The sequence below is a fragment of the Erpetoichthys calabaricus genome, chromosome 7 (assembly GCF_900747795.2).
Source record: "Erpetoichthys calabaricus chromosome 7, fErpCal1.3, whole genome shotgun sequence".
Classification (NCBI taxonomy): domain Eukaryota; kingdom Metazoa; phylum Chordata; class Cladistia; order Polypteriformes; family Polypteridae; genus Erpetoichthys; species Erpetoichthys calabaricus.
In genome coordinates this window covers 29,372,239-29,516,417 of record NC_041400.2, presented here as the reverse complement: position 1 = coordinate 29,516,417, position 144,179 = coordinate 29,372,239, and the positions used below count along the sequence as shown (strand labels likewise).

General features: G+C 40.3%; 1 protein-coding gene across 2 annotated transcripts; it reads right to left on the bottom strand.

The window, feature by feature from the left end:
* Nucleotides 1–27,352: 27,352 nt before the first annotated feature.
* On the bottom strand, nt 27,353–128,826 carry cdc42se2 (CDC42 small effector 2). 2 transcript variants are annotated; one of them, XM_028804878.2, is made up of 5 exons: nt 128,421–128,826; nt 73,626–73,821; nt 50,249–50,350; nt 36,710–36,835; nt 27,353–28,792 (listed from the first exon to the last, which is right to left on the bottom strand). In XM_028804878.2, the coding sequence occupies exons 2-4, from the start codon at nt 73,677–73,679 to the stop codon at nt 36,731–36,733; spliced, it is 261 nt and encodes an 86-aa protein (XP_028660711.1). In that variant the 5' UTR covers nt 73,680–73,821; nt 128,421–128,826; the 3' UTR covers nt 27,353–28,792; nt 36,710–36,730. The 2 variants fall into 2 exon arrangements, with proteins under 2 accessions (XP_028660711.1, XP_051786039.1); XM_051930079.1 differs by lacking the exon at nt 128,421–128,826 and adding an exon at nt 85,478–85,613.
* Nucleotides 128,827–144,179: the final 15,353 nt, after the last annotated feature.

Below are 144,179 nucleotides of genomic sequence, written 5' to 3'. Positions count from 1 at the left end.
AGAATGAGCACAGCAACGCTGCACACACAGTATCTTCGTTTTGTACTCAGAATCTAATTTTTTTTTTACTCACTACAAAGAGCTTGTAGCCATAGTTGAGAATGGACATGCATATTGATTGATACATTGAAAGTTTTAATTAAGAACTTGGCTCCTGCTTCGCCAAAACTGTCATCTACAAATCTGCTGCCATAGCACCAATTGGCTGATCAACCTCTCATGCTTACCTGTAGCTCACTAATGAATAAGACTCAAGGTACCTGAGCTCCTGTACTTGGGGCAGCTGCTCATCGTTTACCTGTAGGAGGGTGACCTGCAACCCCGAGTCAATACTTTTCAACTCTACTGTATCTTGCTTAACTGTGAACTGTTACACTGAAGATAACAGTCATGTGACGACATCATCTGCAAAGAACAAAGATGAAACCCTTAGATCCCTAAACTGGATACTTTCAAATCACACCTGGATATCTGATCCCTGAAAGGAACAGGAGAGAAAACAAAATCAACACTTCTCAGAGCCCTGATTAAATGGAGCCCACCACATGTTGTAGACCCTCTATGAATACAAAACCAAATGTCAAGCAGCTGGAGACCCAGAGCCCCTTGTTCTTGTAACACATTTCCCATGACACCACACACTAGCCAACAGATAAAGGCATCAGCCAAATAGATAATAATAATATACTGTGTGTCCAGAGCCATGTTTCAGAAGGTTTATTAACTTGTTTGTCTTATATTTTACCTGGAAGAAATTCAACACTGTCTTCCCAATGAACTCCCAGTAACTCATTAAAGTAGTTCAAGCAGGTAGCTACGTCAATCTGTACATACATTAGGCTGCAGTTTATTCCATGTTGAAACAATTGTGTGTGCTATCTTCAATCTTCAGGAAATACTCCACGTGTTTCTCCCTGTAAATACTCAAATTAGACACTGTAAAGGGACACAGGGAGGGCTTCAATGGATTCTACTAAATCCCCTACAGGATAAACACATTTGTATAGTAGTTATTGGCAGAAAATTTGTCAAATGTATATACAGTATCTTCTATATTACTTTCTGGAGATGAATAAATCTACTAACAGGCTAACAATTTAAATAAAAACAGGTCTGGAAAATTAGAGCATTGGTTCTTAAGTAAAAGTTAAACATGCCCATGTAGCATATTAAAATAGAAAACAATGTTTCAAGTTCTAGTAGCTTTTTATTGTCATTTCAACCATATACAGTTAGCACAGTACATATTGAAACTAAACAACGCTCCTCCAGGACAAGTGTGCTACATAGAACACAGGACTACAGAAAAGGCTACACATTACAACGTAAAGTGCACGTGTGCATCCATGTGCAGACATTGTAGGACAGTGCCAAGGCGGACAGTGATACAAACGAGAACAGTGCAGCCCTGACCAATACACAAATACAACATCTAAAGGTACTAAAAAAGTAGAGGGTTGTGCCAAAATGTGACAGTATCTTAATAGAAGGAACAGATATAAGCATGACACTGGAAGTAGGAAGAAGGTAACAGTATAATATTAAATATAAAGACATGATCTAGTTGAGTAGGAAGGTGTGTGTGCTATCAGTCTAGTCCCTGTGTGTTTAGGAGCCTTATTGCTTGAAGAAAGAAACTTTTACACATTCTGGTAGTGAAGGCTCAAATGCTTTGGTACCTTTTTCCAGAGGGCAGCAAGGTGAATAGTTTATGTGAGGGGTGTGTCAGGTCCTCCACAATGCTAGTGGCTTTGTGGATGCAGTGTGTTGTGCAGATGTCCATGACAGAGGGAAGAGGGATTCTGATGATCTTCTCAGCTCTCCTCACTATTCACTGCAGGGTCTTGTTGGCCCCAATCTGCCACCCTCAGACTTTCACTTGTTAGGTCAGATGAAGGAAAACCATCAAGGATGGCGCTTTGATGATGCAGGTGAAGCAGAAGAAGCTATCAGACGCAGGACCAGGGAGTGACCAAAAGAGTTTTCTAAAAGTAGGTTTAAAGGTGGTGCAAATGTTCTGCAGAGTTACTCAGCACATGTATGTAGGTGTTGTTAATAAAAGCGTTGTGACCTCACAGGCATTACTTTCGGCACAACCCTCATATTTTACAATATATTGTAATGTATATAATAACCCAGCCACAGGGGATACACAAACCAGTGTGTTTCTTCGTACCGTTCCCAAGCCTGGATAAATGGGGAGGGTTACATCAGGAAGAGCACCCGGTGTAAAATTTTGCCAGATCAATATGCATGACAACAATGCAGATTTCCATACCGGATTGGTGGAGACTCGGGTTAACAGGATGGTAGTGAGACCAGTTATGTTATATTGCTTGGAGACGGTGGCACTGACCAAAAAACAGGAGGTGGCAGAGTTAAAGATATTAGATTTGCAGTGGGTATGATGAGGATGAAAAGGATTAGAAATGAGGACATTAGAGGGTTAGCTCAGGTTGAACGGTTTGGAGACAAAGTCAGAGAGGCGAGATTGCGTTGGTTTAGACATGTGCAGAGGAGAGATGCTGGGTATATTGGGAAAAGGATGGTAAAGATAGAGCTGCCCAGTAAGAGGAAAAGAGGAAGGCCTAAGAGAAGGTTTATGGATGTAGTGAGTGAGGACAGGCAGGTGGTGGATGTAACAGAACAAGATGCAGAGGACAGAAAGATAAGGAAGAAGATGATCCGCAGTGGTGACCCCTAACAGGAGAACATGAAAGAAGAAGAAGATTGTGATGAATATAATATATTAATATAGGTTGTAATATATTCCACGTGTTTTATTTTTGTAAGGGGCTGTGGTACAATGCACTTTAGATTATACTTATTATTATCCCTGGTGTTCCCCAGGGGTCAGTTCTTACCCCCTTACTGCTTTAAATATATTTACTCCCTTTAGGTGGTATTTTTAAGAAATTCAGCTCTATATGTCTACAAAGCACAAGTCCTCCTTCCTGCCTCAATGATTATCTGCTTGAAATAAAATCTTGATTTTCTTGCAATTTCCTCCAACTCGATAGCCATAAGACAGAGGTTCTCCTCATTGGATTCATGTTTACTTTATTAAAATACAGTAGTTTTTTCACTTAACATTGATGGTACTTCAGTCTATACAGTCTACAGTTTCCCTCAGGTTAAAAGTTTTGGGGTTATTTTTGATAGTACTCTGTCTTTTGAATCCCATGTCAATAATGTTATATGGTCATATTTTTTCATCTCCATAGCATTTAGTGACCCTCCCTCACACTAAATGGCACAGCTATCCTTACTCATGCATTGGTCAGTTCACACATTGATTATTGTAATTCTCTTCTCTTTGGTCTCCCACATAATATTCTCCATAAATTACAGCTTGTTCAGACGTCAGCTGCCCATATTATAAACTCAGACCTCTTCCACACAACACATTACTCCTGCTCTTAACAAGTTTCATAGGCTTCCCATAAAATTTCACATTGATTTTAAAATTGTTTTACTTACCTTCAAAGCACACCATAATCATTATACTTCTCTGACCTCATACATGTCAATATCCTTAACTGCACTCTTAGGTCCTCGACATCTGGTCTTCTCATTACCCCCCTGCACGCCTCATCGCCATGGATTCCAGTGCATTTAGTCGTACTGCTCCTCGTCTCTGGAACTCTCTACCACAAAACATTCAGACATAGATTCCCTACCAATTTTCAATTCCTGTCTTAAGATTCACCGATTTAGATCAGCTTATACACTACATGACCTCAGGCTGTATTCTTATTTGCTTTGTTTATTTTCAGTTCCGTAGATATATGTATGTGTTTACATGCATGTTTACTTATTGTTGATTTTATGATTTTAATGTTTGTACTGTATCCTTGGGTGTTTAGAAAGGCACCTTGAAATAAGAGGTATTATTATTATTATTAACAGCCCAGTGTTCTATACAATGATTAGATTATAAGTATAGTATGAGATGAAGAAACACAACATAGTGTTAAACAGAGAAATATAATTTACTCTACAAAGAATTAAATGTGCATTATGTACAGTGTAATGAGTGATATTTTAGAGCCACAGCCAATAGAGAGATGCTGGTTTAAAAACCTCAAACCTTCATCTGTTATGAACTTGAGAGATCCAAAACACAATAAGTCCCAAAATAGCTCAAAATACCCACTAGAGGGGGAAACCATCAGCCTCGACAAGTCACCAAAAAGGGCAACAAAGAATTCTTATTAATAAAAAGGTTTATTTTTACAAAAATCCTCTGATGCACAAAATAGGCACCAAAAAGCACAAGAGGCCAAAGGAGTTGCCTGAAACAACAAAGGCAAGTTTAGGCAAACAATATACCAAAACACAAAATCAAATAATGGTCAAAAAACAAAACAAAGCATGGCTTCAGCAGTAAATCACCATGACACAATAGCAATGACCACTAGAAGAACTCACCACCACCACGAGCACATTCAGAATGAACCGCTCAAATCGCGATGTATAAAACCTAGCCTTGGCATAAAGCCACACACATTTTCATGGTAGCTCCAACCCTGGCGTACGCAAGTTCCCCACTCAGTTTTGCAAACTGGCGGCACCCAGCGTCAAAGCAGTGCTACTGTTCCTGCATGGTTACCCTTTCTTTTTTAGATCCACATCCCTGACGCGGTTTTATCATATACACTGAAATTAACTGCATATTGTTTATTAGTTTAATCTGATTGTAATTAACCTGTAACAATATAATAGTCCGGGGAATAGCCAAAGTATTCCAAATATAATAGCTGCTTTATCGTTATTACTCTCACTGCACCTTCTTTTTCTTCTTTCAGCTGCTCCCATTAGGGGTTGCCACAGCGGATCATCTTTTTCCATATTACTCTCACTGCACCACTCTTGAGTATTTATATCACTGTATCTGAGTGGGGAATCACAGATCTACAGCAGCTGATCAGAAAGAAAATTATCGGTATACAGCATCAAGCACACGCTGCCTCAGCCATGCTGTCTATTTTAACTGCTCTCACTCAGCAAACGCTTCAAAGCCTTTCCTGTACGGATGTCTCGGTTCAGAAACAGTTTCATCCCGAAAATTATAAATGCACTCAATCAGTCCATCAAGTGCTCCTTGTAGAACTGTTTGTACTTATAAGTACAATCACCTCACTGTAAACTTGCACTACAGTTATAATATTGCACATCCTGAGCCACCATATAAAGCGTGTATTTATATATGATGACGATATCATTTTCAAGATGAAATGCAGCAAAATGTGTTTATTATATTATACAGATAAAACTTTAACTTCATTTAAATAATCTATATTGTTAATAATTAAACATATGAGGACACAGTGGCGCAGCGCTAGCTAGTTCACGGATTGTTCTTGCCTCGTGCTGTATTCTTCTTGGGGCTGATGCGACACTGGATGGATAGGAGGACAGAATAATTAAACATTTACTACAAAGATATTTCAATGTTCCTTAAAAGTTTTGAAGAATCTGTGTTCTAAGCTTACAGATGGCTTAACGTCTATTACAGAGCTGATTGTGTGGCGATTGGGTATTTGGAGAAAGAAAAGGAAGGACAGGAATTGGGGGTACATTTGAAAGAGACAGTACTGCTACAATAAAGTATTTCATCGAAGGTCACGCATGGTGCAGCAAGCATCTTGCGTGAGACATGAACAATCACTGTGCCACCGTGTTCCCATGTTTAATAACATGCTTTAACTCCTATCATCATGAAAATGATATCATGTATACATCTCAGTATTTTAATTATTCAGAGTGCTGTAATATTATGAATGTAATGGATTCTGTGTCCTGTCGGAGGAAGAGAAAGCCCGGAAGCACGTAGTGATTCACACACATAGAGCACATAGAAGATCAAATACAAAACAAAGCATTTAACGTGCTACTTTAGTTACAATGGGATTTGAGAAACTAGTAAATTAAACGATGTTAAGATGAAGTTATGATGTTCTACTTTAATGACAAAATAAACTATGTGTTTAAAGTGGAAATTTCAAGATTAAAGTTGACATTTCGTGCTTTTTTCCCCACTGTGTGCCTTTTTTTTTCTCTGTACCCTAATAAGCTTTCATATGATACTCAGACGGTGGGCTACGACTCGCCTTTTCACGGCGACTTTGATATGTGACAACTTCTTTTTTATTTCAGGCACTTTGAGACTTTGTGAACTTGAGCTTTCGAGTTTCTCCGATACGCTATGTCACTCGATCAACTTCCTTTTGTTGTTTATACCACTGTTTAAACCAAGAAATAGTACGTTTTTCCTTGCCTCCACTATGTATTCGCTGAAATTCTTCTATTTCCCCCCATGCTTTTGCCGTTGTCTTTCACAGAAGGCTGAGCTTAAGGGCTATTTATATTGATTTGCATATACAAAGAGGCGTAATTCTGGGAGGAGTTGGGGCGGGACAGCAGGCGCAGGCACATGCGTTACTTATCACGCTGACCGGTATTTATGTATCGGAAGAACGTGGAAGTTGCCGTTCGCACAGATTTATGCATCTGAATTTTTTTGTGCATACAAACATTTCTGCTTTTGTGCTTACACAATGTTATAGTGTGAGTTCTACGCACAGCGTTATACATGAGGCCCCAGGTGTGCACCAAATGCTGGACCAGACACCAGTCCCTCGGAGGGTCTGCTAACACATCTATAGACAGGGGGGTGGTTTGGAGTCCCCAGTTAACCTAACACATAATATTTTTGGCGTGTGAGAGAACTTGGAGAAAAACACATACAAAGACACAGAGAACATGCCAAGTCAGTCTGACTCTGGAGCTCTGTAACTGCCAATGTGCCATTCTCATTTGGCCACCAGTATGTACAAAAATCCCATAAACAATAGTTAAAAGGTAATAAAATAGATTACATATTCAAAATGTGGAAAAAAACTCATGTCTAGACATTGAAAAGCACAAAATGGAAAACTGTACTTTAGCAAATGTTCCTGTTATTAAATAAAAAGAAAATATAAAAGAAACTAACATGAGAACAAGTGACTGTTTTCATCTGCTCACTAAATGCCTCCAGAATTCCTAATATGAACTTTCATGTTGTTACAGCTTGGCTCAAGCCGAAGTGGCATTGGGCAGAGACTTGATGGGATGCAGGAGTTCACACTAATCACTGAAGAGTCCCGTCAAGTGCCAGTGTAAGTATGTAAGTAAAATGGCCACCAGGGGGCAACAGGCTACTTACGCTCACAAGGTGTCCCACATGTGATTAGCTTCTGGACCCAAAGTAAAGGAGAGGTCATAAGCAATGAGAAGAAGGCCATGATGATATGAGGTGGCAGCAAAGTGTTACCAATGTGGAAAAGGTGAAGCCCTGCTGCATATTACATTGGCCAGGCAAGGTCACAGTCACCAAGCGTGCTGGCCCTTTAATGGCAAACTGGGGCTCTGAGGTGCAGGGTTATCTGGAGCTCCTAGTGGGAGTTTAGTAAGAAAGCATTTTCATTAGTCATTCTTGATACCAGAACTGACCTGGAGGAGTTTAATTGCTGCTCTGTGCATGTTGGCTATTCATCTCGCAGTCAGGAAGTAAGCTGGGCGAAAGGTCAATTGGCGGATATGTAAGAGAGAGAGTGGGGGAGACGATACTTCAGGTCAAGCCACCCCAGGAAGACAGAGGCTTAAACTCGTGTAGTGAGACCCAGTGGGGCAGTGAGGAGTTTGTTTGGTCATTTTAACATTTGATGTCCTTATGTTCCTCCTGTAATCATCTCTTGCCGGTGTAGTTTGTATAGCAAATGAATTCTTTTTGATAAATATTTGGGTTTCTTTTTCCAGTATTTGGTGAGACATAGAATCTTCCCATCACAATAGGTACAAAGAATCCAGCAATAATATTAAAAACCTTGTGTCACACTGGATGTCATTGTCAGGTATGTTCCTTATACAATTGTTATTTATTTCTACAGTACAGATGCCGTCTTCTTATGTCCTCAGACTTGTTGGTACCTCATCAGATTTGCTTACACCTTTAAATTAAACACTTTACATGTAGTGAATTTTGTGATTTCTTTTTTAAAAAGACGTCTAGTCTCCAGTAGTGGAAGGTATTATTTAAAGTGAAGAAGACTAACAGGTGCAAAGAATTTTGAAATAACAAAGCCATTAAATATCCTTGCACATAAGCCTGCCTGAAAATCAGCTGCTAGCCATTTGTAAAGTTAGGCATTGTATTTGGTTGCCTTGTGAAGTCTCGCTTTCTGACAGTAATTGCACATAATGAATCAGACAATTAAGCAATGCAACTGCAAGAAGTGATAGCATTGAAAAACTGAGGTGTCTCTTATTTGCAAATCTCTCAAAATACAAATCAGAGAAACGGCTTTCTGCTCCCTGAACTGTCAGTGAAAACCATCCGTGCTTTAAATGGCCTTCTAATCCACACAATGTGACTTCAATTTCCTGCATCTGCTTCTCCCATTCATTCAGATCAAGCTGGCCCTGGAGACCACATGTGAGTTGACACGTTAGCAGTTTTAAACATTGAAATTTATGGTGAAGAATGATATGCTGATATGAATATAGAGAAGTGAAGCAGAATTGTTGTGTCTGGAGAGAGAGACATTGGTAACCTTTGATGTTTTCTCTATTGTAGATGGGTGGAAGGACACAAGTGGACTTGAAGGAAGTGATGGGGTGCCACCCAGATCACTCCATTTAACCATAACTTTAATATTTTTAAAGAAAACAGGCACACAATGGCGCAAAAGGTAACAGACAGTCCCCGCGACTCTCATAAACTAACAGCTCTTTTCTGGAGCTCCATTCTAGTTGTAGTTCAGGCCCAGACTGAGATGACCCTCACTGGGGGATCTGGTCTTTTATAGTCATGTAATCGAAAGGGGCGGAGTCAGTTGCCCCCTCTGAATGTCTTCTTGCCGCTGCAGGTAAAAGAAGGGATGATACTGTTAGTGACAGCGCCACCCTCTCGCCACAGGGTGGTATCACTTACCGCAGATAAGCTCATAAGGTGACCCTCTGACATGCATGCATGACACTATCCGTTATCTGAAGCCAGGTTTTCTATTACAGGATTGTGGGAGCACAATGCAGAAATCAACTCCGGGCTGAGTGTATATTCATTACACTCTCACACATCCCCATACTCAGCCAGGCTGAGCCAATTTAGAGTCTCCAGATAAATGTGCTCCTTTTTGGAATATGGCAGAAAATGAGTAAATTCCAATAAACATACAGAGACTGAGCTACAAATAAAAGTAAGGTCCCTGAAACAGTGAGGCAACAGCACTAACCACTGAGCCACATGCTGCTCATTACTTACATCCATAGTCATACCATAGCTAGACAGACACAGTGCCTATGAAAGTATTCACCACTGGGAAATTTTCACATTTTATTTTTATACAGCATTGACCACAAGATCCTGAACTATCTCAAAGGGAAGATCTATAAAGTGGCTGTCCGCCCAGTGGCCATGTATGGGGCTGAATGCTGGCCAGCCTCAACCAAGCACAAGCAAGTGCTGCATGTCATGGAGATGTAAAAAATAGTGATGGGTACTTGGCCTCAACAGATTCAATCATGTTATGAACGGAGACTTCCAGAACCTCATGTATGTGGCACCGATTGATGAGAAGCTGCACAGTGTATGGCCACGTCATCCAAAGTGATGACAGCTCAGTGGCCAAGAGAGCTCTATGCCTGAGCCCATGAGGAAGACCAAAAAAACCCTGGCTTGATCAAACCAAACCTCCCACTGCACGCCCTGCCTACCTGGAAAGGGATCTTTCTTTGAACTGCCTTTCCCAAGGTTTCTTCCATTTTTTCCCAATAAGGGTTTTTTTGGGAGTTTTTCCTTGTCTTCTTAGAGAGTCAAGGCTTGGGGGCTGTCAAAAGGCAGGGCCTGTTAAAGCCCATTGTGACACTTCTGGTGTGATTTTGGGCTATACAAAAATAAATTGTAGTGTATTGTATTGTATATACGGCAAGTCAACGTCGCTTCCGGGGACTGCCTTGACCAAAATAAGTGGCGATTGGTGTGTTTAACAGCTGACCCTACACGAAAGCAGGAAAACAGCTAGGAAAAAGAAGAAGAAAGATTTTTATACAACATTTAATCCCAGTAGATTTAAGTTGGCTTCATTGATATTCATCAACAGAAAAGACTCTTTAATGTCAAAGTGAAAATTGATCTATGGTATATGGCCAAAATTAATTACAAATATAAAACACAAAATAAATGAAGTAAATGGAGGTTGTTCAACCCAATGCAGGGACTACAATTCCCACCAGGCAGCAGGACAGCACTGGGGCTGATGGGAGGACTCTGTTATCAGCACACACAAAGTTTTGTAGGATCTCATCCAAGGGTTCCAACTACAGAGGGATCACACTCCTCAGCCTCCTTGGAAAAGTCTATTCAGGGGTCCTGGAGAGGAGTGTCCGTCAGATAGTCAAAACTCGGATTCAGGAGGAACAGTGTGGTTTTCATCCTAGCTGCGGAACGGTAGACCAGCTCTACACCCTTGGCAGGGTCCTGGAGGATGCATGGGAGTTTGCTCAATCAGTCCACATGTGTTTTGTGGACTTGGAAAAGGCGTTCGGCCATGTCCCTCGGGGAATCCTGTGGGTGGTGCTCCAGGAGTATGGGGTACCAGACTTCCTGATAAGGGCTGTTCGGTTCCAGTACAACCGGTGTCAGAGCTTGTTCTGCATTGTCGGCAGTAAGTCAAACCCGTTTCTGGTGAGAGTTGGACTCCACCAGGGCTGCCCTTTGTCTCCGATTCTGTTCATAATTCTAGACTCAGCCAGGGCATTGAGGGGGTCCGGTTTGGTAGGCTTAGGATTGGGTCACTGCTTTTTGCAGATGATGTTATCCTGTTTGCTTCATCAGGCTGTGATCTTCAGCTCTCATTGAATCGGTTCGCAGCTGAGTGTGAAGCGGCTGGGATGGGAATCAGCACCTCCAAATCCGAGACCATGGTCCTCAGCCGGAAAAGGGTGGATTGCCCTCTCAGGGTTGGGAGCGAGATCCTGCCCCAAGTGGAGGAGTTCAAGTATCTCGGGGTCTTGTTCACGAGTGAGAGAAGAATGGAGCGTGAGATCATGGTCGTGGTGAAAAAGGAGCTGAGCCGAAAGGCAAAGCTGTCAATTTACCAGTCGATCAATGTTCCTACCATCACCTATGGTCATGAGCTGTGGGTAGTGACCAAAAGAATGAGATTGTGAATACAAGCGGCCGAAATGAGTTTCCTCCGCAGGGTGTCTGGGCTTTCCCTTAAAGATAGGGTGAGAAGCTCAGTCATCCGGGAGGGGCTCAGAGTAGAGCCGCTGCTCCTCCACATCAAGAGCAGTCAGATGTGGTGGCTCGGGCATCTGATCAGGATGCCTCCTAGACGCCTCCCTGGTGAGGTGTTCCGGGCACGTCCAACTGGGAGGAGGCCCCGGGGAAGACCCAGGACACGCTGGAGGGACTATGTCTCCCGGCTGGCCTGGGAACGCCTCGGGATTCTCTCGGAAGAGCTAGAAGAAGTGGCTGGGGAGAGGGAAGTCTGGGCATCTCTGCTCAAGCTGCTGCGCCCACGACTGAATCTCAGATAAGCAGAAGAGAATGGATGGATGGATGGATGTATGGATGAAGGTCTAAAAGCACATTGTGGTTTGTGTTTAGCCATTTTGAAATTCCAAAAGATATTTTTTTCCTTTTTATTTTCATGTGGACTCTTTTCTGAGAAATATACAGGTCCAAAAGATTTTACAGTGTTGCCAAAACCTTAAAGATCAACATTCCTTTCTTTCATCCCCTTTCATGCATTTTCAGTGAGTTGCACAGTTGTGAAAGATTAACATGACTTTTGCGACACTGTGTGTGAAAGGTAACTTGGCTGTTTTGCTCACCACTGCCTATTTGAGATGTTATTTTATACGTAACTAACGGAGCGAGATTCAGCCTTCCCAACGTGACAGTGGCGGCCTGCTCCATCTTCTTCAGGTAGGAATTTCATTGTGTACACATGACAATAACTCTGAAATTAACCGATGACATGACAGGATTTAGCAAAACAAAACCTCATATTTTTTAAAAACATAAATGCTATTGTACACCTAAATACTGTATCTTTACTAAATGTGTTAGTGATAAGCCATGATGAATCAGAATGAAACGCAATGTTTGCACATATCAAGTCACTATTTAGTATAGGATAAAAAGTGAAATTTTGAGGACGCCATTAGTAACTTTTACTGTTTCCTGATGGTAGACATTTATTCAAGTAAATTTTATGATGAGGCACCTATAATTTTAGGCTTTAATGCCAATATAAGACCGTGATTTCTAGTAAGTATAAATGAACGTTGAATGAATTAACTTTGAATCATCTTAATAACATCATCAAATACGGCTACTGGTGCTGTCCCCTTAATAATATGGAGACCTGCAGTGACATCTGCGAACTCCAGCCCCCCGAGCCCCCTACTATAGATGCTATCCATGTTCCATGGATTCAGATGTTCAACAAGCAATCTAGTTTATTAATGTGGGATTAAAAATCTATTCTTGAAACCACACTAAACTGCAAAATACAAAGAATTTGTGGTGCCAACCCAGCAAGGAATTACAGCAATTATGGAATCCAATCATAAACAGAACGAACAAACTTGACTTCTGAGAGCAGTGAAATTGGCAGAGAGGTAATGTAGATGACGGACGGAATGCTTGTGTTTCCATCAATGACAACAGCATGGACATTTAGAAAACACAAAAATATTTGCCTTCTTACTTTAACCCATGTCACACATGTGCGTTTAGGAGGCAGTCAAAAAGCCTAAAGGTGAGTGAAACATCGCGAGACAAAGGGTGGTCACGTGGTACTTACCTGAATCTCTTAATCTCCCAACAGGAAAACTGATGAAAAATAACACCTTCCATTTCCGGGTCCCAAAATGGCCGCCAAAACGTCACTTCTGGCCACTATGGATGACACCACTTCCCGTTCCGTTAAAAATGACATCGCTTCTGACTCCTGAATTCAACATCATTTCCTGCCAACCACTTCCTGTTTTCATTTCAATACTGTATATAAACGCCATTTTGTTTCATGTATTTTGTCAACTGCTACCATTACAAGTACTTTTGATCACTACATTGTCTTGCTTTATTTTTGTCCGTTGGACAATATACGGGGATGGTCTCCAAAACTTCTTTTTGTGGATCTTCTTTTTTATTTCATCTTCGAAGTATTTCCACACCCATTATATAAACATACCAGGACAGCACTGCGTACTTCACCTAGTTGCATAAACAGTTGAAAGTGTTTCTGTTCAGCTGGTTAAATCTACAACAAATTAATTCACTTGCATTCCACATCTGGGAAACAACTCAAACATACAAAAAATACACACAATCAAAATGTAAAAACAAGTGAGGGCCATCATAGAGTGGCTACCTCTGAGTTCTGCAGATCACAGTACGTCTACACCTGGGATTTGCTTGTTGACCCTTTGGAGACTCAACTGGCCACCTGTCGGTTTCCCATGCAATGCCTTGGCTCATAGGCCACACTGCCACCATCTCTTAATGATCACCACAGTTCACTTGGTGCATCTCCTCCTGCATGCTTTGCTTAACTCACCCTGCCATCTGTGTACATATCTGACAAGGGGCTAAAGTGTCATATTAATGGGCAACAAGGTCCAAGCCAATTCGATGGATGATGACAGCTACGTTTACAAGTGACTTCACGCCACACCAATCTGATGCATGTTTTTTCAGGCAGGAGGGCTTGATTAATCCTTCATTTTCTGAACGTGTCTCAAGCAGATGGACCCAACCCTGCCAACACTGCCCAGAAGGCATTCATTAAACTTAGACAGGGCCCCAGCACAGAGAAGGACACACTCCCATCCATTCATTCCTTATCCAACACTCTTAATCCAGTTCAACAGCACTGGGGCCAAATGATGTCCCAGTAGTCTCAAACACAAACTTCAGGGCACTTTCATTTGCTACTTTCATTTCTATAATAACTATGGTTATGTAATTAAAAAGGATGGAATTGTTAGCATTGGTGCCTCACTGGTCCAGAGTTGTGGGTTCAAATCCCTGAATGGGCACTGCCCATGTTGGATTTACACTTTCTCTCCATGTATGTGTGGGCATCCTGAAGACATGCATGATAAATGACTTGGCAGCTCTGAATTGGCCCCCCACTTGAAAGTGTCCTGCAATGGATTGAAGAACCAGGGCCATGTGCCTGAGGCTTCTAGGACAAGAATTAGTTCCCTGCAAACCTTAGCTGGATGTGGACAGAAGATGGATTGATGCATGAATGCATTTGAAAAAGAGAAAGGAACCTGTTATTTTTAAAATGTAAAAGGTAAGTCTAAATCCATCAGTGACAGGGGACCAGATATGAGCACATACTGCCCTGCTGCAGAAATTCTCAAGTTCCATCCTGGACACCACTGTGGCTTCAGGTTTTCATCTCAACCAGCTTCCCGCTTCTACCTTAAATAACAAAGCTGTCATTTCTCAGTTTCTCTGTTTTGGTGTCAATGCAGATATTATAAAACTGAGTTTGATAAATTTCTGTTAGAATATTGCAAACATATATGTGCTGTATGTTATGTGTGAATAATCTAGCGTTGTTTTTCTTGGTTCTTCAATTTTCATCCTCAGGACTGTCGTTCTACTTTCCAGGCCAGGGGTCCTCAGCTCTGGTTTTGGAGGTCTGCAGTGGCTATAGGTTTTCATTCCACCTAGTTTTATAATTCGAAGCCAGGCATAACAGATAACAAAACTTGGTATTTAATGGTATGGTTTGTTAGTTATTTCATTCTTCCAGATCAAAATTTTGATTTTTTTGTTTTCTGAGAACATTTGTCTCAAGCAGATTTATACATCTTGGTCGTACCATTCTGTCTCATGTATTTCAAAACATTTTATTAACACAAACATTTCATGATGCATGTACTCAGGTTTAAATGGTTAGCTGGAGAGCTGGTGGCTCCTTTGTCATTTGTACCTCATTATTAACTGATGGCCGGTTAATAAAACTGACAACAATTAAAACCTAAATGCAATAGTTTAAAACTAAAATTGGGAATCAAATGTTCGGAATCATAACAAATGAGTTAACTAAAAGTAAGTTTAAAAAACATACAGCTTTAACAGTAAATAAATGGGTTAAAGCAAAATCCTGCAGCCACTGCAGCCCTGCATGACCTGAGTTGAGTATCCCTGTTCTGGCATTCTGCGTATTCAAGCTGGTAGCCCACGTAAAGTCAGGTATTGTGGAGGCACCCACTAATTCCACAGAATTACCCAGGGCAGGGCAGGTGGGCCCAAAGTAGTGGAGGTGTGATTCTGTCCTTCCAGAATGTGTTTACTGACTACTGACTGACTGTTGTGCTTATTTCCGACAGCAGCAACAATAAAAATGATTTTTTTCGCACTGATATTCACTTTATTGCATGCACGCTTATAATACATTTATCTGTACTGATCTTGCTCTACATGAATACGTAAGTTGATTTAAAATGCAAGAATCAATGTGAATATTGCACACTAAGCAACAGTAAGTTAATATGAAGAGCGTATGTAGCATCAGATTAAGATGACGATACTGAACAGAGTCATGCATGTGCATCAGGGGATGTCCTTACAGACTCTGTCGGGGTATGTAATAACACTCTGGGATGAGAGGGGGCGCTGTCATCTCCATCTCTCTCCACAGTGCCAAAAAACTGCCCAGTGAGTGCAATGGACTCCACCCCTTCTGGTTCACTCTCCATAAGAGCTCGGGGTTCTCAGAAGGAAGCATCATTTTTGGCAAGAGCTACCCACTGGATGGAGCTCCTGTGAAACTGACCCAATACCTGCGGCTATCCAGTCAGTTTATTAAGTTTATTTCTGCCCAAGTAATTGGAAGGCAAGTGAGCCTAAAGCAATTTATTTTTGTTGGACTTACAAGCATTAAATGGGATGACCAAATTGGCACCCCAAGTTTTCATTTTGTGGAGCTGTCATTACTGCACCCTACCACAACATAAATCCTTACTGACCCAGTAAAACTCTCAAATTAAGGAACAGAATGTTCTTTTCACTTGACAACACTTGAGTTTGGCTCAATAGCACCCTCTAGAGGCCACAGCTGATATATGTGATGCTGTACTTACCTGCCCAGTAAAAGTGTCACGTATAGGAGGAGTACAGGACCACCCCAGCAGGTCTGCAGCCTTTCAGCACTCGGTGTTGCTTGCCCTCGTTTTTTCTTCTCTCACCATTAACAATACTGGAAGGCAATTAGGAGAGCAAATCCCTCAGAAAAAATGAGGAATTAACAGGAAAATGTCAAAAGATAGTTTAGTATAGCAAAAATACTAAAAACATTACTAAATTTGCAAATTTAAAATTCATATTATTTTACTCATGTGAATGCAGAATAAAACGACCAACTAATTATACATTGAGATTAACCAGTGGTTAAATGATTCACTTATTATGAAAGTATTTGAAACAAAAACCCGCAGTAGTGATGGATGCCAGGGGCCGAATATTCAAAGTAACCTGCAGCAGCCCAGGAAGGCCCCCCATTACTGCAGTCTTCATCCAAAATAGTTTTTTTTTAATTGGATTCCTACACAGTGGTGTCATTTGGGTTGGTGTCACCTAGTGCAGTAATCAGATCTGGATTAAGACCTCCACAGGCCCCTGGGTAACCTGATGAACTTAACAGAGAGTTAATCGTACTTTAACCAATGCAGTGCATGGACACTCACCTGTTAATGCAGGGGTCCTCAAACGCAGTCCTGGAGGGCCGCAGTGACTGTAGGTTTTTCTGCTCACCTGGTTGCTTAAATAGAAAGCAATTCTTGCCAGTAATTTAATTTCATGGCTTGTTAGTGCTTTAACTCTGCTATGTCAGGTCATTCTCGTATCCTAGATGTTCTTCCCCTCTCTAAGGATATCATCCAAATGATATGAAGGCTAAAATGGAGGAGTAATTCTCAGTCCTTCACTTTTTTCTCTTCACTTTCCTTCCAACTATTTAATTAAACCCAATAGTGCATGATAAATACACACAGGTGTAAATGGTAACAAGCTAAATGGAGAAATGCTGGTCTCTTTTGTCATTTGCATGGTATTGCTAATAAGGAGCAATTCAAAACCAAGAATACAGCTGTTTAAGACAAAAATAAGCAATAAGGGTTCAAAATCGTAACAAGCGAGACCACTAAAGTGAAGCAGAAGTGTCACTTGAGCAGTAAGTGCTTCTTATTAAGCAACTGGGTTGGAACAAAAACCTGCAGCCACTGTGGCCCTCCAGGACCGTAATTGAGGACCCCTGCTTTAATGCAATCATTTTAAATTTTAATGTTGTGCAGACCCTTCACTGTTTCATTGAGCAGTTGTCCCCCTTTTGTGATGTCAGCCTGAAACACTGTACAAAAAATGTATGGACAGTCATTTGGGTGTCACACCCTCTGATGGTGTAGTCCTGAACAGGGTCATGGGGGTCTGCTGGAGCCTATCCCAGTTAGCATAAGGTGCAAAGCAGAACAAACCCTGAACAGGATGCCAGTCCATTGCCGGATGAACACACGCACACACACACACCAGGGCCAATTTAGTGCTGCCAGATCACCTAACCAGCATGTCTTTGGAGTGTGGAAGGAAATTGCAGCAGCTGGAGGTAACCCACACAGATATGGGGAGAACGTGCAAACTCCATGCCGGAAGGACACATCCTCCTTACTGTGACGCATCAGCAGCACTGTGTCGCCCCTTGAGAAAGTCTCCATTAGTATTTATGCTCTATTAGAGTGACCTGAGACAGAGCAGTGACCACCATTCAGTATTTAAGTTTGACACTATTGTGATAGGATAGGTTTCACAGGAGGACGAAAGCCATTACTTCATCCAGGTGGACTGTTTAGTAAATTGGTGCAATGAGAATGACTGAATGTCTAAATCTGAATGTCAAAAAGACAAAAGGATTGAACATTGACTTTAAGAGCCACCAGTCATTTTTCTGGAGGAGGAGGTGGCCATACTGAGGAGACTGAATATAAATATTTAGGAACCCATCCAGATAATAATCTAAATTGGAATATTAACACAAAAAGCATCTATCCTAATTGTATTCAGCACTTATTTCAAGATGGGTCTAACTGCAGGCTCCAATATGTATGATGTGGGTCATGTAATGCCCATAATATCTCAGAAAGCCCACAATGTCAGTCATGAAATGCCTCCTGAGGCAGACAACTCTCCCATAACCCTAACTTTTTACCATAGTGTCACCGGGTATTTGGTGGGGGTTTCATGACTGATGTTGTGGACGTTACGTGATGTTTGAATGTTACGTGAATGATGTTGTAAGCATAACTTGATGTTTGGGAGTTTTATGACTGACATCGTGGGCATTAAATGATGTTTGGGGATTATGTGACTGACCTCATAGGCACTGCGGCCTGCAATTACACTCTGGAGCTGGAAGCTGGAGTTCACCCATCAGTAACAGGTGGAAGACTACAGCCAGCTCCAGGTGGCATGCCAGTTTAGTGGAGGGAACACTCATGTGCACAAACAGCATTCACTTTGCCTCAAAACATTTTAAAGACATGTAAACGCAAACTACTTAAAGTGGAGAAGGACCTTATGTCGTCCTTTTTTATGTCGTAATTCCCCTTGGGATTAATAAAGTATCTATCTATCTATCTATCTTTTGTCTCTGTGTGATCTGGTCTGTCGACACTTTTAGCTTCTTTCCCGGGTTTAGTGATCTGATAACCCAAAACTTCAAAAAGCTCCAGCAGGTTACCACACATGCAGCCACAATGACTGTATCTAATGTGGACAATTTGGTAAGTGTGTTAGAAAACTAGAAAGTCAGAATTTCACTTAAGGAGATTATGGAGGAGAGTCACTTTAAAGGCCCACACAATCCACTCCAGAAATTCATGTCCTCCTAGTGCCATACAGCGTTTTAAATAAGGAATATTAAAGATAATAAAAATTAGAGGAGTGTGCAGTGTATGTGTTGTGTAACTGTTTTAGGTAAAAACTTACTGCCAAATTGTTAGAAAGTAGATTTTGAATTCATTTGTCACACATACAGGGGTATACACTGAAATACAGCTCAGTGAGCAGCCTGTACACTGCAATAAAATGAAAAAGTATAAAAAAAATATTGAAAAGTGCAGATTAAAACTAGCAAGTAACTGTGTCACACAAATACACATTAGAGGTATAATAATCTTATATATAAACTGCTATGCGTGGAAGTGTGTGTGTCTGTCTGTCTGTCCGGCCTAGAAGTGAGAGGTGGAGTTGGGGTAAGGCCTCCACCTCCGAGGAAATAGAAAACTCGCTTAGCCGCTAATAACACAAGCGAGGCCAGCATACCAGCAAAACAAAACCGCAGAAGAGTCACTTGCTTAGCCGCTAATGCACAAGCAACGTGAGCACATCTGCAAAACAAAACCTCCTAGGAGAGAGGTGCCCAGAGAAGTTCCTTTCAAGTACCTGACATCCCTACATTTCAAATTTTTTTCTGATGATTTCAATAGTTTCTAGGACCCCAGGCTTTTTACAGCACAGACTTACACAGCTAGTTGCTATATAATTATTAAATAATAAAAAGAGTTAAATATAAATAATGAATTGATTATTTTTACAGGGTTGAGGAATGCCTGACAAGATGACCGTTTTTGTTATCTGAAGCTCTTTCTCCATCTTTCTGTTCTTGATTTGATTAGCTGTAGAAAAGGCGAGGGGAGTCCTTCATGATCCTGGCTACCTTGGTAATGCAATTTTTTTTTTTTTAATGATGTAAATGTTTCACAACTTTTGCCCAACATTTAATGTGTTTGTGTTTTAATTTTTTTCTATTACTGGATACAGATGAGAAAGCAAATGTAATGTTTTCTTGTGTAATCATGATGAAATAAAAAACCTTGACCCACTACTCTGCACAGAAAGAAGTAAGTGCTCAAGCCAACAAGAAGTTGAGCGTTTGTGCCACAAGGGGGCGACATGTACTGTCAAATGAGAGCGTGGGGCGTCAGCTGGGCACACAATTCACATGGCAGCGTGCAATTCCTTCACCAAGGCCCCGAATTAATGACAGCACTTAGTCCTTGTCTGTCGACTGCCTTAGAGCACAGAAAAAGCTCAAGTGGCAGGAAAACATGTCATCAGAAATGTAGCTTTTATGCGAAGGACAATGATAACCTCAACCTGTTTAGAAAAGTCACTATAAAAACCACCAAGGTCATCTCTCATCAGACCTTTCATTGTAAATTGAAGAGTGAGTAGGAGCTCGCGTTCAGCCCTGGAGCAGTCATCCATTCATACCTCGAGGACACAGATGGCACAGTGCAGATTTGAAATCCACAGGCAGCTACTGTGACAAAGCAGATGAGCTGACGGGGACAGAAGACCTAAGAACGCAGCCTGAACTTTGATCAGTTAAAAGAAAAACAGGCCTGACAGGTTAACAGGAAAAGAGAACATTTTTTTTTTGTAATGTGGAACTCTTCAGAGTAATGCCTGCTTTAGGATGCGACTCTTCAATTCCACCCACAGGGTAAACGTTAACATTATTCAAAGTTATTGTCTGTTTTTACCTGCATTTTTATTACTCTTTAATTTAATATTGTTTTATTAATAAAATATTTATCTATCTAAACATATTCTTGTTATTTTTACATATTTACCAATTAAATTATTATGCACTTACAGCAAAAAAACTGCATATTAAATTGATTCATAGCAGATCAATCCCCCACCATCAATTTTCTGAATTCAAGTGCTGGAGCCCACCCATCAGTATCAGGTGGGATGCCAGTTTACTGGGGGGCCCACTCGTGTGCACAAACAGCATTCACTTTGCCTCAAAACTGCACTAGTCTTCAAATTGACTCATCAAAAATGTGAGGTGCTCTTTGTATTTGAGGGTGCTGGATCCAAATCCGCCAACAGAATTGCTATATCACATTCAGTTTTTGGGAGATGCAGATTTAAAATTAATAAAAAATGCACTGTTTTAGATAAAATAAATCATTTAAATTAATTATTTAGACTAAAATAACGAATTACACTAAACTAAAGCATCATGGGAAAGACTTTTTGGATTGAAGACACACCTCTACCCCTCACTGGTCAGGAGTCCAGTCTTTACTTCGACAAGTCAATTCTGTGAGGCTTTAGTTTCCTGTTTATGATTTGCGCCAGAGGTCCTCAGTCACGGTCCTCGAGGGGCAGCAGCGGCTGTAGGTTTGTCATTCCTGCCAGTTTCCTAATTAGAACTCAGTCCTTGCTGCTAATGAAACTCGGTATTTAACTCTATGCCTTGTTAGCTCTTTCATTTATCAGAGACAAATTTTAGTGACATTGTAGATCAGATGTCCTTAATTACGTCCTGAAGGTCCACAGTGGCTGTAGGTTTTCACTTCATCCAATTTCATAATTAGAACCCATTTATTTTCTACTAAAGCAATAGATTTTTGCATTTAATTTTAGTTATCTTACCTGTTACAATTCAGATCCCTTAATTGCCTGTTTTTTTGTTTTTAGCAGCTGCATTTAAGTTCTAATTGTTGTCTTTGTTCTTAACCAGACATTAGTTAATTATGAAATGCAGGTAACAGATAAAGCAGCAGCTCCCCAGCTAACATGCTAAACCTGTGCATCTGCACCATGAGGTATCTGTGATAAAAATGTTTAGAAAAAAATGAGAGGAGGAATTGGAAGGACCGTTATGTTGAAATCTGTTCTGGTCCACAAAACACACGGATAACGTTCTCAGAAAAAGAAACTCAACAGTGCAATTCACATTTCTCTTGGATGAATGAAAGCACTAACAAGCCAAATAGCTCAACACATTATCAGCAAGGACTGGTCAGCCACAGTATGAAGTTATGGGAGAGAGTAGTGGAAGCTCGGTTAAGAAAGGAGGTGATGATTAGTGAGCAGCAGTATGGTTTCATGCCAGGAAAGAGCACCACAGATGCGATGTTTACTCTTAAGGTTTTGATGGAGAAGTATAGAGAAGGCCAGAAGGAGTTCCATTGCGTCTTTGTGGACCTGGAGAAAGCATATGACAGGGTGCCTCGAGAGGACTTGTGGTATTGTATGAGGAAGTCGGGAGTGGCAGACAAGTATGTAAGAGTTGTACAGGATATGTATGAGGGAAGTGTGACCATGGTTAGGTCTACAGTAGGAGTGACAGATGCATTCAAGGTGGAGGTGGGATTACATCAGGGATTTGCTCTGAGCCCTTTCTTATTTGCAATGGTGATGGACAGGTTGACAGACGAGATTAGACAGGAGTCCCCGTGGACTATGACGTTGGCTGACGACGTTGTGATCTGTAGTGATAGTAGGGAGCAGGTTGAGGAGACCCTGGAGAGGTGGAGATATGCTCTAGAAAGGAGTGGAATGAAGGTCAGTAGGAACAAAACAGAATACATGTGTGTGAATGAGAGGGAGGTCAGTGGAATGGTGAGGATGCAGGGAATAGAGTTGGTGAAAGTGGATGAGTTTAAATACCTGGGATCAACAGTACAGAGTAAAGGGGATTGTGAAAGAGAGGTGAAAAAGAGAGTGCAGACAGGGTGGAGTGGGTGGAGAAGAGTGTCAGGAGTGATTTGTGAGAGACGGGTATCAGCAAGAATGAAAGGAAAGGTCTACAGGACAGTAGTGAGACCAGCTATGTTATATGGGTTGGAGACGGTGGCACTGACCAGAAAGCAGGAGACAGAGCTGGAGGTGGCAGAGTTAAAGATGCTGAGATTTGCATTGGGTGTGACGAGGATGGATAGGATTAGAAATGAGGACATTAGAGGGTCAGCTCAGGTTGCAAGGTTGGGAGACAAAGTCAGAGAGGGGAGATTGCATTGGTTTGGACATGTGCAGAGGAGCGATGCTGGGTATATTGGGAGAAGGATGCTAAGGATAGAGCTGCCAGGGAAAAGGAAAAGAGGAAGGCCTAAGAGAAGGTTTATGGATGTGGTGAGAGAGGACATGCAGGTGATGGGTGTAAAACAGCAAGAACGACAGGAAGATATGGAAAGAGATGATCCACTGTGGCAACTCCTAACGGGAGCAGCTGAAAGAAAAAGAAGATCATCAGCAAGGACTGTCTTCTAATTAGGAAACTACACCATCCTGGAGAGCTGCAGTGGCTACAGGTTTTCCTTCCAACTAGGTATCTATCTATCTATCTATCTATCTATCTATCTATCTATCTATCTAGTTGGAAGGAAAACCTGTAGCCACTGCAGCTCTCCAGGTTGGTGATTAAGGACCCTGATTTATGCTATGACTATTGAACAATATTTTAGAAAAAAACATGCATTTTGCACATTTTGAGCATACATATAGATTAATAAAATATGTAAAAATCAAGCATTTTCACATTGTTTGACATTATACAGCATTGTAGTCGATTATAAATTAAAGATTTCTGTTTTGTCTACATTTTAGGAACCTTTTCAAAGCTCAAGGGACCAACTTCATAGGCAAAGAAATCTTCCTATTGTAGAATGAAACGGTTCTTTATGAAGCAAGGGTTCTACAAGGAATCACATGACCCGGGTAAGTGCCAAAAAGAAACTGTTATTTTTAAGATTGTATATTTACAACTCTGAGCTCTCTGCATGCAACATTTAATAGAAATTGGGAAATGACGACACCCTCGATCAAGTTGGGGGAAATACAGCCAAATGACAACTCATGTGTTTAATAATTCCCATCACCGAGGAATTATTTTAATGTGCGTTCATGTGACAAACATCCATCCATCCATCCATTTTCCAACCCGCTGAATCCAAACACAGGGTCACGGGGGTCTGCTGGAGCCGATCCCAGCCAACACAGGGCACAAGACAGGAAACAATCCTGGGCAGGGTGCCAACCCACCGCAGTGTGACAAACATATTAAACTCAAATATGATGAATACACTTTGTTTTAGTTCCCTTTTTAGCAGTCCAATGCTATGTACTTGCACGGAAGCACTTTTTGGGATTTTCATCATCAGCTATTTGTTGTTCTCTCTGAAATGGTCGACAGGTGAGGAATATCACAGCCAAGCTTCACCCTGTCATGCCAGCCGTGCTGGAAGTCATTAACTGACCGGCAAGTCACTACATACAGTTTTCATATGTTGTGGGTGCACATGCATAAAACATAACAGGTTTTTGATAACATGCAGCAGTGTCCAGTATTCCTTACAAAACAGGAGCAGTTTACTGCGCTCAGATTACAATAAGGGCACCTAGCGAGTATGAAGCTGTTTTTGTTTCCTGTAAGCAGTTTCATTCCATTAATGCACAAGTCACTTGTGATGCTAACATGAAACTGACAAATGTGTGGCTCGGTGGCCTGGGGCCAGCTGTGATTCATTGGTTATTTACAAAATAGCTTTGGCAGACATGACGGTTTCACGTGGCCTTTCCTATTCATTTAAATAGCAATCACGTCATTACCTATGCCAGGTGATAGAGGGTACATGCTGAGACGCTGGCATGCTACACCTTTCCTGGACCCCCAGAATGCAGAGGAGGCGTTATAATGTCATGCATGATGTTCCACCCTTAGCTGCGGAGCACAGCAAGATACTCTCGAATGCAGGTGTTGGGGTCTTTATGCATCAGTGGGGAGACCACTCTACCCGCCAATAAACATATGTGGCATTGTGACTGCATATATGAGGTTGGTTAGCTTCAAGGCACATTCACTAATGCAGTTTTAGAAGATGATTGTGATTTATAAAGCTGTACTGACTAGATTTTATAAAACTTACTTTTTTATTAAGAGTGTGCATTTTCACAATTGGATCCATACAAAGTTTTATAAATAAGGCCCCTGGTATTGTGAGGCAGTAGTGTGAATCATTTAGCTACCATATCTTCCAGCAATAATACATCATCTTTGAAAATCCAAAAAATGATCCATTCTTACTTCACTACAGTGCCTAGAAAGTCTTTACCCCTTAAAAGTGTTCACATTTTATTGTTATACAACAAGGATCTTCACTTAGGGTGTCCTGAAGGGTGGCAGTGACTGCAGGTTTTCACGTCAAACAATTTAATTAGAGCCCATGTATTTGCTGCTACAGCAATGTGTTTATGGGACTTAATTTTAGTTAGCTTACTTTTTACCATTCACTACCCTTAATTGCCAATTTTAGGTTTTAATTGTTGCTCATTTCTTAACAATAGCAACCATCAGTTAACATTCAAACAGCAAAGAGACTGCCAACTCTCCAGATAACTTGGTTCCATTTGCAATGGTGAATGGCATTATGACATATCTGTGTTAAAAAATTGCTTATAAATAAATGAGAGAGAAAAGAGGAGGAACGTGAAATGCAAATCTTTTCCGGTTCATATGGATAAAGTGCTCTGAAAAGGAAACTCCACAATGTGATAACTATCAAGTTTCATTATCAGTAAGGGCCATCTTCTAATTATGAAACAAAAACCAGCAGCTACTGCGGCCTCCAGGACTGTGAGTGAAGATCCCCGTTATACAACACTGAGTCACAGTGGATTTTTAATTTTACACCTTTGGTTGATATTTGAGTTGTAATTGGTTACATTTATTTTGTTTTTTCCAATTGGGGCACATGCAGGTGAAGTGTCTTGTTCATGGTCACAGTATCAGCAGTGGGATTTGAACCCACAACCTCAATTAATTTTGGCTTTTTTAACACTGCTCAACCGAATAAGACTTAATGTCAAAGTGAGAACAGACTTCTGCAAAGTGATCTAAAATAATTAAAAATATAATACACCAAATAATTGATTCTCCCCATTGGTGTTGCCAATTGGTTTTTTGAAGTCATGGAATTAGTTCAATGGAGATTGTGGGAAGTCAGTATGGTGGCCTAACCTACACAATGAAGACAAAAGAACAGTGCAAGCAACTCCATGACACAAGTCAGGGGACCTCATAGTACAGTCGCTGCTCATCCAAATCGATATAAAAGCAGTCGAGGTGGTTTGGGCATGTCGTAAGGATACCTCCCAGGTGGCTGCACCCAGAGCTGCTCTGCGCATGTCCAACTGGACGGAGACCCTGCAGCAGACCCAGGACGCACTGGAGGGATCAACTGGATCGAGAGCTGCAGGACAGGGGAGTCATGGGCTGATCTGCTGTCACCACGACCCTCACCAGTGTGAGATGAGAAATCAGGGATGGAGACAAGAAAACATCCAAATCACTGAACAACCCTTGGAATCCAGTTAGATCAGTCTTTGTTAACACAGCTGTGAATCTGCTAGAGAAGACCTTTTACAAAAAATGTGTGATGTGTGCAAGACGACGACCAGTGAGACGGGCCACTAACAGACCTCCGAGAGCTCTGAAGGAATAGCAAGCTACCGTGGGTGAGTTTGGAGAGACTGTGTAGACCACAACTGTTGCCCAGTCACATCTTTTTGGGTGAGGGGCAAAAGCAAAGTCAGTGTTAAAAGAAAAATAAAAAAAAATTGGGAGTTTTCCAGAAGGTACTTGGGAGACTCCCTGAAGTTATCAGACTAAATGCCATATTTGAACAATGCACGTTATCAAAAACACCGTCCCCATTGTAAAGCATGGTAGTGGCAGTGTCAGATGCTTCTCTGCAGCAGAACCTGGAAGGGTTGTGATGGTAAAATATAGGCAACAAAATACAGGAAAAGCCCTTGAGATCGGTAAGAAACCTCCACCTTGAGATACGATTAGTTTTTAAGCAAGGCAACAACCCCAAACATAAAGCCAGTTACAGTAAGAAATGCCTTAAAAACGTTAACTTCCTGGAATGGCCGAGTCAGAGTCTAAATTTCAATCCAACTGAGAATTTGTGGCTGGACTTGACAAAGGCTATTCACTCATGATCTCCATGACGCCTGACAGGGCTGGAGAAGTTTGTCAGAGAAGACTGGAGAGAAATGGCAGTGTGCAGATGTGCCAAGCTGATAGAGACCTGAGCATCCAGACTCAAGGCTGTCATGGCTGACAAAGGTGCGTCTACTAAATACGGACTTGAAGGGGGAAGAAGACTTGTGAGATCAATTCTTTTGTGTTATAAATTTGTAATTCATTTAGACTGCTGCACAGAGATCTCTTTTTACTTTCACATTATAGTGTCTTTTTCCTGTATGTCAATGCCAATAAAGGCAAATTAAATCCACAGTGATCCAATGTTGTATAAAAATACAAAATGTGATAACTTCCTGAGCGGCGAATACTGCAGTTCTGAAGTCTTCACTGTTATTTGTATCAAACTTTTGACTACTAGTGTCTATTTAAAAAGACAGATAAAAGCCAAAAGTGAATGATGGTCCCGTTACTCAATAATGTAAGAAGTCAGAAAATGACATGAAAACATTTCTTTATTTCAGTTAAGGACAACGTGAACAGTACAAGCCAACAACAAATCAGTGTAATTTGAGGAAGTGTGCAAAACGATGAGTGATGGATGACGGCAAGGTGTTGCTCTTTTGCATTGTTGTTGAGTTGAGCAGCTAAACTTTCAGGGCCGGCAGTTCCAGCTGAAGATTTCCCATCGTCTGGTCAGTGGCTGGCCAACTGTGCAGGAGCCAAATCAGCTAATCTGCACAATGTTTTTACTGGGACATGGTGTAAATCTTCTAACCAGACTTGTTTTTGGCATCTCAGGGATTATTCTGGGTTAACTGATATTGCAAACAGGACTGTTAATGACAGAATCCAGAACCAAGATCCTATGGTAAGTTTCCTTGGTCTCACTTTGTGAGCATTAGGGTTTGAACCCTAAATCCAGCAAAACCCCAACAGAAAAAAAAATTACAGCTGGCACAGGAACACAGAGAACACACAACCTGACTGCACAAAACAAGGTAAATCTTAAAGCCTTATGGCATGCTGAGGTCACACTAAAAAGGCAGAGGGGCTGCTATGAGGGGCCACAAAAGGAGCATCCCATCAAATCTGCACCAGAGATGCTTGCCTGTTCATTCAGATTGGGCGTCTTGTTTTCGCAGGCAGTGACCACAGCACCTCTCACCTCTTGGTCTGCACAAAATGTAACTGATTGCCAGGACACCTTTAGAAACCGCTCGGCTCTCAGTGCCGCTAGCTCTTCACAGAGATAAGCAGAGAGCGAATTTCCAAGGTGCCTGTGCTGGCGTATGTTTACTGTCTTGTATACAAAGGCAAGCATTTACTAGGAAATAGCGATCTTTGAAAAAGCTGATGAAGCAGGTAGCAAAAGGAGTCCCGGTGTGCAGTTGGTGTTACCTTTTACTGCAAGAGTGGGAAGTGAAAGCCCCGCTTCCTATGTGTCAGCACCATGTGCACTAGCTTTCCCTCAGCAGCACAGAAAGCTACTTCAGTACTCCGGGAGCATGAAAAATAAGAGAGTCAAACAGGTGCCAGACCTTTGGAAAGAATTTTACAAATAAATCTTTGAAATAAAAAAAAATACTGAACCACCAACAGTAAACAACAAGAAAGGAGCACATTAAGACCTGCACTAAAGTCATGCTCAACATCCAACTGAGCTATGAGCCAGGAACAAGCCAACAGAATTAAAACCCAATGTCCGCTGCCTTCTGCTGTGGCTTGCAGCTCATGCTGAAGGGCAAGGTGCACCTTGGCACATCCAAGATGGCGTCTCCAGGGCACAAACGCATGTCTCTGAAGCCGCTATCAGTGCCAAACAGTCATTCAGGATGAACGAGGAGCACATTTTTCATCCCATGAAGAATGCAGAAAGCAGGTCACCCAAGGCAAAAAGGAAAACAAGGAGGAAGGAACAGCAAGACAAATGGAACCTGCAGAGCAAAAAAACAACAGGCGTTACTTTAAAGGCAAGGGGTTCGGAGAGCTAGGCCTGCTGCCACATTCACTTTCATATTCGGTCACAGGTGACATAAATCTAAAGGAATACTTTTGGAAATGGAAATGTCATACTGTAAAAATAGCATACATGTATGAAAGTGCCAGTTATTAACACAATGTAATTCGCTCTTAGTTACTTATTTCCCATGATACCTTGAGGTACTGATAATACTTTATTCTGGACCTTCCATGGCCATTCCCCTCTTTCTGGCTTCATCTCTGATGTTTTCTTCCCATACCCTTCCAGGTCTTTTTCCTCCACATTTCATTTCAAGCACTTTTTTGGGACGCCTTGCTTCATTCATCATTAGTATATGTATGTCCATACCACTGTAGCTGTTTTATTTTTATGATTTCCATGTGTAGTTGTGTTTTCAGTTCTTCACAGATTCTTTTCTTATCCTCTAACTTTATTTTAACTACCACTCCTTTGATACCTTTGTTTTAACTGCTGTTAATTCCTATCTATGTTCATCCAATATTTCCCAAGATTCCACAGCATAAAACGTTGTAGGTACAAATATGGATGTACTGTATATAGGCTTCTCTGTTATACGTAATTCTTGCATCCCTATTAGGCTGCTGTTAATTTGATAGTATACTTTATGTGCCTTGTTTGTTCTCTTTCTAATTTCATCTATCTTTCCATCTTCAATATTACTACTCCCAGGAACTGCTACACTGACATGTTTTGTACTTGTTTTCCATCTTTCTGTATCCACATTTGCAGTTTCTCTTCTTGTTCTTCCCTTGTTATTTTCATTACTACACACTTCTATTTTTATAGCCCCTTTATAACTGTTGCTCACTTATCTACCTAAATAAAAGGACAAGTGTCTGTGCATCTCTGTATCCATCTGGTTGTTCTTTCTCTGTCATTCCAACAGATGGCCCATCACAAAAATTCACACTGCTTTTACAAATCACATACCATCCATCCATCCATCCATTTTCCAACCCGCTGAATCCGAACACAGGGTCACGGGGGTCTGCTGGAGCCAATCCCAGCCAACACAGGGCACAAGGCAGGGAACCAATCCCGGGCAGGGTGCCAACCCACCGCAGCAAATCACATACCAAATAGCTTAACAGACATATGCACTACATCTGTCATTCCAACAGAGGGTGCATCACAAACGTTTGATTTAATGCATTTAATTACTATAAATGTTTGTGATGCACCTTCTGTTGGAATGACAAAGGCAATGCATTTTATTACTACACTGGTTGTGTAGATAATAAGATGGCTTGAAATCCAAGTACTTAATAAAAACCTCAGTGTTAATGTTTGCAAAGCACCATGTAATGCAATGTCCCTATTATATGCCATTTGGTCTGGGCAGTGTTAATGTCTGTGATGCGCCATGTGTTGGAATGACAAAGACATAGCAACACACAGACAGACACTTGTTTTATTAAATTGGATGTATTACAAAATAAATTTCAATAGATGGTGCACTGCACTGAGGTCTACGTTGATTACTTAGATTTCAACCTGACTTAGATGAGTAGCACAGCTACTTGCAATTAATGTCATGTCATCCACATATATCAGATCTTGGGTCAACACTGCTTTTAATTTAAAATATCTAAATATTCTTCAACACAATTATTCTAATTTGGAGGAGTTGTGGGGGGCCATAGCCTATCCCAGCAGCACTATGCACATGAAATGTCCTGGGTTGGGGTGCCAGTTCATTTCTGGGTCTACACTTACAAATACACACAATCCCACTCACACAGGAGAGTCATAAATATATAGTACCTAACGCACATCTTTGGAGAAGTGGGAGAAAAACTCAATTATTATCTTGCAATTGTTTGTGAAGAAAATTTGTATTTTGTATACTGTAAGCAGAAGAAAATGAACATAAGCATTTTTAAAATTCACATATTGCAAAGGACACACTCTGAAACCCACGGAGATCGTAGCAAAGGAAAGAGTTAAAACAAAACTGAGTGCCATTATGATCAATGCTGCTCATCCTCTCTCTGACACACCAACACTGAGGACTTTCAGCCAACAAATTATTCAGCAGAAGTGTGTCAAGAAACACTAAGGGGGCTCCTTTATGGCAACAGCAATACGCCTGCATATTGCCTCACTGGGACTGGGACTGCCAGGTAACAAGTTTTCTTTCTTTTTAATTTTTGTCTTTGTTCAAACCAAAGTGTGTGTGTATATTTATTTACTTACTTACTTATCTATGTATTTATTTATTTAAAATAGCTTCTGTAAAAATCCAAAATTCCCTCTGGGGACAAATAAGTCCATTGCAAACAATAGTTTTTACATGAAATCACAGTGAGCTGAAAAATCTTTAAGGAGAAGAAAAGTGACAACAGACACCTACTGTCAAAAGGCAGGTGTTCCCTGTTTAAAAATCCTCTTAATTTCTTTTCTTTTTTTCTTATTTTGTTTTTTTTTAAACACATTATATTAAACAAAATTGCATTCGCTACCTGTAGAAAGCGACAGCAAAACCCAGCAGATTCTGACTAAGTCTGTCCTCTTAGCTGAATGGCAAATAGAAGAAGCCCACACTGCATAATAATAGTTTAATGCCCTCTTAAAGATGTGGCCTACAGAACTGTAATTGGCTTTCCTGTAATGCAAATGTTAGCAGCCTCTAGTTTTCCTGAAGACACCACCACCTGAAAGTGTGCCTCTCTTGGACAAAGAAAAATGCCTTTTATAGCAATATTACCATTTTGACACTTGACTTGTGAATACATTTTCCTACATTGGTGAAGTCTAATACATTTAGAGAATGTTGTTTTGCCATTATATGTACTGCATGAAATTTCAGCTGGTGATTCGGGTTGGTTTGTGTGACTAACTCAAATTTTCAACTATTCACTTCAGGACAGTGGAGGAGGACGGTGGGGATGTGAGCGGAATACATTAATGGTTTGTCAGGATCTCTCATATTCATTTGTCGGCTGATAGAAGTTGTCATTCTTTGACAAACTGCTCAAGGCTCCCACACACAGGGAGGTCTAGATGGTGATTGGTGGGTCCTGCAGGAGTAACTGTGTGTTGGGCCACAGAAGAATTTAAGACTTAATTGCATTTAACAGAAACACTCTGGCATTCTATGCCTTATTGTATAATGTGTTCCTCATCTCCTGCTAATCGTCCGAGAAACCAAGTCAAGGAGGGTCAGCCCAAAAAGTGAAAAAAGAAACGCAAGCTAAGTATTTAAACATTGAAAATACAGTATAATTTAGGTAAAACCTTTCTTAAGTGATGTCATAAAATCCAGTTATGAAGAAGCCAGGAAGCTACTGCTCTGGACCAAAACAGATAAGGTAGAAGTCTGTGGAATGGTTCATAGAAGGGAGTAGAGAAGTAGAAACAGAGGGGAACATGTGTCCTGGCTCAAATTAACAACCAAGGGTCATCCACACTTGTCAAAAACACAAATTGTGACAGAGTATGTGAATCCAGGTTATAAGGGTGCATCTTTTTGGAACAACAAACAGACAATCTCCTTCTTTGGGAGGCAACTATTCTTGACAATGAGGGATTGCCAATAATAATAATAAAGTGACTAATTTTATGATAAAAATGTGAGCCATGTGGGTGTAAATATTTGCAACTTCTGGAAGTATATCTGTGACTGATGATAGAAAGAAAGCAGCTTACTAACTTTAATGGCAGGCACATTGGTCACGGTTTATTGAAATTTCTAAGTATACTGTCTGGCGGTTCTAAGATACAATTCATTGTCTCATTCTTTATTAGCTCTAAAGCCTGCTCTTATATGCTTTCCCCACAATGTAAACTTGTTGAGTAAATTATTGGAACACCTACTTAGCCATGTAATTATCTAAGCAGCCTTAAATGTGCCAGAAACACTGTGCATAAAATCATGCAGATTCAGGTAAGGAGCTTCAGCTAACGTTCACATCAAACAACCGGATAGGGAAAAATGTGATCTCAACTGTGGCATGAGTATTGGTGCCAGACAAGCAAGTCTGAAGATTTCAGCATTTGTTGAATCTCTCCTGAGATTTTCACACACAACAGTCTCAAGGGTTTACCCAGAATGGTGAGAAAAACAAAAAACATTTAGTGATATACGGACAGAATGGCATTTTGATAAGAGATGTCAGAGGAGAATGGCCAGACCAATTCGATCTGACAAAAAGGCTACACTAAGTCAGATAACCAGTCTGATCAACAGTGGTGAGCAGAAAAACATCTCAAAATGCACAACATGTCAAACCTTGAGGCAGATGGACTTCAGCAGCAAAAGACCACATCGGGTCTCACTCCTGTCAGTCTAGCACAGAAAGCTGAGGCTGCAGTGGGCACAGGCTCCCTAAAACTGGACAGTTGAAGACTAAAAAAATGTAACATGGTTTAATAAATTTCGATCTCAGCTAAGACGTACAGAAGGTAGAGACAGAATTTGGCACCAACAGCATTAATCCATGCATCCAACCTGCCTTGTGTAGACAGTCCATGCTGGTAGTGGTGGAGGTGTAATGGTGTGAGGACTTTTATGCTGGCACACTTTCAGCCCGTTAACAACAATCAACATTCGCCTGAATGCCATGGCCTATTTGAGTATTGCTGCTGATCATGTGCATCCCTTCATGGCCACAATTTACCCATCTTCTAATGACTACTTTCAGGATGATGATGCACCATGTCACAAAGCAAAATTTGTCTCAAACTCACTTCATGAACATGACAGTCTCTTCAGTATTCTTCAGTAGCCTTCTCAGTCACCAGAATGGAAAACATTCTAACAGGAGATGCAAAAAATGAACGGTCAACATGGACCAGAATCTCAAAGGAATGTTTCCAACATCTTGTGGAATTCATGCAATGAGGGAACCGAGGCTGACGTGACAGCAAAAAGTGGCCTTACCCGGTATTAGTATAAGGTTCCCAATAACTTGTTCAGTGAGCAGATCTCAATGCTCCTTCACTATACTACAGAATGTCTAAGTGATCCGGAGACCTGCCCTAACATGTGAGCACACCCCTAACATATTACAGTCTGCTGCATTGCATTGTAATTTCCTTCCAGCTTTGATGAAATGATGAAACAAGATGATGAAAACAAAGTAATGCTAAAGAAGTCAAACCTGATGGTTAAAGCACTGGGCTCTAAATCTCAAGATGATTGCTTTTATCCTTAACCTCAAATTCACTACCTGACCCTGTGTAAGCTACTTTCCCTGCTTGTGCTTTGTGGTACAAATGTAAAAAAAAAAGTATGATATAATTATTTGTAGTGCCACAATATATTAAGAAATGGTGGCTGTTTACACTGCTAACATCTTGTAAAAAGGAAGAAAGCAACCAGGGGCTCTCGCTTACAAAAAAGTCATGCGGACAAGTGGGCTACTGGAGTCTGCTCTTAAGCCTCGCTGTCAATAGCAGGTAATCCAGTATTGTTATGTAACAGGACATTTTACAAAACACTGGGTTAATGCAGCTTACTGTTTGATTAAAAGCCAGATATCGTGGTGTTTACTGAGCTCTGTTTATTGAAGTTTTTCCACTTTTTTTGGCTGCCAGCTGTACTTCAAAGGCAACATTTGATGGCTACATCTGAGTTTGCAATTGCACTTTTTTAAATTAAGAAATGCTCTGTAATGTTGCCATAGTGCTCAGTTTGTGCAGGACACTGAATCAGAAATATTCTAGAGGTGGCGCAGTGGTAGTGCTGCTGCTTTGCAGTAAGGAGACTGTGGAAGATTGTGGGTTCGCTTCCCGGTTCCTCCCTGTGTGGATAGCACTTTGAGTACTGAGAAAAGCGCTATATAAATGTAATGAATTATTATTATTATTATTATTATTATTATTATTATTATGTCAGTTTAAGAAAGTAACACTTTTTTTTCCTGGTTGACTTGTTTTAAAATTCTTGACAAAAGTAGATGGGTTGTATCAAACAAGTATGGACTGGTTAGATTCAATGTTCATAATAATCTTTATAAAGTTACATATTCGAGTGTGACCAAACATGGAGAAGGAAGAAAGCATGGCTGCTGTTTGCTGCTGTGAGGAGGTTAGCAGCTACAGTATCTAGTCATACTACTGTTATTATTACTATTAACAGACACCTTTATTCCAGCGACTTGCAAAAGCAAACACATGTAAGACACGGAGTCTTTGCTTGTACTTGCTCCTGTACATTCACAATAATGAGTTAACTAATAGGAGATTTCTGTATTACACTTACTTTAAAATATGCACATTTTACAAGCGTGTTCATGATTTTTGGTTACAATACTGGCCCAGAAAATTCAAGGTTATGTTTTCAAGTCTGACTCGTGTGAAGGTGCAATATGCCAATCAGAATGAGCAGTTTGATATAAAGTGCACTGTGAGAGCAAACACAGCAAAGTCAAAATTTTTGTATCGATCCAACACTTCTCTCACGGACAGTAAAAGTCAATCAGAATTGTTTTGTGTCGTCACTCACCGATCTCCTGACTATTAAGAATTCACCTTCTCTAGACAGAATTCGAAAACTAACAATAACAACTAAAAATACAATTCATATAAAAGATTGTCTTTAGAAAGCTGTTCAGGTAAACAGTAGAGGATTATTAATTATTAGTAAACAAAGAGGGTTGGGGGTTTGGCTTTGTTCTTTTTAAAAGGTTTCTTATTATTCAGTACTCTCCTTCATTGGCGTTTTGTTTATAAAGAAGTGAACTCAAAAATCATTAAACACATATTGATATCATTGGCAGGTAAACATATACATTTATGCTTTATGTGTAAGCCTAATGTTTAAGTCTCGTTTTCAAGATAATAACATTGATTACTATGTGTGTGACTTAGCTTATTAACAAAAAAGATCAAGAGCCACTGCTCTGGGGTGGGGGGGCACTAACAAAGCCTTGTTTGAGGATTTCTCTGTAATGCATTTGGCACCACAGCCATTATAAAAGCAGCATACTTAAGGGGTTGGTCATATTTAATGAAAGTAAATGTCAGCTTAATGGGGGGTATGGGGGTACCCCCCATTAAAGAAAAGCAGCAGTCAGGCTAGCCTCACGAATATACACTGTGCAGATGGCTAGGAAACTTGGGGAACACCACGACTGCAGTACAACTTCCTGAAAAACTTTGGTTAGGCAACAGACACTCTCTAGAAACCAATGAGCAGCTGTTTAACAAACTCCTACCTGAAGTGTGTCAATGCCCTTTTAAATTATTCAAATAGTGTTCTCAAAACATGCAATCTAATCAGATGACTCACATCTGCTTATGCAAGTGTTATGGTAGACTTAAAAACGGTCAGTCATATGGATGCCAAGTTAAAAGCAGCTCAATGACACTCTGATCCTCCACATGCCACTAAACGCGTGATCTGTACTCTAAACTGTCTGTCTGGCTCCTGGCCAGCACTTTCATTTTCCAGAGAAACGGCGTGCGGTTTTGTCCAGGATGGTGATACGAATAATAACCGGGCCTTGGATGGAATACTGTGAGACATGCACACCAAACGTCTACACTATGTCATTCCTACCAAGCCTGGATCTCGTTAACATTTCTAATTATTACATTTTTTTTTCTATGCTGCAAATGCTGTCAATTGCTAGACACGGGGCACAGGGTACTCAGAGGGCAACAACATTTGGCTTCAGGGGCTGAAATGGCATAACTCAGTGATGAACTCTTTAATATAATGCTTTGTCAGGTTTAGGTTAAAAACATAGCAGCTGCTTTAACTTCATATTCTTTTATTGCTGTTTGTTAGCAACAAGGACCCCTAATGTAAAAGCTTTTTATACTGCAGATAATGTGGGGTTATAAAGATTTGTTAAATTTAATCCTCATGCTGACATTGCTCCTCTTAAAACCCTTAACTTACCAAACAACTTCATTCTCTCTGTTATCCTGCTTTCGTGTCTACAAGCTGCATCTGAACTGCATTTACTGGGATAGCACCACCTCCATAGCCACCTTTGGACTGCATTTGGTTCTGAATAGAGTTCACCTAAAAAAAGAAGTAAAGGAGAGTGATGGTCAGATACAAAGAGCAGCTTGAGGGGCCATAAACCCAGAAGATTCACAGCACAAAAGACAAGGCCTCTGCTTGTAAATGCCACCTCTTTTGTTCATTGTATTGATGTAGTCTTCAGGCCTTTTATTCTGAGTGCCTTTAAGAAAGGGCTTGAGAACATATCTGAAGGAAGTGTACAAAGAAAGGCCATGTTTACATTTAAGGAAAAGTCACAGCCATGACTATTATCTCAAATGATTCCCAAATCAGTTCATTCATTCATTGATACATTTTCTGTAATTATTTACCTGTTGGAGGTCACAGGGTCCTCTCAATTAGTAACAGATTTAGTAACATATTCTCCTGGAAAAAACTAATCCAAAGATACTCTTCTTCCATGGCTTCATGCTTTGTACAGCTCCTGCAGAACTTCCCATATACACACACACACACTTATACTTGATTACACAGTACAACACAAATCACTTCATTTTTCAATCTCAACTGGAGATATTATAAAACCAGGCAGGAAAGCACTTCTGGATGTGGTCTTCGTTCTCCAATGTCATTTGCTGAGATATGCCTTCTTAGAGGGTGGCACGGTGGCACAGTGGTAACACTGCTGCCCTGCACTAAGGAAACCAGGGTTCACATTCTGAGTTCTCCATACATAGAGTTTGCTTGTTCTCCCCATGTCTGTATCAGTTTCCTCCTGGTGCTCTGCTTTCTTCCCACAATCCAAAGAAATGCAGGTTAGGTGAACTGGCAATCCTAAATTGCCCCTAGTGTGTGGTTGGGATATGCGTGTTCACCCTGCATTGAAATGGCACCCTGTCCAGGGTTTGTTCCTGCCTTGCACTCTAGCATTGTTGGGATAGGCTCCACCAGAGCCCCGTGACCCTGTTCAGGACTAAGTGGGTTAGACAATGACTGACTGACTGACATTGTCATGCCAGAAAAACCACACAGCTGGTTATAAACCAGGAAGCAGGGGGCAGGCCATCCTCCAATCTACATCCAAAGGGTGCTGCAGAGAAGGTCAGCAGGTTTAAATCTCATGTTGGCATCATTAGTAATGATCCAACTCATCTCAGCTACCATCAAGAAGGCTCACAAACCCCTTTTCTTCATCAGATATCTAGGAAAAGCCTGGATGTGTCCACCTATGCTCACTACAAGTGATGAGTGAAATAGGCAAGTTTTAATTAGCATTCTTTTTTTGGCGAAACAAACACAAAAATTTGAAAGTGATTTTGCAGGTGTAAGACACAAAAACTTCTAAACAAATTTTGGGGAGTTTTGCATGTATATGGATGAAGAACAAGGAATACTGCACTCTAAAGCTTTGCTCACACTTCTGTGTTTTCAGGTATTCTTTTCTGCAGCTGTATAATGCATGTAATTGGTGGCACACCCATCAAATCAATTCATTTTGTGTCCCTTGCTCACATCACCATTCCCACCTGGGATAATAAAATGGAATAGAATTGAGCGGAGTGCATTTTTTAGAAGTGTGAAATGTTACATATTTTCCACATGAGAATACATCACAATACACAAAACGCACAATACTGTGTTTTCTCCACAGAAACTCTCACTACACAGGAAGCCATTTAATCTACCCCACTGTTACCTAGCAACCACCCTTTGCTTGTTTCTTGATTTCTTCAGAAGAGGTTGAGGATATGCACACTCCATGGGTCTTCGAGTTTCTTTGATATCTCTGATGCATCTTTAGATGTCCATCATAATTGGCAAAGTGGGGATCGTACTACCAGAAGACGTCTGGTGGATCAAAAGAATACCTACACATGGCAGGAAATGAGCCATGGGACTCAGGTCATTTTTATTAACAATAGATTTTCTCTCTATTATAATAAAAAAATCTTGGGAAGAGAGACAAGACGTGACTTTCTCAGAGAGACACTTTCACTTCCCACGAGACGAGACATTGTGCCACAGGATTTAACCACGCCTGGGACTGGAAATAAAAGATAAAGAGTAGATGACAAAGTAGAACGTCGTGAAGAATTCAAAAACATCAGCGTGATACACATGCAGAGCAGGTTAGAGATAATGTAAGTATGAAAATTCGAAAGTCTCAAAAAAAATGATAGTAAAAATTGCATTAGTGCAAACAACAACAGAAACTATTACCGTGAAATAACGGAACAGCGAAGAGAGATTGAATATATTGTTCGGATTTATATTTTAAGTCGGAGACTTGTAGATCATTTCATTTGTGTTGCTATCAAGGAAAAGTAGTGTTTCTTCCCAATGAAGAAGCATATCTGCGAGAATTAAAAGATTTGTTGTTTGGTGAAAGTGAAATCCCGCGAGAGAAAATTTCAAGCTCAGCGAGACAAGATTTTATGCAAAGAGATTTGGAAAAGTCCTGACCACATCTAAGACATTTACAACCACGCACACGGTTCAATCATTTCTCTTTTGTGTGAATGCTACTGTCATACACGGTTCGTGTAGAGAGAAAGAAACGATATTCACTCGCGAGCAGTTATATGTTGCGTCGTCACAATGAAATTCCAAACACGGAATCACAATTCAATGCGATATTGACGAAAAGGTAAAAGCGAAAACAGATGAAATATATGGACATAGGCGATATGACAGAACTATGTAGATATTGTTTGGCGTTAAACTTTAAGTCGGAGACTTGTAGATCGTCTAATTTGTGTTGCCATCAGGGAAAAGTAGTGTTTCTTCCCAATGAAGAGGTCTATCCGCAAGAATTAAAAGTTTTGTTGTTTGGTGAAAGTGAAATCCACATATGCGAGCAGCAGAGACATGAAGTTGCTGGCACGTAGCGCAGGCAGGGGGTTGGCGAGAGAAGTGAGCAGGGGGCAAAGCCCCCCAATTATTTAAATATTAAATGACCAGCAGATGCATGCAGAATCAAGGCATGTAAATGTTTAATGTCAAGAACTAAGCGCCTTTACTGTATCAAAGGCACACATTTGGCTGAAAGTGAAATACACTTCGTGTCACTTGTGTCAAGTTTTGCTGTAAATTCAATTTTGCACGCATCCCGTCACTCATCACTGCTACGCCATCTTCTTCAGCTTCAGAACTGAGTCTGCCTGCACTACATCACCTGCTGAAGCTCAGGACTGCAAAGCACTACAGAGGGTGGTGAAGTTGGCCGAGAATGTTGCTGGCACATGCCTCACTCTTGTTCACAACATGTGCTGCCTTGAAGGGCTAAGAGTATCAGTAAAGACCTCAACTATCCCATTTTTAACTTTCTTCCATTTTCAGACAAGGTACAGGAGCACTGGCACTTGTATCACTAAATTCAGGCTCAGCATTCATCCTTGGATTATAAGGCTACTTGACAGAATCTAACAGATCTTCTCATATCTACTATCTGATGATATATTTAATGCACGACTCTGTATTTTTCATCTGTTTGCATTATGCAAGTAAGAATCTCACCATACAATGAGTACAAATGAAAGTAAATTTGAACCTGTTATGCCAATATTTCTATTTTTGTCATTGAAACCTTAGCAAGAAAGATCAGAGAGGAGTGTAGGAACAATCATTCACTAGCATTCTTCAAGCTTCATTGAATGTTCTGCTTTTATAATTCAAGAAGAGTTACCACCAAACAAGAAAGAGTGCCAGCAGGCTAGAAATAGGAAGAATCTAGGAAGTTGTACAAAAACCGCTGATATTCATGTGAGGAACAAACAAGCAGGGTAATCTTTTAGACACATAAAACAAGAAGAAATATCATTAGCTTTAAGGAAGTCTTTTGTACCTGTCTGTCAATCAGGGCAAAGCTCCAAGTGACCTTAAAGTTTGCCACATGGCGTGGAGATTCAAGGGCAAACTTGTGGAATTTTTATTTAATCGAGGTATTAAAATTGATTGTGCTTTAAATAAAAGGGCACAGTTACCAGGGACGCACGAGTGAGACACAAGGAGGTTATCATCCAAACTGAGATGCAATGGTAAAAAGCCACAAAACATCCCAAAGGGAAGATGAAGCCCCATGTGAATAAAAGCTAATAAAGCAAAAAAAGGACGACATATATGCATGGACACATTTTTAAAATTCAATTATGGTTTCAGTCAAGTTCCTTTAAGCTTGTGGTTTTAGGGCTGAATTAAAGAAGTTGTAAAGTGCCTGTGCAACACACCTCCATAACCTGTGCTGCAATCTCCACTGTTCATTCAATGACAAAACAAAAAACAAAGTTTAAAGAGTCACTTCAATGAACTGGTGACTACGCAACTAACATCCATCACTAATTATGGCCGATTAAAAAAAAAGAAACTAGAGACCTGGGGCCTCATGTATAAACGGTGCGTACGCACAGAAATGTTGCGTACGAACCTTTCCACGCTCAAATCGCGATGTATAAAACCTAAACTTGGCGTAAAGCCACGCACATTTCCACGGTAACTCATTCCTTTGCGTACGCAATTTATCCGCCCGGTTTTGCAGACTGTCGGCACCCAGCGTCAAAGCAGTGCTACTGTTCCTGTGTGATCACCCTTTCTTTCTTAGACCCACATTCCTGGCGCGGCTTTATAAATACACTGAAATTAACTGCATATTGTTTATTAGTGTAATGCATCTGATTGTAATTAACCTGTAGCAATATAATGGTCCAGGGAATAGCCATAGTATTCCAAATACCATAACTGCTTTAGCGTTGTAACTCTCACTGCATCTTCTTTCAGCCGCTCCCGTTAAGGGTTGCCACAGCAGATCATCTTTTTCCACATTATTCTCACTGCACCACTCGGAGTATTTATATCACTGTATCTGAGTGGGAAATCACAGCAGCAGCTGATTGGAAAGAGAATTATCGGTACACAGCATGAAGCAGATGCTGCCTGAGCCACAGCAAACGCTTTAGTCCCTGTACGGACTTCGCGGTTTAGAAACAGTTTAATCCCAAGAACTCTAAACGCACTAAATCAGTCCATCAAGTGGTCCCTGTAGAAATGTTTGGACTTATAAGTACAATTACCCCACTGTAAACTTGCACTACAGTTATAATATTGCACAACCTGCGCCACTTTATAAAGCGCGTATTTACATGTGATGACGGTATTCATTTCTAAAACGAAATGCAGCAAAACATGTTGATTATATTATACAGATAAAACTTTAACTTCATTTAAATAATCTGTATTGTTAATAATTAAACATGTGAGGACACGGTGCCGCAGTGCTAGCTAGTTCAGTAATTGTTCCTGCCTTGCGCTGTATTCTTGCTGGTGCTGACGCGACACTGGAAAGATAGACGGATAGAATAATTGAACACGTACTACTAAGATATTTCAATGTTCCTTAAAAGTTTTGAAGAATCGAAGTTCTAAGCTTACAGATGGCTTCACGTCTATTACATAGCTTATTGTGTGGCGATTGAGTTTTTGGAGAAAGAAAAGTAAGGACAGGAATTGGAGGTTAGTACGTTTGAAAGAGATAGTACTGCTGTGATAAATTATTTCATCGAAGGTTGCGCATGGCGCAGCAAGCCTCTTGCGTGAGACATGAACAAGCACTGCGCCACCGTGTTCCCATGTTTAATAACATGCTTTCATTCCTATCATCATGAAAAAGATATCACGTATACATCTCAGTATTTTAATTATTCAGAGAGATGTAATATCACGAATGTAATGGATTATGTGTCCTGTCGGAGAAAGAGAAAGCCCGTTTAAAAAGCAGGTAGTGATTCATACACATAGAGCACATAGAAGATCAAATACAGAACAAAGCATTTAACATGCCACTTTAGTTACAATGGGATTTGAGAAACTAGTAAATTAAACGATTTTAAGATGAAGTTCATGATGTTCTACTTTAATGGTAAAATAAACTACGTGATTAAAGTGGAAATTTCGAGATTAAAGTTGACATTTCGTGCTTTTTTCCCCACTGTGTGCCTTTTTTTTGTCTGTACCCTAATAAGCTTTCATATGACACTCAGACGGTGGGCTACGACTCGCTTTTTCACGGCGACTTTGATATGTGATTTCTTTTTTATTTCAGGCACTGTGCGACTTTGTGAAGTTGAGCCTTCGAGTTTCTCCGACACTCTGTCACTCGATCAGCTTCCTTTTGTTGATTATACCACTGTTTAAACCAACAAATAGTACGTTTTTCCTTTGCCTCCACTTGGTATTCGCTGAAATTCTTATATTTTCCCCTGTGCTTTTCCCATTGTCTTTTCACAGAAGGCTATTTATATTGATTTGCATATTCAAAGAGGCGTAATTCTGGGAGGAGTTGGGGCGGGACCTTAAGGCGCGTGCACGTGCGTTACTTTTCACGCAAATCGGGATTTATGTAGTAGAAGAACGTGAAAGTATGCGTGCGCACAGATTCCTGCATCTGGATTTTTCTGTGCGTACGCACAATCCCGCTTTTGTGCTTACGCCATGTTATAGTGTGAGTTCTACGCACGGCGTTATACATGAGGCCCCTGGTGATTTAATTCTAGACGAGAAGAAAGCGTATGATTTCCAGAAAACGTCACACACAGCAAATAGCTACAAGGAAGATGCAGTATATGATTCACAAACATTCCCAGCAGCTGATCCATTTATTTATTTATGTACTGTACATGACATAATGCCAAGAATAACAGAAATTAGGGACAGTCTCTGCATAAAGTGGCCATTTACTACTTTGGCAAAATGCTAAGCCAGGAGCAAGTCATCTTATTTAACAGTAGAAAACCAAATGGAAAAAAAAATTCTCAATTCCAAAAGCCAAGTCATTCTTTGGCACTTTGTAGAAGAAACCTCAAAAGACATTGTGAAACATAAGACAAGTGACCTAGCTGGGCACAAAGACCAAGGAAGATAGCCATGTTACCTCAAGACAAGAGAAACTGCACACAAACGCCTGCCATACAGGATTTGCACAAGTTGTCTGTTTGATTACGCTCTTGACTTTGCTTAAGTATAATATCTTTGTATTCAGGAAAGACAAGAAGCAATACTTACCTGCTACAAACATTTTAAGGCCACAGGAAGACACATTTATGGCTTTATATTATCATGGCAATTTACCTGTACTTTAATATACAGTAGATGCTTTATAGTGCCCCATGTGGACAACTGTTTCAAGCGCAGAGACCAGCTCAGCATAAGCTGACCAAACACTTGTCTTCACACCTGAGCTACACCTGTGCCAATAACACAATGCAGATGGCAGCTCATTGTTCTTCTTCTTTTTGAAAATAGCTTTTTTCAGCCAGTAACCCTGTGAGAATGTGGCAATCACTCACACCAGATGTTTTTAATGCTAGTTTGTCCATTGTATTAATCCCAGAGGGCAAATTGTCTTTTCACATGACCTTTTGGGGGTCAGACCGCAGGGTCAGCCATTATATAGCGCTCCTGAAGCAACTTTCAGGTTAAGGCCCTTGCTCAATGGCTCAACACAGTAGGATCCCTTCTGGCAGTGACAGCATTCGGACCGACAATCTTCCAGATACCAGCAGAGATCCATAGCCTCAGAGCCACCACTCTGCCTAGTGTTTTGTCATGGAAGTTCCTTTCTTTGTTATTTTGGTTCACCTGTGCTATAATTACTGTGAATTATGTTATCTGTATGAATTTTAGGTACCGTATATACTCATGGATAAGTTCTCCTGCGGACAAGTCGGGACTTGATTTTACAGTATAATTTCTGGTATTTTACAATGTCAGTCGTATAAGTTGAATGCGGGAAACACACGCTATTGGTTTTCTACGTGGGTACAGCAATGCGCTGTATCAGTGTGTGCTCCAAACTTCTCTCTCTGTTGTGCCAATGTGACCACACGGTAATACCCAAACTATTCTGAAGCAACATTTGCACTAATTTGTGTTTTTTGTATTTCACACCCTCATACACCTTTATCGTAAGAGCATCCCTTATCTACAATGGAGCGTTCAATCAGAAAAAAATTTGAAGCTGGTTTTAAATTAAACGTCGTTGAAGTAACAAAATAAATTTGTAACTGCACTGCTGCAACAAAATTTGATGCGTCTGAGTAACTGATGCAAGATTGGAGGAGGTAAGAAGATGTAAAAAAAATAAATAAATAAATAAAAATAAGTGTCTCATTTTTGAACGGGTGTATAAGTCGGGGTCTGATTTTATGATCGATTTTTTGGGTTTCAAGACCTGACTTATATGTGAGCATATACGGTATATCTACTTTATACTGCCCCATGTAGGCTTTAATCATGTACAAACTGAAACCTAACTTATCAAGTTATCCATTTATAATGCATGCAGAAGACTTTCCATGGCAAGGTTAAATGCAATTCAACCTATAAAATACAATGAAACAGATTGCATATTAACGTTGTACATTTAATTTTGCCACAATTTAGTCTCAAAGATATCAGTTATATGATAGACTTCTTTTCAATATGGCATTCGATGAAGTGCACTGCCATTCTTTCCACAATCGCTCCTTTCCTTAGTTGTGCCAAAACTAAATCAAATGAAGTGACAAATCAGTGTCAAGAGCTGGGGCAAGGGGTGTCAACAGTAGGGGGTAAAAGACATTCCCGTGAGAGATGTGTGCTCTAAATCAGCATAATGAGATACTGTACATGATATAAATAAGTAAAAATTATAACCAGTATCAAAACGAGAGACGCAAAGAAAGCCATCACTTAGGATGGGCAGTCTGAGCCCTTAGACAAACAGCCTGATTTATTACTTTACTCAAAACAAGGAATCTACTTTCATCTTCCCCTTCCCCTTCATACAGACTCCTCTTCTTGACTGCTGTTGCTTGAAAAGTTAGGGCACCCAGCCTTTGGGCAGTGCTCACTTGAAAGCTGTGGAAGATGAGGGATGTTGCAGTTAATAAGGTAGCTGGTTCAGCTACTTTTATCTATTAGCTTGTACTTCATTATTTGCAAACAGACAGGTTATTGATGAGGTGGAGCTATTGACTCCATTAGGAGATAGGCCAGTGGTGGAACTACTGCTAATTTAATTTGCTCCTGGATTGCTTTCTTTACCCCACTGCTGCTCCAGACCATCTACAACTTACCTAAATAATTCAACAACATCAGTCATGGCCATTTTATTCTTCAAACATCAACATCTGTCAAATATTTGTCAAGTTACGGGAGGAAAAAAAAATGACAACTATAATTTATAGCTACCTCACATTAATGCTGGCAAATATTTGTCTGTATTCAGTATTAAAATCAGTAGCAGCAGACTACTTAACATAAGAGTAAATGTCTTCAACAAGACCAGAATTACATCCGTCTTACGCTGTTTCGTAAATCACAGCATCTGCAGAAGAACATGTCTGTAGCGGTGACTGCGCCAGAACATAGTTGTGATTGGAGTGGCTTCCTGCCCCTACAACTGACGCCCCTTTCTAACTACCTCTTGATGCTGATTGGTCATAAGGTTTAGTTTAGCTTTGGCATAATTAACACGTGTTTAAAGAAAGAAACGCAATGCAATCTATGAAACCTTTCATCTATTGTGAAAGGTAATGAGTTGGTTTACTTTTAGTTAAGGCAAGTTCAGTGCATGATAGAATGAATTTGAGTTAAAATATAATACGCCTTTATAATATATTTAAAATCTGCACAAATATAGCATGTTGCATTGAAAAGCAAGTAATCATTTGAATGCCTTCTTTATAATAAAGACATGAAATACTCATACCAAATGGATTCCATACGCTGGATCATATTTAACATCATCACAGATTATCTTCCATAGCAGAAAGTGTCTCTCATCCATATTACTAAACGAGAATGGTAAACCGGATATGGACGCAGGGACCTGCCCATGGACGCAAAAGACATAGTGCGCAAGTGCCACACAAAGCCCCCCCCCCCCAGAGTGAAACGGGTGAGACTACGCACGTGCGCAGGCGCCACACAAAGCCCCCCCACCCCACCAGAGCAAAACGGGAGAGACTACGAACCGTCAGAGTAGGAAACAAAGTAAAATGCAGGTTACAGAACAAAGCACCCCTGCCCAGAGTAAAACGAGAAAGACTACGAACCGTCTGACACACCGCAAGCAGGATAAAGCGAGGTCAGAAATAAAACACAGAGTAGGAAACAAAGTAAAACTTTATAAGGGGATTAAAGAACGGGGACAAACACATTGAGAGCGGGTTACAGATGATGAAAACTGGAATGCAACAGCTTCAAAAAAACCTAGGCACGAAACACATGCACACCGAGATACAGAATATAAAGACAGAAACAACGACAGTTAAACGTCCACACCACACAGCGGAGGTACACAGCATGGTAAAAACCGACATAATACGGAAAGCGTAGGCGTCGCCGCCATATTGTGAGTGGCACTAATGCGTGGTGAAAGGGCAGGAGGAGACATAGTAAAACAAGAGGAGTCAACGCCCCCTACGGAGTCCACAAAGGTTCATGCATCAAACCCGAGATGGTACGGACACGCGTCTGAAACCGTGGAAGCAAAACTGTCTCGGCTCCAAAACCAAACAGCTCAACAAGTAACACAGCTTCGACACCGAGCCCGCGTGGACAGATCTAATCAACGTGGACGCCTACAACGCGCGTCTCAAACTGCGTAGGCAAAGCAGCAACGGATTCAACATGACACAGCTCCAGTGACCGAGATACAAACACGCGCCTGCCTGGATATAATTAATGAACGCAGGCGCCTACAATGTGCCTCTGAAATGCCGCAGACCAGGCAGGCACTGCTCCAAAAACAAACAGCTCGACTAAACGAGATACGAAGTGAAACGGGAAACACTACAGAGTCCGCAATGCTCCACAATGCACCGCATAATAGTTCGGAAAGAGCTTCGTAGTAACAGTGGGGAGACCCAGAGTGACACGGGCGAACGCTACGTATTAAACATACGTCATCCTCACACATCTAACCTATACAGCATAGGTGAATCACATTACAGTGATGTATTATTAACAGTACGATAAACATCACAGTATCGCAAACAAATGAAAATTATTACTCGAAAAAGGAAAATTATATTCACCATGGACCAGGTGTCATTGAAACAAAAGCAGAATAAAGCGAGATCAGAAATGAAAGACAGAGTAGAAAGCAAAGTAAGACGTCATAAACAGGTTAAACGAGGGGGCCAAACACATGGACAGCAGGTTACTGATAATGAAGACTGGAATTCAAAAGCTTCAAAAACCAAAGCTCGACTGACCGAGATACAAACTGAAACGGGAAACACTACGGGTCCGCAGTAGTCCACAATGCACCGCATAATAGTACGGACGGAGCTCCGTATTAACAGTGGGGGGCCCCAGACTGACACGGGCGAACGTGCGTCATCCTCACACGTGGCTGCCCAGCGGGCACGGGTTCAAAACGCCGGGGGTAGGCGAGCAAAGCGAGCAGGGGGCGGAGCCCCCTTGTTTCTTCTAAGTACATTTAAAAAACTTCATATAAATTTCAGAATTCCTTATTTTCTTGGGGTAGCATGCAGTGATTAACACTTCTGTTTTACAGAGCCAAACTCCATGGCTCAAATGACTTGTTTGTGTAGTCTGCATATTCCCCAAGGGTTTTTCTATGTTTCTTCTTCAAGCATTTTGGTCTCCAACCACATCCCAAAAGGTTCTTGTGAAGTTAACTGGAGATGTTCTATTGACCTTGAGTGAGTTAGTGTGTGTTTGAGTAGTCCTGTGAGGGTCTCACACTCCCAGGCAGAATGGGTTATAGACTCTGCCCTCTGTGACCCTGCATTGGATCGCACAGTTTGAAAATGTTAATCTTATCTCTTGCTAAACCATGAGAAATGCCTTGGGCGAGTATTAACTACATTTTTCAGTTCAATTCAAATTGTTTAGGCAAATGCATGCAAAGCCACTGTAAAAAGATGCCAAATAATCTTCACGGATCAACTTCAATGCAAAGTAGTTCTGCAAAGTAAACCCATGCAGCACTGTGTATGTTACTGACTATAATGCAAATGGCACCATTTGTGTTAACCTGATCTATTCTTTTAAAAAGGGAACTTAAATTTTCAGTTTTAAGCTGAACACAAGACCCTGTGATGATACGGATATTACCTTATGAAAAGTCACATGATCACAGTAGGTGCATTTCTGACATAGCCACTCTGAGCTAGCATAGCAGTGAAGAACTTTTGAGGCTATAATTTGCTGCTCTATGAAACCACCTGCCATGTCTTTATTCTAAATCAGATGATGATAGAAGAGTGTGCAAGAAGAAGTAGCTCTGTCTCCTGCTTTCTGGTCAGTGCCATCGTCTCCAACCCATACAACATAGCTGGTCTCACTACATATCACAATGTCATCAGCAAACATCATAGTCCATGGGGACTCCTGTCTAATCTCGTCTGTCAACCCGTCCATCACCATTGCAAATAAGAAAGGGCTCAGAGTTGATCCCTGATGTAATCCCACCTCCAACTTAAATTCATCCGTCACTCCTACAGCAGACCTCACCACAGTCACACTTCCCTCGTACATATCCTGTACAACTCTTACATACTTCTCTGCCACTCCAGACTTCCTCATACAATACCACAACTCCTCTGGAGGCACCCAGTCATATGCTTTCTCCAGGTCCACAGAGACGCAATGCAACTCCTTCTGGTCTTCTCCATACTTCTCCATCAACACCTTCAGAGTAAACATCACATCTGTGGTGCTCTTTCTTGGCATGAAACCATACTGCTGCTCACTAATCATCACCTCCCTTTTTAACCTAGCTTCCACTACTCTTTCGCATAACTTCATGCTGTGGCTCATCAATTTTATCCCCCTGTAGTTATTACAGCTCTGCGCATCCCCCTTATTCTTAAAAATCGGTACCAGTACACTTCTTCTACATTCCTCAGGCATCCTCTCACTTTCCATTAAACAATCTGGTTAAAAACTGCACTGCCATCTCTCCTTAACACCTCCATGCTTCCATAGGTATGTCATCTGGACCAACGGCCTTTACATTCTTCATCTTCTTCATGGCTGTCCTTACTTCCTCCTTGATACTCCTGATTCACAATTGCCACATCATCCAACCTTCTCTCTCTCTCATTCTCTTCATTCATCTGCTCAATGCTTCTAAAGAGAAGAAACTTTTAAAATAACAGCTGGATTTAAAAATTACTTTTGCTCTTCAACTTATAAATTCTATTAAGTCTCCTAATAGTTAGTTTGCTTAAAAACTGGCAGCATCACACTCAGTGCAAATTACTATACAAGACTGACAAGCCAACTCCACTCCTTCCAAAAGGTTGGGACATGACACCACAAAATCTATATAGAGGAATCACAGATATCTGGTTGTGTCTGCCTGATAAATCTGATCCTGTACGACTGGAACGTTACTCCTCTTTCAGACCAAATGTAAAATAACTTATTAAACAAACAGTGTTATAAAAGAGGCACACTTACTGAATTCATTCCACTGAATAAGTCTCCTGATCCTACGTGGGCTGTGTGGACAAAGTTTGTTGGTTCGCCAATCATGCTGCGGTCAATTCGTCTTCGCCGCTTCTAGAAATCAAAGAAACAAGAAGAGGTTAAAAAAAAAAAAAAAGTAGTATCTGCTTTGGTGTCTCTGGTGACAAATAAGCCAATGTTTTGCTATTTGTGACAGAAAAATTAACTGCTTGCAAGCTACTTAGGGTTAATAGCTGACAAAGCTGTCATAAGACGGTGCAGTAAGCTAACCCAGGAAAATTTCCAGTTTCTTTAGGAACGCGTCTGTTTGACACAGGAATGATGACCTTTCCTTCTTTAGGGTCTATCTGACAAGTGAGAAAAATAAGAACAGATGGCCCATTAGCGTAATAAAATAAAATGCTTAAGTAAATGATATTATGCTTTTTGATTAAGTAAGGGGAAGGGGGAGGAAGAAGAAATTATAAAAAGCCAATCAAAAAATTTAACTTTGCTCTTCTGCCTTGCAACGTAGAATCCAGGTACTCATCTGTGACTGAATAAAAATCTAATTGATTGAACTATTCCTGTCTTTCTCAGGATTTTCTTCCACACTATAAATAACCAGCAAATACAGAAATCACGCTTCCTTGTAAAAGGAAGTATACGCAATCAATTGAACAAAACCTCGACTTTTCAGTAATGGTTTCAATTTCTCTTAAGATGGTGACACCATATTTTCTAAAGAAGTGCTATGCTCTCATCATACTGACAAAGAAAGCTGCTTATTTTCTAATCAGGCCAATCAGCATGATTCAGCACTGTTGAAAACTGCAGAGTCAACAAGAGTGGCCCAGAAGAACAAAGGTGCCAGTTCAAATCCAGAACTGGCTTTCTTTTACCTGGGCAAAACATCTAGTCTACTATTGCATTTTCTGGACACCGATTCTCCAACAAACAATGCTTGTTTAGCGTTTTGTTCTGGCGCACGTGGTGCCATTTCAGCAGTCCGTGTCAAAGCAGAACAAAATAAGGAAGCAGATTCTTCCTACACACGAGGCTCAACCATTTCCTCAGCATTTGCCTTTCATTGGGTTCCTCAATTGCTTCTGCTTTCACTTTGTTCCTTAACGAAAGAGGACAAACAGCTAGAATAAACTCATAAAATGCAACAGGGCTGTAAATGCAAAGATACGCACTCTTAGAAATGAGAACATCACTTCTTAAATATTCACCAACCGGTCGTGCTCATGAGAAGCCAGCAAATCCCCACACTCACTGCCTGTAATGCTCTGCAGGACTTACATTTTTCTTTCAATATGATCTGCTTAGAAGATGTGGGGGACCCACCAAGTACATGTCGTTTTCCTGTAGCCTCATTATGTTCAGTGAATAAAATCACTGGGTACAGAGAAAACATTTACATGGTTTAATTATTGATGGCATTTTTAACGAGCCATCCAAATACCAGCATGGTAAGCAATACAGATATCAGCTATAAAGAGAAGTGATCAGGCTGGCATTCAGAGTCTGTACTGATGAACTGTGAGTGAGCGGCACTGACCACTGTGCTACCTTCTGGCTGGTTACAATGAAGAGGAATTCTATGTAAGAAAAAATAATTCAATGTGCAAAATAAAAGTCAGGAAAAAAAGCTTTTTCTATTTCTAGAGGCATGAATTAAATTTAGAAAGACACTGAAAACATTTGAGCAACTCCATCATATACTGAACACAAAACCTCAATGAAACTCAGCAAGCAGTAGTGTCTGCCACAGACATTTTCACCCAGTTCCATGTGTCCTGGGAAATTTAAGAGATCTGCTTCTTTCGATTTCACTCCACATCTCAAGGACAAACCTGCTGCTTTTAGTGACCGGCCTTCATCTCTATGTCTTTTGTTCAGACAGGAGCAACAGACAAATCCATCCTGAACAGAGATCCAGTCCACCTGTTTAGGTAAATTGGGGCTTCTAAATTTACACAGTACAAATGACTGGGGTGTGAGAAAGTGTGTAGTTGTGCCCTAACATTACATCTTGTATTGATCAGTGAAATCCAGCAACAAACTTGGTGGGTTTGCCAGGGAACTGGTTTGTTGATTCTTTTTCCCTGTAAATCTTCCCTGTGGCTGCCATCCTGATTAGACTAACTGTCTATTCCCAGTGTCCTATTTTGCTTTTTAAAGCCAGCATGACATCATAGAGTGGGAGAAGCCATGTTGGATGGGGATGTCATATCACTATCCAATCTCCATCACGCATGCTTTCTATAAGCGTACTCTCCACTCCACACTTTATGGCGCTGCCCCATATGCTTTGCACATACAGTTCTGTGCAAAAGTTTTAGGCAGGTGTGAAAAAATGCTGTAAACAAAGAATGCTTTCAAAAATGGAAGTGTTAATCAACAAAATGCAGTGAATGAACAAAAGAGAAATCTAAATCAAATCAATATTTGGTGTGACCACCCTTTGCCTTCAAAACAGCATTAATTCTTCTAGGTACACTTGCACACAGTTTTTGAAGGAACTCAGCTGGTAGGTTGTTCCAAACATCTTGGAGAACTAACCACAGATCTTCTGTGGATGTAGGCTTCCTCACATCCTTCTGTCTCTTCAAGTAATCCCAGACACACTCAATGATGTTGAGATCAGTGTTCTGTGGGGGCCATACCATCACTTCCAGGACTTCTTGTTCTACTTTACGCTGAAGATAGTTCTTAATGACTTTGGCTGTATGTTTGGGGTCGTTGTCTTGTTGCAGAATAAATTTGGGGCCAATCATATGCCTCCGTGATGGTAGTGCATGATGGATAAGTATCTGCCTGTATTTCTCAGCACTGAGAACACCATTAATCATGACCAAATCTCCAACTCCATCTGCAGAAATGCAGCCCCAAACGTTCATTGAACCTCCACCATGCTTTACTGTTGCCTGCAGACACTCATTATTGTACCGCTCTCCAGCCCTTCGACGAACAAACTGCCTTCTGCTACAGCCAAATATTTCAAATTTTGACTCATCAGTCCAGAGCACCTGCTGCCATTTTTCTGCAGCCCAGTTCCTATGTTTTCGTACATATTTGAGTCGCTTGGCCTTGTTTCCACGTCGGAGGTATGGCTTTTTGGCTGCAACTCTTCCATGAAGACCACTTCTGGCCACACTTCTCCGGACAGTAGATGGGTGTACGTGGGTCCCACTGGTTTCTGCCAGTTCTGAGCTGATGACTCTGCTGGACATCTTCCGATTTCGAAGGGTAATAAGCTTGATGTGTCTTTCATCTGCTGCACTAAGTTTCCTTGGCCGACCACTGCATCAACGATCCTCAATGTTGCCTGTTTCTTTGTGCTTCTTCAAAAGAGCTTGAACAGCACATCTTGAAACCCCAGTCTGCTTTGAAATCTTTGTCTGGGAGAGACCTTGCTGATGCAGTAGAACTACCTTGTGTCTTGTTGCTGTGCTCAATCTTGCCATGACATCAAACTGTCTTCCACAACCTCACCTTGGTGGCAGAGTCTGGCTGTTCCTCACCCAGTTTTAAGCCTCCTACACAGCTGTTTCTGTTTCAGTTAATGACTGTGTTTCAACCTACGTGTGACATTGATGATCATTAGCACCCTTTTGGTATAATTGGTTGATCAAACACCTGACTAGAATCCTACAAAATCCCTGACTTTGTGCAAGTGGACCTATAAGAATTGATGCTGGTTTGAAGGCAAAAGGTAGTAACACCAAATATTGATTTGATTTAGATTTTTCTTTTGCTCGCTCACTTTGCATTTTGTAAATTGATAACAATAAACAATCATTATTTATATTTCTGAAAGCATTCTTTGTTTACAGCATTTTTTCACACCTGCCTAAAACTTTTGCACAGTACTGTATGAATAATTTATGGCGAATTTCTGGCATGTCAGTACCCAATTGGTACTCCAGCCAGATTTACACCCTGTATGCATAAAAAAAACCTACTTGTCAATATTTTCATTTGAGGGGTACATTAGCTAACCATAATGAGAATATTCCAAAAATACTTTGTTGTTCTGCATAGTGTCACACATGGGCACCTGAGGATCACCTTCCAGGCTCAAACGAGGTATGCAATAACCCCTGGGACAGGAGAGGGTGCCAAAGCTAACTGCATCTTCTTTTTTCTCTTCCCTAGCCCAGAGAAACCACCCATAAGGTTGGGATGGTATAAGGCTGACAGCTCGTGGAGGATGGTGTCTCAGTCGATGGAACTTCGTCTCAAATACGCCAGCTTCCTGATGCCGACCCCTTCGAGAGAGCTATTTAGGCAAGCCATTGAAGCTAAAGTGGCATTTTCAGTTGCACCACCATGCGCTTATTTCTGTTCTGTTTTTTTTTTCCCAGACAATTGCACTTAACAGGGTGGACTGGTTGATACTGCAAATATTCTTGGTTCTCTGGGGTTTTTCTTAGCCCCTCCACAACAGATTCATGGTACCTTGTGTCTTCACAAACAATGTGTTGACAGGGACAGCCCACAGAGTACATAAAGCTGATCCTTTGCATCGCAGGCTCTGTAAGCGTTAGTTAATCCTTGTGATAGGAGCTCGGTTGATGCAGGGAGAGATAAAGGACACAGTATAACTTTATCTTAGGGAGGTGCTGTGGCACAGTGGTAAGCACTGCTGCCTCACAATTTACATCTTATATTTGGCCATAATAGGTCTACCATAGTTGGCAGACACTTCTCCATCCCACAGGGACACTTAAAATGCCACTGCACCATTATAATCCACACCAAACTAGTTCAGTTCGTCCTTTTCAGTTTCACCAAGTTTGTCATAATACCTGAAGATTTCCGTTTCTACGATGAACTCGAGGCAAAGTCAATTCATTAGGGTGGGCTATTGATAAAACTTTGAAAGCCAGAACTGCCAGGACAGGCTCAAATCTCAGAAATGTGTAATGGAGGATTGAAGAGTACAAGTCGGGTTTACTCAGTGGACTATCTTGTGTTGTCACGTTTTATTACATTCTTTTACAATAAAATGTCATTTTAACTCTTTCAGGGCTGATGTCGACTTTTGTCAAAAGGAGGAGTTGTCGATGGTAATCGACTGTAAACTGTGACAAAACCAACCATTATATTTTAGTTGGACTCTTGTTGCTAGAAGGAAAGTTAGATTCATTGGTTTGGCCGAGATTTCCTGTGCTTGCGTGAGTAGCAAGGCACAAACAACGGCAAAAATGACACTGACATTTGGCGAAAGATCAAAGCGAATGCATAAAGCAAAATACTCTGTGGACGACGTTTTGCCTATTATCTCTGAACTGGACTATGACTTGTCGGACTCAGATTTTGATACAAGAGATTGAAAACGAGTGTGTGGTTCTAGCTTCAGCTGATTGGTCCTCAGCTAGTCGTTGTACTGACAATGTTCGCCAGGGAGGACTGCCAGTTAACAATGATAAGAGGTAGAAACCAGATTGCAATGCACCGCAACTTTGTCCCAGGCACACAAAGACAGCCTGGCAGCAAGCCTGCCGCACATTCTTGGCAAGATGGCAGCCACAGCATGCAGCAACAGATGTTTTATGTTGATTTCTGTGTGAACCAATTGCTTTTCAGAAACTATGTTTTTTGAAATAAATATTCAGCCCTCAAAGAGTTAAAAGATGAGCAAATAACAACAAGCCTGGGGAGAGGGCTAACACCAGTCTGTGTAGCCTGAGACAAAATTTCTACACTAGCCATTCAATGTGAGAAAGCATCAGAACAATAAGAGATTTAAATTCACATAAAACAGCAACATCAAAATTCTCTCAACATGTATAAATCTAGCAGCTACTCCATCTGATTAGAGATTCAGAGTGAGTGCAGGGATTCTCGGATCTTGCCTGAAGCTGTAAGTCCTCCACACTGCATTCTAAAGCGGACGTTTGTTATGCGAGTGCACTCGATTTTCTTCTGCCATCTTTCATAGACCTGAATTTCAATCTTGCTGACCTGTCGGCTGAATCAGCTGTTACTGTCTGTACATCACATACACTCTTACACTTACAGGTGCTTACTAAATAAGGCAACAACTCTCATCTTCCCTATGAAGAATTCTTCTTGGAGATTTGTAAGAAATTGTTTTATTTATTAAGAGAGGTACGAATACGGCCAAGAATGAAGGCAGTTATTTTAAAAATAAGAACTTTAAATGGCGGTGTAATGGTGTGGGGAACACTTTGGGCCTGTTAATAACAATACTGAATCACTGCTTGAATGCCAGAGCCTATTTGAGTATTGTTGCTGACCATGTGTGCCCCTTCATGGCCACAATTTACTCATCTTCTAATGGCTGCTTCCAGCATGCACATAATGCACCACATCACAAAGCAAAAGTCTTAAACCGGCGCCATGAACAGGACAATAATTTCAGTGTTCTTCAGTGGCCTTCCCTTGACACCGGATCTGAATTCATTAGAACACCTTTGGGAGGTGGGGGAACAGGAGATTCGAGTAAGGCAATCGTGTCAACATGGATCAAAATCTCAAAGAGATCTTATTGAATCCAAACCACGAAGAATTAAAGCTGCTTTGAGAGTAAAAGGAGGCCCTACCCAGTATTAGTATAGTGGCCCTTACAATGTGCTCAGTGAGTGTATTTAAAGCTGACTGAGCGTTTGTCCAGTATGCAGATCTACACCATCTCCCCCACATTTTGCACCAAGTGTTTCATTCTGAAATTCAGTTGATGCCCCCATCCTGGGCAGCACTGGGTAACCCCTGCTAGTAAGTAAATAAACAAACAAATAAAAACTACAACAGCATATTCAACCAAAGATTTTTCTTTTTTCAAACTTGCCTTTGGGTCTGTCAGTGCCACCTTAGTTTTATACAATTTAACATTGTGTCACCCAGAGTTTGAAACACCAAAACAGCAGGATGACTGAAATGCTGTTGAGTAGTTACAGGTCAACTATTAAGGGAAGCACAATGATGCAGGATAACAATTTTCTGAACAACCTTCTTGTTTAAAAAAAGCAAATATAGTTTGTTTTTTATTTACTAGTTATTACTAGCACCATGTAAACTATGTATGTTTTGTTCTTTATAGAATAATAAAACTAAAGGTCTGCAATGACAGTAAAAAAAAACGCACATCCCCGGCATCCCTGGTGTGGGTTTCCCAAAACATGTGCAAAATGGCTACAAGTGACAGAAACTGCTTACTCCGTGTTTACTTTTAAGGCTTTGACAGCAGCTAAAATAACAGCAGTATGTCAAGAGAGAAATGGAAGAAAAATACACCCTGCCTGATGTGGCTCTTCAGTTTGGAAAGACACTAAAGAAGCTGATGAGTGAAAACAGAAAAAAAAGCGGCAGGAGATAATAAAAGTGCTAAACATTCTTGTACTGTAGCTGCATTCCTAACACCGCATGTAGCAATACAAAAAAATCCAGGTCATTCAAGAATGAATACAAGAAGGGCTCTAGAAAGGTGACAAAAGATGTTAAGAGCTTTGGGTTTGATAAAACTCCAAGGAAAAAAAGAGAGCTTGGAGAAATGACTTATCTCGCTGCTTTTAGTTTTACAGATTGTTTTTCTGAATTGACAATACTTATCTATGAAGTGAGCCTTAAAAGTAAAAATCTACTCATCTATCCATCCACTTTCAATCCCACTTATTCTGGGCAAGGTTATGGGGAAGCTGATGCCTATCCCAGCAAGCGCTGGGCACAAGGCAGGAGTAATCCCCAGACAGGACGCCAATCACACTCACACACAAACACTCATTACAGCCAATTTAGCAATGCCTGTTTACATAACTGGAGCACCCGGGGGAAGCCCACACACAGACATGGAGAGAACGTGCAAACAACACAGTGAGCTCCTGGAACTTGAACCTCAGTTTACTTCTTTTGAGGCAGCAGCGCTATCAATACTTCAAACATACCACCCTAAAAATCTGTTCTATTTCTAATATGCATTTACAGAAAATTGAACCATTACACTAATGGCAGGAACTGATTTTAGATGGGACACTAGTCTATCACAAAGAACGCTCATATGGTGCCAAGTTAGGGTTGCCATTTATAAATAAATGTCTTAGGGACGTGATAAGGAAACCAGGGAGAAAAACTTGCACAAACACAAACTCGATAAAATATTGGGCCGGTGAGTCTAACTCCCTACACTTTCATTTTTATTTATAAATGCATGAAAACAACACAAATAACAGGACAAAAGTGAGACAATCTTTGGCCTGCAAGAACTGACTGAAACTGGTTTTGTGGGAGGTGGCATAGTGGTCAGTGCTTCAGGTAATATTCAAGGCCTAGTCATCATCTATGTGCTTTCAGTATGTCAATTCTGTGTCTGAACAGTTAATGTCCAGTATTATGGTTTTCTCTTACATTATATCCCTGTGCTGCTCCATGTTGCCTGCAGCCTGCGGGAACATCAATAGTCATGACCGCGATAGACTAATGCCACAAAAAACGTACAAGATTTATGCATTAAAATGTATAGTGAAATTTCATTTCAAATCAAACATGAGTCAAACCATGATCAATAAACAAACAATTTATTTTAAAAAAATAATCCATAAAAACAAGTGCCAGGTTAAAATGATTAACAAACAGGTTCCATGAATGAATTAAAATCCAAGTATAAATGTTAGCCAAAATTTGGCTCCCCTTTCATTCTTTCTCTCCATCTTCCCCTGTTCACACTTTGGGTCTTCTTAGCAAGGCTGGGACCCTGGCAAATTCAATCACCTGCCTGATTCTTGTCCCAGCCACCTCAGTCGGTCACCGCTGGGACGCTCAGAGCCAGTCTCCATCGTCCTGCCACCTGCCTTCAGTCCTACAGGACCCCCGGAGCACTTAGATGGTCCTGCTCTCCTGAATTGCTCACTGTGAACATTGTTCCTCTTGTTCTCTTGCAGCGCCACTGACTGGCCTACCTCCTTTCCACCATGCTGGCTCTAACTCCCAATTCTTAACATTCTTTAGATTTTTTCCTTTCCTTTCCTTTTCTTTTCTCTCTCTCTATGTCCTGCTCAGACTCCTTTATACCGCTGTGGATGCAGAGCTTTGCTTAACAACCTGCAGAGTGTCAATAAGAAACAGCTGAGCTAAACGCACAAGCAATGAGAACAAGCAATGAATGAGCTTCCCTACTGAGCAACAGTGGAGGGCACCCACATTCACACCCACAAGCCTGAGCTGCACTGTTTATCTTAAAAATCCCTGCACCTGCCACAGACCCCTAAAGCACAGCACCACAACCCCAATGACATGTTTAAGTTTACTGGTGACTCTAAACTGAGTCATTATGGGGGAGTGCAACTTAGTGGACACCCACCCATTGTTATTAGGCTCTGATCCTCCCTGTAATCCTGTACTAGAAAAAAAAAACAAGATTCCAGTCATTGTCACTGTGTAGTTTTCTGTATAGTTTTTTCCTTCCACTGCCGTTTCTAAATTTGAGCAGTACATGTTCCATGCAAAAACAGAATCCTGCCTTATACCCAAAATTGCTGGATGCAACTCTGTCATAGAAAAGTACATTCAGAAAATGGATGGATGAATTTGTGATCTGCAGTAGATACTTGGATAGACTCCTCATAAGAAATGCCCACCAACCAGGATTAACATCTGCTTTCACAACAGGCCCCTACTGCTGTATAGAAGTGCTGTACAGAGTCACGTGAAGAAGATCCAACACTGTAGTTCTCCACCACAGGTGAATATGTATTGAGAAGGCAGGCAGAACACTGCAGTCTTGTGTGGGCCTGGCTACTCATGCTTTTTTGTCTTATTTTAATTTCTTACTTTGTCTTTTATTTTTCTTTTCTTCATTATGTAAAGCACTTTGAGCTACTTTTTGTATGAAAATGTGCTATATAAATAAATGTTGTTGTTGTTTTCAGTTTTAATTACAAGCGTCTGAGGTGTGTGCCACAGCTAGAATTAGTAAATGGACTTCCTTCTGCACACCACCCAACTTAAAAACAGCATAGTCACACTATCCCCCACTCCGGCTTACACAGATTATTCAGATTAATATTCATTTCTCTTTAAAACTGTGCCACTGACAAGCTAGTAAGCCAGAAGAGAGAGAGAATTTCCCAAGAGAATCGTCACGTGACCTCAAACATACACTAACGACAGTCTAAGCACATTAATAACAGAATCTGCAGTTCCATTTCTTACTACACTGTATGTCATTACTTCCCTCCTCCAGTGATTTTCCGTTCATCCAGTTTCACTACAGGAGGACAAGAAAAGAGTTAATAATAAAAAAAAAAAAATCCATGTATTGTATGTTGCTATTTTTGTGGTGTGAGTCAATTCAATCCAGGTCATCACTCTTATATTTTATTGCTGAGAGAAAATGCTGCACATTGTGTGACAGCCCACTTAAGAGCTCCATAGTACCAGAAAAAAAACAGCATGAGTTAAATGCAATACAGACGTGCGGTGCAGAGTCTTTGATAGTAAAGTCGAAAAACAAATGACATGAAATGAATAGTGCTCTATAGTGAGCTCAAGCGCTAAATGCAGACAAATGGTCAGCAGGCTGCACAGTTTTATTGACCGATCCTGGGGTGACTAGCACACTTCTGTGTCGTGCAAGCTACAATCAAATATGCCGACCATTCATCTGTGTTGTACTCTGAACTCCAACCTTTGGATCTCCAGTGCTGAGATTTTTGTCATGGTCACTTGTTCCTAGGTAGCACTGCTCCCTCAAAGTAAGGAGACCAGGGTTCACCTCTTAGGTCGTTCCTGCGTAGAGGTTGCATGTTCTTCCCATGTCTAAGTGAGTTTCTCCAGGTGCTCCGGTTTGCTCCTACAGACATGCAGGTTAGGTGAATTGACAATGAAATGCTAAATTGGCCCTAGTGTGTGTTTGTTGTATGTGTTTCCCCTGTGATGGGCTGGCTGTCCAGGGTTTGTTCCTGCCTTGTACCCTTATGCTGGCTGTGATAGGCTCCAGCCTCACAACCACTTCTCAGTAACCCTGATCTGGATTAAGCAGGTCAGTAAATGACCTAACATGACTTGTCCTTGGTTACCACCCACTCCACAACATTGCTTATTCATACTGACTACAGCACTTATTTCACCGCAAGACAGCCATGGGTATTTAAGATGCACAGTGTCATTTGGTTGGGATGTTTGTGTGCAAATGACTTAACAGCACGTGACTACTGTAAGAAGCAAATAGGGTGTCAATATGTGCAAACTACTAAGTGCCGAGAACAGCAAACAAAAGTGTGAGGCTGACGCATGCAAACAATGAGAGACACGAGTCTGTTAACTTTAACACAGCAATTCTCTCAGGCAGTCTGGATATAATAGCATTGAAAATAAAATAGGGGAAACCTACAATACAAGAGTAAAGAAAGTAAATTAAAAACAACATTATTGCCAATAAGACTAGAAGACAAGACTTTGGCCACTTGGAAAGAAACTGATTGTACTGTTGGGGATCTTATGTTCAAGTTGGTGATGTTTCAAGATTAACTGTGGTGTAGTGGACTTCAGACCCTGAGGTTGTGGGTTCAAATCCCGCTACTGACACTATGTGACCATGAGCAAGTCGCTTCACCTGACAATTCCTCCAAAAACAAAAGAAAGGGAACTGATTGTACCTCAAATGAAATGTAGTAATTTGCCTTGAATGAAGGAGTCAACCAAATAAGTAAATGTAATGTAATGCATGTAAGATGGGGTGTGGATAAGAAGATCCCACAAAGTACCTCATACCCGCAAGGGCATCTTTAGACAAAAGCACATAATCCCTAAATTGGGATGCCTATTCATTAATGTAAAACGTAACATTAGGCTGACTGCAAACTTCAGTCTATGGTGTGAGCACTCCCATTTCCTTGAGGATACTATATTTGGGCTGCAGTGTACACACATCTTATCACACTTGGTAATGCAGGCTTGTGAAGAAAATTAATCACAGAAACCAGGAAATGGGCCACTGAGCAGGGAGGAAACATGAAAGGGTCAGGTGATTCATATTTCACCATGTTCTCCATAATCATATGTGTGGGGCGCATTAAAAGGCCCAAAGGTTTGGCTACAACAGAGAAAGGCACTGCTAACTGTCCAACAACTTGGGTGCATCTTCGTGGCATGTTTTACAGACATGCTTTCAGAAATTAAATGAACACTAATTTTCTGAGTGATCTTCCTCCTCCCATGTTGCAGTATTTGTTTCAGGCACACTTCCAGCAGTTTAATTAGTATAACAATGAAGTCATCTTTTGTACAATGGTCTTCTAAGTTACTTGAATATAATCCAGCTAACCACTTTTGGGAGATCCTGGTACAATGTGTTAGGGAGTGATTTTAACATAAATCAAACATGTTGTTTCATAAACATCTTTCTTTTCTCAATTATTCCTAATGACAGGCATGGCACATGTAAGTAAGTAATGGCGCAATTATGGGACTCTGTGGTGGTGTGTATGCTTTTTTTGGTCATTACCTTTAGCAGCAAAATTAAAAGTGCTGTCAGAATTTACAGAATTTCTTAAAAAGGTGATATCACTACAGCTCAGAAAAAAATGTTCATGCTTTATTAACTTTTACTTTCTCCAACTAAAGTTTTATTAACATATAGCATACTTATTTTGATTCAGACTACCTGCTGTCCTTAATAAAATCATCATTTTGGAACTGCAGGCTCTGAATTTTTAAAAGCAAGTTGCAATCTGTCTCAGTTACAACTTTTTTTGTTCAGACACCCAGTAATGACCTGTAAATGCTTTCCCTGAGACTGACTTACTGTTGCATGTTACCTAAATCTTCCTTCATACCTTCTTTTAGTTTTATCCAAGAGCATAAGCTGGGTTTAAAATGACCAAAATACTTACAACCTAACAAAAAAGACAACTGGAAACAGCAAGGAACTCCACAGATAAAATACCCAGCATCAATCTTTTTAAGGCCATGTCACATTAGACGACTTTTCCAGAAATTTTCAATTGCAGTAGCACAATCCTGTGAAGGCAAGTCTGACATACCGAGCAACTCAATCCAGACTATTCTTTGACTCGCATGACAAATGAAACAGATTTGATTTTGTCTTTAATTGTAGATGTGGGATCTGTGTGAATTAGAGTTGACAACCAATAAATACACATTCAGAAGTATAATGCGTAGAATGCAGCAACAAGGAAAAAGGAACATGGGTGTTTTGAACCTCAGAAAAAGAAAAGAGACTCCTCTGATGTTTTGCATTTTACATACAATGACAGCATGGAGAAAATAAATAGGTTGCAGCTGTCATACCTGTTAACCCTTCGTACAGTGCCAGCTACATCAGACTGTCAGAATAGGGGGTGACCACGACTGTGCTGGATATTCGGATACAAGTCGAATACTTTGATATACTCAGTGAGTTTCAGTTGTGTAACCTCATTTGAATACTTTGATATACTCAGTGAGTTTCAGTTGTGTAACCTCATATGGTTCAGCAATGAGATCATAAAATGCAGATGGCAAGTCTGACATATATCACAACTTAAAAAGTCATATAATGTGACATGGGCTTTAGACAGAGCTATCCATCACCAGAATAACTGGCCGAACATCTGTGTGTAACATAGGGTTGCATGATATACCGGTACTGAAAAAATTCAGAGAAACCCAATTTTTAAAACAGGATAGTATTAGCATTTCTTTCATTTCTGTGCCAGAATAAAATGGTAGAATTCAAGCAATAGCAGCCAGATGTTTATTAGCACAATTGGAACTCCATGGATGGGGACCCCCACCCCCTGCTCACGACTGAATTGTTAAAATGAATATACTTATTACATCGAGGTTGAATCACCTAGGGGTATCCAACCCCCAAATCTTTTCTCATTTTTATATAAATGTGCCAGAAACTGCCAGGAGCGACCCTCTCCACGTCTGCACAACTGTTAATCGTTTATGGAATGCAGCATAGTAGGGAAGCAAGTGTGCCTGTGACATGGGGGATGGGGTTATCCGTTATTTGCTTCTGAACCATTTTGGTAGCGGTACTGAGATCCGAAAGTTGATCTTGACACCAAAGTTAAAATTTTAGCACTAATCTAACACTAACGTAACATCACAAGGTCCAGAACCCTATGTTGAAGATGCCATCCACATGTCAGCCCTGCCACCTGGGACAACACCCTCTTTTGAAACTGATGTCTTTCTTGCTGCTTTCATCATCATTTTTATTTGGAAGTATCTATTCAGATTTTACTATCCATTACATATTTTCTTTTTTTTTTATAATTTTATTGATTTTATTGCAATCATTCTATACAAATATAGACAGATCGATTTTTACAAAAATTTGGATTGAAAACAAATCAACCCACACCCCTGAGAAAGGCAGCATGGCCAACGGAGTGAAAATTAAAGCTAGTAAAAATAAGTAAATTGATGAGTTTAATAAGTGGATAAAGCTAAATGGAGAAGAAAAAGAAATGGGGACAGAATCTGCTTCCTCAGTGCTTTAAGAGCTTATTCTAAAATATTATTGATTAGATCCTGACAGGTTTTGAAAAATATCTGCACAGATCCTCTAAGTGAGAATTAGATTTTTTCCAATTTCAAATAATATAAAACATCAGTTACCCACTGACTTAAAAGAGGAGACTTGGGATTCTTCCATTATATATTTTCTGTTATATATTCTTCTTCTGTTATTATTCTTAATAAATACTACTTTGCTGTACTACTTCTTTCATATCTTGAGTAATTTAAGTATTAAAGTAAATACAGTGATCCCTCGCTATATCGCGCTTCGTCTTTCGCGGCTTCACTCCATTGCGGATTTTAAATGTAAGCATATGTGAATATATATCGCGGATTTTTCACTGGTTCGCGGATGTCTGCGGTCTACAGTACGTGTGCTTCCTCAGTTGATTTGCCCATTTGAATTCAAACAAGGGACGCATTTGAATTCAAACAAGGGACGCTATTGGCGGATGGCTGAGAAGCTACCCAATCAGAGCATGCGGTTAAGTTCCTGTGTGCTGCTGATTTGCTCAGCGACGGAGTGCTGCATTAACCAGGAAGTCTAATCTCACTCAATGAGTGCCCCTGCTACTGCTTCAGGAGCCATGTCCAAGCGCCAACAGAAGATGCAAATGATTGCAGAAAAGGTAAAAGTTTTGGATATGTTGAAGGAAGGAAACAGCTACACCGCTGCAGGACACCATTACAGCATCAATGAGTCCACGATTCTTTTTATTTAAAAAGGAGGAAAAGCATATAAGATCTACGGCCGCAGTGTCCTTTAACGAGGGCGCAGAACGAGTTGCAAGTGGACGTGACAAGGCAGTAGTCTGGATGGAATCTGCTTTAGGGATTTGGATTGAAGAGTGATGGAAGAAGAACAACGGCGGTGCTAAACAGTCGCCTGAAGAGGCTCCTTTAGAAGAGCTGTAACGCTATCCTTTGTTGTGCAGTAAAATTAAACTCATCGTTATCGTACAAGTCGTCGTGTCATTGTTGGTGAGTAACCATAATTAATTATTTACGTACAGTACTTATTACATGTACATAGTTTAATGTCACTGTACACACATTTTACTGTATACAATTTTTCTTGCATTGTACGTATTTATTGCTGGTGGCCTGTCTGTCGTAATGGCTGTAACATATGTGATATCGGAGACGCTCGATATCTTTAAAATAATATTTAGGTTTTACTGTATAATTTCAACGAATCTTACCTAATATCTAAGAGAATACAAAGGGTTTATGCTGTATAATTGTGCGTGAAATGTTTATAATAGTGTGGGAGAGTTTATAAGGGCTTAAAATATATAAAAATAACCATATAAACATATGATTTCTACTTCGTGGATTTTCTTATTTCGCGGGTGGCTCTGGAACGCAACCCCCACGATGGAGGAGGGACTACTGTACATGGCACCTGGTGAGGGGAGATTGCCACTTCCTTTCTCACGGTGTTAGTAAGCTGAGGGAGAAGTTCCCAATATACAGTAGCACAATTGGAAATAATGCATCATTGGTTAGGAAGTGGCATTACCCAAGGTATATCAGCCTTCATGTGTCTAGGTTATTCTTGGGGACAAAAGTAGCATTTAGGTCTAGGTTATATCTGGGGACACCAATGTATTGTTCATGCTAAAGCTAGTGAGTCCTATGTGGGATACTGAGGAGTGACAGGCTGCGCACGCATCACTCATAATCAGTGCTTAAATATACGGTTTATCTGTATAAGTCTTCCTGTGTATGTGTGTGTTAACCTTAAGGTATGAAAGTAGACCAATCCAAAAATGAACGTGGCGAATTCCACTAACCCCACAACTGTACACCTGCTTATTCCATTTCTCCTACCAAGCTTTGGAGTCATGGGATCCTTTAAGCTCTGTTTTGCTCGAGTGCCAGGCTAGTGGAACATCCCAAACCAAAAAAAAAAAATCAGAGAAGAGAGCACTACTTTTGAAATGCTATATCATCCTCTGAATTTTATACACAGAAAGGAAACTGACAGAATGGTACTGACCAGAGCACCAAAATATTGGATGGTCCTGCCCAAGCCAAACAGTTTCCCTTCTGTCTGTGCTCTTCTGTTTAGCTGGACATACAGAAGACACTCTGTTTACGGGTTAGCCAGACAGGCTGGTTTAAGCTGCTACACACAAGGTCTCGCCATTTCTACAGCCCCGTCCATTTCAGAATTTGGTGACAAAGTGCCGTAATATTGGTCTACACATGTAAAGACTTAGTAGATGAGCTTTTGTTGTATTAGGGTACTGTAGTTTAAACTGATTTTATATAGTATTTTGTTGTTATTCCAGTTGCACAACTCTTTATTATTTCTTGTTCTCTTTCCATATATTAAATTGTTTACTGAGAAAGGTGATGCAGAGAATTAGGCTAGATATCTAACACAACACATACATAAAGTGTAAATGAACAGCCCTAGACAAACAATTTGAACAGCTGTTGCAAGTTCACAGCTTTATATAAATAATGATTTTGTCCAGGCCCAAGCAACACCAGTGGAGGGAGCCAGGAAGCAGGACAGTCCCTTCAATTTATCAGCTGCAATTTGTCATATCTGGGACATTGTCATAAATGCTTGTGCCCTGGAGGATTCTGTGGCCTAGTTGTTAACATCTTCGCTCTTGAGAACTGTACACGCACTTGTTTTCTTGGCATGGATAAGCAGCTGATCAGCTTCAGATACACACAAAAGCAAGTGAGCAGCAATTCCTGGATGGTTTGCCACATATCCAGGCTGAAAAAATAGTCAGGAAATGAGGACATAAAAATTAGGATGAGTAATGCACGCACAAAATGAGACGTCAGTGACCCACATGAAAAAGCCTACACACCACAGGTCACTTCTCTTCTGTTTTATTGGCTCTCTGCCCATCCGTAGTCTTTCTAGGGCATCCTTTACAGAGTCCTTGTGTGTAGTTAATAAGAGTCACCACCCTAAAGACCAAGGGCAGCACTACCTTATATTGATTTCACTCACAGTTTTGACTCTGCTTGTATGCTCTCACTAATTCAACATCAGAAAGACATGGATGCTAAGGACAGCAACTTACTTGGCTGGTCACAAGCACTGGCCTAGCTGTTCTCCTTATACACTGAATTCTAACCATTAGTGTCCTCATTTACATCACAAAGACTAATATACTGGATATACTGGTAAGCAGTGTAAAATAAATGAAAAGGGAGCACGAGTACTTGATCAGTAAATGATACAAAGGAAAACTAAAACAAAGTACAAAACAATTTCTTTCAGTATTGGGGCAAAAGGCTAACATGCATTGATTACTTTGGTTGGAATTGAATGTGTGCCAGTGCTGCATGTGAAGCAGTCAAGAGCAATAAACAACTTTGTACGGAAAAGACGATGAAGCTGTCAGAAGCTTGATGGTGTCACCAGATCAGCATGGCACAGCACAGCTTCCCTCAACCTGATTGAGTCGAGGCTCTCAGTGACCTCCTGGCAGATCTGTGGTCATTGGTTTTGTGTTGTTTCTAGAACCACATCAAGGCTATCATTCCACATACTTTTGTAGGACACTGATTATTCTTCTATGGTTTTACAAACTTTCTATGCTGTTGGAATAAGAAGCTCAAATCTAAGGGGCAATAGAGTGACATAAGCATCCTTCACAATTAAGGGTGTGAACTGGGCAAAGAAGCCATAGAGATATAAGAAAGCTGAAATATTTAGTCTAAGTCCCAAAGCTCTTTGTTGTCTGGAAAGGCCCTGCCACTCTACTCTGAAATTACACAGTCGCATTAAGCGTGCGCTGAAACTTGGCAGTGGCCCAATTACTACAATCGTGCCGTAAAGACTCCAAATGACAGGATTCCACAAAGCCATGGTGCTTGACTTGCAACATTTTGACCTTATACGGACAATCAAAACCCATGCAACGAGACGCCCTACTTGTCTGCTCTACATTTTCCAAATGCTTCTGCAGGGCAAAATTACAATTATAAAAATACAGCAAAGCAAATCAGCAAATGCCCAACTCTGTCAGATTCTTCTTCCTTGAGGGTTTTTTTTTTTTTTATTAAATTTACCAGTTATGCTTCCACAGCACAAGGTCATGGGTTCGAAGTCCTCTATGTCTGCAACTATACACTGCAATGATAAGAATGTGCTGAGCAGCACCTGGACAATGGTTTATTAAGGGATTCCTCTTACAATGCACTCTTTAAAAATGCAAGATTTACTAACAACACTGAACAGTAGGCAATGCCTTTTAAGGATTTCAAACATACAAAAATGACATTCCACTTTGGTGAAAAACTTACTTGAGTGTGCGCTGAAGCTCAGCTACTCTCCCTTGTCCTAAGTCATGCATCAAAAATGTGTTTCCCAAGAAGCAGAACTGGCATGTAGCATCTGCTGGCAGGGTCCACACACTAACTTCATTCCAATATCTTAAAACATTCAACAATATATTTCCTTGTATCACAAAAATGTTAAAATATAATGAAAAACTGCCATAGGGAGTAGTGTGTCACAGTTGTTACATCCATTGTCTCACAGCTCCAAGTACCAGTCTGGTCACTATTTGGTTCAATTTTGCAAATTGTCTCTGTGTCAGCCTGGACCTCCATGAGGTACTCCAGTTCCCATATTCATCCCAAACACACACATGTTCTCAAAGAAAGACTACTTGTGTGGAGAAATGTGTACTAACCAAGTGGCTAGCACTACACAAGGCTTTCAGAATAGGCCATAACGGATAATTCACGGATTCAACCATTGTTGTGTATGTGATGTATATTTGGTCAAGGCTTTGGACTTCAATCCCTGAGGTTGGGTTCAAATCCCATTACTGACACTGTGTGCCCCTGAGCAACTCACTTGACCTAAAGAAACGTAACCACTTGTATCATAAATGCTTTAAGTTGCCTTGGATAAATGAGTCAGCCAAATAAGTAAATGTAAATGTACAAATTATCTTGTATTGCTTTACACTTTATGATTGTGTGCACATAAAAATAATGTAAATAAATGTTCAAAATTGTTTTTATGCCTAATAGGAAAGAAAGTTAGCAAGACAATGCTTCAGCTGTATAGCCTTCATCAGGTATGTATAAAAAAAAAATGGTAATGAGTTACTTTCTGAAACTAAAGCCTGTATTGACTTTTCATAGATAATACAATGCAAGTTTAACACACCTAAGATTCACCCAGAATAAATAAACTCCAAATCTGCACACTGGGTCCGTAAAGCCGATGTCATATTACACAACTTCTAGTCAGTGTGGATGTGAAATCTGACAACTGTAGTTGCTGATCTTGTCAATTTAAACAACTAAAAATGGCAAGGTATATCAAATTATACAACTTCAGGAAGGATTTGTAGCACAGTGTCACATTTCTAAAGTATCGTGACCTCACCCCGTCTGCCTGACAGAACTGATGTTTATGAAAAGGTTTTACAGGTAAGTTTAGCCACACTATCAACCTTTTTTTTTTCCTATTTTTCCATTCAATCATGGTACACAAAATACCAGCCATCAGAGAGATAAAATCTATTTAGTTTGTGTGACCCAAAGGAGCTGCATTCCTTATTCTTTGTAACTGTATTATATGCATTGGACTTCCAGTTGAGCACTCATTGGTTGTTGCCTTACATGAACAAATAGACTGCCCCTACAACTTAAGACATAATCAAATTGCAGACTACTCAGACTGAGTATGTCACACTACACAACTGGACTGACCCAACCCGCTAAGACTATATAAATAAAGTATATAATTGGAAATCACTGGAAATGTCATGCAATGTGACATTGTATTAACCTTACATTCAAATCCTTGAAATTAGGCTTTCCTTTAAATTTCTGAGCCAGCCCCTTCTCCCACGCCATTCTCTCTCACTCAGTTTTCTAATACTTTTATCTGCGCCTTATGTTCAATTCGTTCTGTGTTTCAGATTCCTCCTGAATGCTACCTCATTCATAACTTAAAAAAAGGTTCTTGTGTAAACTAGCTGCAGAAACCAAACACTTGCTGAATGAAGACAAGAGGACTTCTTGGTACAGTAGCTTGCCAAGAAGCAATGCTGTGTGGACATTTCATGATACTGCTTTAAGATTAGGTATGTTGACCCACTCCAGGATTGAGATGACATGCTACAGTATTAAAGATTGCCAAATCAGAAAAATTCTCTCTGCATATTCTGCAACCTCTCAGTGCTTTATTTACATACTTAGGAATGTATTACCAGTGATCTCAGCAGAAGAAAATCACCTTTGCTAAACTTGTTTTATAGAAACACAAAGGAGAGAGCAAAAAGAGCAAGCAGATTTAAGTAAGCATTTTTAATTGTGGGCGGCACTGTGGCGCAGTGGTAGCGCTGCTGCCTCGCAGTTAGGAGACCCGGGTTCGCTTCCCGGGTCCTCCCTGCGTGGAGTTTGCATGTTCTCCCCGTGTCTGCGTGGGTTTCCTCCCACAGTCCAAAGACATGCAGGTTAGGTGGATTGGCAATTCTAAATTGTCCCTAGTGTGTGCTTGGTGTGTGGGTGTGTTTGTGTGTGTCCTGTGGTGGGTTGGCACCCTGCCCGGGATTGGTTCCTGCCTTATGCCCTGTGTTGGCTGGGATTGGCTCCAGCAGACCCCCGTGACCCTGTGTTTGGATTCAGCGGGTTGGAAAATGGATGGATGGATTTTTAATTGGTCATTCAATTTCTATGTATGTTTGTTGCATTGAAATTAAAATTTGTTATGTATCCTGGGATGCAATTCTATTTGAAATAGAATAAATTCTACTGCATTGGACTACAAAAAGAAAACATTTGATTCAGATAAAGACCATTTTTACACTATTACCCAGATCAGAGACTAACAATCAGTATTGGTCTAATCTGAATCGAACGTTTAGTGCAAATGCGACAAATAAAACTACACTGAAAAGACTGTGTAAACTTAGCCAAAACACGACTTATGCCTGAGGAATTTTGGATGCTATCCCAAAGGGTGGCAGGCCTAATCCCTCTGCATCTTCCTCATCACACCCATTCTTTAACATCCTTTACGAATTCTATGGTGTGCAGTCACTTAACTGAGCAAAACATTTTTTTTCCCATTTGCATCGTTCACAATTGCTGCCTACTTTCAGAATCTGATGGGCTACAGGTAGTCCAATTTCTTTCTACATACTATACTCTTTTTTTTTTTAAAAAAAACTTTCAGTATTACAATGTTAATATACTTTAAATTTTTTACAACAGTCAAATATAGTTAGATGTGATGCTATCATCCTTTCATATAATTCTATGCTATACCCACATCAAAGCTATCTTCTTATATAATACGCTGCTGTGGCTGTTCCGTTTGTTGGTCCAGGATTTTAAATAACCGGTAGCTCGCAAACTGTTTGAACTATTGACATGAAATTTGGTACATATATACTACGTGACCTGTTTCAGGGTGATGATCTTTATTACTCTTTTTATTTTTATTTTATTTTAATTTTATTGTAGAATCAACTCTCGGCAGCGGTCAGCAGGGCGGCCGTGCATGCACCGTTCTCATCCCAACCACCTTCGCTGTCACTTCCCCTACCTCTTCATATCTTAAAAAATTCTTGAGGCAGATAGAAGACTTAAGTGCCAGCTTAAGTGAAAAATTAAAGAAAACACACTAAGTAATTCCAACACAAACACTGACTTAATCAGTTTTAATGTGAAAAGATGCCAATGGAAGAAGAGAAGAAGCGGGCCGCTAGGGTTGAGAAAAGAAGAGCTGCTCAGGAACAACAAGCACATCAACCTCTGAGCAAACGAGTTCTAAACGTACAGAGAAAGAGGATGAAAACTATAAGTCAAGTGTATTCACTGCACGTTATTGTGCAGTACGCCATTACTGGTATATTATAATAGATGAAATGTTAATTTTATTTCTGCAAATATTTACAAAGTACTCCAAACTTGTTACATCAAAAAGCAAGTTTAAGTCTACCAATTCCAGCAGGTTAAATTTCTAAGAAAATCAGACGCTAATGACATAAACAAAATGCAGGGAGACCGGCACATCAAAGTGCTGATTATTTTACCAACAATGACATATTGAAGCATAAAACAGTGAAATGCCTCCTAAATATATCCTTCTAAGGGACATGCTGAGCACTTGAAATGCTCTATGAAGAGCCATGCAAACAGTAAGCTGCTTTCTAAAAGGCATTCCAGATCAAGTGGGAAAGATGACACTACCTCTCTGAAATGAAGGACAGACACTTCCTCTCAGTCTTGGCCAGCTTGTTACCAACAAAGAAATCCTTATATGCAGTAGACAGCCTATATGAACAAGGGAAACCCTCAGTCCTCAAGGCTGCCTTCAGTTCAAAGACCCCCCAATGTGCAGAAGTATGCAATGACAATTATTATTAAAGCTAATTTGTTTTTTTCATATCAGAAACTAAGGGAGCCTACTATTGTTACAAAAAATTTACCAACCCACTTGCTGTAGCATTTAAGGATAAGTACATCCCTTCAGCACAGTAGCCTAGTTACTATGCTGTGTGTGTGCAAGGTTAACTCTTCTATCTAATCATTTGTATGACCCTAAATTAGCAACTTAACCAACAAATCCTTCTACTATAGAAATGTAAGTAACCACCTTTGAAGTAATACATGTAAATATAAGCTGCATTCCTCTTTGGGGCTTTGATGTGAAGAGGTCCACTACAAATTCTTCCCTCTAATCTCTGAAAATCCACAAGCAAGACTCAACAATTCTAGATCATGCAGAAGAGAGACACCAAGATCCGCAGTGCAGATCATCATGTATGAAAGAAAAAGAGCAAACTCAAAACATTCAGCTGATGTATTAAAATTATCCTTAGTGGCCATTAAGGAGATCCAGACAAAGAAGGAGTCCCTCGTGGTCTTGATGACTTACCGGTTGCGGCTGCTCTGCAATGCAACAGTTGAAGCACAACCAGAATTCACTCATTGTTAACAGTTCCAGGTTATTTAAATGTGATGCACACAAAAGTGAATACTTTAAAGTTCCTGAAGAAGCTGTCCACTCTGCTTAAAGTTAGAAACAAAGGAGGCTGGAAAAGGAAGTCCTTAGAGTGAGTGAAGCCAGCAACCTGTATAAGAGGGGAAAAAAAATAAAATAAATTTACAGTTACAAAGAGAGAAACAGTTGGGCAATATAACTGTTATCTTCAACTTTTATAACCAGCCATTGTTAAAATTATTTGCATTCACAGGAGATTTCAGCTTATGAGAAACATCTCATCTTGCATGACTAAACACAACATCCTGTTAATTACTCTACATCCCTTGTAACCCTCTTAGTGCATTGTGGCATCTTCATTTGGTAGGAAAAAACTACACCAAAGCACCTCAAAAGATCAAGATGGTGAGTTATATGCTCTATCTGAGAACCTTACTTTTTACCTAAGGCATGGCTACAGAAGAACTGTACTTGAGCATAGCCTCTATCAGAGCTCTCCTTTAAGTACTGGACTACAGTGATTCTTTTCTGGCAGGACATCCAGACATTGTCATTAGATTTCTTCTTCTTCTTCTTCTTCTTTTGGCTTCTCCCGTTAGGGTTTGCCACAGCGGATCATCTTCTTCCATATCTTTCTGTCCTCTGCATCTTGTTCTGTTACACCCATCACCTGCATGTCCTCTCTAAACCACATCCATAAACCTTCGCTTAGGCCTTCTTCTTTGCCTCTTCCCTGGCAGCTCTATCTTTAGCATCCTTCTCCCAATATACCCAGCATCTCTCCTCTGCACATGTCCAAACCAAGGCAATCTCGCCTCTTTGACTTTGTCTCCCAACCGTCCAACTTGAGCTGACTCTCTGATGTACTCATTTCTAATCCTATCCATCCTCGTCACACCCAGTGCAAATCTTAGCATCTTTAACTCTGCCTACTCCAGCTCTGTCTCCTGCTTTCTGGTCAGTGCCACCATCTCCAACCCATATAACATAGCTGGTCTCACTACCATCCTATAGACCTTCCTTTTCACTCTTACTGATACCCGTCTGTCACAAATTACTCCTGACGCTCTTCTTCACCCATTCCACTCTGCCTGCACTCTCTTTTTCACCTCTCTTCCACAATCCCCATTACTCTGTACTGTTGATCCCAAGTATTTAAACTCATCCACCTTCGCCAACTCTACTCTCTGCATCCTCACTACTCTCTAACTTGCTGACCTTCATTCCTCTCCTCTCCTCTCTAGAACATATCTCCACTTCTCCAGGATCTCCTCAACCTGCTCCCTACTCGGGGACTCCTTTCTGATCTTGTCTGTTGATAAGGGGATACAAAGGCAAATTCTAAAGTTGTCGCAGGCCACCTGAGGAGTATCATATCTCTACCATGTCCTGGATCTGCCTTGGGTCTCTTCCATGTGGATTGTGCCTAGAATTTTCTCCAGAAGATTCCCATAATGGTCTATGCTAATTACTCTGGATTCTAAGAGGTGGTGATTTAATTACTAGGTCTTTTGGGATTGCAGAGCTCCACAATGGTGTGACTGAAAGGCCTGTGCTCCAGGCAGTGTTACTTTTGGCAAAATGGTTACATGATTTTAGTCGGCAAGGATCTGGCAGCCAGTTGATCTATATAGGTTGGTCAGACATATCCTGAAGAACCAATGTGAAGCCACTATGTGTGGCCCCCACCCACATTGGGCAAGTCAAGTGTGATGTCAATCCATTGACAGAAACATTTCAGATACAGACCTACAACACCATGACAAAATAAATCAAATAAATACAAGTGTAATATTGGCACATGCCATTTATCTGAACCGACAGAGAAAATAACGCAGAAAAGCCACTTCAATGTTCTCTTGCCTCCCCTGGGGTTGTCAGAATGGGGCGATGTATTAGGAACAGTTCTCTTGCTTCTGCATTCAAGGCATTTAATCATGATATTATGATAATTTGACAGTACAAATTGCCTGGCAGACTCACATTTAATTTACCCATGTGGGGAATAGACACAAAACTAGGCCAAATTATGACCACTTCATCAGGAAGTTGTGCTCTCTGTCAAATTCCCTTAGCTCCTGAGCTCTTCTGTAAAGCCCAACAAAGCACAACACTACCCAATAAAGCACCCAAGACAAACCATTTGCCCACCACAGGCAGTATTTGTGTTGCAGCTGTGAAAATGACACCCCTGGAGAAGCTTAAATACGTGGGAGAGTTGTAATCGCAGGTTTGCAATCTCACGCTAGCAATTACTGCCGTTTGCAATTATGGCTTAATTAGAAGTCATTTCTAATCCTCCTTTGAGCTGCAGCCCTTACCTCCTCTTACTGTTGTTTGTGAAAACTCAAAAAAGTCAACTCAAGACTTTGCTTTCGGCTGAAGTCTGTAGTTAACAACAGCTGAGAAGAGCTTGATGTGGGCTATCAGAAGAATACAAGGCCAAGGACCAAATTAACTGGTGTTGAAGATGCTTTGGGATTAAAAAATAGACAACAAAGGGATTCAAAGATGTGCTGGAAAAAGACTTGCGAAGGAACTTGTTACAAATGCAATCTTTAATCTGTCAATAAATGCTGCTATATGCTTGCTTCAACCTCAAAACTGAACAAGCAGTCAGATACACAATGTCTACAGCACACTTACTTCTTTTCAGTCTCAGCTTTTCTTTGCACCAATCAGGGGTCCAATTTCATTTATTTTTATCTTCCCTATATTTACCAATTATAACCTTCAGCAAGTATAAATAGTCATGCAAAGTACCAATGCAATATGTACTTCAAGAAAAAAAAGTATGAGTGACAGCTACAAACTGAAATATTCTATATCCAAATAATAAACAACAGCACGCTACAACTACTTCTGTTTAAGGCCAAGAAGAATCCCAGAGCTGCCATCCATCCCTACATTGATGTCAAAGGGGCATGCCACCCTCCTGAAGTCCACAGTGATTTTCTCCATTGAGAGAAGAAAACCAAGTCAGATCACAAAGCATCTCTCCTTCGACAAAGGCGTATCTTGCACTCAAGGCAGACACTGGACCATGGTGATTAGTGAGCACAAAAACAAATTCATTATTTATTGCAATTCTGATTTCTCACCAATCAAACAAAAGGCTAGTTGATCATAACAGGGTACACACCATTGACATATAGCATAAGACTCAAACGAAAACAAATAAAAAGACAATGAAGCAGCCTGTGAGAAGGCGGAGTATTATCTGGAAACATCACTTGGAATTCCCGTTCACCTGCCCCTTCCACTCACTAAAACAATGGAACTTTTTAATTTCCCTTCAAGGAGGTGCTTGTACGAATGGGATGGTAAATTGTAATATGTATTGTATTTCTAATTCATAATTGTCAACATTTCTTCTCATCATTTTATATAAATAATTTAACCTTGTATTTGTACTCTTTATTGCAAACAGGCACACTTTACTTATTTGGGAATCATAAACACATATTTCTCCAATAAATGCGTTAAGGGGGATGGTCATAATTATACAATTGTACTGGGTTACTTTCCAGAATGTTCCAACATTTGTGCTAGATTTAAGAGTAATGTAGCCCAGGTTTATATTAAGTTTTTTTTTTATATTATTTGCTTGTACTATATACTAGAGGAGCACATAACCTTGTCTTGCTGGTAGCTGCACAATATTTAAAATGTATACTTGGTTACCCCATTAGATGGGCAATCTGTGCGAATGGGGTGCCGCATAGTGAGTAGTGTGGGATTTGGGGGGTGGTGGAAGGAGGGGAGGAAGTTTTGAGAAGGAAAGAGAAGGTGAGAATGAAGTAAAGGAGAAAGAACATGGATAGAGTAGAAGGGAGCGAAAGAGTAGATGACAAAGAAAGCAAAATTGTCCAAGACTAAAATAAACCAGGTCAACCAAGTCAGAAAAGTGGCATGTCCAAAAAGCAAGGTGTTACATTATTAATGGTGTGTTAAGGGCATCCATATTATATTTCTCAGCAAGTATCCACACTGTGCCAGAAACAAATATATATACATGTACACATATACATACATACACACCCACACACATATAAATGTGTGTGAAAATATATTTATCGTTGATTATGTATTAATTAAAACTGAATATTTTGTGCTGCTCATGAACAGTAAATATCTTTAAATGACTTTAATTGGCTGAAAGTTTGACTTATCACCTAATGGAAAGTACGGTACTTTCAGTACTTAAGTTAATCAGCGAATGAGATGGGGATTGAATACTGAATATATTTGCTGGACAAAAAGGTGAGATTTTATTTTATTAAAGAAAGGATGCCTTCTACTTGCAGTATTTCTACAAATGGAGACACGCCTATAAAAAGAACAAGTCATTTAATAGTGTTTACTGTTAGATGAAAGAACAGGAACCAGTGCATTTGAGTTATTGTGGTGGGGATGCCAAGAACAGAATTAAGTACCCATGAACCAGCCCAAGTTTAAAGCAAATGAGGGCTGGATGTTACAGTAATAAATAAGTTTGTAAATTGCTCCTACTAGCTACTGCCTGTTTTCCTTCCAAAACTGTGTTCAGCTTATCTACCAGAGAGCACTATCTCACAGTGGACAACTGCCCTAAAGTATGCTGCACTGCTAAGTGGTGTCACACAACCAAGACAATTTTTGGGTGTTGTGCAGGGTTTTAAAGTGTCATGGAGCAGCGTGGCACTCCTGGCAGCCCAGAGGTACTGACTTCAGAGATCACAGTAACAGACCTTACATTTTTGAGTTTGTTCTTAATACATTTTGGGGAGTATACACTTTACTTATAAGGAAACTAGGGCAACTATTCAATTAAAAAAATGTAATCGCGATTAAACAATTAAAACTTTCATTCAAAATTAACTGCATATTAATAGCAACTTTTATTTCTTTCAAGCACAATAATATTTTCCTTTAAAGGAGAAATAACTTGAGAATAATTTCTAAAAAAAAAAAAAAAAAACAATTTTAACAATCACTTGCCTATGCATAATAAATTATTTCAGTTTATTGATGTAACAGGAACACCACCCAAAACCATTTCTGGGGGTTGCTATTATACTCAGGAAAACCAAAGCATATGGTTTGGACTGCTGTGTTGCAATAAAACATACCAACAGCACTAACAATTGCACAAAAAATTACACAATTAGGCTTTTATACAGAAAAGAATTGACTAGAAAAAAACTTATAAATTGGTGTCTGATCTTGTTATTTTTTTAGATGTTTTAAACTGTACGTTGTCAAAGAATGTATCATTTATGAATTATAAAATAAGTCTAACTATCTTAGCCTTCTGCCCAAATGGATGGAAATATTAGAATGATTAATTTGCACTGATTATTGCCTAGTTTTATCAGTTCCGGTATAACAGAGGCTGACATACAATTAAACAACAACGACATACTATGTCTGATTTTGGGCAAGTGTGAGTGACGTATAAGAAATCAGAAATCAGTGTGTCATCTGCTCTTTAGCTACATGAACATACAGTCATATGAAAAAGTTTGGGAACCCCTCTCAGCCTGCATAATAATTTACTCTACTTTCAACAAAAAGATAACAGTGGTGTGTCTTTCATTTCCTAGGCACATCTGAGTACTGGGGTGTTTTCCGAACAAAGACTTTTAGTGAAGCAGTATTTAGTTGTATGAAATTAAATCAAATGTGAAAAACTGGCTGTGCAAAAATTTGGGTCCCCTTGTAATTTTGCTGATTTGAATGCCTGTCACTGCTCAATGCTGATTACTTGCAACACCAAATTGGTTGGATTAGCTCGTTAAGCCTTGAACTTCATAGACAGGTGTGTCCAATCATGAGAAAAAGTATTTAAGGTGGTCAATTGCAAGTTGTGCTTCCCTTTGACTCTCCTCTGAAGAGTTAACGGCATGGGATCCTCAAAGCAACTCTCAAACGATCTGAAAATAAAGATTGTTCAGTATCTTGGTTTCAGGGAAGGCTACAAAAAGCTATCTCATAGGTTTAAACTGTCAGTTTCAACTGTAAGGAATGTAATCAGGAAATGGAAGGCCACAGGCACAGTTGCTGTTAAACCCAGCAGGTCTGGAAGGTCAAGAAATATACAGGAGCGGGATATGCGCAGGATTGTGAGAATGGTTACAGACAACCCACAGATCACCTTCAAAGAACCTGCAAGAACATCTTGCTGCAGATGGTGCATCTGTACATTGTTCTACAATTCAGCGCAATTTGCACAAAGAACACCTGTATGGCAAGGTGATGAAAAAGAAGCCCTTTCTGCACTCACGCCACAAACAGAGTCACTTGTTGTATGCAAATGCTCATTTAGACAAGCCAAATTCATTTTGGAACAAAGTGCTTTGGACTGATGCGACAAAAATTGCGTTATTAGATCATAACAAAAAGCGCTTTGCATGGCGGAAGAAGAACACCGCATTCCAAGAAAAACACCTGCTACCTACTGTCAAATTTGGTAGAGGGTCCATCATTCTGTGTGGCTAGTTCAGGGCCTGGGCCCTTGTTAAAGTTGAAGGTCGGATGAATTCAACCCAATATCAACAAATTCTTCAGGATAATGTTCAAGCATCAGTCACAAAGTTGAAGTTACGCAGGGGTTGGATATTCCAATAAACCAATGACCCAAAACACAGTTCAAATCTACAAAGGCATTCATGCAGAGGGAGAAGTACAATGTTCTGGAATGGCCGTCACAGTCCCCTGACTTGAATATCATAGAAAATCTATGGGATGATTTGAAGCAGACTGTCCATGCTCAGCAGCCATCAAATTTAACTGAACTGGAGAGATTTTGTATGGAAGAATGGTCAAAAATACCTCCATCCAGAATCCAGACACTCCTCAAAGGCTATAGGAGGCATCTAGAGGCAGTTATATTTGCAAAAGGAAGCTCAACTAAGTATTGATGTAATATCTCTGACATTTATTGTCCTGTCTAATTTTGTTATGATGCATATTGCATATTTTCTGTTAATCCAATAAACAATATCACTGCTGAAATACTACTGTTTCCATAAGGCATGTCATATATTAAAAGGAAGTTGCTACTTTGAAAGCTCAGCCAATGACAAACAAAAATCCAAAGAATTAAGAGGGGTTCCCAAACTTTTTCATATGACTGTAGGTAGCATTTGCACCATGCTGTTTCAGGTCAGATATTCCTCCACAGGCAACTGAAAAAGTTCCACAGCAAGCGTTTTCATCACCAGGGACAGGGGTGACCCACTGACATTCTGCCTCTTACTCACACGTATATCTTAACAGCCTCTTGCGTTTCAAGGGTGAACTTGCATTAGCAGACATACTGTGTGTAGTGTCTTGTTCTGGATGTTCCACTACACTGTGCAATGTGACTATGTTTAATATGCTCAATATCCATATTACTAACCGAGAATGCTAAACCGGATGGACGCAGGGACATCCGGCCATGGGCCGTAGCCGCAAAAAGACGTACTGCGCAGGCGCCCCAAGAAATGAGGCTCCGCGAGAGGCGGACTTACTGCGCAGGTGCCCCAAGAAATGAGGCTCCGCGAGAGGTGGCCGCGACCACAGAAAAAAGGAGTGAGCACAGAAAAAGGGAGTGAAAGAAATGAGGCCCCGCGACGCCGCAAAAAGACGTACTGTGCAGGCGCCCCAAGAAATGAGGCTCCGCGAGAGGCGGCCGCGACCACAGAAAAAAGGAGTGAGCACAGAAAAAAGGAGTCAAAGAAATGAGGCCCCGCGACCACAGAAAAAAGGAGTCAGCACAGAAATAAGGAGTCAAACGCAGGCGACGCACAGCGCCGCACGAAACCCATTGCACACGAAACTAGCACACAAAAAAAAAGAAGCCGCTCGCGCCCACCTGCAAGCCCCCCCCCCCCTACAGGCACCGGACGGGACACACACAAAGAGGACGATTCAACAAGCCCCTGGCACACAAAAAAAAAGAACCCAAAACCACCCCACTCACCCTACAAGCAACGGACAGGACACACACAAAGAGGAGGATTCAACAAGCCCCTGGCACACAAAAAGAAAGAAGACGCTCGCGCCCCACCAATCCTCCACCCCCCGCAAAAGCACACAGCGCCGCACGAATCCCATTGCACACGAAACGGGACCCACACAAACAGGAGGATTTAACAAGCTCCTAACGCACCAAAAAAAAGAAGCTGTGACCGCCACGCCAGGCCCATTAGAGACGAGACATGGCACACGAAACGTTCACAACAACGACGAATCAGACCCACAAACACACTAACATCAATAAGAAGTGACACCCAAAGCCCCATTTCTAAAGGAACCGTCCATATTAAACATACGTCATCTCAACACCTTCACACTAGGCAGCATAGGTGGATCTCCTTACAATAAAGCACTATTAACCGTTCAACTGCAGAAAAGGCTCCATATTAACAGTGAGTGCGATCCTCCTTATTACTTATCCATATTTCGCATGCTGAGGAACAAACAAGTCATGAATACACGCTCACGGGTACAAAACGATTCGGCTCGGATAACGGGACCAAACACACGAACCCGCATGAAACAACAAAATACACAGCGGCGCATCTGCATTACATCCTACAATAGTTCATTTGATTTTGCATCTACCGGAGTAAATATCAGGTCACCAAAAGGCAATGACCCATACTGCTTTCGCGTATGTGGACAAATATTACATCGCATTGGAACAGTGCACCCTGAAACAAATCAAGAACGCAAATATGCACAAATCACGTCGGCACCTACAAAGCGCTTCTGAAACCGCGGAAGAACAAATGTCTCGGCTCCAAAAACACATGTCACTCCTTATTCCAAATACCGGTCCCAATCACAGAAACATCGGTATCCACTATGACAATGCACAGTAACAATGCACGTGACATCCGTCTTGCCACACTATTAATTATAGATGAATGTACAATGGCATCCAGTCACTTACTCAACACCATTGATAAACTTCTACAAACGTTGATGAATAATAATATTCCCTTTGCGGGAAAGGTACTTTTATTAGGAGGAGATTTTAGACAGTGCTTAACTATTACTCCACTTACAATGCGCTCAGCTATTGTTCAGTCCACCTTAAAATACGCGAACAATTGGCATTGCGTTGATGAATAATAATATTCCCTTTGGAGTGAAGGTACTTTTATTAGGAGTAGATTTTAGACAGTGCTTACCTATTGCTCCACATGCCGTGCGCTCAGCTATTATTCAGTCCACCTTAAAATACGCGACGACGTCATATAAACAACACGAGACCGAACTACAATACATATACAGGCGCGAGACCTGATTGGTGATAATACGAAGAAACGAACAGTGAGTTCGATCCTACTTATTACTTATCCATATTCCTAACGATAAAGATCAAACAAGTCATCAATTCACGATCACGGATACAAAACTAGACGGCTCGAGTAACGGGACCACAAACACGAACCCGCATCAAACAAAAAAATTCACCTCGGCGCGCTTCTAAAACCGCGGAACAAAAAATGTTACGCGAACAATTGGCTTTGCTTTCTAAAGATACACTTTGTACAAAACATGCGATTTCCAGATCCCGAATATAACAATTGGTTATTACAACTAGAACACTGTACACTCACCAATACAGATGGACTTCACCCAGATATTATTACAATTCCTCAACCCTTCATCTGCGACGACTTACTTATGGAGATATTTGGAACAGCGGTCTCATTAGACCAAATGCCCCTTTTAACACAACGCACTATATTATGTCCAAAAAAATATTAATGTTGATCACATTAATAACCAGGTCATTTCATTACTTCCTGGAGAGGCACGGCTCTATCTAAGCTTTGACAAAGTTGACTCTGATGACGACAATGAACATCTAAATTTCCCCTTAGAATATTTGAACACTATTAACCCAGCCGGATTACCACAACACAATCTTAACCTTAAAAACGGAACAATAATCATGCTATTAAGAAACCTTAACACTAAACAGGGTTTATGCAATGGCACACGTTTAGTCGTCAACACCATGACACACAATGTTATTCAAGCAACAGTTCTTACAGGATCACATGCTAACAATACTGTTCTCATTCCTAGAATTGACCTTACGAGTTCTGACCTAGAATTACCTTTTACATTGAAACGCCGACAGTTCCCCATTAAACCTACATTTGCCATGACCATCAACAAATCACAAGGACAAACCATAGACAAGGTTGGCATCTACCTCTCTGAGCCCATTTTTGGACATGGACAACTTTATGTTGCCTTCTCACGTGTTCGCCGTTCATCTGACGTTACAGTTAAAGTTATAAATGCTCCATGCCAAGGAAGACTCATTCAAGGACAGGACACCATCTTTACTACTAATGTTGTGTACAAAGAAATATTCCAATAAACCATTACTCTGTGCCAAACACTGTATTTTTTTGCTTTCTATATGCATCATCCACACCTCCACACTATTCTATATCTCATTCATACATCTCACTCTTTGTCATGCCCCAACGCCAGGGGTTGGCGAGCGAAGCGAGCAGGGGGCGGAGCCCCCTAGTGTTTACATAGAACAATGGCAAGGATGGCACTGGCGCGCAATCTGACTCAGCGCACATTGCTTGTCCATCTGCAAAGTCAGTGCAACATGAAAATGAAACTCATTCACTCTGCTTCTATAACTGGTTTGATTTTAACTGTCCTGATGTTATTCTCTGCACTTTAAAAAACTTGTGTATGGATAAAACCATGTGTACAAAAATGACATTCCTTACTGAATCAATACGGTATATTGTATTTTATGTTAGAAGACTATTATCAAGAAGCAAAACTGAAAATGACCAAGTGCTATTAATAGACTTGGTTTCATTTGGCACTGTTGATTAAGTTTGAAGTGTGGTCAAATTGACCAAATTAAATTAACGCATTTAGGGGTTGCATTAAAAAGTTTAATTACAGAAATATTTAATGTATTAATTGCACATGTTAACAGTAATTAATCAGCAGCTCTAAAAGAAAAGCAGCAAAGCTGTGAACATTCCAGTTACAGAGATTGGGAGGTCATTCAGCATACTGAAAAGCAGTAAATCACCTGTACACTACTCCTGAAAAGTTTCAAGGAATTTATATATCAATGAAAAGAAAGCAGACTTCTAGAGCAAGGAGAGCCACACAGCCTATTGGGAGAAATAAGTGCAGTGACATTCATCACTGACAGAAGTCCAGTTGACAGTTTGCCTTACATCATCAGCCAAAGTACTGCCACAAATAACGTTCTGCCAACTCTGTACTAAGCTGACAGGCAGTACAAATGAGCAACCAGCCAATCTTTACACAGTGCCAAGGCAAAGTACAATCTCACAATACCTGCAACCATGTCTTGCACACTCCCTCCCACTATGTCAATGCCAACAGGGTACAACTCTGAGTCCATCTAAAACCGCAAAGTTAACCACTTCAAGGTTAAATCCACTATCCTCCTAAGGTCCTCCCTGCCATCTCTGTTACAGATCACCGGGCACAAACTATTTGTTAAGTAATGCCTTTGGATCTGCTATTCCGCTGACATAAATGGAGAAGCAGTAGCTGATGTAGTGAAAAATGGGCACAACTTCTTTTCTTCCTTTTGTTTCGCTTTATTTATTAAGTCACTTCTGCAAGCTCTGCTCACTTCTCTTACGTTGTATGCATTCCTGGGTTGCCTTTAAATGCAATATGGTGTCAGTCTGTGGAAACCATGCACTTTTCAGCAAAGACCACAAACATTTTATGTGGCAGTTACTTCTTTCTCTGTATCAATATGGATAGGGTAACATCACCTGAGGCATGCATGTGGTAAGATGATCCCACTTGTGTCAGATTTAAAGCTTTCCCACGGTAGAAAGCCATGCTGCAAGTCATTCATCCAGAATAGCAGCAGACCTGACAAGACATTCATTCAGAAATTCCATGTTGCTGTAAGGCAACATAAAAATATTTTTTAATGTAATACAGTAGCAGAATTCTTAAAAAAATAAAAAAGCTAAACATGGATACCATATTAGAATGCACAATGCCCTCCTAGTTGATTCTACCTCCAAATTTTCCTGTTTAACTCCCAAAATGTATCAAGGCTTCAAGGTTCAGTAGACGCCTGGAACATAACAATCCCAGTCTTGTCCGTGCAAGCCAGTCCTCATTCTTTGCTCTCAGGACCTGTTGCCAGGGCCACAGCTGCAGAGTCAGTCTTTCAGAAATGTTGGTGGGGGGGAAGTTGTACACAAAAGTGTCTTTTATCTCTGATATGCAGACAACCTCCCAGCACATGCAAAGTGCTTCCTTCATCCAATCCTGCTTCTCCACAGGCACAAATCTGCATTTGAACAGAGGATGTGGTCTTAACTGATAGTACTGCTGACATCCAGCCGTGAGAGCTTCAAAGTATACAAGTGCATTTGTGTGTGTATGCATATGCATGCAAGCATAAGGGCAAAGGTACAACAAGAATGATGCCAAGGGCTTGTGGCTTTAAACCTAATAATCACCGCTGAGCAGGCTGTGAATATCTAAGATGTTCCAAAACTATAATGGCCTACTCTATAACCAGTTAGGACTACCAGCTAAGGTGTTCAGCTGTAAAGTTGCTCATTTAATTGTCACCACACTCTGACTATGCAACCCTGGGTGAGATACTTGACCTGCCAATGTTCAAACTGCTGAAACACAGAAACAAAAGGGCCCACTTATGATTTGTCAGACATGGGAATAATAAAATGTAAATAATCATACTCCTCCATTGCACTAGCCCTAAAACCACCAACTTTCATATATCTTACCTCTAACGAGCATTACTGTAACTTCAGGATCTTTGGCAGCAAAAGCTGGCCCGGTAGTAATGGGCACAAAGTAGAAATCAACCTTCACAAGGATGCTAGTCCATGTTAAGAGAAACATAAAGCTGATGAGACAGCTATAGACACAGCAAACTACACACAGAAAGACTCCAAGAGTCTGGACTCAATATTTGCCAACTACTTACATGGTTTCAGCAATACATGGTACAGCAGATTCTTCTTCACGGTACTCTTTTTCACAACGCAGTGCTACATGATCTCATTATCTATACAGTGCTTTCATAGCCTGTGAAGATTCAGTGATTGTCATGGCTTTGTTACAAAAACTCCTCAGAACAGAAACAAAGAGATTGTTAGAAGCACTCCAGAAGTGTGTTGGTCCAGTGGGAAACAAAAATGTTAAAAAAAAAAAAAAATTGAAGGGCGAGATTCAAGTGCTGGCTTTTCAAGGAGGCGTGATATCAGAGTGAATTCCCAAACAGAGACATAAAAGCACCTCTAATTATAGATCAAGGCTTTGAAAATATATGCTCACTCATGGTCAAATGAGATATTTTCAGCCATATAATTGGCAAGGTAGAAGCACATATGAGACAATACACCACTGGAGCAGTCACAGCAAACCATCTTTTAAAGCAGCTTCATTGGTTTATAAGATGAGACTCAAACTCCGCTCCATTAAAAAAAAAAAAAAAAAAAATCACACAATTAGAACTGACATTTCTGGGAGCAATCTCTCACAATAAATACGCAGACTCACAGCCAAGTGCTTCGAGGCTACATGCTACAATGAAACAGAATTTAAAATGATATTGTAATCGACCATCACCAAGCGTACACGGATCCCTCACCCCCAGCCATCTGCACTGGGGATTTCATGTTACTAATGAATTTCAATGCCTAAGCTGACCTGTTTAGGGAATTTGTGCAGAGTCTTCAAGATAGAAAATTAGATTATCACCTCATTTTCAAATCCTGCCAACTACTCTACTGATCCTGAGCAACCTGCCCTAAATTATCAGTGACTAGCACATCTCAGTGATGTCAATGTTTGAGTAAAAGCAAACCTATGGCAAATGAATCTCAATAAAACTGAACTGCCAGAGCTGCTACTGTGGTGATAAATAATACTTTCTTTATTTGTTGCACTTTTATATATCAGGTTTATCGGTATGTATTTTAAAATTATATTTTATATATTATTATATATTGTGGAGGATTGCCGGCTTCCCAGTCCGGCCCTCACCCCCAGGCCGCTAGGAGGAGCCCTCCGGACAGCATATTCGTGCCCCGAGTTCCAGCAGGGCCTCATGGACTTTGTAGTGTCGTTACACAGCCTTGCTGGATACCTTGGGGGCCGCCAGGAGTCGCTGTGGGCCCTTACGTGCCCTATAACCCGGGAGTGCGTCATCACCACGTGACAGGAAGAAACGACGTGCTCCCGGGCTGAAGAAAGACTGTTTGCCCTGACCCGGAAGGAAAACAGACTAGTGGGTTTGGCCAGGAACCATTTCCGGGTCAGGGGCTATAAAAGGACTATGGGAAGCCCAGTACACTGAGCTGAGCTGTGGCTGATGGCCGGAGTTCCCACCCCTTCGTTATATGTTCAGGGGGAGCAGCCATGGACTGTGCAATACCTCCCCATAGATGCTAGATGGCCGCCCCCCTGGGTTGGAGCGGTGCCTTGGTTTCCCACAGGGCTCAATGGGAATTGGAGTTGGGTGCATTCCTGTTGGGTCCCGGAGGCACCACCAGGGGGTCCTGCAGCTGGGACTCCGGAACCCGTATGGGCAGTATATTCGCCACACCTGGAAGTGCAGCAGGAACTCAGCAGTCAACCACCTGGAGCACTTCCGGGTGGACTATAAAAGGGGCCAGCAGCCACCACTCAATGGCCAGAGTCGGGAGGAGGAGGACAAAGCTTGGAGGAGGAGTGGTGGTGCAAAGAAGAGTGTGTTTTTGTATTTGTTTGGTGTACTGGGGATTGTGTTGTGCCTTAGCAGACACTATTCTTTTAGTTTGTTGACATTTATTAATATTATGTTAAATTACATGCTATGTGCTGCACTTAGAGATTACTTTATGCAAATGAGGGATGCAGCAGAAGCAATTGACAGTTGCACTAGCCAATAGGGTGGACAGACAACTGAAGAACAGGCAGTGTCTTGGACTGGAAAAAACAGATGTAATCATGTTTGTAGTGTACAGTGAGGTGCAAATTGGAAAGAGAAAGTTTGGCAAAGTTCAAGAAAGATGAAAAGCTCAATGGTCAGCAAGCATAATATAAACCTTCAGTGCTGGTGCCAGATGCTGTGGCTGTGAGTGTAGGTATTGCTCAGCCAGAAGCAAAAAGGCAGGGAGAGAGAAGAGCAGTTGGAAGTGGTGTTCTCTGATCCAAACCAAGTGGAGCTAAAAGCAGATTAAATTTAACAAGTCCCCCATGAGCTTTTTCACACATCTACAGACTTTGAAAGGGGACCCTTACCCCGCCCTCTGAAATAGTTTACATTTACATGTGTGTCTGCTTGATTTGAACAGGGCTACCCCACCTAAACTTTGCTCCAACATTTTTTAATTATACATTTGCAGTTTCAGACTTTAAAGAGGGACACCCAATCATTTAAGAAGCCTCCAAAACATAGTACTATTATTTTATTTTACTACAGACAACAAAGCTAAAAATAAAAACATTCATGTCTTTGCATGAGCTGGCTCAATGTGTGGTATGTAGACGTTATTGTTGTTATATATAGAGTATATACAGTGGTGTGAAAAACTATTTGCCCCCTTCCTGATTTCTTATTCTTTTGCATGTTTGTCACACAAAATATTTCTGATCATCAAACACATTTAACCATTAGTCAAATATAACACAAGTAAACACAAAATGCAGTTTGTAAATGGTGGTTTTTATTATTTAGGGAGAAAAAAAAATCCAAACCTACATGGCCCTGTGTGAAAAAGTAATTGCCCCCTGAACCTAATAACTGGTTGGGCCACCCTTAGCAGCAATAACTGCAATCAAGCGTTTGCGATAACTTGCAATGAGTCTTTTACAGCGCTCTGGAGGAATTTTGGCCCACTCATCTTTGCAAAATTGTTGTAATTCAGCTTTATTTGAGGGTTTTCTAGCATGAACCGCCTTTTTAAGGTCATGCCATAGCATCTCAATTGGATTCAGGTCAGGACTTTGACTAGGCCACTCCAAAGTCTTCATTTTGTTTTTCTTCAGCCATTCAGAGGTGGATTTGCTGGTGTGTTTTGGGTCATTGTCCTGTTGCAGCACCCAAGATCGCTTCAGCTTGAGTTGACGAACAGATGGCCGGACATTCTCCTTCAGGATTTTTTGGTAGACAGTAGAATTCATGGTTCCATCTATCACAGCAAGCCTTCCAGGTCCTGAAGCAGCAAAACAACCCCAGACCATCACACTACCACCACCATATTTTACTGTTGGTATGATGTTCTTTTTCTGAAATGCTGTGTTCCTTTTACGCCAGATGTAACGGGACATTTGCCTTCCAAAAAGTTCAACTTTTGTCTCATCAGTCCACAAGGTATTTTCCCAAAAGTCTTGGCAATCATTGAGATGTTTCTTAGCAAAATTGAGACGAGCCCTAATGTTCTTTTTGCTTAACAGTGGTTTGCGTCTTGGAAATCTGCCATGCAGGCCGTTTTTGCCCAGTCTCTTTCTTATGGTGGAGTCGTGAACACTGACCTTAATTGAGGCAAGTGAGGCCTGCAGTTCTTTAGACGTTGTCCTGGGGTCTTTTGTGACCTCTCGGATGAGTCGTCTCTGCGCTCTTGGGGTAATTTTGGTCGGCCGGCCACTCCTGGGAAGGTTCACCACTGTTTCATGTTTTTGCCATTTGTGGATAATGGCTCTCACTGTGGTTCGCTGGAGTCCCAAAGCTTTAGAAATGGTTTTATAACCTTTACCAGACTGATAGATCTCAATTACTTCTGTTCTCATTTGTTCCTGAATTTCTTTGGATCTTGGCATGATGTCTAGCTTTTGAGGTGCTTTTGGTCTACTTCTCTGTGTCAGGCAGCTCCTATTTAAGTGATTTCTTGATTGAAACAGGTGTGGCAGTAATCAGGCCTGGGGGTGGCTACGGAAATTGAACTCAGGTGTGATACACCACAGTTAGGTTATTTTTTAACAAGGGGGCAATTACTTTTTCACACAGGGCCATGTAGGTTTGGATTTTTTTCTCCCTAAATAATAAAAACCATCATTTAAAAACTGCATTTTGTGTTTACTTGTGTTATATTTGACTAATGGTTAAATGTGTTTAATGATCAGAAACATTTTGTGTGACAAACATGCAAAAGAATAAGAAATCAGGAAGGGGGCAAATAGTTTTTCACACCACTGTATGCATATAGATTACATATACATATATATAATCTATATGCATCATGGACAGTGGAATTTTATATCACAGCCCTGCTGGATACCATGGGAGCCTCCAGGGGACGCTACAGGAAGACACGAGGATTTTTATTATAGCCCGGAAGTACTTTCTAGTCACGGGAATGGGATTAATAAAGTACTTCCGGGATGAAGAAAAGGAGTTTTCACCTGACCCGGAAGTGTTATGAAATCACATGGACTGAGAGAAAGAAGCACTTCTGGATCAAGGACTATAAAGGACTCTGGGAAAACCCAGCAAGTTGAGCCGAGTTGGGAGGAAGGGTGACTGAGCTGCTAGGAGTGGAGGATTGTGTATTATTGATTTATTATTGAGTATTGTGGAGTGTAGGTGCTTTGTGCACATTATTATAATAAATTTAGTTTTGGGACTTTTACCTGGTGTCTGACGTGTGGTCTGAGGGTTCAAGGGGTCGACAGCGCCCCTATCTGTCACAATATATATATTGCATAGTTTACTGTCAAATAATGCAAAGAGTACGCAACACGTGTTTTGCCCTAATTCTGAGCTCATCAGGCATACACACTCACTGTACCCCCTCTCGGGGATCGAACCTCGGACGTCAGCGTCAGAGGCGAAGACTCTTTACGTTGCGCCACGGCGTGTGGTTCATTTATTTGACAGCATGTAGATCGGGGTAATTACATTCATGACATTCATAGTCTGAATCACAGACTTATAAATGTGTGTGTTCTAAACCAACTGGTATTAATCATAATATTATTCCTACTGTTTTTTGGCCTTTGCTTGTATCTTAGGAGAGGTAAAGTCTTCAAGATGTGGGATTCAACCTTATAGAACTCTGGGGTTCAATACAGTTTAGTCCTCAGCAGTTTCCTGTATCACCAGTACAATCTTGAATGTTCTCTTGGACAGTATTATTTATGCATATGCTCAAAGACGGGTGGATATCCAGTTTTTTCATCTTTGCGGCACTTCCTGTTTTTCTGGAGCATTCTCCCAAATCTAAACTGAAATTCTTGAAATTTCAGCATTTACTTAAGAACACTTGCCACTTTTCAATCTCTTTCCACCACTGCCATTTTTTCTTTTAAACTCTGAGGGAAAATTGCTTCATCATTCCTTTGCCTGGTCTCGCACTGTCCTACTGCTTTACTTTCTCATTTTTATGACAATATAAGAGATATCACCTAGTACTTTCATTTTTTTAAATGTAATTTGTTACCTACCGATTATGAAATGCCCTAAACACCTAGAGGGTTTAATGGCAATGTATGCCCACATAAAGTAAACGTAAGCAGGAATTTGCTTAGGCCTAGGTTTTGACGTAGCACAGCATTTTTCTTGTTGCATGCTGAGCACTATAATTCATCCATCATTCAAATAAGGATGTCCTTTTAAACACACTTGTTACTGCAAGTGAAAGAAAGGTTTGCTTTTAGACTAATTAAATGCTGTCAAGTGACTCATCCATACTTTTTAACCTGCAACATATATTAATCTTGGCATGCACTACTGAATGAAATTCTAAAAAGATGGTGGCAGGTTTTAACTTTGTTAAGTGCACAAAAGGACATCAGCAGACAAGGGAAAAGTGATAATGTAAGAGTAAGTGAAGGCCTATAAGAGTAAGTAAAGGCCTAGGATAGAAGCACTTTATGGCTTTTGTTCCCACAGTACCCTCAAAGCATGCTTCTCGATTCTGCTGCATTAACATCCTTGTTTTGCTATAGCAATAAAGAAAACAAAGAAGGAGATTCCATATTAATTTCAAAAGACTGTTTATAAAAAGCTACATAAAAATTCCACATGCTTAGTGAAATTATTTCCATATTTTTAAAGTGGTGTTCCATCAATCAAAGTGAATTGCTCATAGTCATTCACGGAATCTGAATATACATCAGCATTCATGACAGTCCAATGCCTTATCTGCTACACCACTCTGCCTACCGAGTGCTTGAAAGTCGTGCACCGGTATCAGTGTTTCTGATTAAATCATCACAATTTTGAAAGAAAAAAGCATTCCTGATGGTTCTCCTAAAGAGAGGACCCACGAGACATGCCTGCTGTCAGTAGTGGACCAACAGCTCATTCTACCTAAATGGATTGAATATAATGGTCAACAGGAGGTGAGCAGCTCCAGACAGGATGGCAAACTAAGACAGGGAGACATTTAATATAAAATTGTTACTCAGGTGAACTTCTAGGGCTACCCAGAAACAGAAAGTGGGTAGAAAACAGGATGTGCGTACAAGACAGGGAATAAAACACATCAACTTGACAGAGTGATGGCACAGCAGACTCAACTTATACTTTGAAAAAGTGAAAGATTAAATTAAATATGCCCTTTCCAAGGAATCTGCAAAAACACTCCTCAGCCTGTGCTCATCTCAGGTGTTAGTGCCACCAATTATACTTGCAACTAGCAAGGCACAAGATGGAGAAGGCTCAGCGGAGTGTTAAAAGCTCCACACAGCATACCATCTTTCTCTGTAGATACATGTTAAACTGCTTGCCAGGGCAATTATTTGCAAATCAAAAAGCCAAACAGGTGTTGTAATAAAAATGAAAGCTGTGTTCCACAGTATACGCCAATTTTTAGAGCTCGCTTATCCCAACTAGTTTAACTTTAGGTCAAAGGAGAATTCAGCAGCAATTGGTGCAAAACAGCTTCATCTACTGTATGTCTACATGAAGGTTTGAGGACTACAGTGTCTCTGTTTTCTTAGCTAAATGCAACATTTATTAAGAGTGATTTTTTTTATTTGAAGACTATGCCAGAAGCTCAAGGCAAAATGTTCTTTTAATTAAAGAGATGCCTCATCATCTCCTTTCAGTATGGAACCTTGATAGGCAATCAAATTGCAAAGTGCTTTAAAAAAACAATTGAAAAACAAAGGAAAAAGGCAACACATTCAACTGTAAATAGACAGCCAGCAACACCAGCAGCCAGGCAAAGTGCAGAGTCAGGCAATCAGGGTTTGCAGATTTTGCAAAAAACTGTAACTAGTGTCATCAGTCAAAACAGACTAGATGTTAGATGAAGCGGTATGGTAGTTTTGGACTTGGCAGCTAGGAGCTGGAACACAGTGGCACTGGGATTCTGCATCTTCAAACATACTCGGTAGCAGTGTTGCTAAACCAACTTGTACAACTTTGATCTTCTGTGTAGTTACAGTAAATTATAACCGTAAAATACTAACAAAAGCAGCACTTCAGTAACTTATATTCCAAAATGGCAACACTATTGGTGATCAAGGATGCGAACACACAGATAGTTGAGGAGGGTAAACTATTTTTCCCTCTTTAACCATTTACATCCAAAAGGGAGCACCTGGCATCGATGCTGGAAATAACTTGAGAGACTGCTGTTCACTACCCTCCAACAATTTGTATGGCAAAAATGGCTGTGGCTTTATCAACAGTATATTGAGCAGCAGTGACCTGATTCCACTGAATGCATGACCCTGCCATGCCTTATTTGTAATCAGAATAAAAAGACACATAATTAGCACCTTTTCATATCGCAATTTTGGCACAAAAAACTACCCCAGGAGAGACAGTAAAGGGAAGAATACTGTAGTACATGAATGCTTTTCACATAAATAATGAAACCTTACAAGAAATAGCTGGAAGTAAAACATGAACTGTTAAATACTTTGGGACAAGACATCGTAATACTGAGCCCAAGTTGCTCACTTTGGCCTTTCCCTAGGTATGTATTGATGTACACATGCAATGCTCTATTTTAAAACACAATATTTGACAAATCACTTTGTTTTTGAGCTGTTACTGGAGGCACTTTATATTCATAAAGACATTCATTTGATACACAAGTTTTCTTGAGAAATCAGAAGAACAAAAATGTCTTTGATACGCCTCTCAGTATTATAGCTTGTGGGATCAAAGCATCAACAACAGCACATCCAAATGCCAAACCAGGTTTACTGTAGTAGCATTGCATGGTTACACATTAACAGTATGTTAGTGGGGAATTTCACCAAATGGCAACTGTACAGAAAAATCTTTAATTATTCTTTTAGTGTTAAAATGTTCAATGTTTCTGCCACTTGGATTCAACATCCTAGATTTGAATCACGCATTTGCGATCATATTTATAAAGCTTGCATATGCACATAAAGAGGTCCAAAATGTGCCCATGCAACTTTTTTTGTAAAAGTCAGGATTTACAAATGAAACCTTGATAGGAGAACTTGCATATATTTATGGCAACTCTGACCCATGTGGATGCAACATTTCAGAGAAACTGGGAAATGGCAACACACTTGATCAAGCAGGGGAATGCTGCCAAACCAGCTAAATGACGACTCATGCATATAATAATTCATATCCCTCAGGCGTTATTATAATGTGCATTGACATGACAAAAATATTAAACTTCAAATATAATGAATATGATATACAAACTCTATTGTAGTTCCCTTTTAACAGCGCCAATTCTGCGTATTTGCATGGAGGCTGTTGTCACTTCTCATCTGGCCAACAGGTGAGCAATATCTCTGCCATGATTCACTCCATCATGCCTGCTGTGCTGGAAGCCATTAACTGAAGGACAGGGGGGTACATTCAGTTTCTGTATGGTGTGGGTGTACATACATACAACATAACACGTTTTTGCCAAAATAAAGAAAAAAAACAATTTAGAACAGTGTCCAGTTTTCCTAATATAATCAAAGTAACTGGCTGCACGCATAGTGCAATATGGTCATCTAGCAAGGATGAAAAAGCTTTTGCAAACCATAAGCAGTGACATTATATTAACTAAGAACTTTTCTGTGATGCTAAGATGAGACTGACACATGTTGTGGCTCAGTGGCCTTGTTCAACCCACGATTCATTTATTATTCATTTATTTTGAGGCAAAGTAGCTTTGGCAGATGACTTGCTAATGGTGCTGTACATAACGACTGGTTTATCGGTAAGGTAACTGGCTGAAACCTCAGTTTTTCATATGGCCTGTACTTTTCACTGTATCAGCCAATCATGTCATTATATGTGCCCATTCAGACGGAGACATGTTACACCTTTCTCTGACTCACAAATAGCAGAGGAGTGGTGCTATAACGTTACGCATAATCTTGTGTGCTCAGTTTGGAGTGCACCCTAGTACTCCTAAAACATAGGTAGCGGTGTTTTGATATGTCGGGTCACAGGCTGCTCTAAGTGCCAAAATCATAATTACAGTATATATGTATGAGGTTGATTAGCATAGTCCAGGCATGGTTGTTTCAGGGTGGCAACTGGGCGGAGATCGACAGAGTTCACATATGTAAATTTACAAGATGATTGTGATTTATAAAGGGTAAAGAGCATGGATATATACATAGGTCAGGTTTTATAAGTTGGATTTTCCTGTATTTTGTAGTATGCATACTTTCACGCTGAAATCCATGCAAAATTTTATAAATTAGACCCCTGGTCTCTGTGTGGAGCTGACCATGGCAGGCACTGTGCATGGTTGGTTCTGATTGTACCCAAATGTGCATGGTTGGTTCTGATTGTACCCAACACAACCTGGTGAGGCTAAAACCTCCATGACCATGAAGTGAGCTGAGGGAACTGAAAATGTTACAATTGCCTGTATTTTGTTTAAAAACAACCCTTATCAACAGACTTAAACTGGATATTAAATGTACAAAACTAGATTTTCCAAAAACGGATTGAATCATAGGGATCCAAATAACTGATATTAAACATTTTTTCTGAAATTAGTTAAAATGTGTATGAGGTGATGTCTTGGGGTGAAATAAACCAAATTATGATTTGCAAATTAAAAACAGGAGAGTCTGGTGCTTTACAAAGATGTAATGTTGAAAAGTGCAAAGACAAAAGAATTAAGAGGGGCACAAATAAAAATCACCCTTTGATTAAACGTTAAATTAATAAAAATTAATATATGTGTAATCTGCAGCAGCTTAAAACACTCAAAGCACTTTATTGCATTAGGTTAAGAAAGAATGAGTTATGGCTGCTTATTCAGCTCTATTATGAATGTTCTGCCTGAAAACAATCATCTAGTAATTTACTGGTTATTTGAAGAACCCAGACTTTCAAAAGGAGCTATATGAGTTCATACAGCATTAAGCGCTTAACAAACTAAGTAACATGACTGTACAAATCTTCCTCGATGTTTATGTCATTGCTGTAAGCCAGTTGCACTGTGGTATTTGCTGCCCCATGCCGCCCGAGTGAAGTGAGATATGAATATTAATGAGCGTGCCTCCGTGTAAACCCAAAGAGCCTCAGCTGAATATGACAGAATGTGCAGTGATAAACAGACAAAGGCATCACTGTGGATCACCATTATGAATCATCTTTATGCAGAATGAGTTCCCCAGCTTACATTCTAACAATACAGAACCTATTCCTCTTAAGAAATTTGACATTTCAAAGCCAAAAGCAAGTGTAGAAACTCTTGCATCCATCCAATGTTATTTTTATTCATGGCTAAGAATAAACTGCTGACCAAGAGTCATATTCCAGCAGGGAATTCCTTAATTCGAGTAAATAATGAGAGGGTTTTCTCTGGCAGCCTCACTTTTCATAATTTCCTATCTGCCTTTACAGCCAACAAAGCTGCATTAAAATGAAACCACCGGGCCACAGCTGTAGCTCCAGGGTGTTTTGATAAAAAAGACTTTGTCTTTCATTAATATTAATCCAACCTGCACAAATGTATAATTTAAACTGAAAGCGGCACACTTCACCCAGGGTTACAGCAATTAAATCTTCTGCTACAAAGAAGGAACGTGTGCCACTTCCTAGCATATAGATTGGCCTGTTCTGGCATCACTCCAAAGAAGGAAGGCATCTCGCTTTGAATTGTGATAAATGTCTCTGTGCTGAAGACCCACCTTGACTCGAGAATTCAATTTTCAACTTATTCTGCCTATTGCACTCATACTGCCCTAATCTACCACTCATTTGAAGAATCCACAAGACGACAGGTCTTTGTTAAAGCTGTCTTTTGTCTCTTTGCCATTTATGCTCAATGGAGATTATTCTTCCTCCACCATGAATCAGGTAGGCTATAGACTCTAGATTTGAAACCACAAAGATGCCAGTTCAATGACCAGACCATGAGCAAGTCCTTTAAAGGAATACTCCACCCAAAAACATTTTTTATATCTTCTTCACCCCATGTGGTTTGTAGTGATGGCTGAGAAAAAAAATTTTAGCCTTAAGTTTTCATGGAGATTGATTTCACATCTCTCTATTATAAAAGAAAATCTTGAGGTGAGTCAAGACTATTTCCAAGAGATTTTTTCAAGTCCCGCAAGACAAGACTATTGCCAAGAGATTTTTCCAAGTCCCACCCTCCTCTCAACCATTTACGGTTAACGACGCATGCCCACGGTCCTCGCACCTGTCATTCGTGTGAACGCTTTTGTTAGACACAGTTCCTGCACTCTCAGCTCCTATAAATTTTTTACATTTTCCTCACTTTAAGTTCCCAATAAAAGAAGACTTATTATTTCCAAATCTTAATGAAGAAATTCATCCCAAAGGGTTATCAACAGAAGAAATGAATACACGACAAAACTAGCACCGAGAAACAATGAAGTCAAATAAATTAAGGCGAAAATTGTCAATCGGTTACACAGCAAATTGGTTAAATGCATATCAATAGACTATGCTTGTACGGAAGATGAAAACATCAACTTACAATATCCTGTAGAATATCTACAACCATTAACACCGTCTGGTCTTTCACAGGCCAAATAGAATAGCTTTTGCTATGACAATTAATAAATCACAGGGACAAACATTTGAAAAAGTCGGTTTATTTATCAGAGAGAAAGAAATGATATTCACTTACGGGCAGTTATACATTGCGTTGTCACGATACGAGTCAAAACACGGAATCAAAATTCAATGCGATACTGACGAAAAGTTAATTCAAAAATTTGTTTTTACTGAAGTTTTCCAGTAAAAGTTTAAAAAGTATTTGCGTGTTAATTGCAAAGTCAAACAGAACGAAAATGTATAACGCAACGAATACCTCTAACACAACATTAAACACAATTTTCTTTCAAATGATTACATTTTACTATTTTTTACTATGGTTAATTACTTGCTGTAATGTAAAATAGTTAGTTCTATTATGCATAGGTAACAATTTACATGGAAATAATCTGTTTAAATTGTACATCTGCTTCCCCATACACGAGTGGCAGAGCCGTGAAGTGACTAGCGCATAGCGCCCGCCAAGAGGTTGGCGAGTGAAGCAAGCAGGGGGCACAGCCCCCTAGTAGATGATAAAGTTTATGACAGAAAAGGAGTTTATGGGGTAGTGTTACACGGTACACCAATACTAAAACAGTACTGAAATGTACAATTTTTAAAACGATAGTATACCAGTGTTATGCTACATTAGGTACTGACAGTTGATGGCTGTGTACCAGCACCCTGCGCTCTGATCCCCAGTCAGGCACAACTCTTCAAAGCAATGTTTGTATATTGGCTCCACATTATAATATGCACATATCGGTGCACTTGAAACTGCAAACTTGAATAAGCCACTATGAGCCTCAAACAGACCATGAGTGGAGTTGGCCAGCGCATGTGTGTGAGGTCTGGGTGGACAAAGCAGCTAGGTGCTATGGTGGGAGTTTGTGAAGTTATACATTATTTGCTTCAGTATTGTTTTGGTACCTTAATGTGCTGTAAAAGTCAAAATTTCAGTATTGATCCAAGACTACTATAGGGACCAACAAAAACAAACAATAATAAAACACTTGTGTAGATTTATGTTACTTGTGTCACATAATTCACATCAAGTCATCCAGTCACATGCTTACAAGAAGCATTTTTGGTAAAATATTGTTAAAGAGATGACTTCTGGAAAAGAGCAATGCACACTGGAGAAAAGTGATCACATGAAAATTAGCTTTTGATTTGAAGACCCGTCTGTCTCCATCATTCATTGTTCAAGAGTCCTTTCTTCAATTAAATGCTTGTTCCCATATGAACGAGTTTCTTCAGTGTGCACTGCTCTGATTTTCTGAAAGTTAATTATTTAACAATATTTTAGCAAAAAATGCATGAGTTTTGCCCTCCATAGACGCTCATTCTATCAGAAAGTATGTTAATTCCATTCTTCATGAAAAAATGAGATTAAAATTTTTCTAAGCCATCACTACAAACCACACTTAGTAAGTAACATAAAAAATTTTGATTTGTGAGCCAAGTATTCCTTTAAACTACTTTTGCTCCTACTGCAAAAAATAAAAATGTATAGAATAGTACTGGTACTCTTGATTACGCATTTGGCTGTGGAAGATATTATTTTTATGTTAGTTATTAAATAACTCATGAAGTTCTAACTATCGATTTTATCTTGACTGAATTAGCATGCACTGATACAGTATATCTGAAGTGGTGGCTTTGTACAGACTACTTAACCATACATTCAGAATATTAATATAATGTGACAAATTTCAGTAACACTTTATTTGAAGGGTATCTACATAAGAAGAAATTCTTGATTAGTAATGTATAATTAATATCAGTATTTGGAAGATGTGGGACAAAAAAAAAAAAAAACAGCACTCATTCAAAATTCACCATAACTGAACTAACATATGTATCACCACATCAGTGTCCACAGAAATTATGGGGAGCACATTGTTTTGATACAATGCAATGATATCTATTATACAAATCATCTATATCATCTTGCAAAAAATATTATACAAGGGTCGTTCAAAAAAGTTTCTGCACTTTTATATTTTTGTTGAAAACAGTGAAGGTGGGAGGAGTAGTAATTAGTCGTGTCTGAGAGTGTCATGTGACTAGTTCTGTCTGGCAAGCCGGCTGCCCTTGCAGTTTAGTATAAGAGTTGTCACCCCGTGGTGAAGATAGCTGCGAAACTTGTAAGTTGCACCAAGAGTAACAGCGTTTTATCAAGAGCTTTCTGTGGGCAGAAGGTGTGCCGGGAGCACAAATTTCTCTGTGCATGTGTGCTCAGTGTGTGGATAAAGTTAAATGGCCATACCAGTGTGACGAATGCAGAGCGCTCCGGACGTCCAGCTACAGCCGCGACCACGAGGAATGAAGAACCCTGATGTGAAAGCAGCAGTACATGAGTGGCTACGCACTCGACCTAAAACACTTTCTGCTGAAAAAAAAAGTTGGTACGATGCTGGGAAAGTTGCACCGCAAAGGAAGATGACTATGTAGAAAAGTGATGTAATTTGTTTTTTAAATTCTTAATAAATACAGTTAAAAAAAAAAGTGCAGAAACTTTTTGAATGTCCCTTATAAAATAATCAAATACTGCTTCTTATATAACAAATATATTATTCACAAACCTATTTATGTGTTATGGATCTCCATGTAGACACCCTTCAACTAAACTGCTTGCAAAATGTATTCCCATATTGGACAATTAAAATAATCCTGAATTAGTTGAAATTAAAAATACAGTTTGAAAACTCAGGACATTCTATAATTCTACAAGTTACACATACCTGTATCTTCAGTTGCTCACATGTAAATTTGCGTTTATCAGTTTTCAAAAATGTGTCTTTACACTTCCTTCTCAGACAAAAAGGAAGTGTTTTAAAATGAGGATCTAGAGCGCATGTTTGATGACAGCGGCACTGAATGAATGGAACATAAAAGAAAAAAAAAACCAGCCATTGTGACTGACAACGGCATTAATATGATTTGTACGGTGCAGCTTATGGAGATATTCATGTTGACTGCTTTGTTTACAAGCTCACTGTGGTATCACAGGCTGATCTGAAAATTTTAACAGTAGCCTGCTTGCTTAGCCGAGTGAGGCTCGTCGCCAACTTTTTCCACCATAGCAGTAAAGCTAGCTAGGTGCTTAAAGAGAAGCAACATTTACTAGATTTGCTAAAACACAAACTTGTGATTAATGCCGACACACGAAAAAGCATTCATTGGAAATGCTAGAAAGGTTTTGGGAACAACAGCCTGTCATCTGAGCAGCTCTGCATACTGTATAAGCAGTTAGGTTGCTCCTGCAGTGACTGCCATGCAGCTCACTTGTTTGCAACACAGTCGTTTTTAATGTAGTGACATGATTGTTGCTTAGGAATCTGCTGCCCTGGACGTTCAGCTATCACAAGTTAGGGCTACACTCTCTGCTGACTTGAGAGATGTGACAATGCTTTGCTTAAGATCTTTATAAATCCTGGGTACAATAACTTCACTTGTTTGCTTTCTGGTTGGTATAGCATACTGCAGTTCAAAAACTTGTGGAAAGCCCTCATTTTCTCAGCTGTGTAGGGTCTCATATCTTTACAGATAAAAACTGCTATAGATTCTCTTATTTTTTGGGAATGAAACAAACTAAATGGAAGCTTGGACCTACCTGCCATCTCCATTTTGGAACGTCTAGGCAATACTTGTTTTGATGTTGACTGAGATTATGTTTATGAGTGATTTCAGAATAAATGATTTGTCAAATCACAATACTTAACTTCTGAGATGCACAGCTTACATATGGCTTTGCTTTTATTCGGTTGTTCTTTACAAATGCACTGTTTCAATCCATAGGAAATCCACACATCTGATTTAAGCGTCAAAAATGCTGAATTGAGCAGGACAGATTCTCAAGATCAACTTTGAGATTTTGAGAATCGATATGTAATCATTTAAACGAAAAATAACAATAATTCGAATATCGATATTTTACCCAGGTCTAGTTCCGAGTTCTCTTTGTTCAGGTGGCACTAACTTTGCAGTCCTTTCCACTGTGCTACCAGGACATGAACTTGAATACACACCCCATGCAGAAAGCAGAAAAACACCAGATAAACCAATAGACATGCTGTCCACTCAAGTGACACATTGGCTACAGTGTGCTAGTTCCACTCTGTCATGGTTCAGCATGTATTGTGCCGTAAATGTCACAGAGCCTCTTTCACTAGTACATTATACCATTTACACAACAGACACATTGATTAAACAAAGTGCCAGTGCTGCTGCCTCATTCACAATGTACTTACCAGTGTGATATGAAGCATCTTATGAAATGATGCTGGGATAGATGGAGGACAAAGACATGGTGTACTAGGTATGCCCACTTCTGCTCAAAATACATACAGTGAAATACGTTTAACGCGAAAACGCTTAAGATGAAATATCAGTTAACAGGAAATAATACAACGGTCCCGACAAACTACAGTACTATGTATTTTCATGCATTTTTTTCTCTTAACACGAAACGAAAATCGCTTAACACGAAAAGATTTCCCTTCTGGGAATGAACAAAATACGGAAAACACCAGCCGCGCAGGCGAGATTTAAGAGGGGTGTGAAATGAAAGAGAGGTGGTTTCACATGTTTCGTACAAAGGAGGCTAACTTCGCTTTGAAATACCCTCGGAATAGCCTGTGACACGAGCCAATTTTGTTTATCTAAGCTACCCCTACAAATGCCACACAAAAACATCTCATCTCTCATCAATTAGCTTTGGAATTCGGTGACGAGTACATCGCAGTGTGAGTAAAAATCAGTGAGTTTGGTTCGCGTTTTTTTTTCTATTTTAGAAGAATTGTTTTACGAGCACAATGGCAAAGAGCTCAGGGGGAAAGCAAACTGCTATTTCACTTAAAATGAAGATGGAGCTTCTTAAGGCTGTTGATCAAAAACAGAAGACGAAAACGGAAATCTGTAAAGATTTTGATATTGCTATCTCTACATTATCAACAATACAGTAATTAAAAAAAAAAAGAGAGCAAATTACGGAAATGTTTGAACGGAGTAAGTTTGAGCCAGAGCGAAAATGGATGAGAATGGCCAAGCACGAGGATTTAGAGACGGCTTTACTTGTTTGGTTCCAACAAGCGAGATCTCAGAATGCTCCCATTTTTATTAAATACATGCATATATACATATCTATGTAAATAAAATGTTCTCTAATAAACTTAATTTTGTTGAATATACTGCATGTTTTTTTTTTTGTAATATCCTTTAACACGAAATTCTTTTAACATGAAAAAATATTTCAGTCCCCACAGTTTCGTGTTAAACGATTTTCACTGTACTTTCTAACGTAATTCTGTTCCTGAGAAATTACAAAAGAACCACTTTGCAATCAATAAATGAATGAAGGGGCTATGAAAGATGGGACACTATTATTTGCTTCATGCTTCAAAAACAAATCATTGCTGGCACTTCCACCAAAGTTTAATGCTTTATGTCATCAGCATAGAAGCCACTTTCTAAATATCTTTGCAGGCATGTTCACCTCAATTAAAGAGGATACAAGTACAACTGGTAGAATTCAGATAAAACTTCCTTAAATGAGTGCAGAAAAATACACAAACCAAAAAAAAAAAAGAAACAGCAGCAACTGAAGAAGAATGCGACTCTATGTAACAGTCAGGTTCCTCCTTTCTCTCCTTAACAGAAAAGCTCCTCTGCCTTAGTGAAAGCCACGACCTACTTAGCACATTCCTTTACAGAATGGCCAGCAAATGCCTGGCATAACCTGTTGGCAGCTCCCTAGCCATGAAATAACAGAAAGTGACACAACAATTAGCAACATCTCCGCAGGTTGCCATGGCGTTGCATTCTTCACTTAATGAAGGCTTCGACCAGTAACTGCATTTCTTTGTAAAGATCTAAGGACATGCTGTCTTGGAACTGGTTCATGCCTTGAACTTTCTCAGCGCTGAGCAATTAATTATAAGGCAGGTACTGATCTCTTTGCAAAGATACATCTCCAACGAGGAGGCACCTCTGCAAAGGTGGAGTTAGTGAGACCTTTACTATATAAGAGAAGTTGGACTGAATGGTATCACATCACCCTCTAACATTGTAGACATTGCTGAAGTCAATATAAACATTTACATTAGTCGTAATTTTTGCATATTAGAGCTCTTTATCATGAAGATTGCTTCAAATGTTATTTCCATCAGAAGGAGTGCAGGCAATGTAAAGCAATGAACTCTAAGCTAAACTAACTGTTAGTTCAATAATCACCACAGACTCATCTTATGAATTTGAGCAAGTCATGGATTTTTTCAGAACTCCAAATGCATAAACCAGGAAGCAGGTGTACTATTCAACTGTGATGTTTTAGTTACTTATGTAAGATGTAAACTAAATAAATGAATGTAAATATAATCCAAATGTAATGTAAATAAATAAGTCCAATAATACAGACAATGAAGAGCCATAAAAAGAATAAGCCACGGAAATCAACCAAGAAACGTTGAGCTTTCCAGTCAAAGTCACACCCAATATTCCACTATTGAGCACTTTACTTAAGTTGGCATAAAAACAGAGTCAGTAGCTCAATCTTAACACATCACTTCAAATACCAAATTCTCAACAGATGGCTGTTTCAACACGGACAACTTCTGAAAAATTAGGAGTGATGAGCAGGGGTGTGTTTCAGGGTGCAGTAAAATGTTTGAGGTGGCAATATGCACAGGGAATAAGACAGTCTACACAAGACCCTCGCCCAAACTTATATAAAGAAGACTAGACTCTTTGTAGAACTCAAAAAGAGTACCTATAATATGTGTACGAAGGCAGGCAGCTTTTCAGAGGATACCAGTATCATAGCTGCTCAACTGTAAGCAAAGTCTGTTATGCACATTTAGTTTTTGAACCCTCTCAAAGACAAAACTTATTACAAGAATTCCAGCGGCATGCTTCATATCCATTCTTGTTCTCAGTGCAGCCAGGATAGGAACCGACTCCCAGTGATCCCAAATTGGAAATGCCACTCTGAAAATGGATGGTTGAACAGACAATTGTAGACATGTTTATAACAATCTGAAGGTGAATGCAAAAAGTTCAGTTCATTTATCACGGTTTTGCAAAAAGAATGCTGCATTAAAATGTGAATAATCTTGCTGCTCACTCAACTGACAATTGATTAGTCACATCATGGCGCTCTCAAAAACATACCCGAATCATATATTTTTACTTCTGAGCTAGTTTTGTAATGACATAAAACTGGCAATAATGACTTTTTTTTTCCTTAAAACTGCGAAGGGAATTTTATGCTTCATTAAATTAAACAATTTAGGAGTTTTAAGTAATAAGCGGGATACCAGCAATCCTAAACCAAAATTTAAGACCTGAAATTATACTAAAGGAGCTAGAAGAAATATCAAAAACCAATACAAATCTGAACTAATATATTTGGAAAAACAAAAATGCAAACTGCCATGGTGTTTTAAATGAATAAATGGGAAAGAAGTAGAATTCAGCTGGCAATTGTCAGGCTACAACTAAATTGCCGTCACTGTACTCCAGGATCAAATTTGCCCCCTTATTATTTAGATAATCACATTTTTTGAGATTTCTGAAATATTCTAGTCCTGACAATTAACACGTTTACATATGCTTCAATAACCCAATTATTCACAAAATGTCTGTTTTCTAAAATGTCACGTAATGATTATTGACCTCTAAGAAACCTGACTGACAGGTACATTTCTCTGTGAATAACACAATTATGTGGTCATGTAAACCCATAACCAAGTTACTGTTTCATTTAAAGTCTATGAAAAGTCCTCAGTTTCATCTTTTAATATACAATCTGTTTCCATCAATGTAGTCCTTTTCTGGTCAATAATTTTATACGTTCTAGATGACACGTCAACGACTAAGCGAAGGAAAAGGGGCAGCGTGTTGAAAAGAGGCCCAAAAGCCTTGGAGAAAAAAGAACAAAAAATCTAAGTGCAAATTCGGAAAATAAGGAAAGTAATAATCAGCCTGGACCAAGTGGAATTGAAAACCTAGCAGGTCCAAGTGAGGTCGGAAATAAAAGACAAAGAGTAGAAGACAAAGTAGAATGTCGTAAAGAGGTTCAAAAATGTTGGCATGATACACATGCAGAGCAGGTTTGAGATTATGAAAGTACTAAAAATCAAAAGTCTCAAAAAACTGATAGTAAAGATCAAATTAGTGCTAACAGACGGAAATTATTACTAGGTGAAATAACGGAACAGCGAAAAGAAATCGAATATATGGACATAGGTGATATGACAGAAGTATGTAAATTTTGTTCAGCTTTAAAGTTTAAGTCGTAGACCGTCTAATCCGTGTTGCCATCAGGGAAAAGTAATGTTTCTTCCCAATGAAGAGGCGTATCCGCGAGAATTCAAAGATTTGTTCCTTGGTAAAAGTGAAATCCACAAACACTACAGTGAATCTACAATAATCTGTTCGCAATCTCAACATTCAATACTTAAAACGTAGATTTACACAATTCAGGACCATACGCTATGAGAATCTGTGGTCCTGCAACAATTAAAGCTACTACAAGTTTAATTCTAAATAAACCACAATTCGGTCAGGTTTATATTTATGATCATGGGGAAGCGATGTAACATAGAATCAAAAGAGTTAAACAATCGGACATATTACAAATTCTATAGCTAATAATGGATACAAATCCATATGTCCAAAAGTATCGCACTTTACACAAAATTTATCTGCAAAACACGGACAAAGAAGTTTTCTTGGATTTCTATATGAATCCGAAAGATCACGTTCGCATTTCTAATAAACCAACATGTGAGGAATTGTCAGAGATAATAGTTTTGAAAGATGGAGATTAGGGATGCACCGATACCGAAACGGGTATCTGGTATCGGCCTCGATACCACATTTTCTAAAGTACTCGTACTCGTTAAAAGTCCCCCGATACCAGGGACCGATACCACGGTCTGAGAAATGTCTATGTTTGAGCGGCGTGTAAGGGGTTAATCACAGGCGCCGAGTGCCCGCCCCCAGGCCCCGGCTGCAGCTCAGAGCGGGGAGAAGGCGAGGCGAGAGATGTCAGCCGTGTGGAACTATTTCAAAGTGAATGAAGACGACAAAACAAAGGCGGACTGCAAATTGTGCTCAGCGAAATTGTCCAGAGGAGGCTCAAAAGGTAGCGCATTTAACACAAGTAATTTAATCAAGCACCTAAAATCCCAACACGACAACGAGTACAAAGAGTTTACCCACGCTTCTAAACCAACACAACCCACGCTGCAGCAAACTCTTGCAAGACGAGAGAAAATGTCCAGAGACAATCCACGTGCTGTGAAAATAACACAGGCAATTATCGAGTACATTGCATTGAGTGACCAGCCACTCTCGGAGGTATAAAAAGTGGGATTCCTGCGTCTCCTGCCTGTTCTGGAGCCCAGATATGATGTCCCAAGCCACCGCTACATGACTGACACGGAGCTGCCTAAACTACACGACTCCGTGAAAAAACATATCCACAGCCTACTGCAAGCCTCCTCTGCGTTTAGTTTCACCACGGATATTTGGACAAGCAGTGTTAGCCTAGTGTCGCTAATTAGCCTAACCTCCCAGTGGATAGACGAGAGTTTCTTGTTTTTTTTTTGTTAAATTATATGACTAAAGCTGTTACCTGTAAATTTAAATCATGTTTTTATTAAGTACTCGGTATCGGCAAGTACTCGGTATCGGCGAATACTGAAATGCAAGTACTCGTACTCGTTTTCCAAAAAAGTGGTATCGGTGCATCCCTAATGGAGATATCAAAGACAGAAGTTTAAAAAGTATTTGCGTGTTAATTTCAAAGCCAGACAGAATGAAAATGTATAACTCAATGAATACCTCTAACGCAACATGAAACAATTTTATTTCAATTTATTATGTTTTACTATTTTTAACTATGGTTAATTACTTGCTGTAGTGTAAAATAGTTATTTCTATTATGCATATGTAACAGTTCCCATGAAAATAACAATCTGTTTAAATTGGACACCCACTTACCCATATGTGAGCAGCACAGACGCAAACTGGCTGGGACATAGCGCCCGCACGGGGGTTGGTGAGTGAAGTGAGCAGGGGGCAGTCCCCCCTAGTCTTATTGAAATAAACCTGCAGAATTATTATTCCAGGAGCACTGGACGTAAGGCAAGAAGCGAATGTACTCAGTTAGTCCTTTGCAGGGAGCAATCGCACAGCCAGGCACAACAGAGTTTAACTCTTTTTTTGTGCAGTGTAATGAAGTTGAAGTGTTTTGCCAAAGGATAACCCCAGAAGATTACTTGCGCATGTAAACTCGGATTAAGAAATGGGCTCCTACTTTAAATGGGTTATTCACCTTAACCTGATTATGCCTGTGCATGTAAACACACTAAATGATTCTTCAGATGGATGTTTGTTGATGCATTGTCTTGTCCTCCATTGAAATTAGCAGGCAGGGTGCCCCATAACACATACATAGCAGACAACCCCTCCTTGACATGTGCCACCACTTCTAAATTTATTTCTAAAAGAAACACTAAGAATCTTAATAATAACAATATAATGGTTTAATAAGAGAGTGTAACTTTCTAGTAGCAAAAAAAAGGATTGAAAGAACTTTTTCCTGTGCTGTAATGAGCGAGGTTGTGGATTTGTACATGCCTAATAATGAACATGCACTTTGAATAATGACTGACTGTCTTTACCTGACTTGGTTTTTGAGCTACACATTATCTAGCTGGTACAAGATTCCCAACACTGAACCAGGTAAACAAGTCAGAAAATGGATAAATGGATGAAAAAACAAATTCACCATGAAAAAGAAAAGAAGTTAAACTTGAAAAGAATTCAGACTTACCTACTCCATCCAAGGGTGACTCGGCTTTCAACAAGGGTTTAAAATGATGTGTTATAACTTGGCCTGTTGTCTTAAGGTGTAAAGTATATTTGATGCTAGAGCATCACTACTGTATTCTTCACAACAAGATATCCCACATTTAACAGGAGATGATGCAGGATAAGCTTACACTGAAAGAGCTGAACCCCATCTAGCACAGAAACGGCAGACAGGTTAAAGGTAACACCTAAAGATAATGTCAGAAATGTCACCATGATGGTGCAACGCTGTGGTCTACAGAAACTCCAACTGCACTTCATAATTTGCGTCTTGGGGTCACTTGTACAAACCTTTTACTCCAACTAAACAGGAATATCACTAATGATACTCCAACTAAACAGGAATATCACTAATGAGAAGACTCTTCTGAGGGAATGCAGAGAGAAAATTTTACTTTTTAAAATTAATTTGGTGATTAAGAAACAATATTAGAAGTGAAAACTCTACCAAATTAAAAGCCTCGCTGGCCAACACTCGCAGTATCCTGATTAATCTGGAGCCAGTATAAAGATCCCAGAAGAAAACGGAAACAGAGTTTGTCAAGCATAATTCAAGACCTGAGACATACATTCCACAGGAAGAAGACCATAAAAGTGCTAAAATGGAGTTACCCAAGAAGTTGGACACAAGCATCGAGGTGTAGGGTTTAAGACACAAATGTCACAAAACTCTTTGAACTGTATGTTGGAGTAGACTTATGCTTGTTCAGAAAAAGCAGGCATGCTTACTAACCTCAAAGACCTCTGGATGTGTCAAAGATGTCACATGACACACAAAACCTTAGGCTAATGCAAACTCAGGATCATAACCTGGTATTATTATTACCTTGTTGGTCACAGACTGCCCACTCTCTTAACACTAACCATTCTCCTAAACATTCTTTCAATTAGAAAACTTCACATTTAAACAGTAATTTGTTTATCCTACTTTTAATGCAGTTTTTATTGATTATTAAAAAGAAAAAAGCAAAGCACACTGGGAGTTGTGCATGATAATGATTGCAAATACAAGTGAACATGAATGTAACTGGTACACAATGCATGCTGGGTCATCAGTATCATACCAGGGTGAGTAGACTGACGCGTCATGCCAGGCTCTTACAGACATTAATTGTTAAAGGACATAGCGCAGAGAAAGTTGTCTCTGTTCCAGTACATGAATTACATTTCCTGGAGGTTTGTGTTGCATTCATTCTTTGGTACCTAAAATTTAGTATTATGTACAAAGATTAAAAAAGCTGGAGATGAGATAATAAAGCATTTATATAGCACCTTTCCTTGACAAAACTTTTACAGCTATGAAGAATAATGCAGCATCAGTAGAAGAAAGAAAGGGACATTTTTGCTAAGGCCTTCCTGATGATTTTTCTCTCTACACAGATCTCTCATTTTTGCTATGCTCTCTAAGCTCGATCACACTTAATTAAAGCTGAAGGCCGACTTGTTCTCTTTTGTCTTTCAGAGCCGTTCTTCCACGACTAGCTCCCATCATTCAAATGGTTTTACCCTTTCTGCAGTGAGTTATTTCATTCATAGACCAGCAGGTGTGCCCGCCATTGCCCCATGTGGATTTAAGTATGGGTGAAGTCACTAAATATATTCTCCAGAGGAAAAAGCTTCAGCCCCAAATTAAAATTTCACTGACTAAACTTATCTTTGCTAAGACCCCAAAACGCCTCCTAGATGGAAACTTCCCAAATAAAGGGAAGTTACAAAGTAAAGTTTCCAAAGACAGAAAACTTTGGAAAGAAACAGCAAATTGCAGTTTACTGTATGTGGATAAGGGGACTCTGCAAAACATGTTAGAAATCAGTGGAGTGGTGTGGAGTTGCATACTGGACAAAAACACACACACACAAATTCACCTTTAAATATCAGACAAGAATATCCGGTCTTTTCCAAGTATTCACTTCCAGCTGTCAACAGTACACAATTTTCTGACTTGTAAAAGTTGTACTCTAATCATAGCTTTTTCAGTTACACGGTATATTGTATTTTAATTATGTTTTCTAAAAATCACTTTGTGACAGTTAGAACAGTACTAAAATTTGACTTTGGTACCGATACCAGCTTTTGCACCTTAGTACTGGTATCAAAACAATACCGTACCAGTTTTAAGCATACTAATAAACAAATACTGCTTTGCAGAGTGGGATGGAGGCGGCCTACACTGGAATGCTGGTATATTACTGTTTGCAAAATTGGATAGTTCACTACTTTTTTAGTACCAGTTTACTGTGCAACACTACAGTCGATACTGTAAAAAAAAAAAAAAAAAAAGATTAATGGAAGTTGTGAATACCTAGAACAAAAAATGTGAGTGTTATGCCTTGATAGAAGGACTAATATTTACTATAAACGTACTTATATTTAAGCGGCACATTTTGGCACTCTGCTGTATGATCATCTACACTTTATGCAAACTGTTCAACTGCATTTTCCCTGGTTATTTATTTAGATTTTCAATAGTAATGACAGAACAAGCATCCATCTAACTGTTACATAAGCTGCTTAATCCAAATAAGGCTTGCAGCTGAGCCATGATTGAACACAAGGCAGTAACTGACACAGTATGTAGTGCGAGTGCACCAATGGAAAAACAAACCTATCCAGGTTCACTTATACATGGCTAATTTACCATCAAAATTAAACTAAAGAATACTGTTGTACTGTAAGGAAAACGTTTGAATATCAGTTCTAGCGTACTGACTAAATATAGCAAATAAAATTAAATCATTTTGCTCCTGATGTTTATGGGCACTCAAAGCTGGACTTAGAAGCACCTGTCACTGGGAAACAAGCATTTCTAAAAAATCTCTTGTGCAAATCATCTCATAACCAGCAGGATTACCAAGGAGGTTAGGGGCAGGCTGGCTATGCACTGATTAGTTCCATACTGCCACATTGATTGTTGGGATTCTGAGTACTTCTCCCAGCGCAACACACACCACTGCTGTTAGAAAACCACTCTTTTCTGGTAATTTATACAAAAATAGCCACATCCTTTTGCAGTATAATTTTTTCAAAGCTACAACATGAAAATGTAATTCTGCTATTAAAAGACAGGAAAAAAATAACTTCTCCTTTAAGGGAGCAAACTCTACAGCAAAAAGTAAATGAGAAAGAAACAGCAAATAAAACATACGCATTTAAGGTTACGATATATGAATATTTATGCATTTCTTAGAGACATTGATAAAACAATTTGATTAATTAAAAATAAGAAAAATGCATTGATTTGGAAATCAATTATAATAAAAACCTACAGCCAAGTTCAGGACTGAACTTGAAAACCACTGTTGCAGATAACCCCCATGAACCACCTGGAGGGAGTATGCATGTTTCTTCTCATGGTGAGTGACAAATATGCTGCTGAACCGTGGTGTGTATATTTGGCCAGCAGCCATGCCACCCACACATGAGAACAGGTAATTCACCACAAACTGGGCATGTTTGGGTTACTGCTAGAAGAAGTGTTGGTAAGGCCATCAAGGCGTGCCCACCCTGTGTTCTGTGCATGGATCCCAATGCCCCAATGCAGTGACAGGGCCAGTATACTGTAAAAATTGGTGATGTCTTTCGAATGATATGTAAAACCAAGGTCCTGACTCTTAGTAGCCATAAATGATCCCTGAGCATCTTTTGAGAGCCATGGCATGGCTGGAGATGAATTAAAATACTCTAAATCAGCCAACACGGGAGCACTGTAAGGCTTGTGTTCTGGTTTCTTTTTTGCTGTATAAAAAAACATGATATCTAGGTTTCCTAATGTCCTGGCTAAACTGTCCATCATGGCTTAGTCATTTTGGCCCCCTAATTATCCCTCATCTCTTATTGGCTAACTACCCCTCTCACCACCTAATAGCTAATGTGTAGCGAGTGTACTGGCACAAAAATATCTGCTGTCGCATCACCTAGGCAGATACTATGAATTGGTGCTGGTTGAAGTGACCCCACTGTCAATGTAAAGTGCCATATACATGTCATTAGTTACTATTACTATTATTATTATCAAGGTTTTAACTATGTTGTGCTGTGTAATGTTATAAGTACTGCCAAATTAATCAATGTAAATGACTTCAAAATAAAAACTGTATATTGATAACGGTTATAAATATAATAAGAGAACACTTCCACAACAATTCCCCAGATAGTTGTATTTAGTTTGTGCTTATTGTTTTGTTTCTTATGTTTCAACTAAAAAACTAATTGTGATCAAAATGCCTACATTATTATTCACATAGTCAGAACAACTGTTGAACCCTAGTCATTGAATTACACAAGAAAATGTAATTCACATATCATCACAAAAGACTTTTACCAAGTCTAGAGACTGAAGGAAGAAAATGGTAATAAACCGGACCATTACTATCAACACAATACAAGATGACAGCTATGAAGGGAAGGCACGTGCAACTAAACAGTGATGGTTTTATGTTTTGCCTCTTGCATAATTCAAGGTGTTAAGCGTAACAAAAATGTCTAACATTCAGACAAGCATATAAAAAAGCAAGTTATTATAAGGATGAAGAGACAACAGGATTAGCAGGAATCAGAATGGAATGATACACTCCACAAGCAAGACCAGAAAAATATAATTATGCATCTGCTCATTTGTCAGTCTCATTCATCTACACATCAGTGTCCAGAATAAGCCCTTTCCACTTCAAGGCTGCCTTGGGCCAGAGTCAATATGGACAGCATTGGGTGCAAGGCATAAGCCAACACTGAGTGGGACACCCACACCCACACCATAACTCGTCCTTATTGGGCCAATTAAACTAGCAGTAATATTTTTGATAGTATCTTCCAACTATTTATTTTTTACATTACCATCTTTCACAGTGCCATGTATAAAACAGGCATGCAATACATTCAGGATATTCTTCAGTCCACTTTAATTTGCTTAGTACTTTCTTGTGTAAATAATTTAAGTCAAAAAACAAAAACAAAGTAAAGTTAATTGAAGAAATGGCCTAGTGCTCTACCAACTGAATGAATCCCCTAAAATCCATTCAAGTCCAAATGTATTTGGCTCCTGTGGGTCACCACACTCGTACATTGTTCCAGCTCTTTGAACTTTCAAAAAGACAAGGCTGCTTCTTGCAACTTGAATTTTATCCTATTCCCAAGTGCTGTTAGTCTCTTCAGGTCTCAACCAACAATATTCAGCATGCTTCTAACTGGTGCGCCAAACCCTTAGTATCAGCTTGCCCTGCACAACTTTCAAAATTAAAAAATGTGAAGCCAATAGATGTTGTTTGCACAACTCTCATTGGCATTAAAGACTGTCAAATCATTACTTTGAAATATGTCAAGCAACATCCTAGAGCCATCATTGATAACTGTGTAATTAAAATGAGACAAATGCCTTGGAGAAGACAGGGAGTGCTGCAGAGGGCAATAATGTCAAGACCCAGCCAATAATTCAACCCTCCCGCTTAAATGCCAGCTGCTGTGAATACAAACTGATCCAAAAGATAGCAACAAACATAAAGTGGGAAATGAGACAGCAGGGCCACCACTAAGGCATCACATGGAGCTTGCTGCCATCCTCATTTTGACAGCATATTAGATATCTGAAGAAACAGGCAATAGTTGAGTAAACACATTCTACTTCCATTCTTGTACACCGTGACTTGGCTGGACTATAGGATGAATTAGAGTGCAAATTGTCATAAATAAACCAACAGACAGGGAAAGGCGGAGGGCACACTATGTGTGGAACTAGTGGCTTATGGCAAATACATGACAGTGTAGATTCTCATCAAATAAGATCTCCAAAGTTCTAGTTATGAAAGCCAAACTAAAATTGAAATTGGTGCAAAAATAGATATGCGTGAACATCCACAGGTCAGAACTGATTAAAACAAAACAATTAGTTTGTTTTAATAAATATATCTAAATATATCTTAAGAGTCATGTTCCACTTCCTTCCATGTTTATGGCTTATTTTAGACAAGCGCTATTTACTGTACTTTTCTATGGCTTTATTGCAGAGTGCAACAAAGATAAGATAGAGAAATGACTTTTCCAATTTGGGAGGAATTTCTATTAGGCCTGATTTACCAAGATAAACTTATGGTGGGAGAGCTGGAGCCCTGCCTGAAGATTAATTAACATTCTCTGAAACAGTCAACTACCAGACAATCGTAAAGTTTGTGTTCTTGTTTGCTGTATAAAGCACCTTGAGTTGGGGTGCTCAGTGACAACTCCCATGTAAGAGAAAGATATATCTACCACTTCCAAAATGCAGCTGAATACTGAGGTCTGATGTGCACAACATTTTTAGCAAAAGCATGAAACAGGCAGCACCCCAAAAACTGCAAAAACATTAAAAGAGCAAACCAGATTTTTTTTTTTCTGATATAGAAAATGAGTTCAGCTGATAAAATGAGACAAGCTTTCCTGTCTACCCAGCACCAATCAGCATCCATGCAAGAGATTCAGTCTGGACTAGAAAAGAAATGGAGAAATAAAATAGGGAAATGGTTGTCTTTTCAAAGGTTGCAGTCTTGCATTTACTGCCACGTCATTTCTTTTTTCAAGTAGTGTTTATGAAGCAAAAGAGTCAAGATGGGTTGCATTATCAGTCTAGCAGGACGAAGCCTCTGGGAGTTTCAGATGGGGCTTCTAAGGCAAGAAAATTTATAACAATTTATGAAGTATATCCAGCACTGTGAAAAGATTTATCTCCCTTTCCTGATTATCCTCTATTTTTGTGTATTTGTCTTGTCGCAATGACTGGCTTCAGATGTTTAAACATTTCTAAGTTGTTAATTAACATATTTAAGTGGTAAAGTTATCCAACGCCTCTTCTGTCTCCTTAATTACTCACTCAAACAGCTGTCCAAAGTTAACTGGTAATAAGGCTCAACTGACTGAACACAGACAAGCCTGTGTAATCTAAACCTCGTTATATACTGAACCTTACCATGATACTGAAGTAGTCAACACAAATTTTCTAGAAAAACACTGCGCCGTGGTCAAACATAATTCCAGAAAATTGAAATTGTTGAAAGTTACCAATAAGAAAAGGGTTACAAAGCCATTTCTAAACCTCTGTGACTCCACAGCAACACAGTGAGAACCATTCAGTGCAAATAGAGAACATTTGGATTAGTGGTGAATTTTCCCAGGGAAAGCTGTCTTGTCAAAATTACCCCAAGGCCAGTGTGATGACTCATTCAAGAAATCTCTGAGGATCGCAGGAGAATATCCAAAGAACTGCAGGCTCCTCTAGCTCAGCTACAGCATTCATGACTCCACGATAAGAAAGAGACTGAGTAAAAATGTAATTCATGGGAGAGCAGCAGGACGGAAATGTCTGCTATCCAAGAGTAACATCGGTGCTCATCTTACATTTGCAAAGAAACACCTGGATGATCCCAAGCCTTCAGGAATAATATTACAGTGTTAAAACAGCCTGTTTCACATTGCATTTTGAAATGCAAATTTGCATCTATTTTGATGCAAAAAAAATTAAATCATTTTGAGTTAAACAATTTATAAAGAGATTTTACATTGATCACACTTTAAGTGTGTGAATACGCTGATTTGTAACAAGGTCGTACCATGATGGTTTGGCAAAATGGTAAGGTTTATTCCACATTAAAGCTGCCATGCACCTTGAGGCGCCTTGACTGTATACAATCCTGACTTAACGCTGGATTTTTCATGTACCACCAGCAAATAATTTAAGCGGATGCTGGTCTCTCAAAAATCAGCTCTCCTATAAACCAACACCCCAGTTCAAACACAGGCTTTGCAGTCCAGTTACAATGAAAAACACCAGCACTTACCAAGAAAAGCAAAATTCAACTGATGAACAGACAGCAGCAAAATGAAACCAACAAAATGAGCAAAGTGAAAAAGGTATACACATAGCAGTGTGGGGTGGCATGTTAGTCCAGTGGTAGCACTGCTGCCTCGCAATAAGGGGAGCAGGGTGTGTGTCCCAGGTCCACCCTGTGTGGAGTTTGAATGCTCTCCCTGTGTCTGTGTGGGTTTTTTCCAGGTGCTCTAGTTACCTTGCACAATTCAAAGATATGCAGGTTAGGTGGATTGGTGTGTGCCCCTAGTGTGTGGTATGGGGGTGTCTGTGGATGTGTATGTTTGCCCTGTGATGGGCTGGCACCCTGTCCAGAGTTTGTTCTTTCCATGCGCCATGTGCTAGATGAGATAAGCTCCAGCAGAACCCCCCGTGACCCTGTTCAGGTCTGAGAGGGATAGAAAATGACTAACTAACATAGCAGTGCGTGTTTTTAAAAAAATATTCAAGGGTCATAAACAAAAGTTACATTTATTACAACAGCTGGAAGAAAAGCAGATTTAGAAGGAGTGTTATGTAGTTAGGATGTGGTGCCTCAAGCATGCTGATAAATATGGCAGAAAGTTATCAACATGAGTCAGTGATGGGGAAGGAGTAAAGTCTGATAACTGATTTTAAGGCTAAATTTGCCTGTGTTTCTGTGGTTTTAGGACAGTTTCATGTCAATTGCTTTTTGGTTGTTTTGCAAATCTTGACCCATAGTTAGTATTGTAGGGGCAGGTCGGCTGCTGAGAGGACAGGTAGGGGCTAGGGAGTGGACTGACAGATGTAAGAGGCAGGTGAGGGCTTTTTGGAAAACATTTACAAAGACTAAAGCAGGTGGGCAGAGTCTGCAAAAAGGATAAGCGGGAGCCAGGGCAGGAGTAACAGTCTTCTATTTTACTTGGAGTAGGTGTATGAAGGAATGAAAAAAGGCAGTGGGTATGACTTTGCTACCATTCAAACTTTCTCTTTTGGCAGCCTGTGCACCAAATAACAGGAATGTATAGAAGGTAGGTCTGGTTGCAATATTCTTGATTAAAGACACCTAATTTGGGTTTTACTGCTTTTGGTGTGTGTGTCTCACTCCTGCCACACCAGTGCTTGTTACATGTTCCTATGCTTTTAGAGTGCAACAAGATAATGCACTACACAATGAGGAGGACTTTTGTGGAGAGTGATCAGCTTCAGTCTTTGTATGGCATCCAAAATATGTGCAAATCAACCAGCTCTGCCAGGTTTAACATGGGTAACTGACAAGAACCATAGTGCCATAATGCTTAGGGCAGCTTGGGCTTTTAAAGGTATGGTATTATGTGATTGCTTTGTCTCTCAAGTGTGTAGCTGCAAGGTCTCTACGGCCACTTTCCTGATCAAGCTGTTGCTGTATAAGACATTCATTTTAAAATGTTTTGATTATTTTCCAAGGTGTGGTGACATCAATTACTGCAGCTGTCTCACAGTTCTAACTTCTTCAGATTTGAATCTCACCTCTGGTCATTGTCTGTGTAGGTTTTCTCTGAGTACCCTGGTTTTTCTTCCACGTTCGCAGGGCTGGATTCTGACTTATGCCCAATACTGGCTGTATGGCCACTAACCCCTGTAAACCTGAATTTTATTTAGCAAATTTGAAAATGTTCTCCAGACTTACAGAATTACCCCACCCAAAAATGATATTTTTGTATGTGTTACATACCCCGTAAGAGTTATAATGATGGCTGAAAAAAAAGTTTAATCTCCTGTTTTTATGTAGAAATATACCACTTCTTAAAAACCCTGCCATGAACAAAAATTGAATGCACTCAAACGTGAACATGCAGTTGACTTTGCAGTAAGGAGATTATGGGCTCACTTCCCAGGTACTCCCTGTGTGGAGAGTGCTTTGAGTAGTGAGAAAAGCGCTATATAGATGTAAAGAATTAATAATAATAATAATAATAATTGTAGACCCAAATCCTGCTTTTACATTTACTGTATATTCATATCGACAACTAGAATACATTGAGATTATTTAGCGGCAGCCTGTGAAACCAAACAGGTGAACTGACCTTCCTTTTATTGAACCACTTTCATATTCTCTTTCTGATAATGTTTTCACTCACTTAATTCTTTAACTTTTAATCATTAGTTCTATTCCTCTCTTAGTGTCCGTAGTTTCAATGCTGACATCACAAGATGTTTCCAGTGCTACAAAAGATGGATGGGCATCCCAGAGGGTGAATCCTTACCCGGCATGGAGGCCAGTATGACGGGAGGACCAGGAGAAACACCAGCATCCAGGTACTATGTCCTCAGATATGCTAGAGGGCAGCATCCCTGAGATTTGGGTCCCCTTCGGATACCCACAGGGCATGGGAATTGGAGTTGCAGAACACAGCATTCTGTGGAGTTCTGTGAGTTCCACCAGCGGCACTGCAGGAAGATATGGTCCCTACTTTGGGGGACTCCTGTCAGACCCAGAAGTGCTTCCTACAGACCATGTCCTAGCCCCAGAGGTACTTCTGGGTCAAAGGTAAAAGGAGCTGCATCATCTTAACCAAAAGGCAGAGTCAGGAGGAGGTGGACGAGGCTTGGTCCACTCTTACAAGTACTTGGGGGTCCATGTTAATGACAGGTTGGACAGGTTTTCAAACACAGAGGAACTATATAAAAAAGGACAGAGCAGGCTCTTCTTACTGATGAGATTGTGTTCCTTTAATGTGGGAAGTAACACTCATCACATCTTCTATAACTCTGTGATGGCCGGTACAATTTTCTTTGCTGTGGTGTGCTGGGCTGGTAACATCACTTCAACAGAGTACCACTGAATCAACAAGTTAATTAAAAGGGCGAGCTCAGATACTCTGGAACCCCTGGAGGTAGTAGCAAGGGAGAGAATTAAAACAAAACTGAGTGCTACTATAAACAATGCTGCACATCCTCTCTCTGACACATGAACACTTTCAGCCAACAAATTTAGCAGAAGTGTGTCAAGAAACACTACTGGGGCTCCATTATACCAACAGCAATACATCTGCATAATGCTTCACTGTGAATGTCACAGCCAAGTCAGAACTGTTCTTTCTTTTGAATTTTATTGCTTTATAGTTATTCCAGTGTGTGCTCAGACCAAAGTGTGTGTATACTGATTTTCTTAATTACTTATCTATTTATGTATTTATTTATTTAAAGAGCTTCTGTAAAAAGTCAAATTTACCCCGGGGACAAATAAAGTTCTATCTATCTAACCTGTGGCTGGTTCGGTTTGACTGAGTCTGGGGCTTGGGGCTCAGTGGCGCCCCCCTACTGGTTTTAGACGTACAGATGTTAACCAATGCATAAGCTGTAACAGAGCTGTACTTGTGATCAGTGGGGGGGGGGTCTGGCTGCAATTCAAATGCTTTGTCACATTTAAGTGTGTTCCATTTTAGTTCAGAAGAGCATTTTTGGAAGTAGTTTATTTAACAAAATACATGCGAATTAGATGTCTTGAGCATATAGCTGGATAACTTGACATGAGGTCTATGAGACACAAGCAGCATGAGATTTTTTTATCCGTGAATGTTTTTGATAATGTTTGTTATTGTCCAGAGTTGATCACCACAGATGCCTGTTCTATCAGAAAATGCTTCATATTTGTTCTGCGTGAACACATGAGATAAAATTGTTTTCGTAGGCATCCCTAAAACTACACAAGGTATGTAACGCATTAAAAAGCTATTTTTAGTGGAGTAATCCTTTAAAGAATTTATAAAGAAAAAAATACATAAAAAATATTTAATTAACAGGAAATGTCAAACACTTATTTCACTTTTTTTTTTGAAAGATGGCATTAACCTTCAATCTCATTATGTCAATTCTTGTATGTCTGATCAGAATAAAAAGTGTGTTAGATAGTCATGAACTACATTATTTATCAGACTGTTAGATAGAGACATACAAGCTTAAAAGCAAAATCAGTTGTCATTAATATTTAAGTAAAGGGATTGTACAGAGCTGTTAGAATATCCACACTATTTTACTCTTACTTCACTCCAAATGCTGTGCAAATGCCATAAACAGGAGACTTTGTAAATGGATGCAAACACTGGTACAAGTGCCATCTGAGTAATCATGAAATACACAGGTACAAATCTCCACAGATGCCAGGACTGCAGCCAAATAAGCAAAGGCATGTGGCCAACAGGTTAATGTTAGGAATGCACAAGAGATATCAAATTTAATCAAGAGTACCACGGGCCAGAAGATGTCCCTTCCACCAGCCTCTTGTGCACAAAGGCAGCAAACTACAGAAGTAATTAGACACTTGTTCATGTGTTTTACAGAACTGTGCACGGGTACAAACAGACAGTAAGGACAAGTACTTTAAAAAACAAGAGAGGCAAGTGAAAAAGAAAAAATCAGAGCTATTACTATATAAACTCACTGGTGGGGCTATCTGCTTGGAAAAGAAGAATTTAACAGTCGCTGCCGTTCAGTCGACATTGCTGCACTGTCTGCCTTTAAACAGAGAAAAATACAAGCGGCTGACAAAAAAAGCAATTTCAGCACACATTTAGCAACAGTTACCACATACGTCATTCCACTTCCAGTAGCTGCTTCGTGGTGCATTCTTTCATTTCTCTTGTATTACCGGCTTGTGACATGCTTTGTAAAGTGCTCTAAGAAGGTGCTTTCTATGAAAAGCCCTACGTGAAACAAAGATTGATCAGGGAGAGAGGTCATGCAAATAAATTAGTCACATCTGCGCTAAACTGAAAGCAGAGGCTCACAGCAAGGGCAACAGAAAGAAACAATAAGGAAAAGAGAAAGGGTAGGCAACAGGCATCTGGGATCCAGAGGGACAGACATGGACAGGCAAAGGCTGCGGCTCAAGTAAGAGATAGCTCTTGTTGCTACACTGCATCAACCTGACTTTATCTTTAATAAACTAGCAGTAAGCATGTAGACTGCTTATGTCAAGGCAATTATTTCTTTCTAAAGCATCCTTTATGGTGATCACCATTTCAAGATACTTTTAAAATAAAAATACATTTTTTTTTAATAATAACAAAGACTACTTTACAATAACAACAACTATTTTGTGACTTGCCAAAAATAAGCCGCCTTAATGTAAAATACATCTTTTCTTGATGTGTTACTCTTCTTTTTGTTGTCTAATGCTCAGACACCTGTCATATATACAAATAAAAAAAAACATGTGAAAGTCAGAGGTGTCAAACACAGGGGGGGTCACTGTCACCATTACAACATTTGTCCCCTTGACCTCGCTCTTCTTATGGCCAGCTGTACCACACTTCCGGATAACTCAAAGAGCAATGACTTGCTGACCCTGACCCTCCTACCCTTACAGCTGACAGCAATCTGCCTACATTAAGGGTGCCAAACGGACCCTCCTTGTTCTACAACTGGACCATCCATCCATTATCCAACCCACTATATCCTAACTACAGGATCACAGGGGTCAACTGGACCAGTGCTTTCAATATCTAAATGCTTCCACTGGACTACCATATCTTGTAAACCAAACACATAGTCATACTACATGTGAAAACCACTTCTGGATATGCATAACCTTCGCACAAGTTCCTTCAACTTAATCTTCTAGCAAGGTTGATGGCACAAAACCAAGCAGCCTGATGTTGGACAATGAATGCAGTGCAATCATCCCATTAGGCTACAACCACAAGAAGTGGCGACATTACACCTTTGCTGATTCCCGTACATTGTCCTTCATGCAGATTTAAGATAATCATTAGATTATCATGAGATACGCCCGGAGTTCCTCAAGGCTCTGGATGTTGTAGGACTGTCTTGGCTGACACGCCTCTGCAACATCGCATGGACATCAGGGACAGTGCCTCTGGATTGGCAGACCGGGGTGGTGGTCCCCCTCTTTAAGAAGGGGGACCGGAGGGTGTGTTCCAACTAAAGAGGGATCACACTCCTCAGCCTCCCTGGAAAAGTCTATTCGGGGGTTCTGGAGAGGAGGGTCCGTCGGATAGTCAAGCCTCGGATTCAGGAGGAACAGTGTGGTTTTCGTCCTGGTCGCGGAACAGTGGACCAGCTCTATACCCTTAGCAGGGTCCTGGAGGGTGCATGGGAGTTTGCCCAACCAGTCTACATGTGTTTTGTGGACTTGGAAAAGGCATTCGACCGTGTCCCTCGGGGAATCCTGTGGGGGGTACTCCGAGAGTATGGGGTACCGGCCCCCCTGATAAGGGCTGTTCGGTCCCTGTACGATCGTTGCCAGAGCCTGGTCCGCATTGCCGGCAGTAAGTCGAACCCGTTTCCAGTGAGAGTTGGACTCCGCCAGGGCTGCCCTTTGTCACCGATTCTGTTCATAACTTTTATGGACAGAATTTCTAGGCGCAGCCAGGGCGTTGAGGGGGTCCGGTTTGGTGGGCTCAGGATTGGGTCACTGCTTTTTGCAGATGATGTTGTCCTGTTTGCTTCATCAGGCCGTGATCTTCAGCTCTCTCTGGATCGGTTCGCAGCCGAATGTGAAGCGGCTGGGATGAGAATCAGCACCTCCAAATCCAAGACCATGGTCCTCAGCCGGAAAAAGGTGGAGTGCCCTCTCAGGGTTGGTAGCGAGATCCTGCCCCAAGTGGAGGAGTTCAAGTATCTCGGGGTCTTGTTCACGAATGAGGGAAGAATGGAGCGTGAGATCGACAGGCGGATCGGTGCGGCATCCGCAGTAATGCGGGCGTTGCATCGGTCTGTCGTGGTGAAAAAGGAGCTGAGCCACAAGGCGAAGCTCTCAATTTACCAGTCGATCTATGTTCCTACCCTCACCTATGGTCATGAGCTATGGGTAGTGACCGAAAGAACGAGATCGCGAATACAAGCGGCTGAAATGAGTTTCCTCCGCAGGGTGTCTGGGCTTTCCTTTAAAGATAGGGTGAGAAGCTCAGTCATCCGGGAGGGGCTCAGAGTAGAGCCGCTGCTCCTCCGCATCGAGAGGAGTCAGATGAGGTGGCTCGGGCATCTGATCAGGATGCCTCCTGGACGCCTCCCTGGTGAGGTGTTCCGGGCACGTCCAACCGGGAGGAGGCCCCGGGGAAGACCCAGGACACGCTGGAGGGACTATGTCTCTCGACTGGCCTGGGAACGCCTTGGGATTCTCCCGGAAGAGGTAGAAGAAGTGGCCGGGGAGAGGGAAGTCTGGGCATCTCTGCTCAAGCTGCTGCCCCCGCGACCCGACCTCGGATAAGTGGGAGACAATGGATGGATGGATGGCATTAGATTATTGAACAATAGCACTCTGAACAACATGGCTGCTATCTCTACATTCAGCATTTTAAAATTCTTAGTGAACATTTAATTTTGTGTCACCCACTCCATGGAACACCCTCTTCAGGATTCAAATTCCACATAATGCCCCACTTCACCCTTGTTTCTAGAGCAGCATTTCCAGAATTCACTGCCTAAGATTAACCCCATTTTTACCTTAATGTACTACAGAACTTCTTTCTCACATTCTAATGGGAATTGTTCTCTTCATTTTGGTGTTAAGTTTGTTACAAGCCCTACTTAGTGTTTTCTATATTGTATTTATGTTTCATTATGTAACATCCGTCCATTAATTTTCCTAACCTGCTTAACAGCACAGAGTTGTGGGGCAGGTGGGGCCTATCCCAGCAATCACCGGGTGTAAGTCAGGAACACCACCTGGACAGGCCACCAGTCCGTCACTGGGCAAACACACATGGACTCACCAGGGCCAATTTAGCAACACCAGTTCACTTACACTGCATGTCCTTAGACTGTGGGAGGAAACTGGGGGAAAAAAAAAAAAAAACACGTGGACTGTGGGAGCACATGCAGACTCCACATGGGGAACAGCTGGATTATGAAACCCGTTATGAGGCAGCACTGCCACCATTACGCTGACCATTTTTAATATTTATAGTAGTCATGAAATGGCTTGGTTTATAATTGTGTTGTAGTTTGAATTGTTCTGTAAATTGCCCTGTGATGCTGTCTGCTGATAATTGCGCTCTGATACTTATTTAGGCCCTGCTCTGTTGGTCACTCAGTAATGTGGTAAAGCTACCAATAACTGTCAGAGTACAGTTTACAATGCAAATGTGTGTGCTGTGCTACTACTGGCATTCAAATATTAGGCACAAAATGTCAACTATACTGCTCATAAAAATTAAAGGAGCACAGTCTCAAGAGCATGGAGGAGATTCCAGGAGACAGGCAGTTACTCTAGGAGAGCTGGACAGGGCCATAGTAGGCCCTTAACCCATCAGCAGGACCGGTATCTGCTCCTTTGGGCAAGGAGGTACAGGGTGGGCACTGCCACAGCCTACAAAATGACCTCCAGCAGGCCACTGGTGTGAATGTCTCTGACCAAACAATCAGAAACAGACTTCATGAGGGTGGCCTGAGGGCCCGACGTCCTCTAGTGGGCCCTGAGCTCACTGCCCAACACCGTGGAGCTGAATTGGCATTTGCCATAGAATACCAGAATTGGCAGGTCCACCACTGGCGCCCTGTGCTTTTCAAAGATGAGAGCAGGTTCACCCTGAGCACATGTGACAGACATTAAAGGGTCTGCAGAAGCTGTGGAGAACATTATGCTGCCTGTAACATCGTTCAGCATGACTGATTTGGTGGTCGTTCAGTGATGGTCTGGGGATGCATATCCATGGAGGGGGACACAGACCTCCACAGGCTAGACAATGGCACCTTGACTGCCATTAGGTAGCGGGATGAAATCCTTGGACCCATTGTCAGACCCTATGCTAATGCAGGCATTGATACCATTGACTGGCCCCCACGATCGCCTGACCAAAATCCAATAGAACACCTCTGGGACATTATGTTTCAGTCCATCCGACGCCGCCAGGTTGCACCTCAGACTGTCCAGGAGCTCAGTGATGCCCTGGTCCAGATCTGGGAGGAGATCCCCCAGAACACCATCCGTCTTCTCAATAGGAGCATGCCCCACCCCGGACATTGTCAGGCATGCATACAAGCACATGGGGGCCATACAAACTACCAAGAACGATTTGGAGTTGCTGCAATGAAATTTCGTAACAATGGACTAGCCTGCTGCATCATTTTTTTCACTTTGATTTTTGGGGGTGTCTTTGAATTCATCTCTCTGTAGGTTGATCATTTTCATTTCCATCAAACGATGTGGCATCCTTTCATTCCTAACACATTACCCAGTCCATATCAGTATAGATAACCAGCATGATTTTTTTCCCCATTGAAGTATTCCTTTAATTTTTTTAAGCAGTTTATAAATCACAACACATATGAAGGCTGTTTGAGCAAGATGTTTCAAACAATTGAAAACATTGGCCATGTCTGGAATTTCAAAGGGGCCACAAACCAGTCTAATGATGTTTAGCAGGCTCACTGTAAACCATACAAACCACAGTGGTAACAAGAGATCTCAGTGATGATCAGGGGTGTTTAACTTCCTTCAAACAACACAGTTCACACATACTGAAAAATGTGGGGGGCGATGCTAGCCATGACAAGCCCTAAAAATTGGGGTTGTACACTCCAAAGGAACAACACTCTACAAACACTACACTCTCAAAAATAAAGGTGCCAAAGTGCTTCTTCTAAGCAGTGGCACAGGGGAACCATTTTGGTTGCCAAAACAAACATCCACATAAAGTTTCGAGAATTAAGTTATATTTATTTTGATCCACAACAGGCTCCATAAATAACCACCAACAGACAATAACAAAATTTGGGAAACACCATTGGGTTCAAGATTTTACAAGCGATCTTGCTGCATTCTCTGGCACAAAAGTTAGCCATAAATTAACTTCAGATTTTCTTGATCTGTCAATATCCTACTAGGGTTCTCTTTTGACCACATATGAATAATCTTTTCAAAGGCAGAGACACCAATTTCACATACAAAGAACCCTTCGAAAAATGAAATGGTTCTACAAGGAACTGCACCACTTTGTAAAGTGCTGTTACAGGACCGTTATGTTTAAGAGTGTTGGATTAAATCCACTCGGCCTGAGATTCTTGGTGCTAATTAAAACATCACTTGATGGATCTGCTGACTGTTGTCCATTTTGGGCATCATCCTTTCAAATATGTCAAAACATCAGCAATACTAAATGTCATGTTATCAGTCATTATGTTCTCTCTTCTTCAGCAGGGATGGTGATGGAGTCATTCATTAGCTTAAAACCTTGTAAAACTGCTGACTGTTACCACAAATTGATACACTCTTTCAGGTCATCAGTTTCCCTCACTTGGTCTTGGTATCATTCGTGACCCACATAGCAGAGCATTCTCTGAACCAATTCAGGGTCAAGGTCGGCTGGAACAAAAACTGCATCTTGTCCAAAGTGGTCCAGCCCAGATCCCATGCCACTTGTGAATCTCCAATTAGCCTCGCATGGTCGTGTTTGGGGAGATGTGGGGTAAACCCCGAAGACGGCAAGAAAAACCCTTGCAGACGCACAAACTGCAAGTAGACTACAACACAGGGTTTCAACCCAGGCCTTTTAATTTCGCGGGTTGCAGCGCTAACCCTTGAGCAATCGTGTCACCCTCGTGCAATATCTCCCTTTTAATTTTAAAAGACCGCAGATGTCATAATGTAACCGCTACTGTTTAAACTTTATTTTCTCTTCGAATCAGGTCCCGAAAGTGCAATGTCTGAAAGATTGAGCAGCACTCCTCACGCGCAAGTTCGTCCTCATCCTCTCGCAAGGCACCTGCAGGGACAACTAAAACGGGAAGAAACAGGCGGATGGGTGGCAGGTGGTCATTATCGGGGGCGATGATAACAGGCTGGGCTGCCACTAGAGCGCGTATCCCCATGCACGGCACTCGCAATCACAGTAAACGAAAAGCCACGCGCGTGTGCGAGGCGGCAATAAGGTCACGATCAGCCCGCGGTACACCGAACCACAGCCTCTGTCGAAGAACATCTCACGCCTGCCTGCCTCAACACGCTCTCGCCAAGGACAACCACCCGTGTCTTCAAGCATCTGCGCCCAAGTCGTGTAGCGGTTTCTTAATCGGAAGGATGCCCCGAAATGGCTATGGCGCCTGTACCGTGGCTATGTTATCACGCGCGCAAGTAGCGTCATCCAGGCACGCGCGCCAGGCTCACCTTTCTCCGGTGCAATTCCAAGTCAGAGGCGATGCATGGACCGCGGCTCCTCTGTTTCTCCGGAGCGCCGCAAACCGCGGCTGGCTGGCGTGGGTGGCTGGAACACGACAAGAAAACTCCGCGAAGATGGCTGCACTCAATTCCGACACAGAAAGCCGCTATCCCGGCTTCTGTCCTCGTTGCCGCTACTATTGCTGCGGCTGCCTCTTCTTCCCGGGCTCCTGCTGTTGCGGCTGCCGGCTTTGAATTAGGAAAGGAGGAGACTTGACAGAGAGCAGCGGCTAGCGGGGAGACGCTCGACCACAGAGAGACAGCGCCCTCTAGGCTTGCCAAAGGGAAGTCAAAACCAGAAGAAGGAAGGCGCCCGGCTGCTTCATCGCCCCCACATCTCGCAGGAGCTGACTTAGCGGTACATTGCGGAAAAAATAACAGAAAGCAAACGCGTTTCTGATTGTTAGTAAAAGAGCCGAGGCTCCAGGTCTCGGGGGAGCACGATGGTGGTTTTTGTAGCAGCCAAGTTCTGAATGCGGTTTTCAGACCGGACTGCTAGCAGCATTTACAATCAATGTGGTAGTTCTGTTTTATACGAAAGGGATTTATTCTTTCTCTCCTCATGCTTTACGTTTGAAAAAAATATTACATTTTACTTTGAACACAAGTGTAAATTACATCGAATGAGAGGTCTCCTAAGGTATGGTGTCATATACACCTGCGTTTGCTCCTTTTTCGTTTCTTGAAAAAAATATTGGTTTGAGTTCATCAAGAAATCATTTTTAAGGAAAGTCCAATTACAATGAAGAAAATGAAAACGGAGCTTGAAGGCATTTAATGATTTCTGGGAAGTATCAAAGCAATTTAAATTTCATGACACATTGGTGTATTCCTAAATTAACACGAGGACTAACAACAATTTGAATCAGTCATTTAATAAAAAAAGAAGGATTAAAAGCCCTCCGCATCATCTAGATGGTTTGATGCGGCTTGTGGAGAAGCCCCCTGCCCTACAGGCAGACTAGTACCAGCTCAGAGGCTGTATTCCAATAACAACTTCCTCCGCAGATATTCCCATTTTTATATGGGGTAGTTTATTTTTTTGCCTAGACTTCTGTATGCATTTGCATCCTTCATCAGAATCATCTAACATGTTTAAACAGGTTTATGTCTGCCAGGTCTGGAGCCTGTCCTGACAGCATCAGGCACAAAGGAGGAACCAAACCCAGCGCACTTTGCTCCCTTCTTCAGTTCCAAAGCCACTAACATCCAAAAACACTTAAAGCCCAGTAAAACATCCTCTGACGTACCTGTGTTTCTTCCTTATTTTTCATCCTTCTCTCCTGTAAATGATAGTGACGTTTCTGACTTGCTGTGTAAACACAGACCCACCACCTGGGCAGTGGAGACTGTCCTTCATGTCTTCTTCAGTCTGTCTCTCCCTCCTCCATCCTCCTCTCTTTTAATTCCTGACTAATCTCTAATAACTTCCCTACTGATTTTAAGAAGCCTTGTGTGATATCCCTTTTCTCAAGAAACACTCCATTATCCCATCTGCAATTGAGAGTTGTCATCCCATCTCCCTTTTGCCATTCCTTTCCAAGACTCTAGAATGCACAGTCCACAGCCATCTGTCCTCTCTTCTCTCTGACAACAATCTACTCGACCCCTTCAGTCTGGATTCTGTAAGGGTCACTCTACTGAGACTACACTACTTTCAGTCAGAGGTCGCTCTTAGATGTGCTCAAGCTGTGTCTCTTCTGTCCTAATACTTCTTGACCTTTTCTTCAGCTTTCTGTTAACCACTCCTTGCTCATCTCTTCTCTCGATAAAGCTGTAGTACTAGGGAGTTGTACCATGTTAGCAATTATGAATGTAGTGAGAAGTCAAGCAAAATGACACCTTTTATTGGTTAACTAAAATGATTACAATATGCAAGCTTTCGAGGCAACTCAGGCCCAAAAACTGCAATCTGTCGTTCTGCTTTGGACTGGCTCAGGTTCTACCTTTCTGACTGGTTACTGGTGGACAAGCTCAGGTTCTACCTTTCTGACTGGTTACTGGTGGACAATGTACTGTGACTCTGGTGTTGATATATATGGAACTGATCTGGTAGACGGGCAACTCTAAGAAACTAAGCATGTGGTGAGAATCAGACGAGACTTGGTAGTTAGCAAATCTTTTCTACAAGAGCTAAAGCAAACTATTGTAATCTAAAAGACACACATTTCAAATAACACAAGAAACAATGGCTGAAAGGAACATACAGATCTGAAGACAGGTACAGTAGGCAAGCCTAGCTTGCTTAAAAACTCTATTAGGTCCTCTGGTGTAAGCATACCATAATAAGCATTGCTCAGAATTTAGTGACACTTATTGCAGAAAACAGAAAGAGCTTAATATGAAGTGGATGTTACTACAACATTCTTCAACCTGCCAATGCTTGTCCTCTAAAAGAGACACCACAGAAACACACGAACAGCAGAAGTCAATGAAGTGTTCTCATTAACATCATCAAAAGACTCTAAGAATATTTATAAGAATCAGAAGAGTATTGTGCTATAATATTACTCAGGTAAGGACTACTGCCTCCTGAATCAAACATCCTCAATCTGAATCCCACACTCAGTCGATTCCTGCATGTTCTCCCCACGTCTGTAATTTTCCTTCCATATCTTCCAAGATGCATAAGGCAGATTAAGAGGCAACTCTACATTGGTCCAGTGTGTGTATGTGCCTTGCAAGGGACTGGCAACCTGTCCAGGGTGGGGTCTAATGCTGTTCCCAGTGCTCTGACCCCTGTGACCCTTCAGCGGATGATGTACTGTAAGTGTACAGAGCAAACCGCTAGAAGGTGTTCAGTACACCATGAGATGTGATCCCAGTGTTTTGTGGCTTTTATTTCATCAATAGAACAAATGAGTTTGTGGGACCATCTGCTGAACTGCTCATTTTTTTTACCCCCCCACAGTAAAAATAAACAATACATAAACCCTAAAATTAAAATATACATTGACTTACATAATTTGTACAAATCCAGTATTAACGATTTGTATTATTTATTTAGAATGTTTACATACAAAATAGTAAAAAGGTAAGGTTATCCTTACGCTGAAAAAATACAGGAGATACAGTAAGTATGTTAACGGTCGAGTGGTACAGCCTGTGTGAAATGTGTTAAAAATACAGAGGCTTAGCCCTGCCACTCAAAAAAAGTATTATGTCATTTTGCCAAAGTATTGTGTTATTTTGCAGTAATTATTGTGTTATTTCACAAAACTTTTGAGTTATTTTGCAAACATATTGCATTATTTTACAATGATAATTGCATTATTTCAGCAAAGTATTGAGTTACTTTGAAAAGGTATTGGACTATTACACAATAATTATTGCATCATTTCACAAAACATATTGCATTATTTTACAAAAGTACAATATTGCATTACTTCACAATAATCATTGTGTTATTTCACAAAAATATTGAGTTATTTTGTAAAAGTATCGCATTACTTCACAATAATTATTGTTATTTTGCAAAAGTGTTGAGTTATTTTGCAAACGTATTTCATTATTTTACAATAATTATTGCATTATTTCACAAAATTATTGAATTACTTTACAAAAGTATTGGACTATTTCACAATAATTATTGTGTTATTTCACAAAAATATTGCATTATTTTGCAAAGGTATTACACAATAATTATTGCATCATTTCACAAAAGTATTGTGTGATAGTGTAGACATAATGCATTTTCTCACAATAATTGTCACTGTGTTATTTCTGCTGGTATAATGGTGCAGGTTTGGGCTTTGGCCATCTAGACATTAAGTACGCACGTAGCATGCAAATTAATAAGTGACAAGAACTGAACAAAAGTTTCAGGCATACATTTAGTTTTAATCAGGTTAATGTTTTGTACATTTTCAGTACACATGTTTTAACATAGAAAGGTTGGTAGCACAGAGCTGTCATTCCTGCCTCACTGTGCCAGGTTCTGCATGGATGTCTCATGTTGTCCCAGTGCATCTATGGATTGATTGGTAAATATGTGAGTGTTTTAACCATGTATGATTGCCCGGTTTAACACTGAATGTGTTTGTAAAACTTCTCAATTTCCAAAAAAATGTAGTCCTTTATATGCTTTGAAGTAGATAACATCCATCCCCTTTTTCCATCCCTAACCCAAGTCCCTGAAAATTCAATGAATGAACACAAGGGGCTGCAGCACCAGATCACAATATTTCAAAATATCAATAGTAAATAAGTGGACTAAAACTAAGCAGTTTTTATTTATAGCAGGGGTGTGCAAAGTCATTCCTGGAGGGCCGCAGTGGCTGCAGGTTTTTGCTCCAACCCAATTGCTTAATAAGAAGCACTAATTGCTCTAGAAACACTTCTGCTTCATTTTAGTTATCTTCCTCGTTAAGATTTTGAACCCTTATTGCTTATTTAAGTCTTAAACAGCTGCATTCTTGGTTTTTAATTGCTCCTTATTAGCAATAAGATGCAAATGACAAAAGAAACCAGCAGTTATCCATTTTGCTTGTTACCCTTTATGCCTGTGTGTATTTATCAGGCACTATTTGGTTTAATTAAATACTTGGAAGGAAAGAGAAGAGAAAAAAGTGAAGGATTGAGAATTACCCATCCGTTTTACACTTCAAAATATTTGGATGATATCTTTAGAATGGAAAAAAAAATCTAGGATTTGAGAATGACTTGACATAGCAGAGTTAAAGCACTAACAAGCCATGAAATGTAATTATTGGCAAGGATTATTTTCTAATTAAGCAACTGGGTTGGAACAAAAACCCGCGGCCACTGCGGCCCTTCAGGAATGACTTTGCACACCCCTGATTTATAGGTTTCTGCTTGTGGATTTCACGCAACACTTTCTGATTGGCTGTGCAGTTGTGCCCTGCAAAGGATTGGCATACTGTCCACCCCACTTGATTCTTAACTTGTACCCAGCACTGCTGCAATGATCACTGGCTCCCTATGGCCCTGAATTGTCGGGATTAAACATACCCCTCAACACATACAGGATTAAATATACAGTATACCTATGATTTTAGTTTAGTTCTTGTCATCTGATTGTATGCTATGCATTTCCTCACTACCCATCTCAAGATGACTGGAAAACTTGCATGCATGATGATGCTGACCACACCAGGCAATATCTTTGCGAATAAAATACATAATAAATAAAATACTTCCACAAAATTGTTATGACTGGTAGTCCCAAGGCACTTTGAAAAAATGTTCACTAGATGGGGAAATCCTGTCAAAAATCCTGGCTAAATAGAAAAGGGGCCATATAGAAAATTTATAAAAGGTTTATTCTCAAAAAATTGCTGTTCAACAAGCATAACACAAGGTAGAACATATAAAACGCAAAATGGAGTCACCTAAAAAAGTAAGGCAATTCAATGCAAACAAAATCCAAATAAAAGAATCCGAAGAGTGGTCAGAAGACACAGCAAACAGGCCAAAAATCCAATAAATAACAATAAGTCAACAAAACCCCGGAGTGCATTCCAAATGAACCACTGGGAACTGTGGGAGACGCTCCAGATGGTGACTGACAGGTGGCCCTGCCTGTTGGGGGACCACCCACAAAACACACATGGAACATGGCACAGGTATAGAAAACAAAGCAGACAATAAGCACAAGTAACATTAGCATACCTCAACGACTCAGAATTGAACAAAGAAATGACATAAAACAAGACTTTGAACCCCAGCTAGAGAAGCAACCCGCAATGAGACATAACCAAAAAAAATTCAGACGTGAGCTTCAGTAGGTTTTACACCCAAGGGATCAAGTTACCTGGACTATTCTATAACATTTCAATAATTATTTACCTCTCTGATGCTGATCTTTCAGATTATAAAATAGGTTATTATGATAGCAATTGACGAAAAGAATTCATAATTAATTGCAGAATTACGGTATTTGAGGGATTCCTCTAGAGTGCCTCTTTCTCTTGTGCTGATTAGTTTTTGAGCCAAATCGTGCATCATCATCTGATAACAGGCTTAAATTTCAAGTTTGGTATTTTTCCGTCCAGCTGTTTTAGCTCTAGACCATCTTCAAGAAACTGTGACACACACACACACATAGACAAACACACACCCATCATCAAGATATCGATGTTTTCAGTATTGGGGACCCTAAAATGTTGAGATCCGTTGAAAACTGGAGATCAAAATTTGTGATGAATCTAAAGCTCTTGCTCCTGCCTCATTAATGATAGGTTATGGTGGGGGAGGGCGCAAAGCAATAATGCAATATTTTATGAAAAATAAAAAATAGTGTTGCAAATTAATGCAGTTCTTTTGCAAAATAATATGGTTCTTTTGAAAAAGAATGCAATAATTATTATGAAATAATGCAACACTTTTACAAAATAATGCAATATTTGTTTAAATGGTGGGAACAAGCTTTTATCCAAAAATAGTGTTTTAATTGTAATAAAATAATAAAATTTACCAGATGTTCTTTGTTACAATTTGCATTTACGTATGTGTAGTAAAAGGTATTAATAAAATGGGTGTTGTAGTTTACGGCTAAATTTTATATTAAACAGAGTACCTTATTACTTTATCCATCCATCCATCTTTAGTCGGAGCTGTTTAATCCAAGTCAGGGTAGTGGGACGCCACAGGCACGGGTGGTCACTGAATGGTTTCAATGGCAGAACAACCATATAAGCTGTACACCACAGCTGTCCATATTTCACAAGTGTTCCCCAAAGCCCTTCCTAACTGAAGCAGCACATTAAATGCTCTGCACTCCTTAACCTACGAATTCATTGCTTCTTAAACTGGCTCCCCATTGCGCCAACATTAGTGGCAGAGGTCAGCGGACAGGGCACATTAAATTCACGTCATGACAGTTGTCTGGAAATTTAGAACGCTAAGATTTCTACATGACTAGATGACATCATTCCCATGATGAAATGTACTAATGCATTATTTGGGTTAAATCATTGGGTTGTAGCCGGGGCTTGTAATATTAGCCTATAAGGGCAACAGTAATAGAGGGTTATTGAGCTTTGTGATTTATAGGCCATGTCTTTATTTTTATTTATTGATTGTTGATGGAAATGCTTAGGCCTGCTTGCTTTTAAATTTGATTGTAAATCCAGCGGTTAACGTGCATCAGTGCACCTACGCATGGTAGAGCACAATATAAATATACGGAAAATGAGCTTTTGCTGTCTTCATAAATCATTGGGTGCCATCACATCTTCACTTCCGCAGTGCACTGCTGTGCTACTTGTGCATCCAGTGCTGCACAACATGACAGTTAGAGCAGGGGCACAATGATGATGTGGACTAAGAAAAAGGGATGAAGATTAGAAATTTAAAAAAAAAATCCTCATCTTAGAAGAAAGAGTGGGTGTTTGTTCATTCATTTCCAGTTGAAAGCCTTTTGTTTGTGTTTTATTGTAGTTGAGTTATTGTATTGCATTTCTTCACTAGAAAAAAGAGCAACCTTGTTATCCGAGCGCCTCTAGTCTTGGCACTTTCTCTTTCTTTCCTTAATTCCGCTGCTCTTCTTTTGGCAAGTCTTAAAAGGTCTTCCAGTCGTTTTCACACATCAGCGCCTGACCCAGTGTTGTGACGTGTTGGCACTTAACTCTCTTCGCTATCGTCTTCCCACTTTTGTTTCTTGCTGTTGTTGGAAAGGCTGCTGTTTGCCTTTGGAAACAATGAGATTTGCTGGTTGTCAATCTCATTTAAAAGATGAACAAGTTCTTCAGTAGAAAAGCGTGGTTTTCTTTTATGTCTGTCATTTCTTTTGTGTTCATCTTAGATATAATAGGTGTTTGATATTGTGCCTATTTAGACGCTGTCACACAGCTGGCTATTAAATTATGTTTACTTTATATAACTTTTAATAACTTTAATTCATGCCAATGAATGACCAAATAGATACCGTATAATGAAAGTATTGTTAATTGAGCAACTTTAAAGGCAGGGATAGCAAAACAGAACTTTATACTCACTTGTAAAATAGTCTGTTAAGAAAGGTCTTCGGAAACCCACGAAAAAATGAACATATGTATATAAAGCTGCCTGTTAATTTAAAAAATTCATCATATTTGGGATGCTCACTCCAGTTCCAGATATATGTAATGTGAAGGAACTCATAGATGGACAGGTGACCCAGCCAGGGTCCAAGACAGGACGCCAATACAATGGAGGACTGTCTGCTGAGGTAATACGTCCCCTCCAGTGCAGCGATCCCCTGGTGCGGCTCCAGTCTGGATTTCCACAGAGCTGTGTGTGAATTGTAATTGGAGCAACTTTAGGACCACTGGAGGGAGCTCATGAGGGGCAGATTCCCTGCCCTTATCTGTCTGACCTGGAAGTGCTTCCAAGGCATACTGGTGATGTACCAGGAGTACTTCTGGGTCCCACTTCAAACGAAGCCAGTCCTACTTAGCCAGGTGGTTCAGGGTCAAAGTGGAGTGAGTTGAAGCAAGAAAAAAAAGTAAAGAAAACTTGTAATTAATTATATCGTGGTAAAGAAACCTGTTTAAAAGAAAAAAAGGAATCAAAGGATTATCTGGACCTTGGACTGTGCATAAAGTAGTTGGGTCTGGGGTTTGGCAATGTAAGCCTACAACTAGTCTTTGCACAGTTTCTGTCAATATATATATATATATATATATATATACAGTGGAACCTCGAGATACGATCACCTCTGTATACGAGAAATTCAAAATACGAGGAAAGTATGAGCGAAAAATTCAGATCTAAATACGAGCATTGGCTCACGTAACGAGCCACGAGCCAGGCTGTGGGTATAGCTCGCGGCTTAGCGAGGGGGCGTGGTAGCTGTAGCGATCTGCGGTGTCTGCGTTTCTCACCTAAGTGCACAGGTGGGAAACTGCCCACATCCATGATTTGTCCTGTGGCTGATGGGCTGGGCAGGGTTGCCACCCGTCCTTTAAAATACGGAATTGTCCAGTATTTGAGAATGAAATTGCGCGTCCCATTTTGAATCAATACGTATGCATCCCTTATTTTTTTGTATTAAAAGTGGTAACCCTAGCAGCTGCCATGTCTTCCCCGCATATATAGAGAAGCGCGAGCCGGTTAAGGGGGAGAAGAAGTAAAAGAAAAGAGAGGAGAGGAGAGAGAACGGAGGTTGCAGGAGGAGGCAGGAATCCGCAGCAGTAGGAAGTCGGTGCGAGAGAGCGAGCGAGTACAGGCTCGCGTGGAGCTGAACAGGCGAGCCAAACAGCTGAAGCAGGACGGTGTAGAGAAGGTCAGCTGCATTAAGTGTCTCGCCTGTTGCAGAGCCCGCATGGGAGAAGCAGGTGAGACGCTAACAGAGAAGAAGCACCGGGGATTGTCATCTGTTTTTTGAAGACTGCTTCCTGTTGACGTTTTAACCTCGTGTTAAAGGATTGTTATTCTTATGTACTTTAAACCTCCACTTCACAACTGTTTTAAGGATTAAAGATTTATTGAATGCTCTACTGCACTTTGGACACCTGTTTTGATTCTTTTAATAATCAGTTATATTATTTACCAGTGTTATTTATTAAAGGTAGACTACAGTATATATAATTTATCAGTGTTATTTGTTAGGAAAATTGATTTTTATGTTAATATATTTGGGATGCGGAACGGATTAACTGGATTTCCATTATTTTCAATGGGGACGTTTGTTCTAGATACGAGAAATTCACTATACAAGCTCAGTGCTGGAACGAATTAAACTTGTATCTAGAGGTTCCACTGTATATATATATATATATATATATATATATATATATATATATATATATACAGTAATCCCTCACTTATCGCGGGAGATAGGTTCCAAGGCTGACCGCGATAACTGAATTTCCGCGAAGTAGGGACACCATATTTATTTAATTATTTAACGTGATTTTGGACGTTTTTAAACCCTCCCTGTATTGTTTACAACCCACCCTTTACTCTATTAATAACAGGGACAACTGCTAAGCAATATGAAATCGGTAGATAAGTTTACACTTACTGTATAGTGAAGTTCACGTAGCTATATATGACGTGATGATGGTGATGAATATGCTGCGCAGTAAAAATGATGACGATGAAGGTGATAATCCCCTGAATGCAGTAGAAAGAGCACGTTAATGCTGAATGAGTGAGATGAGACTTCCTGGTTAATGCAGCACTCCGTCGCTGAACCAATCAGCAGCACACAGGAACTTAACTGCGTGCTCTGATTGGGTAGCTTCTCAGCCATCCGCCAATAGCATCTCTTGTATGAAATCAACTGGGCAAACCAACTGAGGAAGCAAATACCAGAAGTAAAAAGACCCATTGTCCGCAGAAACCCGCGAATCAGCGAAAAATCCACGTTATATATTTAGATATGCTTACATATAAAATCCGCAAAGTCGTGAATCCGCGAAAAGTGAACCGCGAAGTAACGAGGGATTACTGTATATATATATATATATATATATATATATATATATATATATATATATATATATATATAAAATATATGGTGTAGCAGTAGAGGCTTTTATCGACCTCTCGAACCCTCAGGTACCACGCCAAACACCAGGTAATTGTACAATTATTATTTATTTTATAATAATACCGTGCACTAAGCACCCTCCACTCCACACTACTCATACAATGATCAATACTCCAATTAAACACAATTCTCTCTCTCCTCCACTCCCAGACACTTAGCCACCCTACCTCCCAGCTCAGCTCAGTGTCTGGGCTTTCCCAGAGTCCTTTTATACCCCCTGACCCGGAAGTGGTTCCTGTCCAACAATCCATAAGTCCTCATTACTTCCGGGTCAGAGTCAAAGTCCTTTTTTTCAACCTGGAAGTACGTCATTTCTCCTGTTCATGTGACCGGGATGTACTTCCAGGTTATAGGGCACATAACAGTCTGACAGCCCTCCCTACAGCGACTCCCGGTGGCCCCCATGGTATCCAGCAGGGCTGTGCATACAAACTACAAGGTCCATGAGGCCCTGCTGGAATTCGGGGAACCTCCATGCTGTTGGGAGAGCTCCACCTGGCGGCCTGGAGGGGTGGGCCAGAATATTTAGCTGGCCATCCATCACAATGGGCAGATTGTATTATATTTGACCCAAGAGGAATATTTGGCCTTTATATATATATATATATATATATATATATATATATATATATATATACGGCTCCGCCACATAGTAGTGAAACAGAACAGTGAGGAGGGCCCTGCCCAGCTCCCCACTCCTGATGTCACACTTCCCCCTCCCCTCAACCCGCAGCATCTCTCAGATTATTTAGAATATATCACTCCTGCAAGAGAACAGCAATTCTTAGCACAATCAGAGAAATCACAAAATCAACTGGAATGTTCAAGCAAATTATAGAAAAAAACACAATCTAAATCCGTTAAGTAGTTCTCTCGTGAAAAGTGGACAGACATACAGACAAACAGACAGGCGCTGGATTTTATATAGAGAGAGACGTGTGTATAGTCACATGCGTGCAAACAGTGTAGAGTTTAAGGGCACAGATAATTGTACTATTCCTCTGGAAAGCCAGAGGGTGCTGTCGACTAACACCTTTACTCTTCTTCTCTCTACAGACTGGAAGACTGACAACCAGTCTTTAAGACTCATGTTGCAACCCTTAAACTTAACTAGTAATTTTTTTTTTCATAATTTCTTTATAATTTGGATCTTTATTGTTTCCTAAAGACTTAGAAGTGACTTTTGTGAATGATATCCAAGCCTCTCATTTCAGGCTGTTAATCTCACCAGTCAGTTTTCTAATATGAGGTCCGACAACATTGCCCACTCTCTGTTTAGCCTCAGACAGACCCTGAAACTTTCATCACAAACACAGCAGACGGATTCCATCTTTTGATTGTGCTTTGACAAACTGCTTCATTACACCAGGCCTCAATGAAGGGGCTGCTGGAGCGCTTTATCTGGAACCACCAGGCTCGGTCTGATGATGGCACCATGCTGCAGGTTTTTGTTTTCTAGCTGGCCAGTCAATCTGAACCCAATGGCAGTTCTTGGCTCTGCTGTCCCACTCACAGGGAAAACCTGGGAATTGTGTAAGCCCCGACTGCTGACCCAGTAAGATACAAAGAACTGTCCGGCCCCCATATATGAACTAAAAGTGCTCCTTGTAAAAATCTATAAAAGACTGTTAAAAAAAATAACTGCATTGCTTTAAACAATTTTAATATTAAAAATATTCAAACAAATTATTGCGAAAACAAAACATTGATATTGAAAAGTGTGAAAACAATCAAAAAGCTAAAATGCATGTTTTGTGAAAAAACATTACATGATGGAGAAAAATGCTTTACAATATTTTTAAATTCTGTGCCCAGAAATATACGGATATCACAAGAAATAATCCACACAATGTTTTCAAAGTATACATGTAAAATTCGATGTGATGCCCTTATTGTAATGGCAGTTGTTGGCATGGTTTTTATCCGGCGCTCTTAAAGGTGTCCTCAATGAACTGCTGTCCTGTTGCAAAAAAAAAAATGCCACATTTTACCCTTCTGACAAAAAGTAATTTTTATTCAGGTAATTTTTCTTACTTAATTTTTATGTCAGACATGATCATTAAAAACATATAAATCTATATAAAATTGTTTTTAATGAATTGGTTTTGAGGGTACATTTTTTGGATACGGACCAAACCCCAACTTCCCCTGGCAGGGACAGAGCTTTTACTTTGCTTTGCGCCATTTGATGAACATGCTTTTATTACTTCTCCATCTTTTTAATTAATAGTATATTTATTTTCTTTTATTGTTTTTCTTTTGGAACAATCATTGTCACATGGTTCCTGAAATGACTGAAACTGGTCTTCATCTCTCACCCCCTTCTCACCTGTGCAGGAAGGAAGTTTTCCAAGCACTTGATGCACTGAAGACATAAGAGAGCAGCACTAACTGGTACATCGGGTGAAGAAATGCTGAATTGGCTCCTTACTTGTTTTGTGGCCTGTGCCGGTGCTGGGCTATTTTGCGCCCTAGGCCAAGCTTATTAGTACACCAACCGACAGTCTGTTAGCTTGTGGCTGGACCCGACACACATTGTGATCTACGCCCTACGTAAACGCCTAATTAATCTGTACATGTACTGTATGTGGCAGCCATATTGATGATTTCCTCTACTCAAGAAATCCTGTCCGCACAACATGATGAACAGGGTTTGGGGGATTCGATTTCGTCGCACGTATCTTTTTGACTTTGACGCGGCTGGTGTACATTGATAGAAGCTTCTTTTTCGGATGACTCCCAATTGTTTGCATTGGCCACTATTTTGTCGTGCGAATCTTTATTTGTCGCGTGGAAATGCACAGCGGCGTCTATGCCGTCATGGACAAGCTGTGTGCTGAGAACGGGTGTATCAGGGGGCCTCTGGAGACCAAGCCTGATTATAAGGCTCGGACACGCCCCCTCTTTTGACCTGTGAGAAAGGCCATTGACAAGGATTTCGTGAACTCACGTGGATTATTGAAAAAGAGCGTGAAAATAAACAGCGGCGTCTGTGCGCTCAAGCCATCTGATGAGGATGGGTGTGTTAGGAATGGGCTTTGAAGTCGATCCCGTTTGTGAGGCGCAGACACGTCCCCACCTGGTAAAAATGACGTTTGAAAAGGATTTCGTGAACTGGCGTAGATTATTGAAAAACAGCACAGCTTTGATTAACCCCTATTGCTTACGTTTTCCAGAAACACATTCATTAGGGACATTCGAAGTTTAAACTGAAGCCAAATGGTTAGCTTGAAAACGCAGCACCGCCACCGATCACTGCAGCGGAGTTTTTCCATCGGGGTTTGCTTGGACTTTTCCACTGACAGGCTCAGCATCGGAACAAGTTAAGCACGGGATCGCGGGATGATCACAGTGGGGTGAGATGCACGATTACAACTTAAAATAAAGCCCACGTTACTTTCGTTGCAAGAAGTATTTGGGACAGTGCGTCCGCATTGGATTAGAGAAAAAGAACTAAGTCCTGCAATTAGCAACGCCACAGGTTTGCACTAAAAAGAAACAAAATTTATTACATCACAGTTTCGGCCGAAGGACCAAAAACACCTTTAGCTATGGGCGACCAATGCTTTTTCGGTTTTATGCTAAGGAAACTCCTCCCTAAGCACGTATTTACCATTATAATTTCAATTCTACCATCAAATCAGTGCACGACATCAGAGAGTTCATGTTGTGCCCCCCGCCCCAAATCCACCACCCAACTCCAATGTTAATAACGAGTCGTAGATTTTTTTTCGCTGCTAGGAATATTTTGCTTTAGGAATAAGACTCAAAGACAAATCAAGACAGCTCGCTGCGCCCCCAGATTGCATAGACGCTATCGTTATTTTATTTACATGGTTGTTTTCTCTTCATCCATATAGTATTTCTATTCCTCATATGTTTTTATTATTATTCTATTAGTGTCAGTTATTCAGTAGTAAAATCGCTATTCGAGATAGAAGATATCTTGATGTAGACGTAGTGAGCACTTTATCACAGTACACAAAACGTACAGTTAATCCCGTTAGACGTTCCCGTACCGTAGTTTATTTATGGAAATGTTAACATTTCTCAATTTATTCTATATGCATCATTTAATGCCCGAAAGAGACTCCGCCTGATGCAAAGATTTCACAAGACGGTCATTACTCGTGCATGGATACAATGGGCTGTACAAGATTAAGTCACACATGCAAAATATAGAACTTATAAAATGTTGACAGTAAATACCTATGCAGTAAACTGTAATAAATGCATTAATGTAGTAAGGCTAAGAAAAGCATACATATTACTGAAATACAGTAACACCTCAAACTTCAACACTAGGTAGAAAAGTTGCGGAATTTTGTTCTGCGCATGCGTAGTATCAGTGAGTAGATCATTTCGATGGGTAGGATGTTTCGTTAGAACACCCGGTGAGCCTGCTTTCGTTTTTGTACGTGTTTTTATTTGAATTCCTATACTTTTTTTCGCACCGCGGCTATTCCAGCTGAAGAATCCAAACCTCAAGCTGCACTGGTTGGATGACAGTTTGGCAGGCAATCAGATGAACTTCAGTTGTGAATTCCGGACAGAAAATATAGGTATGCTAAGTTAAAGTGATTTTAATTTCGAGTAGTTTTTTTATTTATATTAATAATCGAAAAATATAATCAGAATATTTCCATTATGTCATAGTTACGTACAAACCTCTTCCTCTTCTTTCAGCGGCTCCCACAGCGGATCATCTTTTTCTATATCCTCCTGTTTTCTGTATCCATCCTTACCTACACAACTCTAAAGGACTTTGATTAAAATTTAACCAATTACACCACGTATTCATGTAAATTGTTCTAAATCGATTTAACATGATAATGTTTAGTTAATCAAATACTTTAAACTTATATCTAAAGAACACAACAATACGCACTACATTTACTTTATATAAGAGGAGGAGGAGGAGAGGTCGGGAGCATGCGCTGATGGTATCCGTCAATAAGGGCGCGCACATAAAGGCGACCTTCAAAAGGGCTACCTCAATTGGGCGCGGCGAATAAAAGCGCACATAAATAAAAGCGATCTTCAAAAGGGCGACCTCAATTGAGCGCCGAATAAAGGCGCGCGTAAATAAAGGCGAGCTTCAAAAGGGTGACGTCAATTGGGCGCAGCAAATAAAGGCAAACGCAACAAAATTATTACAGAAAATTTATTAGATAAAGGCAATGATTGAACGTATAAAAAGGTGAAAGCAA

Coding starts and splice junctions, on each gene's coding strand:
- cdc42se2 (XM_028804878.2), bottom strand. CDS start 73,679: ATGAGTGAATTCTGGTTGTGCTTCAACTGTTGCATTGCAGAGCAGCCG. Junction 50,351..73,625: donor TTGCAGAGCAGCCGCAACCG/GTAAGTCATCAA, acceptor TTTGATTTCTAG/AAGCGGCGAAGACGAATTGA. Junction 36,836..50,248: donor TATTCAGTGGAATGAATTCA/GTAAGTGTGCCT, acceptor TTCTTTTTTTAG/GTGAACTCTATTCAGAACCA.